The sequence below is a fragment of the Panthera pardus genome, unplaced genomic scaffold (genome assembly GCF_024362965.1).
Source record: "Panthera pardus isolate Hobbes unplaced genomic scaffold, ASM2436296v1 HiC_scaffold_8, whole genome shotgun sequence".
Taxonomy (NCBI): Eukaryota; Metazoa; Chordata; class Mammalia; order Carnivora; family Felidae; genus Panthera; species Panthera pardus.
The window spans coordinates 13,434,780-13,568,273 of NW_026527013.1; the positions used below are offsets into that span (position 1 = coordinate 13,434,780).

Sequence of the window (133,494 nt, forward strand, 5' to 3'; positions counted from 1 at the left end):
TGTCTATGGGGATTTAAGGCGACAGTGATGGACCATCACTTCCTATGGATCTAGGAGACTCAAGCACTTCTGGGGCTGGGGCTGGAAGTGTTTGCCTATGATGCAATGCCTGATGGCATGCATCAGATCCAGACTGATGTTGACTCAGTCGACAGGGACCTCCGTCTTGTCTGCCCACCCCCATCTCTCTCCCCTTTATCACTCCCACTATTCCTCCCCTGAATGGGCCCGGGAGGAAACTGCCCCTCATCCCTTATTCCCAAAGCTCAGGACCCCTGGTTAGGCAGAGGGAACGGCTGGGCTTTGGGTCCTGTGAGAAAAGGGGAGTAGATGGACAAGATCCATTTACATTATTGACTCGAATAAAGGAGACACAAAGAGAATATTGGGTAAAAACAACAACAACAACACAAAACTATGTACCAGAATAATACTGGGCGGGGGGGGGGGGGGGGGGGGGGGCAGCATTAATGAGCTTTTAACACACCCAGCATATAAGCCTAGAGCTAGAATAGGTGAAGACCCTAAGCTCTGGGTTCAAATCCCACCCCCACCATATCCAAGCTTTGTGACCCTGCCAGGGCTCCCATTGCTAGGACTCTACTTTCTTAGCTATGAAATGGGCTGACTCCCCGCCTGCCTTGGTGTGCTGAGCTGAGCCCCAAAGTATCAACATTTTTGATTCTCACTAACTGGCACAATCCTTGGCAACAAGCCGAGGGAGCAGTTAACAAAAGTCGGCTAAACCAGACAGGAAGGTCCTGTGGCAGGGCGGTTTAGCGGTTCCTGTGGGGGAAGGAGGGCATGAGGGGAAAGAGATCTTTCCCGTAGGGACACCCCAGTGTCACTAGCTTCCAGACCTGGAATCAGGACTTTCCCAGGCCCAGGAGCCCTGGAGCCCCGGTCACTCTCCCCAGAGGGGATCACTTCCTATTGCTTTTTTTTTTTTTCCTTGGAACGTTTGTTTATTTATTTATTTATTTATTTGAGCGAGACAAGGTGCGAGTGGGGGAGGGGCAGAGAGCAAGGGAGACAGAATCCGAAGCAGGCCCCAGGCCCTGAGCTGTCAGCGCAGCGCCCGAGGCGGGACCCGAACCCACGAACCGGTGAGATCATGACCTGAGCCTAAGTCGGAAGCTCAACCGACTGAGCCACCCAGGCAGCCCCCACCCCCTTTCTTTTTTGATCACTTCCTAAAAGCGACTTAATTGTGGTCTTCGTGGTCTTTCATGTAAACAGAATCAGGCAGTGTATCTTTTGTTTAAAATAAATCTTAAAGATACAGCCACATTTTAAATATTGAAGGTAAAAAAAGAAAAAGCCAGAGGGGGTGCTTGAGACCCGGAAAAATGCCCTTGTTTTAACTCCAAAAGTCCCATAGTCCCCACAGTGGGTTGGTTACCCAACGCTCTGGCCTGGGGCCTGGGAGGGTGGAGGCTGGGAACTGTCCCTCCAGCGACAATGAACTCTAGGCTCAAGGCACAGTGATACATTCAGGTCCAGAGAGCTTGGAATTTGGGGTCTCATGTTATGCCGAACAAAGCTGAGGCCCAGAGAGGAGAGCGTTTGTCACAAGCCACAGAGCCAGCCCTCCCAGCTGTCTGTCTGGCAGCTTTCCTCAGAGGCCTTTCCTTTGTCCCCAGCCACAGCCATTCACACACTCCCCCCAGCCCCCACCCCAGAGCCATGTGGCTCCGCCAGCTCTTACCTGGCAGCGGGGGGACCCTGGGCCAAGGACCGGAGGGCAGAGCCGAGAGGCAGCAGGAGGAAAGTCCCACCGGGCTCCTTCCTGTGTGGGCCCCTCGGCTTCCTGAGCTGCTGTCACTTACTGAAAGTCATGACCATGTGGGGGATGGGGACAGGGAGGCAAGAGGGCTTGGCCAGGGAGGGGCAGACAGTTCCAGAAGCCTCCACAGCCCGGTGGCCCTCCTCAGACAGGCTGCAGGAGACCCTAGACCCAAAGGAAGGAGCGACAGGACAGAGAAGGGCCCCGGTCACAGAGAGGCTCTCAGCTGGCTCCAGACTCACTCACCGTGGGGCCCTGGAAATGCCCCAGCTCCTTGGGCCTCAGTTTACCCATCCGTAGTACAACGGGGTCGGGTATGCAACAGGACTAATTCTGCACCCAGGAAGGAAACAGGGAAGTTGCCCCAGATAAATGTCAAGTTCTTCTTCAGGGTACTTTCCCCCATGAGACCCTAGGAGGAATAATGGGCCCCTTCCGTGCACCACACTTTCTGCACAACACTGTTTGCTCTGTGCACAACCCTAGAAACAGCTCTAACCAGGCAGACCAGGCCTGCCTTCAGGCTCACCTCACCCTCTGGTCGGTCAAGAAGACAATTACTAATTACAGATAACAAAGAAAACCAGGGTGGGGTGCCTGAGTGGCTCCGTGGTTCCGGTTAAGTTCCTAAGTTCCTCCATTGGAAACCAAGGTCTCAGTTGGAAACCAAGGTCTCAGCTCAAGTCGTGAACTCTCGGTTTGTGAGTTCAGGCCCCCATGTTGGGCTCTGTGTTGACCGTGTGAAGCCTGCTTAGAATTCTCTCTCCCTCTCTCTCTGCCCCTCCCTGGCTCTGCTCTCTCTGTCTCTCTCTCTCTCAAAGTAAATAAATAAACTTAAAAAAGAATAAAAGAAAGAAAAAAGAAAACCAGGGTGATGAGACAGGCACAGGGTGGAGCTGGGGGCAGGGAGGTGCCTTTTGCGCAGAGGCCACAATTAATTGAGCTGTGGTGTGAAGCAGGACAGAGAAAGGGCACTCCTGGTGGGGGCACTGTAAGTGCAAAGGCCCTGAGGTGGAATGAGGTGAGCAGTCCGAGGACCAGAGAGGAGGCAGGAATGGCAGGAAGAGGTAAGAACAGAGGGGGAGCCACAATGGTGACCAGGGGTCAGATCTGACTTATCTTTTTTTTTTTTTTTTAATTTTTTTAACACCCTGGAAGCTCTCATGAGTGGAGGAGGCAGGAGGCTAGGGCAGCATCCTTGGGGAGACCCCAGAAAATAGAGTTTTGGGGATAGACTTTAGAGGACTCTTTCTATAATTCCATCACATATCCTGGCACAAAAAACGGCTTTGGTATGTATGTATTTTGTTGACTTTAGTTCAATCACCCACGGACACTTACCAGGCGCCTCCTGTGTGTAGGGCACTGGGGACACATCGGGGGACAGAACGGACCCAGTCTCTGCCTGGTGGAGCCGACCATTGGCGGGGTGGGGTGGGGGGGACATGATATTAAACTGTTTCAGTTGCCTTTGGGGCTGGGCTGGTAGGAGACACCCTGAGTCTGCAGGGCTTCCTGGAAGAAATGACTTTGATACTGAAATCCAAGGGCAAGTGGGATTGGCCAAAGAGTGATCTGGAAATGTGGGGAGTTCCTGCAGAGGGAACAGCCCAGGCAGAGGCCGGGTCACAGCGTTTCTGAGAAGAGCAGGATGTCAAGGGCAGAGGGCTCTGAGACTTGCTAGGAAGCATCAGTGGGGCCTTGCAGGTGGAGGGAGGGGTAGGAGGGTGACCTCAGTGGCAGGAGCCCCAGCAGGCTAGAGGCAGGAAGTGCTGCCTGGGGTGGGGGGACTTGGCTGTGGTATTTTTCATTTACTTCCTGGGTGGCTTTGGCAGAAACGAATGTAAGCATACTCCCATCCCTGGCCCTGAGACAGAGGCTCCAGTCCTCCAGGAAGGACAGTGAGTTTCCAGGGCCCTGAAAACTTCAGTGTGACGGTCACTGTGGTATTTTGAGAGTGAGCAGGAAGGGAACAGGGGTGGGGCAAAGGGACATCCTCAGCCCCAGAGAGGGCTGTGTGAAGGGGGAGGAAGTTTCAAGGAGGCAGAGCCCAGACCTTGTTCAAGAATAAATTGGAGGGCGACTGGGTGGCTCAGTCGGTTAAGCGGCCGACTTCGGCTCGGGTCATGATCTCGCAGTCCGTGAGTTCGAGCCCCGCGTCGGGCTCTGTGCTGATGGCTCGGAGCCTGGAGCCTGTTTCGGATTCTGTGTCTCCCTCTCTCTGACCCTCCCCTGTTCATGCTCTGTCTCTCTCTGTCTCAAAAATAAATAAACATTAAAAAAAATAATAAAAAAAAGAATAAATTGGAAACTTTAGTGAGGCAAATATCTCAATTTTTCTGCTGCCAAAAAGCTCATAAATACAATCAAAGAATAAATAAGACTGGAAACAAACGTGAATTCATATTGTGGATGAAATCTCTTCATTATACAAGCACTTCCTGCGAAACAATAAGAAAACACCAAAGCTTAGCAGGATATGAACCCAGAAGTCACAGAAAATGAGGCACAAATGGCTCTTTTTTTTTTTTTTTTTTTTTTATAAATGGCTCTTAAACCCGGGAAAAGATGCTCAGCTTCACTCATAATAGGAAATGCGCAAATTTAAATTTTTTTTTAAGGTTTATTCATTTTTGATTTTTTTTTTTTTTTTAACGTTTATTCATCTTTGGGACAGAGAGAGACAGAGCATGAACGGGGGAGGGGCAGAGAGAGAGGGAGACACAGAATTGGAAGCAGGCTCCAGGCTCTGAGCCATCAGCCCAGAGCCCGACGCGGGGCTCGAACCCACGGACCGCGAGATCGTGACCTGAGCTGAAGTCGGACGCTTAACTGACTGAGCCACCCAGGTGCCCCAGGTTTATTCATTTTTGAAAGATGGAGAGAGACAGGCTGCAAACAGGGGTGGGGTGAAGAGAGAGGGGGACACAGAATCCAAAGCAGGGCTCCAGGCTCCGAGCTGTCAGCGCAGAGCCTGACGCGGGGCTCGAACTCACGAACCGCGAGATCACGACCGGAGCCCAAGGCGGACACTAAACCAACTGAGCCACCCAGGACCTCCAGGAAGTGCAAGTTTAAAGCACACTGAAACCAGATGATCATTTCAATGGATGCGGGAGAGATTGGCCAACACTCAACACCTCTTCATAAAAACGTCTACCAAAGTAGGTGTAGATGAGAATGTCCTCCACCTGATAAGGAGCGTCTACAAAAAAAAATCTATGGGTAATATTTTACTTAACGTGAAAGACCGAATTGTTTCCTCCTGAGACTGGAACAAAGACAAGGACTCCATTTTCATCACTTCTATTTGATGTTCCTCTGGAGGTCAAAGTCATTACAATGAGGGTAGAAAAACAAACACAAGGCATAAAGATTGGAAAGGAGGAAGTAAAACTCTTCCTATTTGCAGATGGTATGGTTATTTACAATGTAAAAAATCCAAGGGAATCTCTGACAACTACTGGAATTAGCAAGTTCACGGGTTAAAAAGGTAACGTACAAAAGTCAACCGAATTCTTATATACCATGCATTCTTAGACCACACAATTGGAAAATGAAATTTTTAAAAAATCCCATTTGCAGCAGCACCAAAAAAAAAAAAAATTAAGTATCTAGAGATAAACCAAACAAAGGAAGTCTAAGACCTCAGCACTAAAAACTATAGGTTATTACCGAGCAAAATTCATGAAGACTTAAAGAAATGGAAAAATATACCATGTCCATAGATTGGCAGACTCGGTGTTGTTAAGATGTCAGTTCTCCCCAGACTGATTCATGAGTCAACGTAATTCCGATGTATGGGGCACCCGGGTGGCTCAGTCGGTTGAGCGGCCGACTTCCGCTCAGGTCATGATCTCACGGTCCGTGAGTTCGAGCCCCGCGTCGGGCTCTGTGCTGACGGCTCAGAGCTTGGAGCCTGTTTCAGATTCTGTGTCTCCCTCTCTCTCTGCCCCTCCCCCGCTCATGCTCTGTCTCTCTCTCTCTTTGTCAGAAATAAACATTAGAAAAAAATTAAAATTGGGGCCCCTGGGTGGCTCAGTCGGTTAAACATCTGATTTCAGCTCAGGTCACATTCTCATGGTTTGTCAGTTCAAGCCCCGCATCGAGCTCTCTGCCATCAGTGCAGAGCCCGCTTCAGATCCTCCGTACCCCCCCTTTCTGCCCCTCCCCTGCTGGTTCTCTCTCTCTCTCTCTCTCAAAATAAATTAATCAATTAAAAAAATAATATGGAGGGCGCCTGGGTGGCTCAGTCGGTTAAGCGCCCGACTTCGGCCCAGGTCATGATCTCACGGTTCGTGGGTTCGAGCCCCGCGTCGAGCTCTGTGCTGACAGCTCGGAGCCTGGAGCCTGCTTCGGATCCTGTGTCTCCCTCTCTCTCTGCCCCTCCCCTGATCATGCTGTCTCTCCCTGTCTCTCAAAAATAAATAAATATTTAAAAAAATAATAGTAATAATATGGACAACAGATACGAATAGATGTTTCACCAAAGCCGACAAGCACATGAAAATATGCACAAAATCATTAGCCATAAGGTAAATGCAAACCTAAACCAAGGTGAGATAGCACCATACAAGGATGGGCAAAATTAGAATGACAGACGAGAACAAGTGTTGACGATGTGGGACTGGCGGGGGAATGCAAAAAAAAAGGTGCAGACCCTGTGGTGAACAGTTTAGCGGTTTCTGAAACCATATGAGCCAGCCATTTTCCTCCTACGTGTTGAGAGAAACGAGAGCATAAGTCTATATAAGGGCTTATAAACGCATGCGCTCGACAGCTTCATCCGTAATGGTTCTAAATTGAAAACAGCCCAGATGATCACTCACGTGAATAGATACACAACCAGTGGTCCAGCCATGCAGAGGAATACAACTTGGTTAAAAAAGAAAATAAAGTAATAAACTAGTGAAAGACGCAACAATATGGGACAATCTCAGAATCATCAGTGATGATCAGGGAGTGAAAGGAGCCAGGCACAAGGCTTACACGCAAAATTCTGGAACGTGCAAACTATTCTTAACGGCAGAAAGCCGATCAGGTTGCTGCCAATGAAGGTGCCGAGAGGAAGGCATCGTGAAGGGGTGCAGGACCCCGCTGGGGGTGATTTTTAAACATTCATTTTTGAGAGAGAGAAGGAGGGGCACCTGGGTGGCTCAGTCGGTTAAGCGTCCGACTTCGGCTCAGGTCATGATCTCGCGGTCCGTGAGTTCAAGCCCCGCGTCGGGCTCTGTGCTCACAGCTCAGAGCCTGGAGCCTGCTTCCGATTCTGTGTCTCCCTGTCTCTCTGACCCTCCCCCATTCATGCTCTGTCTCTCTCTGTCTCAAAAATAAACGTTAAAAAAAATTTTTTTTTTAATTAAAAAAAAAAAAAGAGAGAGAAGGAGACAGAGTATGAGCTGGGGAGGAGCGGAGAGAGAGGGAGACACAGGATCCGAAGCAGGCTCCATCCAGGCTCTGAGCTGTCAGCACCGAGCCCGACGTGGGGCTCGAACCCGCAAACCGTGGGATCGTGACCTGAGCCGAAGTCAGACGCTCAGCCGACTGAGCCACCGGGCGCCCCAATAGGTTCATCATCTTGATTGTAGTCACGGTTTCATAGATTTACACACTTGTCAGAACTGTGCAAAGTGTGCATTTAAAATATGCAATTTAGTGGACTCCAATGAACACTTAATAAAGTTGAAACGTTGTGGGGGAGGCGAAGGCATAACAAGGGGCTGTTTTCCACCTGTTAGACTGGCATAAATGAAAAGTGTAAGACTTCAGGGGCGCCTGGGTGGCTCAGTCAGTTGAGCGTCCGTCCCACTCCCGATTTCTGCTCAGGTCATGATCCCCAGCCAGGGTCATGGGATCCAGCCCTGCAATGGGCCCCGAACTGAGCATGGAGCCTGCTTGGAATTTTCTCTCCGCCCCCCCCCCCCCACTCCACCTGTTCACTTTCTCTCTAAAATAAAATTTAAAGGGGCGCCTGGGTGGCTCAGTCGGTGAAGCGTCTGACTTCGGCTCAGGTCATGATCTCACAGTCTGTGGGTTCAAGCCCTGTGTCGGGCTCCGTGCTGACAGCTCGGAGCCTGGAGCCTGCTTCGGATTCTGTGTCTCCCTCTCTCTCTGCTCCTCCCCCACTCATGCTCTGTGTCTCTCTCAAAAATAAATAAACATTAAAAATTTTTTTAAATAAAATTTAAAAAAAGAAAGAAAGAAAAGTATAAGACTTCAGCGTATGCTCAAGGATCTGCACAAATTCTCATTGTTGCCGTCACGAGTGGAAATGGCCCAGCCCTGTGGAGGGAATCAGGCAGAAGCTGAAGAAAATGCCCTAGAACCCAGCAAGGATCCTTCTAGTAAATCGGCCTTCCATGAGTGATACCTATACAGAGCTAAGGATTCATCATGGCACAATTTGTAACAGCAACGAGCTGGAAACGACCTAAATGCCCAGGCACAGGGGGGTTTGCTGTATAAACTATGGCTGGTCTCAGCAATGAATATTACACACCTGTGCACAAAGAACGCACAAGGACAAGGCAAGCACAAATGCTGACAATATGGGAAGACCTCCGAGATATTTCACAAAGGCAAGAGCAAGGTGCAAACCTGCCTGGGGAGGAAGCTTTGGTTTGTGTAGAAAGACGAGAGATGATGAGGATGGGTAGACCCTTTGCAGGGAAACATAAACAATAAATAACTTGTTCCCGTGGTGGCCACTGGGGAGCCGCATGGTAGACAAAGGAGGGAGATAGTTTCTGTCATTTACCTTTCCATGCCTGTTGAATTTTGTATTTGTTAATAGTGTTTAAAGGTACGTGTTTGATCAAAAAAGGAAACGTATAGGGGTGCCTGGGTGGCTCAGTTGGTTAAGTGTCGACTTCAGCTCCGGTCATGATCTCACAGTTTGTGAGTTTGAATCCCTGTGTCGGGCTCTGTGCTGACAGGTCAGAGCCTGGAGCCTGCTTTGGATTCAGTGTCTCCCTCTCTCTCTGCCCCTCCCCTGCTTGCCCTCTCTCTCTCTCTCTCTCTCTCAAAAATAAAAACATTAAAAAAAAATTTTTAATTAAAAAAATGCATATCCCTTGCGGAGAAAGAGGATCTCTTTTGCATTGTTGGTGGGAATGTAAGCTGGTGCAGCCACTCTGGAAAACAGTATGGAGGTTCCTCAAAAAACTAAAAATAGAACTACCCTACGACCCAGCAATGGCACGACTAGGCATTTATCCACGGGATGCAGGTGTGCTGTTTCAAGGGACACATGCATCCCCATGTTTATAGCAGCACTATCGACAATAGCCAAAATATGGAAAGAACCCAAATGTCTATCAATGGATGAATGGATAAAGAAGATGTGGTATATATATACAATGGAGTATTACTTGGCAATCAACAAGAATGAAATCTCGCCATTTGCAATGACGTGGATGGAACTGGAGGGTATTATGCTGAGTGAAATTAGCCAGTCAGAGAAAGACAAAAATCCTATGACTTCACTCATATGAGGACTTTAAGAGACAAAACAGATGAACATAAGGGAAGGGAAACATAGAAATAATATAAAAACAGGGAGGGGGACAAAACAGAAGAGACTCTTACATATGGGGAACAAACTGAGGGTTACTGGAGGGGTTGTGGGAGGGGGGATGGGCTAAATGGGTCAGGGGCACTAAGGAATCTACTGCTGAAATCATTGTTGCACTAGATGCTAACTAATTTGGATGTAAATTTTGAACAATAAAAAATAAAGTTTAAAAAAATGCATATCCTTAAAAAAAAAGAAAGGAAACATTTAAGCACTTGGGATGGGAGAGGAAATAGTAACCAGAGCTGCTGTTCAGAGGTTGACCGTGAACCAACGCAATCATATTGATCATGAGAAGAGCAAACACATCCAGCGCTCAGCAGTGCAATCTGGCTTTGTTTGCTTACCACCCCCCCCCCCCCCCCCTGCTCACAAGGCCCTAGGATCATCCTCCAATGAGGCTGAGAAAAGGGAAATGGGATCTAGCCTCTGGCTGGGGATGGGGGGGGGGGACGGCGATACTTGCACGGAGCCTACAGAGACCCCCTTCCTGTTTATTTTTCTCCCCAGCACACATCGCACTGTGTTGTGGTGCCTATTTTTCTTATTTATCTTGTGCTTGTCCATTTCTCCCATTGGTATATCAGCTCTCAAAGGGCTGGAGTTGGTTGTCTTGATCACTGCTGGGTCCCCAGTGCCTGGCCCACAATAGGTACTGGAATTCATTCATCCATCCATTCATTCATCCATTCCTTCCTTCCTTCCCTCATCCATTCATTCATTCCTTCATTCATCCACCCATTCATCCATTCCTTCCTTCCTTCCCTCATCCATTCATTCATTCCTTCATTCATCCATCCATTCCTTCCTTCCTTCATTCATCCATTCATTCATTCATCCATTCATTCATCCATTCCTTCCTTCCTTCATCCATCCATCCATCCATCCATCCATTCATGAATTCGAAGAAAGAGCCTTAGGAGGGTTGGGAGCAGGAACAATGAGGGGCAGGAGACAAGGCGCAGGAGGCCGGGGCCTGAACCTTGTGGCATCTGGGTTCCATGGGAGTGAGTGGCTTGGGTCATTTGCAGGATAAAGTGACAGGAGCAGAATCTTGGGCCACTGCATGCAGCACTGGAAAGACGGAGGTGCTGGTGGCCCAGATGGAGAAGGGGGTGAGCTGGATGGGAGCAGCTGAGGTGGTGACTGCCAGGACAGCTGAGGAAGGGTGATGATCCAAACTGGGGTGTGGCCAGAGTGTGGCCCAGGAGCCAGGATTAAAGCCTTCAAGGTCTCAAGGAGGAAGAAGGACAGTCAGGGAGGGGGCAGCCCAGGGGTGGCCCCGCCAACCAGGAAGTCAGCCAGGCCTAATTGAATGGTGATAACAGAGAGGAAGGGATGCCTAGCCAGGACCAGTTGACCCAGCTGGGCTTCCCTGGGCGGGGGCTGCTAGGAACAGGAGCCACGAGATGGAGGGGGGGTGGAAGGGCAGGAGGGAGGAGCAGGGGCTCAGAGGAGGGACCAGGGCAGCATTCCACAATAGAGCCAAAAGGGGGGCAGGGAAGCTTAACAAACGTTAGGACACACCCCCTGCCCCCCCCCCCTCCCGCCCCGTTCCTCCTTCTGCTCCAGCTGAAGCGGTCACCCTGACCTACCTGGCTCCAAAGCCCTGCTGAGCCTGGGGCCTTTCCTTCCCATTCATACTCCCCCCTCCCTTCTCACCTGTCCTCCCTGCTCCCCCTCCTCTGGCCCCTCTCTTGCTCTCCCAGCACTCATTTTCCAGGACTCCTTTCTACCTTCCCATTTCCTGCCCCCAGTCTGGGAAAACTGAGGCCCAGCGCACGGAGTTCACCGGTGCCCAAGGCGCACAGCTCCAGGGCTGGGGCTTCTGCCTCCCCAGTCCAAACATTCTACGCCATTTAAAGCTCATAACCCCAGGAGCTGGGGACTATTATTAGCCTCATCTTACGGATGGGGGAACTGAGGCCCAGAGAGATGATGTTCCAAGGAACTATTAGTGGGATTTGAACCTGTTCCTGCCCCACCCACACCAACGTCCAGGCTCTTGGCCTCAGCCCGGTGGAGACAAAGCAAAAGGTCTGCTGCCACCTGGTGGACAGTCTAGGCAGCGCCGTTTGGATGGGGTCGTCTCTTCCAGAGAAAAGGGCCAGAGCCAGGAGGAGGCAGGCCTGGTCCCTTGACCACACTCCACCCCTCATGCTCCTTTCCCGCCAATTTTCCGAATTTTCAACACCTGCGGATCCATGAAAAAGGCACTGCCTAACCCATTTCCTGCTCACGACTTCTTTAAGTGCAGAAAGACCCTGGATGTCAATTGTAACACACGTGAAAAATGAAAGACCACAAAGACAATGCTGTAATTATAAAAAACAGCACAAATGCACTTTTTTGATCTCTTAACTGATTTGGAAAGCAATTGTAGGGGCGCCTGGGTGGCTCAGTCGGTTAAAATACCAAATTTGGCTTAAGTCATGATCTCCCGGTTGAGGAGTTCGTGCCCTGAATCGGGCTCCGTGACGGCAATATGGAGCCTGCTTCAGATTCTCTCTTTCCCTCTCTCTCTCTCCGCCCCTCTCCCACTTAGATTCTCTCTCAAAATACATAAGTGAAACTTAAAAAAAAGCAATTGTATAAAAATTATATTAATTCCATCATTAGGTTTATAGCACGTAGACATGTAATATATTTGACGATAATACAAACAGAGGTGAGTAAAGTCGTATAGGAATGAGGAAATGACACCAGGTAGTAATGCTAATCCACAAACACAAGTGGAGGGAACCAGAAATGCAAATGGAGAAGATTAATATAACAAACTTTATAAATACATACTTGTCCTCCTTTAATTTCTCATGATGCTTTAACAGACATACGGTTGTAAGTAACAATTATAGCCATGCGTTGTTAGGTTTGTAACACATAAGAGATGTAATATGTACAGCAGTAATAGCACAATAATAACAATAATTTGGGACAAAAGGGGGAAGAGGAAATGAGTTCTATAGGAGCTACTATAGGAGTAATGGCATCTCATTAAAATGAAGGCAGCATAAATCGTAAATAGATTGTAAATTAAGATGTATGTGTTAGGGGCGCCTGGGTGGCTCAGTTGGTTAAGCATCCTACTCTTGGTTTCAATTCGGGTCAAGATCTTGAGGTTCATGAGTTTGAGCCCCATGTCAGGCTCTGTGCTGACAGTGTGGGGCCTGCTTGGGATTCTCTTGCTCTCTCCCTCTCTCTCCACCCCTCCCCTACTCTCACTCAAAATAAATAAATCAACTAAAAAACAAAAAAACAAGCACATAAAACACCGATGGATGTGTGAAGCCCTAGAGCATCCACTAAGGAACTAACTTAAAAAATACAGTAGGCTTGAGGGTGCCTGGGTAGCTCAGTCCGTTAAGCGTCCAGCTTCGGCTCAGGTCATGATCTCACAGTTTGTGGGTTTGAGCCCCGCGTCGGGCTCTGTGCTGACAGCTCAGAGCTTGGAACCTGCTTTCAGATTTGGATTCTGCTTCCCCCTCTTTCTCTGCCCCCCTCCCCTACTCATGCTCTATCTCTCTGTCTCAAAAATAAATATATATAAATATATAAATAAATGTATACACACACACACACACACACACACACATACAGTAGGCTTGGGGCGCCTGGGTGTCTCAGTTGGTTAAGTGTCTGACTCCTGGTTTCAGCTCAGGTCACGCGTGGTTAGTGAGTTTGAGCCCCACCTCAGACTCTGCACTGCTGGTGTGGAGCCTGCTTGGGATTCTCTCTCTCCCTCTCTCTCTCTCTGCCCACCCTCCCCCCCCCCCCCACTAGCTCGTGTTCTCTCTCTAAATAAACACGTAAACTTAAAAAAAAAGTTAAAAGGAAAATAAAAACAAAACAAAAATATATAGAGTACGTTCACGGTGCCTGCTTGCGAGTTAGAGCCCCACCTTGAGTATAGAGATCACTTAAAAAATAAAATCTTAAAAAATAATAAAAAATATTATATAGTAAAAAAACAATTAAAAGAATTAAAATGTTACACTAGAAAAGTCATTTCATGCAATATAAAGCAGTAAAGACATAAATTCTAAAAACAAACGAAGAAAGAAAGAAAGAAAGAAAGAAAGAAAGAAAGAAAGAAAGAAACAAACAAACAAACAAACAAACAAACAAACAAACAAACAAATACATTCCACACAAGAGCATCACAGTAAGTGGAACGCTCGGACTGCCACCCAGACACCCCTAGGCTGCCTACAACTCCCAGCGTGCCTGGCGCTCCCAGGCTCCCTTACTGGTCAAGGTGGAAGGGGAGGGGCTACGAGACCTACCTCCTGCGAGTTGCAGTCTAGCTGCGAACGAAGGCGGGGCTGTGTGAGGTTGGTGGATCCGGAGGCAATGAAAAAGCAGATCTGGTTGAGCGCCGGGCCGACAAACCAATGGGCGTGCGGCTTGCGGGAGGCGGGACTTCCGTCAACGAAGTCCTGGTGAGCGGCTGCGCGAGGGCGGCCACTTCCTTTCTTGGGTGGCGGCGAGAGCGGAGGGTGCGCCATGAAGGCCTCGGGCACAGTAAGGCGAGCGCGGTGGGGCAGGGGGCCGGGGAGTGCGGTGCGGAACGAATCCGGGGCCCCGGCAGGTGGCGTGGGCCGGGTAGAGGGAGCGTGCGCCCGGCTTCGTCCCTCGCCACGCGCGCCACTGCCTTCAGGTGCAGCCAACATGGCGGCCATCGCGGGCGCCGCGTGGGGAGGCTGATGCCATGCTCCCGGCCCGCTTGGGAATCACGGGGCCCGAAGAGGCCGGGCCTCCTTTCCGGGGGAAGGGACAAGTGGCGCGACTTGGACGCTCGACCGACGGGACCTTGTTGAGCCTCCGAGCCTCAGTTTTCCCATTGGCGAAGAGGACCCAGTGGGAGGGTGCAATAATACTACTCCTCTCGGCGTGGCTGTGAGAAGTAGAAGAAAAGTATAAACCCGAGCTGACACCGGGAGTGCGAGCCTTATCTGTGACAAGTGCTAGGTGAAATCAGAGGGCGCTGTGGCGCAGAGATGGAAGAGCAAGTCCCCGGGACCAAGGGGGTCATGTACAGCTCTCCAGCCTCAGGCCAGCCGCATCGGTCCCTTCCTGAACGGGTGGTCCGCGGGGCTGATGAGTCAGATTGAGAGGTGGGAGTATGAGCCGAGTTGGCGATACTTGGGGCTATCATATAAGCAAAACAGCAAGTCCGTGAGAGATACGTTCCTTTGTACTATATCGCAGAGTTTGGCCTTGGCCGACATACTTGTCTGTGCATCCGTGTAAACAGGGAGTTTCCACTGGGAAGTCCAAACCCCTTGGACTGCTGCTGGGAAAACTGAGGTAGCTGCAGGTCCCGTGGCAGCAGTGCTGAGAGTCCAGGGCTGGGGAGGGCGCTGGATTTTTTTTTTTTTTTTTTTTTCCTGGTTCTGCCTGGAGCGTGCTGTGGGATCCCAGGCTGGTGACTGTCTTTGGGCCCCCGAGTGGAAGAGAACTTTGGGAAGACGTAGTCAGCCGCAAAGATGCAACGGAGTTAGGAGGCTGCAGGCCTAGGCTTCAGCTTTTCCCAGGAACGTAAACGGAAGGAGGAAGGACAGTGAGATTGATAGCCCTGCCCAGCTTTCTGGAGCCGAGGCAAAGGGTACACAGGCACCTTAGTGAATCCTCCCTGCCCTCAACCCCTGTTGTGGAAAGGCTGGGACAGTGGCGTGGCTCCTTCATCAGGATTCCACACGGATGCCCTGGGAGGGGACAGTCTTCTCGCTCTCCTGCTCCATATTGGGAAAGGGAGCAGGGTCAATCTTCACAGTTGCCTCAGAGCTCTGGGTCAGGCGTCATCTCGCCCCCGTTTCTCTTTCAGCTGCGAGAGTACAAGGTGGTGGGGCGCTGTCTGCCCACCCCCAAGTGCCGCACTCCTCCGCTGTATCGCATGCGAATCTTTGCACCTAATCATGTTGTCGCCAAGTCCCGCTTCTGGTATTTTGTGTCTCAGCTGAAGAAGATGAAGAAGTCTTCAGGGGAAATTGTCTACTGTGGGCAGGTACGGGGCGTCTGAGACAGGGTGAGGTCTGGAGCGGGTTTACACGTTCCTGTGGGGGCCTTCCTCACTGCACAGAGTTCCCAGACTTCATAACCCCTGGCCTGTTCCGTATGTGCTGTTTAGGCCCTAGGTCAGGATGGGACGGATCCCTCGGTGCCCTTTTCCTAACGAAAGAGCCCAAGGCCCAGAAGGGTGTGGCTGGCATGCCGGGACACCTTGGCTGAGGCCCGCACCTTTGCTGGACCCCATCTACGAAGGTGCCGTCACTTAGGCACGTTTGCTGTGTTGGGCACTGGACTCTGCGTCATACGGCCGCACAGGGTGGCAGCTGGTTTTTGGTCTAGATAGACCTGGGTGGGTGGCGTTTGGGAGGAGCCTGGAGCTGGTGGTCCACATGGGGGGAACATCCAGGCCTGGACTGCTGTGTACCCCCGGCTGTTAAACGGTGGGAATTTGTCCTAGGACAGCAGGTTTTCCTCGTGTACTTTAAAATTCAAAGACTGGGAAATAGGCGCAGGAGAGGCCTGGGGCTGGGCTGCCCTTGGAGCAGCAGGGGCAGATGATCAGCCAGGGTGGTAGAAGTTGGGCTCGAGCCCGCTCACTACGCTTGCCTCAGCCGGTTTCTTTGGCAGGTGTTCGAGAAATCCCCCTTGCGGGTGAAGAACTTCGGCATCTGGCTGCGCTACGACTCCCGCAGCGGCACCCACAACATGTACCGGGAGTACCGGGACCTGACGACCGCGGGCGCCGTCACCCAGTGCTGTAAGCTTCCGGTGGCCACAACCCGGTTTCTCCTTTAGACTCGCCTGCGACCTCGCAGGCGTCTGCAGCTCATCCGCCTGTGTCCGCCCCCTCCTTCAGACTGAGGCAGGACGGGGACTGGGTGGTCCCAGGCATGGCGGTTGGGATGCAGAGGCAGTGTTTGTGTTTGCTAAGGGGACAGGAGTGGAAAGGATGTTCCGGGTGCATCTTTTTCTGGAGCCTGGCAGCAGGGGGACCTTTGGAGTTGATCACTCGTGTGGCGATAATTCCCACCCAGAATCCAGCCGGGGCCCTGTCAGGATGTGGTGCCAGTGGCCCCAAGTGCTCCCAGGGCAGGTTGCCTGCCGGGGCCAAAACCGAAGCGCCTCAACCCAAGAACTGCTGTTTCTTGTAATAGCGGTTTAAACAGAGGTGCTAACAGCAACTGGATCTCGTCGCCTTTGGGGGGCTGTGGCCGTGCTCCTCAAAGTGAATTGAGAGGTTCTACAGCCCTGGTGGCCCACGCCCGTTGGGGTCCTTCCGGGTCAGTACTTGACGGAGGGGGGGTTTAAGGAGTGCGCGCACCCCCGGCACACGTTCACCTTCACCCTCCTGCAGACCGAGACATGGGTGCCCGGCACCGTGCCCGGGCCCACTCGATCCAGATCATGAAGGTGGAGGAGATTGCAGCCAGCAAGTGCCGCCGCCCGGCAGTCAAGCAGTTCCACGTGAGTGCCCTGGGGGCCCTGCTGGGTGGGCTGGGCTGAGGGGGGGGGTCTCCCCTGGAACATGGAGCTGGCCTAGCTGCTCCCCTGTCCCCCGGCCTTGGGAGCTGCAGGGAGGCACCGGGTTTGACGCAGGAGCCCGGTGGGGGGTGGCCACACCTCAGTGGCCCCTGGAAGAAAGGTTAAGAGGCTTCGTCCCCCTCACCCATCTCTCCTTACCACAGGACTCCAAGATCAAGTTCCCGCTGCCCCACCGGGTCCTGCGTCGCCAGCACAAGCCACGCTTCACCACCAAGAGGCCCAACACCTTCTTTTAGATGCAGAGCCTCCCTGGCCCCAGGTCCGCCCAAATAAACTCCTTGGGAAAACCCGGGTGCTCAGACACGCTTGTATTCTTTGTACACCCTGCAGAGCTCAAAAGGGCGCAGCCAAGCTGTGAGTTCTCTGCTCTGGGAGGGGTCTTTCTCTCTTGAAGTGGGACCCAGACACTTGATTTCTCCAGAAGGGGAGCTCTAGAAATGAGAAGGCCACACCCCCTGGGACTTCATCCAGCAAGGGGCTGTCATGGGCCGGGTCCTAGAGCCAGAGGGCCCATTTTTCAGCCCCATCGACTGGCCCTCTGCTGTGAGCTTTGTAGCGTGTTGCAGGCCAAAAGGTTTGGCCCCTAAACCCATTCCACCTGCCTTGTGAGGCACAGGCCTCAACCCTCCCCACGGCTGTGGTAAGCTGTGGCACTTGGATGCCTGGAAGGAATCGGGATGTTAGGGTTGGTTCATTCTACCTACGAGTTTTCCCTTCCAGGCTTAGAACCCTAGTCTCTGGTTCCGGGATCCTCAGAGCAGACGTGAGGGGGCACCTGAGAGGGCTGTGAGCTGTGGTAGTTTGTCCTTCACTGGCTTGGGGGCCCCTCAAAGGAGACCCTAATCCTGCCCCAGGAGGTAAAGGACTCACTGGGTATCTGTCTCCAGGCAACCGCTTACAGCCTGGGGAATTCTAGGCACGAGGCTAATCCCACCCTGGCTGAGCCCGTCAGGAGGCCGACACAGCTAGGAAGGAGCAAGGATCTTGGGAGGCATCTGTCCTTGGTGTGTGACCTTGAGCGGCCCCGGCCCTTTGAGCCTCGATGTTCTCAGAAGATGAGGGCACGGAGCAGATTTAATTTACTCCGTTGACAGTACTGGGGAAAGTCGCAACTACGGGCACTGGGGGCAAAGGTCAGTCAGGATCGCCTTCTGTTGCGGGGAGCCGGGGAATGAGAAGAAGGCAGGGCAAGTCCGTGGGGTGTGGGGAGCAGTCTGCGCTGGGGTGTCCCAGGCAAGGGTACGGCCTCCCCTCTCCCACTTGGGGGGAGGGGGCTAGTTGGCAGGATCAGTCTGAGTGGTTTCTGGAAAAGCAGGTCATTTCAAACTCCGCCTATGCTTGGAGCGGCACCCAAGCCAGGGTTTGTGCACAGCCAGCCGTTGTCACAGGAAAGACCCCTGAGGATGGGGTGCCAGGCTTCCGAGACCTTCGCGGCTGCCCTGCCTGCTGTTCTCGAGTGGTTCTTTCCCATCTCCAGGCCTTTGCGCTTTGATGGCTAAAGAAAAATCACTTCTTAGGATTTGAATTTGCTTTTTTCTTAGGAGGTGGGCACTTTGCTTTAAGTAAAAATACTTGTGTGGTCTCGGCTCATTACGGGGCTGCGGGTCATTTTTTAAGTTACTGTTTTGTAAAGGTCTTTATGTATGTAGGCGAAAGATGTGACAGATACATGTTTTTCCCCGTAGATGGTACAAATACTTTTCTAGGGCACTTCATGTTGCTTAGGGTATATTTTGGGAGCCAGGCTAGAGTTTTTGAACTTTTTGCCTTGTTGATTTCATTAATCTTTTGGGACTTGGGGCAGAAACCCCTCCTCCTTCCTCAGTAATTGGATCTCTGTATCTAGATGCCCCTCACAAAGAAAAAATCCATTTCCCAGCCTTCTCATCTAGGAGTAATCATGTGATACTAGCAGTGGTGATGTCTGCCATTTCCAGGATGTCCCCATCTGGCTGGAATAGAGGCAGGATGGCCGGGGCGCCAGCAGCCCTCTTTGGCCATCGAGAAGCCACACTTGAGCAACAAAGTGGAAGGGCCTTGGACACCTGACCCTGTGTCTGCAAGATTAGAACATGGAGAAGGAGCCCCAGTCCCGCTTGGACTGGAATCTGGAGCCCTTCAGTCAATCGTGACTTGGTCTTGAGGTGGCCCTACTGGTTGTGCCTGGGGCTAGTCACTACCCACTCAGCTTTTGTTCTGTGTGAAGTGGGGGTGGGGATAGTTCAGGTGAGCTAGAGACTGGATGCATCACTGGGAGAGTGGAAGGCCAGGGCCTCGACAAACTATCCATGTTACAGCTTGGGGGTGGCTGGGAGGGCTCTGCCCGAACCAGCCAGACGGTGGGGTCAGTCCCACTATGGAGGGACCTTTGAACAGATGACGAGTGCACCCCAATTCCCTAACTTCCGTGTCTTCGTTCACCACCCCCTGCCCCGGCCATCTACCCATTCTTGCCTGCAGACTCCTCTACTGTGTCCCCACCCCACAGACCCTGCACAGAGCAGCTGGCAGGACGCTGGCAGGAGGTGGAGACCGCTGAACTGGGCCCTCAGTCTCCAGAGGTAGGTGAGGTGCTGGAACCACGCAGAGCGAAAGCCCAGAGTAGGTGGCGATGGGCCCTTCGTTGTGAGGCTCGTGAGATAGGGCTGGCCTCTTGGACTTTTAACCCTCTGGCCGGCTGGGGTCCAGGGAGGGGAAGGTTCTTTTGGGATCACCCAGCCAACTCGGGTGGACAAGAATGTGGAACCCGCAAGGCCCTGGTGGGCCTCTCCTGCTTCCGGTGCTGAGACTCCCAGGTCCTGTCCCTGGGTTTGTCCAGGTGCCAAGTGTCATTCCTGGGCTGGGAGCCCTGGGGGAGAGACCTCACGAGCTGCCCCTCCTGAGTCAGGGGCCATCAGGGACAAGGGTGGGCACCAAGGCAAAAGTGGGACAAGTGGGGGTCCCGGAAGACCTGACCCAGATCCTGAAACCAAGAGAGACCGAGAATTGTGGAATCCTAGAACCCAGTTGGGGTCCTCAGGATGTAGGAATCGTGGAATCTCACAGAGCACGCAGCACCGTTAGTAAAAAAAAAAAAGTTTGCTTTTACTGAGTGCAAGGTAGAAGTTCAAGGACAGCCAGCCAGAAGGTCATGCTGGAGCCACAGTAGCTCATAACTAGGGAGCTGTGGGAGCACTGGGGGTGCCTGGGCAGCAGGCAGGGTTGGGGACAACAGATACCCGTGCGACAGCCCCTTGTGCGCTCAGACTGCAGCTGCCCAGCCTTCAGAGTCTCCCTGCCCCTCCTCCTCCACGGGGCTGCGTCCTGCTTGCCCCCTCCCTGTTCTGTGATGGGAACTGGGCAGTCAGGGAAGGTGAATCTCACCACCCTGCTCCCTGTACCCCCCCAACCCCCGAGAAGATGGTCCTACACACCTCTCAGGGTTCCCAGAACACGTTCCCATCCACCCGTCTCTCCCTGCCACACAGCCACTGCCTTGGTTGGACATGGCGGTGGGCTTTTCAGAATCTACAAATCTCATTAGGTCCCTCTGGCTCCAAACTCTCCAGTGCCCGTGGTCCCTCCCCTCCTCCCCGCCAGCGCCCTCAGAGTAAATTCCACACGCTTCACCAAGGCTCAAGGTCCCTCGTGGCTTTCCCTGGCCTCACTCTGCTCATTCCACTTGTTCCACCTCAGGGCCTTTGCACTGGCTGTTCCCCCTGCTCCAAGTGCCCTCCCCCCCCCCCCCCCCGCCCCCAAGCTTGGCTCGTTCCCCGCCTTCAGGTCTGCAATCACCTCCTCAGAGAGCTCCCCTCCCCGAAGCCCCACATAAAGTCGCCCCCCAGGCCAGCTCCGTCTCCGACTTGACTTCACTCTTGTCACCCGTCAGCTTCTGAAATGTGCGGTCGGTCGTCTGCTGGCTGGGTCAGTGCCCTGTGCCGGTGAGCGGTAGGGGTCCGCCTGGATCCTGCTGCGCCCCCAGCAGCCAGGGCATGGTTCTGCACACAGTAGGCACTCAATGAATGCGCCTCAGCCTGAGCGTCAGTCTGTAGCCTCCCACCTCACGGTAGAGAAAGGCCGGCAGGGGCCGGTAACCGCTCCCGGGACCCCCCTGGCGATGAGGACTAGTTGGCCTGCTCTGCAAAGGTTTGCATGTATTTGCATCCGTTTGCACGGCTTTTGGGGACGGGGATCCCCACCCGGATTTCCTCTTTCCCACCACATTTTCCAGGAGGGTGCAGCGAGGCTGGGCCTGGAAAACATGAACGCGGAGGAAGGAAAGGAACTCGGTGTCCTCCCCACCCTCCTGGCCCGCGTTGAGGAGTGCAGGACAGCGGGCAACAGATGCCCGTGTGGCAGCCGCAGAATGGGAGTCCCGTGGGGTGGGGTGCAGGCCCGCTCCGCACTGCTCGCCGAGAGGGAGCGAGAAGGCAGTCCCCCCCCCCCCCCCCCCCCCCGCCGGACGCGAAGGGATGAAGGGGGGAGATGCTGGACCAAGCGAGAGTGGCGTGTGTCGACCAGAGGAGACCATGAGGGGGCGGCAGAGGCTTGGGGAGGACTCCCGTACCCTCGCCTACAACCCCGCGGTTTTAATCCCTCCCGCTTTTGCAAGGAGGGAACCCAGTTTGGGGAGACCAAGTCAGGACTCAAGCACAGAGGTCCGAGCCTCCAGTGGCCAAAGTCCCTCTGGTCCACCAGCGAAGGGCCCCAAGACGACAGCGTCTGCGTCCTTTGATGGCACGACCCCAGGCCACGGGCTTCGCCTCCCCAAACTGGGTCTGCTCACCTGTGCCACAGGGACGTGTCAGATACTACCTCCCAAGTAGTCGTGGTCCTCCATTTATTCTGGCTCATGGCCACGGACAGCCCCTCCCCCATGACCTCCATTCTACATACACTTAATGCCTGGCACAGGACCGTCGCTCCTTGCCGGTGCCGTGCTGGAAACAACAAATGAATAAAGAGTGAATGAGGTGCTTACTCTGTGCCGGGCTTGTATTATGCAAGTTCAGTTTGTTTCCCCGAGGCAGGGGCTGTTATCTGCCCATTTACAGATGGCGAAACTGAGGCCCAATGACAAAGGTTCCCCCAAGCGTGTGCATTTAAGACCTGAACCCCAATGTTTCCCACTCAGCTTAGCCCGAGGTTGGGGCTTGGTGATGCCCTCCCACTGGGCTCCGGAGAAAGGGAGTGGGTCCAGATGCCAGTTGGGGGAGGGGTTCAAGCGGCAGGACAACCCAGAAAGTGAACCCCTGTCCCGTGGGAGAGTGAGCTCCCCTCAGCCTAAGGCACAGAAAGCACAGCGGCGATCTGAATGCGGAGGCCACTGCTCCCAGCTGTGTGGCCGGCCTCAGGTGAGTGACATATGCCATCTCGGAGCCTCAGTTTCTCCACCATGTCGACGCGAGACATTAACAGCTCGTGGTGAGAGGAAACCGTCACACAAAATAAGAGGGGCGTTTGGGAGCCTCCCCCAGCAGCCACCCACGTGGCCGGTCATGGGCCTTTCTGACCCAGTCCTGCGCGGAAAGGGTGCGGGTCCTGCCCGCCCCCGAGTCCAGGGGCGGAGTTTCGCGCACCCGGGGAGGCCAATAAATTCGCAGCCGGTCGCCGCGAGCTGCCCCTTTAAGCCCCACGGAGGCCACCGGTGGTCAGCGCTGAGCCCAGCCCCCAGGGAGAGGGACCGACGGCCGGGCGGGGGACACGCCGCTGCACTGGGCAGCCCCGGGCCGAGAGGGGGAGGCGAGGTGGACGGACAGACAGACGGCAGACGCGTACACGCCGAGGAGGGACGGGGAGGCAGGCGACCGCCGCGAGGATCCACAGATTCCTTGCCCGGGGAGCCCCTGCCCGAGTCCCCGTCGCTGCCTCCCTCCAGGGAGCGACGGAGACAGGCGTGCGGCCTCGCTGCGGGGCCCGAGCATCATCCCGCCTCCACGCGGCCCTGCCTCCTCGGCCGCTGCCGGTTTCCCTTCCCCGGGGCACGCGGGGTGGCTAGAAGGGCCGAGGACGCGCTCGGCCCCCCGCACCTGCGCGTCATGGCCGCCGTCCAGGGCGAGGCGCGGGCCGCGTTTGGACCCTGGGACTACGGGGTCTTCGCCCTCATGCTGCTAGTGTCCACAGGCATCGGGCTGTGGGTCGGGCTGGCGCGGGGCGGGCAGCGCAGCGCCGAGGACTTCTTCACCGGCGGCCGGCGCCTGGCGGCCCTGCCCGTCGGCCTCTCGCTGGCCGCCAGCTTCATGTCGGCGGTGCAGGTGCTGGGCGTGCCGGCCGAGGCCTACCGCTACGGCCTCAAGTTCATCTGGATGTGCCTGGGCCAGTTGCTCAACTCCCTGCTCACCGCGGTGCTCTTCCTGCCGGTCTTCTACCGCCTGGGCCTCACCAGCACCTACCAGGTACCGGGCGGAGGCCCGGAGGCAGGACCCGCCCGGCTGAGAACGCAGGGATGCGGCGGGGAGGCCCTGGGACTTTGAAGCGCTGCCCAGGGGGCCGCAGGCGGGCTCTCGGGTGCTTTAATGGGGAGAGGAAGGGGGCAGGCAGCCCTACGAGAGGGTTCTGGGAAGTCGCCCCAGGCAGTGGGGGGAGGGTCAGGAAGGAGGAAGAGGAGCCGCCGTCCCGGTTCTCCTCGGTGGAAGCCCGCGAAAGGCGGAGCCAGATGTGCACGGAGTGTGGGAAGGCTCATACCTGCCCCCCACATGCCTGGGCGTGCGCACGCCCGAGCCGTCGCCGGACAGCGGGCCCAGGGTTCGAAACCTGACTTGCCTCCTCGCTCGGCCCGGGTTTCCCAAGTGTCAGACTGGGCTGACTAGGGGACCTCCCTTCAGGGCAGCAGGTAAAGGGATTAACATCGTGACCGGTCCACAGTGGGCGACCGACGGGAGGTGGCCACAGGCGCTGTGGAGTTCGCGTGTTTGTTCAGAGCGGCGCCGCCCCGGGGGCCAGTGAGCCGCCGGTGGGGGGCGGAGGGACGTGAGCACTGAGGATGGATCGGGCTTCCCGGGCACACGCCTTGCGCACAGGTGCCTGCAGACCGGTCGGAATGTGTGCGCTTGGCGGGGGCCCGAGCGGAGAGCAGAAAGGCCTCCGGAGGGAGGGCAGAAGCCGGGAGGGCGGGCGAAGCACCCCGGAGGCCTCGATCTCCTGGGTAGGACCTGCCCAGGTGACCACGAGCCTCGGCTCCTCCTTGCAGTACCTGGAGCTGCGCTTCAGCCGCGCTGTGCGGCTCTGCGGGACCCTGCAGTACCTGGTGGCCACAGTGAGTGGCCTCGGTCCTGCCCTCGCCCGCAGGGTCCCGCTCGGGTCCCGCTGGGGGTCCCGGTCTTCGTCGGCCCCGCCCACAGCACGCCCCCCCGCCCCCCCCCCCCCCCCCCCATCCATCACTACCGGGTCGCGCGGGTCCCACCCTGATCCTGGAAGGCCCCGCCCAGGCCCGGCCGCTAACTCCCGCAAAGGGCCCCGCCCCTCCACGCCCGGCCCCGCCCCCACCCGGCCCGGCCCCGCCCATCCGCCCGCACTCCTCCCCCTCCCCACCTGCTGATCCCCTGCTGTCCCGACGCCGCCGGCTCCAGCACCGCTCTCCTCCTCTCCTGCTCCTTCCCCCTCCTCTCCGCGGGCCTCACCCGGCCCCGCTCTCTACTTGCAGGTGATGTACACTGGCATCGTGATCTACGCCCCCGCGCTCATCCTGAATCAAGGTTTGATTCTCGGAGGTGAGGGGAGGGTGACGGGGAGGGCGCAAGGGCTTCAAGACTAGACCAAAGGAAAGGGGAGGAGCAGCCCAGGAGAGACTCGGAAGGAAAGAATCCTGGAGAGAGGAGGGGCCTAGGCCCTGGGGCCAAGTCCGCCCCCTGCCCGGAGGCCTAATGTGGGGGGGGGGTTCCTTGCACAGTGACTGGGTTGGACATCTGGGCATCGCTCCTGTCCACTGGAGCCATCTGTACCTTCTACACGACTGTGGTGAGTGCCCCCCTCCCCGCCGCCATCCCCACCCCGCGTAGGGGCTCCACGCCCGCTGGGTGGGGGACACCCTGAGGCCATCGTCCCCTCCCTCCTTTTCCTTCCTGCCAAGGAAGCCTGCATCCCAGCTGGGCCTCGGTTTCCTCATCTTAATAGTGAAAAGTAATTTGAAAGGCTTATTGCGGAGAGTTCAGGGCTAGGCCAGCTTCGGGACGGGCTGGATCCAGGGGCTACAACAGGATCCCCTGGGTCCCTCTCCCATCTCTTGGGGTCGCATCAGCTAGGAGTTGTCATAATAATGATGGCAGCCATCACTCGTTCACGCACGTAACACTTGTGTGCGCCAGGTGTTATTCCAAATATTTTCCTCAGGTTAACTAACTAATTCCTCCTGAGGAAACAGGCCGAGAGGGGGCACCGGTCCCAGCCCCTGCTGGTGGCCAAACTGGGTTTGGCTTCAGGCAGATGCCTGTCTGACCCCCTGTCTCCCTCTCGCTCACATCTTGCAGGGCGGCATGAAGGCTGTGGTCTGGACCGACGTGTTTCAGGTCGTGGTGATGCTCGCTGGCTTCTGGGTTGTCCTGGCCCGCGGCACCGTGCTGGTGGGTGGGCCCAGGCACGTGCTTGACATCGCCCAGAACCACTCCCGGATCAACCTGATGGAGTGAGTAAAACGTCAGCAGTGGAGCTGACGTCCCTCTGCCCTGGGGGACGCCAACCAATGCCTCCTGCTCCCCTCCCCAGACTCCCCACAGGCAAAACCTTTGTTTCCCCTCTCTACACTCCCCCAGCCCCCATCCCTCCATCTGTCCCACCACGTCCCCCAGCCCAGACTGGAGACTCAAGGCTCTCGGAGGTCCCAGCTGGGCACAGGAAGAATGGTTTTTGAATGCGTACGTGGTCGACTTAATAAACCAACGAATACATTTTCAATCTGGCAAACTCCTACTCACGCTTCAAAACCCATCCCGCAAATCCCCTTAAGGCCCATAAGGTCCGGAGTGTCGATCTGGGGCCCTTGAGAGGGTGAAGTCAGTACGGCATTCCCTTGTGGCTGTCCTGCCCCGCCCTTCTCCAGCTTTAACCCGGACCCACGGAGCCGCTACACATTCTGGACTTTTGTGGTGGGTGGCACATTGGTGTGGCTCTCGATGTATGGCGTCAACCAAGCACAGGTGCAGCGCTATGTGGCCTGTCGCACAGAGAAGCAGGCCAAGCTGTGAGTGTTTCGGAGGGGCCGAGTGGGGGCGTCAGGGCCGTGCTGCCCACCTCCTCTGCCTGAGGCTGCCCCTCCCCACAGGGCCCTGCTCATCAACCAGCTGGGCCTGATCCTGATCGTGTTCAGCGCTGCTGGCTGTGGCGTGATCATGTTCACGATCTATATAGACTGCGACCCTCTCCTTGCAGGGCGGATCTCTGCCCCAGACCAGGTAAGTCCGGGGCCCGGGCTCCTAGGCCACTCCTACCCTCCCCACCCCCACTCTGAATTTCTACACTCTGGGGGGTGAGGGTAGAAGAGAGAAGAGCCTGCACAGAAGCCCAGGGGCAGGAAAGAGGATCTGGAAGGAGTGGGGAAGATGAGGCAGTGTGGCGTTTGGGGGGGGAGGGGGCGGGGGGGGAGGGTGTGAGTAGGGGAGGGGCACATTCAGATTTAGAGTCAGACTCCCTGAGGGATGTCAAGGGGATAGGACCGTGGTCCAGCACGAAATGACGGTGTTGAGATTAATAATGATCGCCAGCTCTCGTGTCCCAGGCACCTACTCTGTGCCTCATGCTGTTCCCTTCACAAGCAGTTGGTCTCCCATAAAATCCTTCAACATGCGATGAGGCCAAGGCTGTCACGGCCCCCACTTTATAGATGGGGAAACTGAGGCTGGAGCAGGCGGGCAGCAACTGCCCGAGGTCCACAGGCACGTCAGGGGCAGCACCAGGGCCAGGACCCATGCCTGGTTCAGAGTCCGTTCAGAATTAGCAGAAGGTGGAAGGCTAGCCCACCTGCTGTCCTCCCCTGGGGTCAGATCCTGGACTGTGCCTGACTGTGCAACCGCAGGCAAGGACTGCACCTGTCAGCTTTACTGTCCTTGTCAATAAAACGGAGATGACACGGGACTCTGCCTCACTGGGATCCCAGGGTGCTGTGCGCGGTGGGGCTCAGTGACTATCCTCGGGTGTATGCAGTCAATCAACAAACACACACCAAGTGCCCGCTGTGCGCCTGGGCTGCACTGGGCCCCGGGGACATGCAGTGTGGAGACAGACAGAATCCCCTGTCCTTGGGGGGCTGCTGTCCTGGAGGTCGACCCCTGCCTCCCCCCAGTACATGCCCCTGCTGGTGCTGGACATCTTCAAGGACCTGCCAGGAGTCCCCGGGCTCTTCCTGGCCTGTGCCTACAGTGGTACCCTCAGGTGAGCAGTCCTGAGCAACCCCGGCCACATTTGAGCCCCTGTGGGATAGAATGTTCTGGGCGTGTCCTTCATTTACAGCTCCTGCTTGGTCCCCAGTGGGCAGCTCAGGGCCCCACCTGACTCCCCTCTCCCTTCCTTCTTTCCTTCCTTCTTCCCCCAAACACATGTTGATTGAGCGCACCTGCCATGTGCTACTGCTGTTCTAAATCCCAGGGCACGGCTGTGACCAAGTGGTCCCCTGCTCCTGCCCTCTGGTGTTTTCAAATATTGCATGACTTCTGTCACACCCCTGCTCCACGCACCCGTTCTCTGTGCCCCAATATTGATGGCTCTGTAACGATAACTCGTGTCCTTCGTGTCTTTGGTCGAGGGTATCCTTGCGCCCGTGGGGGTGTCTCAGGTCTGGGGGCGGGGATGGTGGGGCCGTAGACACCTCCCCCGCTCTTGGGGTATTCTGTCACCCAGGCCTCTGTCCTTGGGCTGGGTGGGGTCCTGGGAAGTCAGATGGTCTGAGCAGCCGGGGCCTCCCCCAGGGGGTGTGTGGCCAGTCCCTCGATGGGACCTGATGACCACCCTCCCCGCCCCCAGCACCGCATCCACCAGCATCAATGCCATGGCCGCAGTCACCGTGGAGGACCTCATCAAGCCTCGGCTGCCGAGCATCACGCCCCGGAGACTCGTAATGATCTCCAAGGGGCTCTGTGAGTTCCGGGGTGGGGGGTGTGCAGGGGGGAGACTCAGGGGCGGGGCAGGAGGGCATCTCCCTGCTGAGGGTGACATCCCCATCTGCTACAGCACTCATCTACGGCTCGGCCTGTCTCACCGTGGCGGCTCTGTCCTCACTGCTGGGGGGAGGCGTCCTCCAGGTGAGCCCCCCCTCCCGGGCCCAGCCCCATCCCCACAAGGAGGGGGGCATCACCCGCATTGAACTGAAGTCCGCAGAGGGCCCTAGCTTTTTTTTGTGGCGGAACTGGGTTCTGTCTGATGCCACCGGCCTGATGCATTCTGCCGCCAGCCACCTGGCTGGTGGCACCTTGAGGTGGGAGGTGGGCGGCCCGGTGGCTTGGAGGCGGGACCGGAATTTGTCAGGACAGAGAAGCAGCGGTCTTTGCCTCCCACGCAGGGGACAGAGGCAGGAACGGGGAGTCCCCTCCCCTTTGGGGAAACTGAAGCCGGGAGGGGTCTCCCGAGGCCCCGTAGTGGGATTCCTCAGGTCTGGCTTTCCCAGCGGGGTGACTGACGCCAGGAGAGGTGGGGTGGCGCTGCCCTCAGCTCCCCCGCCCCCACCCACTGTCCCAGGGCTCCTTCACCGTAATGGGAGTCATCAGCGGCCCCCTCCTTGGAGCCTTCATCCTGGGAATGTTTCTCCCTGCCTGCAACACTCCGGTGAGTGTGGGCGGGCGGGGCACAGGGTTGGGAGGGGGAGAGGCTTCTCTCCCCTGACGTAGGCTCTGTCCCCAAGGGTGTCCTCTCCGGGCTGGCCGCCGGCTTGGCGCTCTCGCTGTGGGTGGCGGTGGGCGCCACTCTGTACCCGCCCGGCGCTCAGTCCTTGGGAGTCCTGCCGTCATCGGCCGCCGGCTGTGCGGTGCCCTCCGCCAACACCTCCGGCCTCCAGGGCCTGCTCCGGGCCACCAACACCTCCAGCAAGAGCCCCAGGTGAGCGGGCTGGTCTGAAGGGGGCGTGGCCTGAGAGCCTGGGGGCGGGGCTCTTAATGAGTTACCGAAGGAGAAGGAGGAATGTGTTGGGGCGCCTGGGTGGCTCGGGGCGGTTGAGCGTCTGACTCCGGCTCAGGTGATGATCTCACAGTTGGTGGGTTCCAGCCCCTCTTCGGGCTCTGTGCTGACAGCTCAGAGCCTGGAGCCTGCTTTCGGATTCTGTGTCTCCCTCTCTCTCTGCTCCTCCCCTGTTCACACACTCTCTCTCTCTCAAAAATAAATAAACATAAAAAAAAAAAAAAAAAGAAGGAATCTTCTTGGGAAGAGGTGAGGGAAGGACATTCCCAGTGGAGAGAGGGAAAGTGCAAAGGCCCTGAGGCCACCTCAGTTTAGTGCCTTCCAACTATGGTGAGGTTGGTGAGGTTGGGGGGTATGTAGTGGGAGGAGAAAGGTTAGGAGATGAGGTCCAGCCAGAAGAATTTGGTCTGATTCTTTATTATCATAAATATTATTGAGGTGTAATTAAAATCAACCACTTAAAAGTGGTTTTTAGTATATTCACAAGGTTATGCGACCGTCACTATTAAGTCAAGAACATCTTCATCACCTCAAACGGAAGCCCCGTACCCATTAGCAGTCACTCCCCATTTCCCCCTCCCTCCAGCCCCTGGCCACCCCTAATCTGCTCCTTTTTGCTACGGACCTGCCTTTTTTGGATATTTCTCGTACATGGAATTATCCAACATAGGGCCTGTTTCGTCCGGCTGCTTTGACTCAGCACGGTGTTTTCAAGGTGTTGTTTTTTTGTTTTTGTTTGTTTTTATGTTTTCAAGGTTTGTCCACATTGTAGCACATATCAGGGCTTGATTCCTTTTTATGGCTGAATAATATTCCCTGTACGGATGGACCACATTTTGTTTAACCACCCATCCCTTGGACATCTGGGTTGTTCACACTTTTTGGCTACTGCGAACAGTGCTGCTGTGAACGTTTGTGTGCAAGTCTTGGTGTGGACGTGTGTTTTCATTTCTCTTGGTTTATACCTAGTAGTGAAACTTCTGGATCATATAGTAATTCTTTTGTTTTTGTTTTACTTTTTAAGTGTTTATTTAAGTAATCTCTATGCCCAAGGTGGGGCTCGAACTCACGACCCTGAGATCAAGAGTTGCATGCTCTTCTGGCCGAGCCGGCCAGGTGCCCTCGCCCAACCCCACATAGTAATTCTACGTTTGACTTTTCAAGGAACCACCAGACTGTTTCCCACAGCGGCTGCATGAGGGTTCCAATTCCTCCGCATCCCGGAGAAGACGTGTTATTTTCCATTCTTTAAAATCCTGGGGTGATCGGGTGGCTCAGTCAGTTGGGCACCCGCCTTCAGCTCGGGGCGTGATCTCACGGTTGGTGAGTTCGAGCCCCGCATCGGGCTCTCCGCTGTCAGTGTAGAGCCGGCCTCGGATCCTCTGTCCCCGCCCCCGCGCCTCCCCCACTCACGCTCTCTTTCACTCAAAAATAAGTAAACATTAAAAAAAATAATAAATAGGGGCGCCTGGGTGGCTCAGTCGGCTAAGCGTCAGACTTCAACTCAGGTCACGATCTCGTAGTTCGTGGGTTCGAGCCCCGCGTCGGGCTCTGTGCTGACAGCTCAGAGCCTGGAGCCTGTTTCAGATTCTGTGTCTCCCTCTCTCTCTGACTCTCCCCCGTTCATGCTCTATCTCTCTCTGTTTCAAAAATAAATAAAAACGTTAAAAAATTTTTTTTAAATAAAAAATAAAATAAAATAAAAAATAATAAATTAATTAAATTCTAGCCATCCTGGTGAGTGTGAAATGACATCTCATTGTAGGGTTTTTTTGGTCAGTCTTTTAACCTTTATTTCATCTTTCATAAAGAACAGAGAAGAGCAGATATGCAGTATCATTTAACGATGACTTTTATTTTTTTAACAGGTTTTTTTTTTTAAGATTTTATTTGTAAACCATCTCTACACCCAACGTGGGGCTCGCACTCACAACCTTGAGATCAAGAGTCACATGTTCTACTGGCTGAGCCAGCCAGGCACCCCCCCTAATGAATATTTTTAAACTGCCGAAGTGTAGGGGCATGTCTGGCTGGCTCCGTTGGTGATGTGAGCAACTCTTGACCTTGGGGTCATGAGTTCAAGCCCCATGTTGGGCATAGAGACTACTTAAAATAAAATCTGGGGGTGCCTGGGTGGCTCAGTTGGTTAAGCGTCCGACTCTTTTTTTTTTAAATTTTTTTTTAACGTTTATTTATTTTTGAGACAGAGAGAGACAGAGCATGAACCGGGGAGGGTCAGAGAGAGAGGTTTTTTTTTTTTTTTAATTTTTTTTTTAACGTTTATTTATTTTTGAGACAGAGAGAGACAGAGCATGAACCGGGGAGGGTCAGACAGAGAGGGAGACACAGAATCGGAAGCAGGCTCCCGGCTCTGAGCAGTCAGCACAGAGCCCGACGCGGGGCTCGAACTCACGGACCACGAGATCGTGACCTGAGCCGAAGTCGGACGCTTAACCGACTGAGCCACCCAGGCGCCCCGAAGCGTCCGACTCTTGATCTCAGCTCAGGTCACGATCTCATGGTTCATGAGACTGAGCCCCACTTTGGGCTCTGTGCTGACTGCACGGAGCCTGCTTGGGATTTTCTCTCTTCTCTCTCTGCCCCTCCACACCTGGTGCTGTCTCTCTCTCTCTCTCTCTCTCTCTCTCTCTCTCTCTCTCTCAAACAATAAGTAAATACGCTTTAAAAACGTTGTTTTAAATAATAAAATAAAATCTCTAAAAAGTAAATTAAAAACATAAACTATAGAAGTTTAGATTATAAGTCAAAACTTTCTTTTACCTAAAACATAATAGTTATTTTCCTAATATTACTCACTAATATAGGGTTGTATAAACATCGACATATAATTCAAATGCCATAAAATTCACCCTTTTAAAGTGTACAACTTGGGGCACCTGGGTGCCGCAGGTCCCGGGGTCATGGGATCGAACCCCGTGATGTGGAGCCTGCTTGAGATTTTCTCTCTCTCTCTCTGTCTCTTTCTCCCTGTGCCCCTCTCCCCTGCTCATGTGCTTTCTCTCTCTCTCTCTCTCTCTCCTCCTAAAGCAAAAACGAAAGCCAAACCAAACCAAAACAAAAAGCGTACATCTCAGTGGTTTTTAATATACTGGAAGCCTGTACCTCCCTCTCCCCTCCACCTGTTTCGCTCATCTCTCCGCCCCCTAATCATTGTAATTTTGATTTGCATTTCCCTAATCACTAATGATAGACCATATTTTCATGCGCTTATTAGCCATTTTTACACCTTGTTTTGAGAAATGCCTATTCGAACCCTTTGCCTGTTTTTTAAGTGGGTCATTTCTTTTTTATGGTCGAGTGGTAATTTGTATGTTCTTTAAATCTTTATGTAGTCGGGACACTAGATCCTTATCAGATGTATGATTTGCAAATATTTTCTTCCACTCTGTGGGCTGTCTTTTCATCCTCTTGATGGACAAAAGTTTGCGGGTTCGATGAAGCCCAGTTTATCTACGTTTTCCTGGGTTGCTTGTGCTTTGGGTGTCAGAGCTAAGAAACGATGACCTGATCCAGGGTCACAAAGAGGCACACACCTGTGTTTTCTTCTAAGAGTTTAATTTGGGTAGATTCTGAGGGTCCTAGGGAGCCACAGAGGGTGGGGAGCAGTGGCGGGAGGTGATCTGAGTTACCTTTTAGTAACGCTCCCTCTGGCTGTGTGTAGAGAACACCTGTGGGTGGCAGTGCGTTAGCAGGAGGGAAAGAGAAGTGACCACTGCACACATCTGAGTGGGCAGTAATGGAAGACTGGGCTAGAGCAGATTGGGAGTGGCTTTTGGACTCATGCCTGCCTCTCACACCCCCAGCCCTGAAATGGACCCCGGTCGACCCGCCTTAGCTGACAGCTTCTACGCCATTTCCTATCTTTATTATGGTGCCCTGGGAACGCTGAGCACTGTGCTGTTTGGAGCCCTCGTCAGCTGCTTGACAGGTAAGCAAGGTGTATGCCCTTCTCCGAGATCACCTTGCGCATCCCTTTGCCTCCAGGACCCACCGGGCAGGGAGAAGAGGAAGGACATTCCTGTCAGCCAAATGGTCTCCGCGTGCTGGATGCATCTGCAGCCTTTATGCTGTGTCGTCTTCGGGACAACCCCGCACTTCGCAGGGCTTGTCCCATGTTGCAAAGGCAGAAACTGAGGCACCCCCTCCCCCCTTCTGCCTGACTCTAGTCCCTCCTCTGCCTCCAAAACGAAGTCTTTGCTAGAGGTCGTGGGGTGGAGCTTGAGACGCTGTCCATTGTGCTGAAATCTCTTCTCGTCAGGGCCTTGGCGACTCCGTGTCCCTCCTGGAATTCTGAATGCCACCGAGAAGTGGAGAGAGATCAAGAGAAATCAATAGTGATCACAGTACCTGTTCTTGCTTCCTGTGTCTCAGACTTGACACTCATCTGGGCTTTACTGAGCCCGTTTCTGTGCCAGGCGTCATTCTAGATGCTGGGGAAATATTGAACCACACACTGGACCTGCCCAGCCACCCACTGATGTATTACATCCCCTCACTGTGCAGATGAGAAAACTGAAGCCCAGAGAAGGGCAGAGGCTTGCCAGGGCACCCAGTGGGTCATTACTGAGCCCGAGATTGGGACCCATCAGTGTCTCCCTTTCCCCTCCCTGTGCTTGGTCTCCAGTTCTCATTGCCCTGTCACTAAATACCCCCATTTCCCTCAGGCCCCACCAAGCGCAGTGCCTTGGGTCCTGGGCTGCTGTGGTGGGACCTTGCACGACAGACAGCATCGGTGGCCCCCAAGGAAGAAGCGGCTACCTTGGATGACAGCTTGGGGAAGGTCAGTCACAGGGCTGGCTCCCAGAGCAGGGGGAAGGGCAGTGAAATGACTTTGGGTGCTCTGGGCATGGCCATAATTCAGGGGAGGGACATGGTGAGTCACTATCTTTCTCAACCTCTTGTTACCTCCAGTGGAAAGCCTCCACTGAGAGGTGATGTGTCTTCAACACTTTTTATTATTCCCTTAGCAAAGACTGAGCAGAATTTCATACTGTTCATTTCCTTGTATCATTTTTACAATTAGTTTCAATCTATGGCAGGTGAAACTGGTTTGCCTTTAGGGTGTTGATGCAAAGTCCCTCCTGTAAATAAAATTACTTAATTCAGAAGTGAGTCAACTTAGAGAAAATCTTACATAAGAAACACAACAGGGAGTAGACCAACTTCAGCCAAAGCCATGTGGTTACTATGTGAATGCCCTGAATTTGGAACATGCTGTCCCTGATCCAGACCCGCCCCTGCTTTGGAATCCCTGTTTCATTTTCTCATTTCTTACACACTTGCTGTGTCCCCAGGCCTATTCTGGGCTGGGGTTCGAGTCCACTGTCTAGGAGGAGCAGGGGAAAGCTGAACTGAGAAATGAGTAGGATCTCAGCAGGTCACGAGGACAATAAAACAGGGTCCTGTGATGAGGGCGGCCTCTTGGAAGAGGTAAGAGCTAGAGCCCACAGGGAGGAGGAACCAGCCTGCAGAAGATCTGGGGGGGAGGGCATTGTTGATGGAGAGCACAGCAGGTGCAAAGGCTGAGGCCAGAAGCTTGAAAGGGGGAGGTATGGAGAGGGAAGGGATTTGGCTGAGTGTTTTGAAAGCTCCTTCCAGCTGCTGAAGGGAAATATTTATTTTCTTGAAAGGAGAGCAGGCAGAAAGTCAGAGAGAGAGAGGGAGGTATGCATCCGTGCAAGCTTTAACGGCCTGGACTATAGGTCGCCTGGGCATTGGGGGAGAGAAGTGGATGGGGACTTTGGAGGCAGAAGGGACAGGACTGGCTGATGCACTGACCAAGGGGACAATTGTGCGACCCTCCCCAGGTCTCCTTCTAGGCCCTCAGTGATCCCATCTGCGGGATGAGCTGACCCAGCAGAATGGGGTCTCTGAATGGGATTTCTTCTCTCTCCCCTCCAGGGTGCTGAGGAGCTGCCCCCTGGAGCCAAGAGGCCTCCTGACTTCTTGCCCAGTGATGAGGACCATCCGCTCTTCCTGGGGCAGAAGGAGGTGGAGGGAGCCGGCTCCCAGACCCCCAGCAGTGGACATGACCATGGCCAGGACCTTCGGGAGACCCACCTCTGAGCCAGCGGGCGACTGACCACTGAACCCCGCAGGTTCCTGGGATGGAACCTCAGGGTGGGCCACTCCCAGGCCACAGGAGCATAGCCTCGGGCTCCGATTGGCTGGACTGTGTCCTATGCAAATGAGTTTGGGACTGAATGTCCCGCCCTACGGAAAGAGGTGAAGCCCTGCCTTTAGGAGGTCATTTTATCCAGCCCCCTTCTTCCAGCCAGTCCCTAGTCTTAGGTGCTGCACCCTTGCCTGCTCCCCCAAAACGAAGCCAGATTTTTCTCCACGTTCAATGGAAAGATGTTGGAGTCCCCTCTGGACAACATGGGAAAACTCCAGGCCCAAGATGAGGGTCTGAGAAAGTCTCCGGGGCTCCTCTGGAACATGTCTGAACCTTAGCAAGGATTTTGAAGGTCCTCAGGCACAACCCCCTGCACCCCATTTCACAGATGGGGAAACTGAGGTCTGGAAAGGGACGACAACTTGACCAAGGTCACAGAGCAAACTAGAGATTCATTGAGAGTTGGGCACCAGCTCTTCCTCCTTCACCTCTCTGTTTTCCTCCCTTTGAAGGGTCAGACATCATAAGGTCCTTGACCTTGGGAGCAAGAAGGGAGGATAAAAGAGAAATAGCGTTTTCAATCTTCTTCTTTGCGCTTGGACACTATCCATCGCATCTACTAAGAACCATGAGCCCCCTTCCCAGAGGAATACACTAAGGCTTAGTGGGGTTTCCTGAGGTCACACAGCGAGCTGGGTCTGGGCAGGGACAGGCCTGGGAGCCGCGTGAAGCTGACGCTCCATTGCCAACTTGTCACCGGTGAACAGGGTCACTTAGGTTGGGCAAACCCACGTGCTGGGGATGCTCTTGACTTTGGTTAGAGACTTACTCCATGCACATCAAATAAACGGACTTTGACGCTTGATGTTCTGTGCTCTCTGAAAAATCATTCTGGCTGCTGCCTCCGCTGTCCTCCGTCAGATCTGAGTGTGAGTCTCAGGGTCTCTTGACCCAAGCCCGTGAATGAATAAACCCGAGTATTTAAAGCAACAGAGCAAGGTAATAATTGCCACATCGGGGTGCGTTGTGCTGCCCTTCCTGACCCCTAGCTTCTCTCCCCTTCTGACTTGCTCTTAAAGCACCCCTTCCTCACCGCTCTTTGTGCCTGGACCCTGCCAGTCTCCACACTGTCCTTGCACCTGCGCCTTGGGGTTGCTGTGGCCTCTTGAAAGCTGGCTGCACTCACCTCTGCCCACACAACTGCTGCGGCTCCTTTGGTCCCCAAGGGAGCATCCCCAGCTCATTTCCATAGGGTGTCCCCAAAATTCAAGACCCAGAACCTCAGAACGTGAGCTTATTTGAAAATAGAGTCTTGGCAAGTGTACCTAGTTAGATTGAGATAAGGTCGTACTGGATTAGGGTGGGCCTTCAGTCCAATGTCTGCGTCCTTATAAGAAGAGAAGAGGCACATAGGGAGAAAGCCACATGGACACCGAGGCAGAGATGGACACAGAAATGGACACATCTACCAGGCAAGGGACACCAAGGATTGCTGGAACCACCGGAAGCCAGGGAAAAGGTAAGAGAGGGATTCTCTCCTAGAGTCTTCAGAAGGAGCACAGGCTGCCAACATCTTGATTTTGGACTTCTGGCCCCCAGAACCGTGAGAGAATAAATGTCTATTATTTTAAGCTATGACAGCCACAGGAAATTAACACATGCTTCCAGACCTGGTCTCTCTCCACCCCTCAGAGACCTGGCCCTCTGTACAGGCTGTTTTCCGGAGACCTTTGGATTTGGACTTAAAAGGGACCATTACAAATTTCAAACCAATGACTGAGCAGCACGGGAAGCGGACTTTCCACCGGTTGGGGGTGTTTGCTCAGAGCACAGCCCAACGTGGGGGTGAAAGAGGCAGGAGGGGCTAAGGCAGAACAAGCTGGTCTGAGGTTTTCGAGATCCAGCCAGGCCGGATGTATCAGGAGTTCGTTCCTTCTCATTTTGCTGAAGCTCAAGCCCCAGCTCGTTCATCCATTCACCGTGTCAGCCTTGAAAACGAAGCAGTCCGTTATTTTACCAGCAAAATGGGCTTATTTGGGAACGGCAGAGGAATTGCAATTCGGGACTCACAAGCTGTGGCAAGACCGTGGCCGAGTCTAGAAGACAAAGGAGCGGAACATTACTTTGTAGAGAAAAAGAAGGAAGTGGGGAGGGGTTGGGGAAAAGTGAGGGTTCAGGGTGGTGATGGTCTCTCACTGGCGGTTCCTCCTGCAGGGGTAGTAGAGTAAGCTCCTTCCTGCTGGAAAATGCAAGGTGGCTTCTTCCCCTTGAAGGGCCGCCATTGACAATGAGTTGGTAAGGCGTCAGAGCGCCCTCTTCTGGCCTCCCAACTATTTTAAACGCAGTTTCCCTTTTAAAGATGACCTTTGGCAGAACAGAATTTGTAGTTTTGATTTATCAAAGTTATACATTAACATTTTTTTAACGTTTATTTATTTTTGACAGAGAGAGAGAGACAGAGCATGAGTGGGGGACGGGCGGGGAGTGAGGGAGACACAGAATCGGAAGCAGGCTCCAGGCTCCGAGCTGTCAGCACAGAGCCCAGCGTGGGGCTCGAACTCACGGACTGCGAGATGTGACCCGAGCCAAAGTCAGACGCTCAACCGACTGAGCCACCCAGGCACCCCAATCAAAATTATACATTAAAAAAATTTTTTTAATGCTTATATATATATTTTTTTTTTTGAGAGAGAAAGAGAGAGAGAGAAACAGAATACGAGCAGGGGAGGGGCAGAGAGAGAGAGGGAGACACAGGATCCCAAGCAGGCTCCAGGCTCTGAGCTGTTAGCACAGAGCCTGACGCGGGGCTTGAACCCACAGACTGTGAGATCATGACCTGAGCTGAAGTCGGACGCTTACCTGACTGAGCCACCCAGGCATCCCTCTTTTCTTTTTTTTTTTTTTTTTTGTGGTAAAATATAGACAACGTAAAAAATTAACGTTTTAGGGACGCCTCTGTGGCTCAGTAGGTTAAGCGTCCAACTGTGGCTCAGCTCACAATCTCGCGGTTCGTGAGTTCAAGTCTTGCGCCGTCGGGCTCTGCTGACAGCTCAGAGCCCGGAGCCTGCTTCGAATTCTGTGTCTCCCTCTCTCTCCACCCCTCCCCCGCTCACACTCTATCTCTTTCTCTCGAAAATAAAGAAACATCAAAAAAAATTTTTTTAGGCGTGCCTGGATGGCTCAGTCAGTTAAGCACCTGACTTTCACTCAGGTCACGATCTCGTGGTTCGTGAGTTCAAGCCCCAGGCCAGGCTCCATGCTGACAGCTCGGAACCTGGAGCCTGCTTTGGAATCTGTGTCTCCCTCTCTCTCTCTGCCCCTCCCCTGCTCACACTCTCTCTCTCTCTCAAAAATAAACATTAAAAAAATAAATATAGGGGCACCTGGGTGGCTCAGTCGGTTAAGCGGCCGACTTCGGCTCAGGTCATGATCTCGCGGTCCGTGAGTTCGAGCCCCGCATCGGGCTCTGTGCTGACAGCTCAGAGCCTGGAGCCTGTTTCGGGTTCTGTGTCTCCCTCTCTCTGACCCTCTCCCGTTCATGCTCTGTCTCTCTCTGTCTCAAAAATAAATAAACGTTAAAAAAAATTTAAAAAAAATCAACTACGATCATATAAAAATATATATATATATATATTTTGGTCATCTGAATGACTATATATATATATATATATACACACACACACATATATATGTATATGTATATGTGTGTGTGTGTGTATATATATATATATATATATATATATATATATATAATGAATCTCAATATCACAATGTCTATTATATTGTTTGGGGGTCCCTTGAGATTCCATATGAAATTAATGATAGTTTTTTTTTTTTTTAATTTAGATTTTTCTACTTCTTAAAAAAAAACACTACTGGAACTTGATAGGGATTGCATTGGCTCTGTAGATCACTTTGGGTAGTATTGATATTTTAACAAGTTTAAGTCTCCCAGTGCATGAACGTGGGACATCTTTCTATTTATTTATGTTTTTAAATTTCTTTCAGGAACATTTTGTAGTTTTTAGTGTACAAGTCTTTCACTTCCTTGGCTAAGTTTTTTCCTAATATTTTATTCTTTTTTTTTTTTTTTTTTTTTTTTAGAGAGAGAAAAGAGAACGTGTGCACATTTGTGCATGCAAGTGGGGGAGGGGCAGAGGGAGAGGGAGCGAGAGAATCCCAAGCAGGCTCCATGCCGAGCACAGAACCCAAGGTGGGGCTCGATCTCATGACTGAGAGATCATGACCTGAGCCGAAATCAAGAGCTGGATGCTTAACCTACTGAGCCACCCGGGCGCCCCTCTTCTTTTTAATGTTATTGTAAATGAAATTGCTTTCTCAATTTTTTTTCCATAATGTTATTAGTACATAGAAATGCAGCTGAATTTGGGGCCCCTGGGTGGCTCAGTCAATTAAACATCCGACTCTTGACTTTGGCTTGGCATGATCCCAGCGTCGTGAGATCAAGCCCTGTGTCAGGTTCCACGCTGAGCAGAGTCTGCTTGAGATTCTCTCTCCCTCTGCCCCTCTCCCCTGCTCTCTCTCTCTAAAATAAAAATTAAAAAATCAAGTGTCACTGAGATTTAAAGAAAAAAAAAGTCACTGTCAGAATTTCTCAGCCATGGCACTGTTGACGTTTCGTGCTGAATAGTCCTCTATTGTGGGTGCCGTCCTGTGGGTTGTAGGGTGTTGAGAAGAATTTCCTGGCTTCCACCCACTGTCCCTCCCCCTAAGCTGGGATAACCAGAGATGTCTTCAGACATTGCCAGTGTCCCCAGGGGAGCAGAATTATTTCCGGTAGAACACGACTATTCTATGTTCAAAAAGAGTCAAGATGGGGGCGCCTGGGAGGCTCGGTTGGTTGAGCATCTGACTCTTGATTTCAGCTTGGGACATGATCTCAAGGTTCGTGGGATCGAGCCGTGTGCCCAGCTCTGTGCTGACAAAAAGGGGCCTGCTTGGGATTCTTGCCCTCTCTCTCTGCCCCTCCCCACCACTCTATCAAAATAAACTAAAAACAAAAAGCAAAAACAAAAAAGAATATCTCTAAAAAAAAAAAGTCAAGATGGTATACGTAGGATGTCCTTTTCCATAGCATATTTTTAATTTTTAAAGTCACTCATTTTTATAACCAAAATAGAAGAATATTTTGAGGGGCACCTGGGTGACTCAGTCAGTGGAGTGATTGACTCTTGATTTTAGCTTAGGTCGTGATGCTGGGGTCATGAGATCAAGCCTGTGTTGGCTGTGCTGAGTGTGGAGCCCACTTGAGATTCTCTCTCCCTCTCTCTCTGCCCCTTTCCCTCCACTCTCACCCACTCTCTCTCTCTAAAAAAAATAAATAAATAAAGGCTATGTTGAAATGGTTGACATTTACTGAGCATGTACTATGTGCCAAGTGGTTTACTCATGTTAGGAGTGTTGGTGATGGGTCACCTGGGTGGCTCAGTGGGTTAAGCGTCTGACTCACTCTTTTTTTTTTTTTTTTAAGAGAGAGAGAGAGATGAGGGAGGGGCAGAGAGAGGGAGAAAGAACCCCAAGTTTGAGTAGGGCCCAAACCCGTAAACTACAAGAAGATGACCAGAGCCAAAACCAAGAGTCAGTTGCTTACCTGAAGTATCTGACTCTTGATTTGGGCTAGGATCATAATCCCGGAGTCATGAAATTGAGCCCCATGTCAGGCTCAGCACCAAGCGTGGAGCCTGCTTGGGATTCTCTCTCTCTCCCTCTCCCTCTCTGTCCCTCCCCTACTCGTGTTCGTGTTCTCTCTCAAAATAAGTAAGTAAAACACTTTTATTTATTTACTTATTTTAAAGAATTTTTAATGTTTATTTATTTTTTGAGATAGAGACGGAGTGTGAGCAGGGAAGGGGCAGAGAGAGAGGGAGACACAGAATCGGAAGCGGGTTCCGGGCTCCGAACTGTCAACACAGAGATTGATGCGGGGCTCAAACTCATGAACCAGGAGATCATGACCTGAGTCAAAGTCAGATGCCTAACCGGCTGAGCCACCCAGGTGCCCTGTAAATGAATGTAAAAAAATTACTTTAAGGGGCACCTGGGTGGCTCAGTTGGTTAAGCGTCCGACTTCAGCTCAGGTCACAATCTCACAGTTTATGGATTCGAGTCCTGCGTCGGGCTCTGTGCTGACAGCTCGGAGCCTGGAGCCTGCTTCCGATTCTGTGTCTCCCTCTCTCTCTGCCTCTCCCCCACCCACGCTCTGTCTCGCTTTCTCAAAAATAAATATTTAAAAAAAAACACTACATTTTTCTTGCTTTTGTTTCCCTCATCAAGTACTGGTACATTATTATTAACTGAAGCCCACAGTTTACTCTTTGTGTTGTATATTCCATATGTTTTGACAAATGCACAGTGTCCTGTCTCCACCACTACAGTATCATACAGAATAATTTTACTGTCCTACAAAACCCCTTTGTTTGTTGATTTTTTTCCGATTTTCTGTGGATGATAGTATCATCGGGTTTCAATTGTTTTTCTTACGTTATTACTTTGGCCAGTGCTTCTGCATCAGCATTTAAGAGTAGCCATGACTGTGGGCGTTCCAGCCTCGTCCCGGGCTAGGTTACCTCTTCTGTTTCACCGTCCGACACAAGGCAGATGATTGCTTTCCAATCATGATCTTTGATCAGACTAATTTTTTTCCTAGTCATCATCAACTAAGAACTTGGAAAAAAAAAATCAGAGGTGGTTGCTGAATGTTATCCAATGTTTCTGCAGCCCAGTGAGATGATGATCATTTGATATTTTTCTCCTTTCATCTCTCCATTGAGTAAGTGAGGCTTTCTGAGGCTGAACTTTCCTTGCCTTTTTAGGGGGAAAAAAAAAATCTGCATCCCCCTGGTATGGTGTCCTTTAGAGTACAGCTGCACTCAATTTGCTGATATTTTATTTAGCATTTTTGCAAACAGCCAGGCTCCTGACCCCTTCCTGGCATCTGCTTACCCTGCAGCTGTGCTGATCCATACGGAGTGTGGGGGAGGGTCTGCTCAGAACATCTGCATCAGCTTAACCAGGTGACTTCAACTCAGCACCTCCCCAGCCCCCTTCCCCGAGCTGCTCCTTCTCCAGGTTACCCAGCTCCTGGACTTCTGCGAGGGGGGGAGGGGCCAGCCACAAAGCTCCCCACCTCCCCGACACCCCAGGGCCTCCGGCTTGGCTCAGTCTCCCCCGCCCCGCTGATCTTGGCATCCGCAGCTGAGGCCAACAGAGGCCCCAGATTCTTGTTGAGATTCTTGTGAGACTTGTCAAGAAGCCAGACGGAGCAAAAGACGGGACCTGGTGGGAGGCAGGTAAGTTTCCACTGGTACAACCCCACCAGCCTCCTCCTCCGGGCGACAACTTGGGTCGGCTTCAGGCTCAGTTGGCTCCAGGCGCACCTGGGGCAGAGCAAGGCAAGGATAAAGGACCCCCCCGCGAGCCCCTCTATCCTGTCCTCCTTGGGGCCAGGTCTCAGACTGGGGCTGGAATCTGGGATTCCCCCTAAATCAGCAGCCCCTGAGGACCGAGGAGGCAGCTGACCTCACACCATCCCAACCCACAGTATAGACTCTCAACGAAAGAGCTGTGCAACCTGCCGTCAGTTGCTGCCCCTGTCTGGGTCATCCACATCACTTTCTCCAAATCCTGACCTGGCAACAGGTCACTCAAAAAGCAGGTCAACCTCTTTGTTGTCCCAGCAACACAGGGCTCCTACATCATGGAAAAAAAAAAAAAAAAAAAAAAGATCACGAGAGGGAAAGATTTTCTTTTCTTTCTTTCTTTCTTTCTTTTTTTTTAAAATGCCTACTGGGTCATATTCACATTGCTCTGAAATTTATTGTTTTCAAGAGTAAATCACAGAAATGTTTCCTGGGCAGTAATTATAAATCTGATTCATCTCTTGACTTCTTAAAAAACTTGAATTTTCCTGTTATCTTTTTATCACACAATATGAAGTTTAGAGAGCCAGATTGTTCTGGAACGCTTATTATGAAACTCTGTAGCCCCCTACGGCTCCCATGTTTGATGAAATCAAGAAAAACAGCAACACCATCGGGAGGGAAGTATGAACAGTGTTGGAGGGATCTGGACTCACGGGTATTAGGGAACGAGGGTGTTTGGACTGGAGCCAGACACGTGGACAAGCCTCCCTCTTGCCCACCTTCAGCACCTGTGGATCCCAGATCCTCTTTCCCCAGATTCTGAAACAGCCCCTTGGTCTCCGCTCCCTGCATTCCGGCCTCTGCCCTGCTTCTCTACTCCCGAGGGATCTGACACCCAGCCTCCCTCCCCGGCTCACACAGCCTTCATAGCTCCCTTCTGCCCTCAGAACAAAATCCATCTGGTAGCATGAAGCCTCTCGAATCCCCTTCCCCTCCTCACACCCACTCCCAGTGAGACAGCGAGGGCTCTGGACTTAGAGCCAGGCAGAGCAGAGTTCAAATCCTGATTTTGCTGTTTGCCGACTCAGCCCGGGGTGGGGGGGGGGGGTGCTCTCCGTCTCTTGGAGATTCATAATCCAGGTCCATAACAATGGGTGTGTGTTCTAAGGGGGTGGATCGTTCTGGGGGCCGTAAAGGCATTGCCCTTGCCCTTGACCAAAGGCATTGCCTGGATGACTGGCCGCAGGCTCTGAGGAGCGCCAACCCGGGGTTCCTGGTGGAGGCCCATGTTTGATGTAGGGAAAGAGGCACCAGACTGGGCTACTATCGGGGCGAGAGGTGAGAATGACGTGATTTGAAGTGAGGTTCAGGAGCGAGCGGTCAAGAAAGAGTTCTTGAGGGGCGCCTGGGTGGCTCAGTTTGGTAAGCGTCTGTCTCTTGATTTCAGCTCAGGTCATGATCTCACGAGAGATCGAGCCCCCCCTCCACCCCATGGGGCTCTGCGCTGGCAGCCCAGAGCCTGCTTAGGATTCTCTCTCCTTCCCTCTCTCTGCCTCTCCCCTGCTCATGCTCTCTCTCTCTCTCTCTCTCTCTCAAAATAAACAAATAAACATTAAAAAAGAAAAGAAAAGAAAAGAACGCTTGAGATGTTTTGGTACAAAAAGGTGGGCTTTTTTTTTAATGTTTAAATTTAAATTTAAAATTTTTAAATGAAATTTAAATTGAAATTTGTGAAATGAAATTTAAATGAAATTTAACATTTGTGAAATGAAATTTAACATTTGTGAAATGAAATTTAACATTTGTGAAATGAAATTGAAATGAAATTAACGTTTGTGAAATGAAATTGAACATTTGTGAAAGGAAATTGAACATTTGTGAAATGAAATTTAACGTTTGTGAAATGAAATTGAACATTTGTGAAATGAAATTTAACATTTGTGAAATGAAATTGAAATGAAATTTGTTTGTGAAATGAAATTTAACATTTGTGAGATGAAATTTAACATTTGTGAAATGAAATTGAAATGAAATTTAACAATTTGTTAATTTAAATCGAAATTTTTTACATTTAAATTTAGAACTTTTTAATTAAAATACTGAGTGTGTTTGTACTAAAGCATGAGGAGAGGACCTCGGGCAGAAAGAACTGGAAGAACCGCGCTGGGGTGGGGAGGGGCCACTGATGATACACTCTGGAGTTGGGGGAGGGAGAGCGGAAGTCTCCAAAAGAATTTCCAAATGTCAAAGACTTCTGGGATCCTGCAGGCCTAGCTACTGTCAGGCTAGGTTGTTTTTATCTCTAGTGCGGCATTAACGCGAAGATTGGAAGGTCTTGGAGGAGGGTTATACCCCCCTAACCCCCCCACCCCCGTCTGCCTCAAGTCTTTGTCAATGGGCTATAGGTTATAAGGAAATGTAATTTTATCTACATTTCCTTTTGCCTTTGTTCCCCACACCCGAGGTGTGCAAGGGCTTCAGGGAACCCACAGATTACTCTTATTGGGAAGAAGGGTCAACCCCAGAAAGCAAATAGCAGCTCTGTGTTCCCAATAGCCCTGGTCACCCATCGAAGTCTGGTCCCCACCCCAGCCCACCTGGGGTCACCACCATCCACAGAAAGGTGCAGCGTGTTTGCTAAATGCAGTCCTTGCTCAAACATTTGTTTTCAAGACAAGACGCCTGCAGAGGCCCCATATGCCCTTTAGGCAGGGACAGAGCCCACAGCTGGCGTGGAGGAGGAGGAGAGGCGTGTGTCCCCCCGAGGCTGCACACAGCGGGACTCGGGGCTTCTCTCCAGGCCCGAGACTCTGGGCCAGGAGTCCCGTGGTGGGAGAACACGCCCCACTCAGAGCTCGGGCCACGGACTCAGAATCTCCAGCCTTCATCATAAAGAAAGAACGGAGTACCGACACAGGGCACAACACGGACGAACCTTGAAAACATCACGCCAAGTGAAGAAAGCCAGGAAGCAAAGGCCACGTAAGTGTTGGTTTGTAGGTTCGAGCCCCCTTGTCGGACTCTGCGTTGACAGCTCAGAGCCTGGAACCTGCTTCGGATCCTGTCTCCCTCTCTCTCTGCCGCTTGTTGTTGTGTTGTGTCTCTCCCTCAAAAATAAATGAATAAACATCAAAAAAAAAAAAAAAAAAAGAAAGAAAGAAAGAAAGAAAAGAAAAGAAAAGAAGAAAAGAAAAGAAATGTCCAGAATGGCAAACCCATAGAGACAGACAGCAGATTAGTACTTGTAGGGACTGAAGAAGGGAGATGGGGAGTGGCTGTTAATGGGCATGAGGTTTCCTTTTGGGGAGATGGGAGCGTTCTGGAACCAGATGGACAAGATCGTTGCACAACACCATGAATGTATTAAATGTCACTGAATTGTACACTTTAATCGGTTAATTGGATGTCATACGAATTTCACCCCAACAAACAATCATAAATAAGTAAAATACTGTAATAAAAAAAAAGAATCATAGCCACTATGGAAAACTATATGAGAGTTCCTAAAACAATCAGATGCAGAATTACCACATGACCCAGCAATCCATTTCGGGATAGACCCCCGAAAGAATTGAAAGCAAATATCGAACAGATTCTTGCACACATAGCAACATTATTCAGAATAGCCAAAAGGTGGAAGTGACCCAGATGTCTAGTGACAGATGCACGGAGAAATATATATATATATAGTGTATATATATATATATACACATATATAAAAATTATATATATATATATATATATATATATACACACACATATACACCTTGGAATATCATTCAGTCTTTTTTTTTAATTTTTTTAACGTTTATTTATTTTTGAGACAGAGAGAGACAGAGTATGAACAGGGGAGGGGCAGAGAGAGAGGGAGACACAGAATCTGAAATGGGCCCCAGGCTCTGAGCTGTCAGCACAGAGCCCGACGCGGGGCTCGAACTCACGGACCGTGAGATCATGACCTGAGCTGAAGTCGGACGCTTAACTGACTGAGTCACCCAGGTGCCCCATGGAATATCATTCAGTCTTAAAAAGGAAGGACATTCTGATGCAGTCTACAGCATGGATGAACCTTAGGGACATAATGCTGAGTGAAATCTCCATTTATGTCAGGCCCCTAGAGTAGTCATATTTGTAGAGAGGGAAAGTAGACTGGGGGTTGCAGGGAAGGAACGGGGAATTAGTGTTGTTGTTTTTTTAAAGTTTATTTTCAGAGAGAGAAAGCCTGAGTGGGGGAGGGGCAGAGAGAGAGGGAGAGAGAGGATCCCAAGCAGGCTCTGCACTGACGGTGTAGAGCCTGACGTGGGGCTCAAACCCACGAACCGTGAGATCATGACCTGAGCCAAAATCAAGAGTCAGACGCTTAACTGACTGAGCCACCCAGGTGCCCCATCCTCAGCCCATTTTTTAAAAAATTGTTGAGGGGCACCTTGGTGGCTCAGTCGGTTGAGCGTCCGACTTTGGCTCAGGTCATGATCTCAGAGTTTGTGGGTTTGAGCCCCACATCAGGCTCTGTGCTGACAGCTCAGAGCCTGGAGACTGCCTCGGATTCTGTGTTTCCCTCTCTCTCTCTGCCCCTCCCCTGCTCTCTCCCTCTCTCTCTCTCTCTCTCTCAAAAATAAATAAACATTAAAAATTAAAAAAAATTATTGAGTTATATGAATTCTTTATATATTTTGGATATTAACCATTTATTGGACATATGATTTGCAAATAACTTCTCCTGTCCAGTGGGTCGCCTTTTCATTATGATGATGGTTTCCTTCGCGGTGCAGTTCGATGTCATCCCATTTGTTTAGTTTTGCTTTTGTTTCTCTTGCCTTTGGAGTCAGACACATCTCTACCTCTAAGACCGCTGCTGAAAAGCCTACCACTTGTGTTTTCTTCTAGGAATTTTATGGTTTCAGGTCTTACATTCACATCTTTAATCCATCTGGAGTTACTTTTTGCGCACAGTGTAAGATATCAGTTTAGTTTCATTCTTTTACATGCGGCTGCCCAGTTTCCCCAGCACTGTTGATTGAAGAGGCTGTCCTTCCTCTATTAAATGTTCTTGACTCCTTTAAAAATTTTTTTTTAAGTTTATTTATTTTTGAGACAGAGAGAGACAGAGCATGAACGGGGGAGGGGCAGAGAGAGAGAGGGAGTCACAGAATCTGAAACAGGCTCCAGGCTCCGAGCTGTCAGCACAGAGCCCGACGCGGGGCTTGAACTCACGGACCACGAGATCATGACCTGAGCCGAAGTCGGCCGCTCAACCGACTGAGCCACCCAGGCGCCCCTCTCGACTCCTTTTTATAAACAAACTGTTCATCTATGTGTAGGTTTATTTCTGGGCTCTCAATTCTGTTCCATTGATCTGTGTGTCTGTTTTTATGCCAACACCATACTGTTTTGGTTATTACAGTTTTGTAGTATAATTTGAAATCAAGGAGCATAGAGTTTTTCTTCTTTCTCAAGATTGTTTTGAGCATTACATAATGATAAAAGGGCCAATTCAGCAAGAAGATACATATTTATAAATATTATGCACTATATATCTATATCTATATCTATATCTATATCTATATCTATATCTATATCTATATCTATATCACAGAAGTAACAATGACCTTAAGTGATACATTAAACCAGATGGACTTAAGCTATATTTATGGAACATTCCAGATCATATGTTAGGCCACAGAGCAAGTCTCAATAAATTCAAGACTGAAATCATATCAAGCATCTCTTCCTGCCACAATGGTATGAAACTAGAAATCAGTCATATGAAGAAAACTGCAAACAAAAATGTGGAGACTGGGGCGCCTGGGTGGCTCAGTCGGTTAAGCATCCGTCTCTTGATCTCAGGGGTGTGAGCTCAAGCCCTGCATTGCATTCTGCAATGGGCATGAAGCCTACCTTAAAAAAATGTGGAGATTAAACAGCATGCTGCTGAACAACAAATAGGTCATCAAAGAAATCAAGGGAGAAATAAAAAATTACGTAGAGACAATTGAAAATAGAAATACAACATACAGTAACACCTTGGTTTGTGAGCCTGAAACATGCTTGTAATCTAAAGCACTTGTATAGCAGAGTGAATTTCAAGAACCATTGACTCAGTTGTAATCGTGGGACATTTCAGCGTCACATATTACTCGTATGGCAAGATATCGCTCGTTTAGCAAGTTAAAATTAGAAATTTTTGCTTGTCTTACAGAACATTTGCAGAACAAGTTACCTGCAGTCCAAGATTTTACTGTAGCAAAATCTATGGGATGCAGCAAAAGTGGTTCTAAGAGGGAAATTCATAGCAGTCCATGGTCTCCTTAAAAAAAAAAACCAAAAAAATCACCAGTAATCAGTCTAACTTAACACCTAAAGGAACTAGAAAAAGAAAAACAGGTAAAGCCTGAAATTAGCAGGAGGAAGGAAATCATAAAGATCAGAGCGGAAATAGATGAAACAGGGACTAAAAAGACGATAGGAAAGATCAATGAAACTTAATGCTGTTTCCTCAACAAGATAAACAAAATTTACAAACCTTTAGCTTGACCAACCCAGGAAAAGGGGAAGTTAGTATTTAATGGGGACAGAGTCTCAGTTTGCGACAATGAAAAAGTTCTATGGATGGCTGGAGGTGATGGTTTCACAGCACAGTGAATGGACTTAATACCACTGGCCATTTGAAAATGGTTTTAAATACCATTTAAAAATGGTTAAAATGGATGTGATGTATATTTCACTCCAAATTAAGAGAAAAAAGAATCTAGAGTCTTTAAGTGGCAGATTCCTAGAATTTGGGGATTTTAGGGACAGTAACCTTAAATTGGGTTCTTCTGAAAATACTTTGGGCTCTGACGAAGGCCAGCAGCCTTGTCCATGGCACCCTCTCTCAGTGACCTGGCCTGATCCAGCCAGGAAAGCCATGGAAGCTCTGGTTGGACCATGCTGGGTATGTTGGCTTCTTTTCTTTTTCTTTTCTTTTCTTTTCTTTTCTTTCTTTTCTTTTCTTTTCTGTTCTTTTTTCTTTTCTGTTCTTTTCTCTTTTCTCTTTCCTTTCCTTTCCTGTTTTTTCTTTTTTGAAGTTTATTTTGAGAGACACAGAGATAGTGTGAGTCAGAGAGGAGCAGAGAGAGAGGGAGAAAGAGAGAATCCCAAGTAGGCTCCATGCTGTCAGCACAGAGCACGACGAGGGGCTTGAACCCGTGAACCCTGAGATCATGACCTGAGCCGAAACCAAGGGCCGGACGCTAAACCACCTGAGCCACTGAGACGCCCCATGCTGGGTATGTTGGTTTTTGGCAAGGGAGACAGACACCATGGGGACCAGAGCGCAAGGAGGGGCTTATTTTTATCGGGTTCAAGGAAGGAGAGTTGTGCTCTGGATCGGCCACAAAGAGGAAGAGGGGGATGACTCTGTTTTGGCATCTTGATTTTTACCCAGGGGCCAGGAGGAATCGGGGGAGCCTGTGGCTAGCCAGGAAGGGAGACTTCTGGCCGTTTTTGTGATTTGCAAGGTGTTCTTGTGTTTGCCTGTGCTCAGACATGATTATGAACGGGTCTTTCTGTTTTGTATTTTTTTTTCCATTTTTTATTTTGATTATGATTATAGACCCACAAGGAGTTGCAAAAATAGTACAGAGAGGTTCCCTCTGCTGATCACCCGGCTACCCCCAAAAGTGACTTGCGTATATTTGCAAAAGCAGGAAATGGTGGCAAAAAAAAATATATATATATATACACACACACATACAAGTACATTATACATGTGTGTATGTATATATATGATGCGTGCATATTGTGTGAAATAGAAACATGGCAAAAAATAAAGGCAGATGACAATTACGTGTAATGACCAGCGTTTTGTATCTCTTCCTTACTTAGAAACCAAATTCCTTTTCCATTGCTGCCGCATCAGATGACCACACACTTAGCAGCTGAAAACAACACTCATTTCTTTTTTTTTTTTTTTACAACACTCATTTCTTATCTCATTATTTTCTGTAGGTCCAGGCCCAGGTTCATCAGAGCTCAACTGGGCTTTGGGTTCGGGGTCCCACAATCCCAAGTCAACGTGAAATTCAGTGGCATTTTTTTTTAAGTTTATTTATTTTGAGAGAGAGAGAGAGAGTGAGAGAGAGCAGCGAAGGGGCAGAGAGAGGGAGAGAGAGAGAATCCCAAGCAGGCTCCGCGCTGTCCGTGCAGAGCCTGACATGGGGCCCGAACCCACGAACTGTGAGATCATGACCCGCGCCGAAGGCAGACGCTTCACCGACTGAGCCACCCGGGCGCCCCCAGGGTTTTGTGTCTTTTCGACAATTTTGTCCCATTAGCCGGAGGAGATGCTCTGAGAACATGAGGGGAAAGACAGTGCCATTTCCATTAAATCGTCTTTAAAGTTTCCCAAGTGAGGAGGAAAGGGAGAAAGACAGAAAAAAGAAATGAGGGGAGTCCTTTTCAGATACGACATTTCCACTCGGTCAAAGGACCGAGAAGTTTCAGTGGAGGAAAACCCATTGGCACAGGCACGCAAGCACAAACAGAGTCATTACACCCAGTTCAAACATTCATCTGGGTCCTTGATAATCTCATCAAACCGTGGATTGTGGAGCCCAGCCCTGTTACAGACGCCCCAAAGTCTAAAACAAACAAAGAGGTGTTTGGCCAAATGGTCTGTTTAAACAGGATGATCTCCCTGTGACAGCCTTTTTCTTTCTTGTTTCTAGATCCCTGTCCAATGGAAGGCCCCACAGTGGCCACTGCAATCCGAAACTTTGTTCCAACTCGTCCCCGATGGGGACAGTCCCAGCAGAGAGCGCCGTGTTCGAGTTAACGTGACGGAAACACGAAAGACGCAGGTGCTTGGCCCGGACCAAGCGCAGATTTTGATGGAGAAAACTCCACAAAACAGCAACGAGTGTTGGGAGGGCCCCCGTGCAACCTCGGCTTTCCAGAACTTTGCTAAAGGCTGGTCGACACCCATCGGAGGCCGAGATGAGGTCAGCCTGGATTTAGAGTGGACCCTCAACCCAATGACACGTGTCTTTAGAAGAGACACAAGGGAAGGCCGCATGAAGAAGGAGGCGGAGACTGGAGCGATGTGGCCCCCGAGCTGAGGAATGCCTGGGGCTGCCGGAAGCTGGAAAAGGCAAAGAAGGATGTCCCCCAAAGAGCCCTTGGAGGGTCCTGGGTGGGGGCAGCGAGGGTCTTGGCGGGGTCTCGACAGGATGCCCATCCCGACTGATGCCCTACCAGACATACCTGTAGTCAGACCGAGTTGGGTGTAATGGCTCACTGCAGGGGGGCTCTGTGTAGCATCCCAGAAAGAGGGGGTTAGGAAGGGCTTATTATAAAACTGGGGCGGGGGCGCCTGGGTGGCTCAGTCGGTTAAGCGTCCAACTTCAGCTCAGGTCACGATCTTGCAGTCCGTAAGTTCGAGCCCCGCGTCGGGCTCTGGGCTGATGGCTCAGAGCCTGGAGCCTGCTTCGGATCCTGTGTCTCCCTCTCTTTCTGCCCCTTCCCCGTTCATGCTCTGTCTCTCTCGGTCTCAAAAGGAAACAAACATTTAAAAAATAAAGGATCATAATTTTTGTGTGTGTGACTTCCTGACTGTGTGAGCCCCAGAAGACCAGGGACCATGTCTAATTTTTTTGTAAATGCTTATTTATTTTGAGAGAGAGAGAGAGAGAGAGAGAGAGAGAGAGAGAATATCCCAAACAGGCTCCACGCTGTCAGTGCAGACCCCCACATGGGACTCGATCTCACGAACGATCGCGAACCGAGCCGAGATCAAGAGTCGGACGCTTAACCATTGGAGCCACCCAGGTGCCCCCAACTTGTCTCTGTATTCCAGCACAGGCTCGAAGTAGGCACTCAACACTTGTTGGAGAATGAGGGCATCGAAGAGCTGTAGGGTCACCACGATAGAAGCTAAGAATCCTTAGGATGGGGAGTAGCACTGTGAGGCAGAGTGGCCGGTGGCAAAAGTCATCTTGCAGAAGATTTTGCTTGTTCTGGAACGATTCACTTGACCTACACCTCTGGGTTATGTCAATATGAAGCAAGAGGCATCCTGCCCCCGGGAAGGTGTGACGAGCCAATCTCTCTTTTAAATTATTATTGGCATTTTTTTTTTTTTTCTAAACCTGGCTTTTTACCAGCAGAAGGTTGACTAGGTGTTGGCTTTGCCGCCTCCACACATCCTGTACCTGATACCGAACAACACAGTTGACCCTTAAACTGCATGGGGTTTTAACCGCACGGGTCCACTTATCCAAGGGTTTTGTTTTGTTTTGTTTTGCTTTGTTTTGTTTTCTCCATAAATGCAGTACAGGGCTACCAATGTATTTTCTCTCCCTGATGCTTTTCTTAGTAACATTTTTTTTCTCTAGCTTACTTTCTTGTAAGAATGCATTACATAATCTATATAACATGCCAAATATGCGTTAAGCAACCGACTGTTATTGGTCAGGCTTCCGGTCATTCGTCATTAAGTTTCTGGGGAGTCAAAAGTTATAGGCAGATTTTTTTTTGCAAGGTTTATTATTATTATTTTTTTAATGTTGAGAGAGATAGAGCGCGAGCAGGGGAGGGGAAGAGAGAGAGGGAGACACAGAATCGGAAGCAGGCTCCAGGCCCTGAGCCGTCAGCACAGATCCCGACGCGGGGCTCGAACTCAGGGACCGCGAGATCAGGACCTCAGCCGAAGTCCGACACAACCGACTGAACCACCCAGGCGCCCCTATACGCAGACTTTCGACCCCGTGGGAGTCGGTGCCCCTAAATCCTGTGTGGTTCAAGGCTCAGTTGTACATGTTTTCTGCTGAGGCTGCTGCAGCTGCCTGGGTTCCGTCCCATGTCACAGCCACGGGAGAAGCAGAAAACAAACAGGTCAACACATGGACAACGCAAGCTGATTCTCTGACCGAAATAAAGGAGTCTTGAAAGGCAGTGGGAGGGGCGCCTGGGTGGCGCAGTCGGTTAAGCGTCCGACTTCAGCCAGGTCACGATCTCACGGTCCATGAGTTCGAGCCCCGCGTCAGGCTCTGGGCTGATGGCTCGGAGCCTGGAGCCTGTTTCCGATTCTGTGTCTCCCTCTCTCTCTGCCCCTCCCCCGTTCATGCTATGTCTCTCTCTGTCCCAAAAATAAATAAAAAACGTTGAAAAAAAAAAAAAAAAAAAAAAAAAGAAAGGCAGTGGGAACCCACCAGGCTCTAGAGCAAGGTCCTGGCAGTGTGACTGCGGTTGCCTTTCAGAGAAGGACTCTGTGGTCCACTGGTCCTGCCCGGACGGTCCCCTAGATCCAAACCCTGCCTCTTTCCCCACAGCCAGGTCCAGGGTAACCACCCTCAGACCCCTAGTACTCCCCATGTTTACAGATGAGGACACGGAGCCCCAGGAAATGCAGAAACTCTCAAGTGTAGGTGCCTGGGACAAATTGACCCCCCAAACGAATTGCTGAATAAAATAAAAAAGCAAGGTGCGTGTGCAGGGGGTGGGTGAGAGTGGAGCATTTCAGGAGGGGCCGGCGAGGAATTTGAGCTGCTGGGGGGGGGGGGGGGGGGAGCTTACATTTTGAGTAAATTCACTTCCTGGTGTCTCTGAGCCTCGGTTTCCCCAGCTGAACGGGGTGGGGTGTGTTCGTTTCTCTGCCACTTTCTCCGGCCTCCCCTCTCCCCAGCTTCGCAGGTGGGACGCAGAGAGTGTGGATTAGAAGAAGCGCCTTCCCAGCGCAAAGCGACAGCACAATTTGGGAGGATTCTTCTGGGCTTGGCCGGCTGCGGACAGAGATTGGGCCGCAGGCTCTGGCGCCCCCTGGTGGCAGGGCAACTCCCGCCCGACGCCGTCGGACCACGTGTGAAGTGGAGGCCGCCATATTTCATCCGGGCAACGGCCATCTTGGTAAAGGCGACATTCTAGATTGTCGTTTATTAGCCGCCTCTCCTAGTTTGCCAATATCTGAAGCGAGAGGAGGGGGTGGGGGCCTCATAAAATAGCCTCTTCGCGGAGAGGAAAAGAAGTGGCTGGTAACCTTGGCTCGGGTGGGAGGCCAGGGAGCGTTTCCCTTACCAAGATGGCGACAACGCCGACACGTCATCAGCCCGCGCCTCCGGGAGCTCGGCGCGCAAGCCCTGCGGTGACGTCATGGCTTCGCGACCGGGCCGGCGCTGGGGGAAGGAGGTAGGAGCGGCCGCGGCGCGGGCGGAGCCGGGGGGCGGGGTGCGGGTGGGCCCGGCGGGGTGGCTAGGCCTGAGACCGTCTCCCTGGGGGGGGCTGGAGGTGGGGTGGTCGGAGACCCGGGCACTTTCAGCGTCCAGGCAAGACGGCTCTCGCGGGGGCTGTGCCCATTTCCCGGAGCGGGCGACCGAGACCCGGGGAGAACTGCATCCTTTTCGAGGCCAGCCAGCTCCAGCCCTGCCAGGCTTGGGGGTGACAGAGCTGGGTACGGACGCCCCCCGGTGTCTTGCAGTGGGGTCAGGACTGGGGAGAGGCACGACGGGCAAGGGGGAGCCCGGAAGGGGTAGCGGGAGGGCTTCTTGGAAGAGGCGGTGTTGAGCTTTATCTTCTATTCTCTCTTTACTTTTGCATCCAATCAACCACGTGGGCCCGGATTCCGTCCTAAACGTACCCCCTTGTCCACCCGGAGCCACTCCCCGGATCCCTGCCTGAGTTCCTTGCTTATCGCACCCCTACAGTTCGCCTCTTATCCACAGATCAGCGCCTCCCGGTTCTAACACCCTCCGCATGTTTCCATCACCCTGAAATACAGATCCCCGCTTCGCAGCCTGCCTCCCCCACCCTCCTGGGGGCTCAGGAGCCCCTGACTCCTTCAGGCCTTTTCTTAGACGTCTCCTTCAGGAAGCCCTTTAACCCCAGCCTGGGTCAGAAACCCCCCTCGAGGCTTCCCCAGCGCCCTGCGTGTCCCCATCACAGTTCTTATGGCAAGTTGTCACTCTTACTGTCTAAGCCCTAGCCAGCCTGGCGGTCAGATGGGTGCTGCTTCGCTACTCAGTGTCCCACGGGTACTAGGTGCTCGGTGCGTGTTTACTGAGTGACAGCATGAGTAAGTGTTTACCACAACAGAAGAGAAGCTGTCTGTGTAAAGCTCGGGCTGCCATTAAAAAATACCACAGACTGGGCGGCCTAAGCAACAGGAATTTCTGTGCCCACGGTTCTGGAAGGGAGGAAATGCAAGATCCAAGTGCCCCCCGGTTTGGTTCCTGACGCAGGCACCCTTCCTGACTTGCAAATGGCCACCTTCTCAACCGAGTCCTCACGTGGTGCAGAGAGCAAGGCCTGGTGTCTTTTGCAATGATAGGGCCACCAGCCCCATTAGATTAGGGCCCCACCCTTATGACTTCGCTTAATCGCTATGGCTCCCTCACTGGCCCTGTCTCCAAAGACAGTCGCCTTGAGGGTTAGGGCTTGTTGAGCCCCTACTGTACCGGGCAGTGGGGACCCAGTAGGGACCAAGGCAGTCCCTGCCTTCGCAGAACTCCCAGGCTGGTGGGAAACATGGACATTTGTCAAATAATCATATACATGAACATAAAATAGCAACCCGGACGAGGGCCTCAAAGAGAAGCTTGTGGTCTGAGAGAGGGTGTCTCAGGGAAGGCTTCATGGAGGCAGACACACCTGAGGTAGGCCCTGAAATTTTTTTTTTTTTTTAATGTTTTTATTTATTTTTGAGACAGAGAGAGACAGAGCATGAGCAGGGAAGGGGCAGAGAGAGAGGGAGACACAGAATCAGAAGCAGGCTCCAGGCTCTGAGACATCAGCACAGAGCCCGATGCGGGGCTCGAACTCACAGACCGTGAGATCATGACCTGAGCTGAAGTCGGACGCTTAACCGACTGAGCCACCCAGGCGCCCCAATAGGCCCTGAAATTTAAATAGGAGTTAACTGGGGCGCCTGGGTGGCTCGGTCAGCGAAGCGTCCGACTTCGGCTCAGGTCGTGATCTCACGGGTCCTGAGTTCAAGCCCCATGTCCGGCCCTGTGCTGACAGCTCAGAACCTGGAGCCTGCTTTGGATTGTGTGTCTCCCTCTCTCTCTCTCTGCCTCTCTCTCCCTCTCTCTCTCAAAAATAAATAAACATTAAAAAAATGAAAATAAATAAATAGTCAATTGGGTAAAAAGAGGCGTGAAGAGCAGCCAGGTGGAGGATGCAGCAAGTGCAAAGGCCCTGAGGTGGGAACCTGCAGTATGTTTGGAAAATGGCAGGGAGGCTGGCGTGGCTGCCACCAGTGAGTGAGGGGAAGATGGAGGGAGAGTAGGGTGGCAGGTTTTCTCTCTTTAAAGTTTATTCATAGAGAGAGCGCGCGCACAAGTGGGAGAGGGGCAGAGAGAGGGAGAGAATCCCAAGCAGGCTTCACACTGTGTGGATCCCCACGTGGGGCTCGACCCAGGAGATCATGACCTGGGCCAAAACCAAGAATCAGAAGCTCGACCCAACTGAGCGCCCCGGGCGCCCCCGGGTGGGGAGTTTTCTAATCTGTAACTTGGACAGTGACTCCCAATTCTTGGCACTCCCCTGGAGAATCCAGGGTGGGGGTGGTTCTATTGAGTATATTGTGGGCACTCAGTAATGAATGCTGACTTAGGTGGTCAAGGAGCAGCTGGGAGGCCCGCGGGATCAGGCCAGCATATCCCCCTGTGGCAGCTCTTAAATCCAGGGGGTCGGGAGAGAGACTGGGATCCATGCTGTGTCTCAGCTCAAGGGGAGCACTTCAGCTGTGATCGCAGCTCTGAGTCTCCTGGGTCCACTGATCGCCCCTACTTTGCCCTGCTCTGCCCCATGGGGCGCTCTCCTCAGTCTCAGCCTGGACCACCTGGCCAGGAGGCCACCCCTTGATGTTACGTGTGGGGGGGGGGGGGGGAGAGCAGTGGCCTCAGAATCCTGATCCGCGGGGAACATCAATGGGGTCTGTCAGGACCCCGGGGTGGGCCAGCGGTTAGGAGCACAGAGTTGGGATTGGGGGTCTGGGTGCCTTCATCTGTAAACTGGGGCTGAAAGTAGCCTCTGCTGCTGCTGCTGGGGGGATGAAGTGGTTTAGCGTGTCCCTGGTGCCAAGCATCGGTCCGAGTTGACATCGTTATTACTGCCCGGCTCCATCCGACCCCACACCTCCCGTTCTGCCCATCGCATCATTGTCGTCCCCTGGCCTATCCACGCAGCAGCCACAGTGGGCTTGGGAGCAGCCTGAATCAAAATGTGTCCGTGCCCTGCTCCGGGCTGCTTAACGGCTCCCTGGTGCCCAGAGAATAAAATCCTTGCTCTTCCTTGGCCCATAATACCCCACTCTGACAGCCCTGTGCCCTCCCACCCTCTTTTCCTCCCCCTCCCCAGCGCTCAGTGGCCTCATCAGTGCTGCAGGGTCTTTGCATATCCTGTGCCCTCTGCCCAGAAGCCTCACCCCTTCACCCTCACAGGACTGCCTCTGACCCGTCCCGCGGGGCTCAGCTCTGCCGTCACATACCAGGGTTGTGAGAATCCACTCAGACGCTGCGTATAAAACACGAAGCCCAGTGCACAGAGCTGCTGCAGATGGGAGCTGATGTTAGAGTTTCCAGAGGGCTCCAAGGTGGAAGCTCCTTGCCCCACAAGTCACACAGCTAGGAGGCTGGAATGGGGTGGCCTGGTGGTCCTGGGTCAAAGTGGCCCCCACGTTCTCTCCCCTTCATCTGTGGATGCTGGGCCTATTTCCCTAAGGGGACTGAGCTGGAGGTATTCAGGGGAGACAAACAACCCGGGAGTCAGGAACATCAGCCCATTTCCCAGATGACGAAAACTGAGGCCCGGAGGACTGAAGGCACATGCCCTGGGCCGCACAGCCTTCCCTTTCTCACCTGGAAGGCAGGCTTTGGAGGTGAGACTCTGGGCTCAGAGCTATGTGACCTGGCCAGGTACCTTGACTTCCCCATCTCAGAATTGGTAACAGGGGCAGTGCCCACATTTAAAGCTTTGGAGGCATTCATGAAATTTTTTTTTTTTTTTTTTTTTTGAGTAAGCTCTGTGCTGTGGGACTTGAACTCATGACCCTGAGATCAAGAGTCCCATGCTCTACCGACCGAGCCACGTAGGCACCCCGCTTTGGAGGCATTCGGTTGAGTTGGTCCATATGAAGGGGTTAGTGGAGGGAGGGTGGTGCCTGCTGTTCGTGTATATCATTTCCCCAGCACCCGGCGTGGGGCTTGCACCGACCATGTGCCTGCTGGACAACAGCTTTCCACTTCTACATCTCCTGGCTGTGCAAGCCTGGGCTGGGTCACTGGGAGCAGTTCACGGCAGCCGAGTACCCAGCGAGGAGGATTCGGCCTCAGGGTTCTGGGGACCGAGGTGTCATGAGTGGCAGAATAGGAGGGGCCACACACAGACTGGCCCGCAGGGGTCCACCGAAGCATGACTCCAAAAGCCAAATTGTGGAGGGGCGCCTGGGGGGCCCAGTCAGTGAAACATCCAACTTAGGCTCAGGTCGTGATCTCACAGTTTGTGTGTTCGAGCCTCACGTCGGGCTCCGCGCTGACAGGGTGGAGCCTGCTTGGGATTCCGTCTCTCTCTCTCTCTCTCTCTCTCTCTCTCTCTCTCTCTCTCTCTCTGTCTCTCTCTCTCTCTCCCCCCCTCCCCCGCCCGTCTCCCACTCGTGTTTTCTCTCAAAATAAATAAATAAATAAACTTAAAAAATGATGAAAAAAAAATGAAAGCCAAAAAGCGGAAACAACCCGGGTGAACGTCAGTGGTGAACAGATAAACAAAATGTGGTCAATCTGTACAATGGAATATTACTCGGCCATTAAAAAAAAGAACGAAGCACTGACATGCTAAAAAGCATAGAGGAACCTTGAAAACATCACACCGAGTGAAAGAAGCCAGGCCACAAAAGGCCACAGAATGCACCGTTCTGTTTATATGAAACGTCCAGAAGAGGCAAATCCATAGAGACAGAAGGCAGATCGGTGGTTGTCAGGGGCTAGGGGGAGGGGGGAGGGTGCGTGACTGTTTGTTAGTGGGTGCGGGGTTTCCTTTTGGGGTGCCGGGAATGTTCCAGAACTATAGAGGCGATGGTTGTACAACATTGCGAATGTATTAAATGCCACCAAATTGGGCACTTGAAAATGGTTCATTTTTTGTTGTGTGAGTTTCACCTCAATCCATTTTTTTTTTTTTTAGAGGGAGATCACTAAGTCTGAGGCCCTCATTTTACAGACAAGGCCCTTGAGGCTCCAAGGGGCTCTTGACTGCAAGTGTGGGCGCGGGGGCGCCGAAGGCCGCCTGTCCCCTGCTCACTGGTCCCTGCCCTCCTCCCGCAGCCTGCTGAGGGATATGCCCAAGAAGTTCCAGGGTGAGAACACCAAGTCGGCAGCGGCCCGGGCGCGGAGGGCTGAGGCCAAGGCGGCAGCTGATGCCAGGAAGCAGAAGGAGCTGGAGGATGCCTACTGGAAGGATGAGGACAAACACGTCATGAGGAAGGAACAGCGCAAGGTGGGTGGTTCCCAGGCTCCCGCAGTCAACATGGAAACGAGGAAGAAGGTGGCAGGAGGCCCCTGGGGCTTTGGCTAGAAAGTGAGAAGGCCCTGGACATAGACCAAGGACGAGGAGGGCGGTGGAGGCAAAGGCCTGGGGGGGGGTCATTAGGCAAGGCAGCCACCACCCTCTGCGGGCTCCTCTCTCTCCTCCGTGTCATGTCTGGGAAGGGTGTTGATCGCTGCTCAACACCCTTCAGGGTCCGGGACCGTCCCGCCCTGAAAAGAACGAGACAGCCCCAGACGTCCGCAGCGACGAGGCTGGGAGCTGCTGTACTAGGTCCCCCGCATCCACCCTGCTGACCCCAGGGCTCGCAGGCTCTTCTAGGTGTGTGCAAAAACACAGAAGAGTGCAGGGATGGCCATCTGTCCCCTAGTGGGTCCCAGTGTCAGGCACCCAGTGGGTAACTGAATTGGTGTCCGGGAAGTGGATCACGGGTGACGCTGACTGGCTCTGTCCAGTAGGTGGCGCCAGAGACCCACCGTCGCTGTCTCTGCTTGTCCCCCCGGGGGGCTGATCAGAGGTTCCTGACCAGACTGCAGAAAATATCACTGGTGACATACCTTCCCTGCTTGCCCGGTTCCGGGCATGCCTGGGTGCTTTTGGGAGTTTTTCCCATCACCTTGCTGTGCAGGACTGGATCCTGCCTTATTTTTAGTTGGACATGGCACGTCATTGGTTCCCTCCCCACACCCTGTGCTGCATTGGGTCCGTGGAGGTCTTTCAAGTTTCTTTTTGACTGTCCATATTTTGATAATATAGGATAGTTGAAAACCCAAAAGAAAAAAAAACATCGTCTGCCAAAGAGCCCTTATGCATTATGCAGAGAGAAAAAGCCAGAGACCTTTTTTTTTTTTTTTTTTTTTTTAAAGTAGGCTCCATGCCCAGCACGGGGCTTCAACTTGCGACCCTGAGATCAAGACTTGACCTGAGCTCAGGAGTCAATGTTTAACTGCCTGAGCTCACCAGGTGCCCCACAGAGACCTGAAGCAGAGGTAGCAGCCCAGGCCCCAGGCCCCAAGAGCCCTCCCTGGGCTAGTGTCTTGGGCTCTGGGGTCCCTGGTTGAGAAAAGTGCGGCACAGATAAGGCAGGAAGCCCAGGTCGCAGGGCTGTGGGGAAGGGCTGGGACTAGCCGAGGCCATGGGTCTACCTTTTGGTCTGTTACAAGGGTTGGCTTAAAGGACAGGCCCTGTCCTGGGTGTGTGGCTTAGGGAGCTGTCTGTCTGCCCGCCTGTGTAGCACGCGCCTACAAGAACATGCAGAGCAGAGGTCGGATAGGCTGGAGGGGCCAGATGAGCTCTCACAGCTTTTTGACCCTGTCCTTCTGGCACAGAGCCACCATATGCAAATGGACTAAAACCTTTACCAAAACAGGTGGAGGACTGTAGTTTGCCAACCCCTGCCGTCTGGAATATTCCCAGCCTCCAGGCCCTTCCCAGGCAGTCCACCCTCCTGACTGTTTTGCATGGAGTTGCCAACATTGGGTGGTTTTCTGCGGTTTGTCTAGCCCTCTTCCTGCTGATGGGCATGTGGTGCCCACAGTTTACGTGACCCATCTAGTCCTTCTTTTCTTCCCTATACAACAGCTGCTTTAAAAACATTGTTTCTGTGGGGGCCCCTGGGTGGCTCAGTCGGTTAAGCGTCCCACTCTTGGTTTCGGCTCAGGTCATGATCTCACGGTCCGTGAGTTTGAGCCCCGCGTCGGGCTCTGTGCTGACAGCTCAGAGCCTGGAGCCTGCTTCCGATTCTGTGTCTCCCTCTCTCTCTGCCCCTTCCCTGTTCATGCTCTGTCTCTCCCTGTCTCAAAAATAAATTAAAAAAAGTTAAAAAAAAATTAAAAAATAAAGAAAAAAGCAAATTCATGCTCACTCCAAAACACTAAAAAACCCACGTCCTCTCTCACGTGACACCAGACTTTTCTCACCCAGTGTCCTACCCTAAAGCCCGTGTCTTCAGTTCAATAGGGTCCCACAGCCATATTTCTCCTGGCCACCAGGCAGCGGTCGCGGATGGGGCCGTAATTCATCGCCGCCCCCCTCCCCCGCCGCCCGGAAGTCAGCAGTTTATCTCCACTTGTTCCGTATTAAGCAGCTCTGCCCGAGCACCTGACTCTCCGGGTTCCATGTCAATTATTTATGAGACTCACTTTTTATGGCTCAGGAATATTCTGCAGAGTGGACTTATCGTCACCCATCACCAGATACTGCCAATTGCTGATGGCTCTGTTTTTACAAACTGCAAGTGACTTTGTCAAAAAATTTTGCTGAATGTCAAAGCATAAATGCTCATGCTTCCTCCTCAGTCCCATGTCACTAGAGACTAACGGCCGCAAGCGAGTGTCTTTCCTGAGTTATTGGAGCTTTTTGGAATTCATGCATCCATGCAGCATACTTTTACTAACACCTACTGTGTTACTGGGCCTGGGGCCAGCAGGCAGCTGTTCAAAACCCAGGCCAGGGCCTGCCTCCTGCCTCCTGCCTCCGGGACACACCAGATAGTCAGAAGACCAGAAGCAGGGATTTGCGGAACACGGGAAAGAGCCATGGGGCGGAGGGGCCGATAAGGAGCCAGGAGCTCGGGAGGAGCCAGAGTTAGCCGGGGAAGGAGGCCTCGGCGCCCCAGGAGGAGAGGACAGCCAGTGCAAAGGCTGAGGCAGGGCCGTGTTGGGGACAGAACGAACATGGGCTGTATGAGTACCGCGCAGGGACTAGGGGGCCTCGGGAGGACATTACCTCTAATTGACGGGTAAACCCAGGCTCGGACAGTGGCCCTGCCTGAGGTGCCTGAACACAGATGTGGGGGCCCTCAACCTTTAACCTCGCCTCCACTTTCCTGCTGGGCAGGCAGGTTAGAGTTCAGAGGCCCAGTGGGACACTTCGTTCCACTATAGGAGTGTCACAGAGGGCACTGAAGGAGTGGGGATCACCCCCAGGGCATGGAAGTCAGATGGCAGAGGGTAGGCAGGTGGAGGTGCCTGAGGTGCAGGGCCCTGTGGGGGTGCAGGTGGGAGGTGGCCGAATATTCCAAGCCTGTGGTTGCCCTGCACTACGAATGAACCAGGCCATGACTCTGCCCCCTGGTGGAGGTGGTGAGGGGCAGCGGCCAAGGGCAAGTCCTGTACGTCAGATGGCATCAAGGCCTCGCTGGGGGGCAAGGTGGGACCGGTCACGGCCCCTGCGGCACTTGGCTAGGGACAGTGCCCATAAGGGCAGACCCCTGCCCCAGCCAGAAAATGGGCTCAGACCTTCCCTGGGTCCTGTCACCTTCGGAATCCAATACAAACCCCTCCCTTGAGGCCCCTTGGGGTCCCACCCTATGTCCTCCCCACCTCTTCTCCCGCCGAGCTTCCCCTCCCTGCTCCAGCCACACCAGCCTTTGTGAGTCTCTCCTCTGTCCTGCTAGGAGGTTCCTGCCTCAGGGCCTTTGCACCTGCATTCCCACCTCTAAGGACTTTCCTGTCTCTCTTCCTGTCTGGCTCCTCCTCCAGCCCAGGTGTCGCTTTTCCTTCAAGAGCCACCATCCATCTGCCCTGGCCAAGGTTCCCTTTGCTCCCATAGTACTGTAGGCCGGGAGCCCTCAGGTAGGCCTGTTGTGCTCCAGCTGTGTCCGCTGTGCCCAGCACAGGGTCTGGCACACAGCAGGGCCTCAGTCTGCCTTGGGTGAGATAGATAAAAACCCAGACCTCATGCCAGCGGTGGGGCCCACTCCTGATCGCCTCCCTCCCCCCAGGAGGAGAAGGAGAAGCGGCGCCTGGAGCAGCTAGAGCGCAAGAAGGAGACGCAGCGCCTGCTGGAGGAGGAAGACTCCAAGCTCAAGGGTGGCAAGGCCCCCCGGGCCACCGCGCCCAGCAAGGTCACCCGCGCCCAGATTGAGGAGACGCTCCGTCGAGACCACCAACACAAGGAAGCCCCAGACCCAGGTGGGGCTTTGGCTCGCTCTGGAGCTGCCTCTTTCCCCACTAAAGGCCAGGCCGCAGGACTAACCCTGGCTGAATCTAGAGCCCCTTCCTCACCCCCAGAGAAGCCGCCTGGGCTGTGTGGTGAAGCAGGGGTGGGCAGCGTCCTGGCAGGCCTGGCTTTGAGCACCGAGAGCATGGGCACAAACACGTGTGTATTTACTTGCTGTGCATCTGACCTCCGCTTGTGGTCCATGGGGTCCCCGGGGACTGAATGGGGTGCCCGGAGGGTAAGGAGACACCAGCCAGGAGTGGGGGGTGCCTCCCGTGTGCTCAGTTGCAGGGAAGTCAGGATGGCAGCGTGGCCTGGGCAGGGGCCTGGGCGCTGGGAGGACAGGAGAGCACCCCCCATCGTTCTTTGCCTGCTTGCCTCCTTCTCTCTCCTCTCTTCCCCCACTGCGTCTCTCTCATCTCTCCGGAGCTCTGCATCCCAGCTTATCTCTGTCCCTGTGTGTGTCCCTGTCACTTGGCTGTCTTCCGCCCCCAGCCGAGAAAGCCAAGAGCCACTTGGAGGTGCCGCTGGAGGAGAATGTGAACCGCCGCGTGCTGGAGGAGGGCAGTGTGGAGGCGCGCACCATCGAGGATGCCATCGCGGTGCTCAGGTGATGGGGTGGGGCTTGAGCGCCGGGGGTGGGGCTATGTGTCTGGGGGCGGAGCACGGCCCTCCCCGCGGGCGGGGGCCGCACCCTAGACCCCTCCCCCCCCCTCACTCCGCTCTCCTCCTCACTGTCCTCCCCTAGCGTGACGGAGGAGGCTGCAGACCGGCACCCAGAGCGTCGCATGCGGGCGGGCCTTCACCGCCTTCGAGGAGGCGCAGCTGCCGCGGCTCAAGCAAGAAAAACCCCAACATGCGGCTGTCGCAGCTGAAGCAGCTGCTCAAGAAGGAGTGGCTGCGGTCGCCAGACAACCCCATGAACCAGCGGGCCGTGCCCTTCAATACCCCCAAGTGAGCCCAGAACTGGGGGAGCCGCCCTACAGGCGGTCAGGGTCATGACCTCACACGCCGTCCGCTGGGTCAGCTGCGTGGGTTACAGAGAGGTCCGGGGCTGAGGCAAGCATCCTGGGGGCTAGGTGGCATCATCGGTCGTGCCTCCCACCGGAGGGTCCCTGCTTCAAGTGACACCCACCACCCCCTTCCTGCGCCCGTGGAGCCCTGGGGCTGATGCCCAATAAAGGCAATCGGTGAGGCAAACCGTGCACTCGACGTCTCTATGGGTGGTGGGTGGGTGGGTGGGTGGTGGGGAGAGGAGGGCTGGAATGCAGGGGTCACGGCCAGAGAAGATCAGGGCCCCCAACTGTGTGTTGTCGCAGCAAGCTGAGACCTGTGCCTGGCTCTTACGGCCTCCCCACCTGGCTGGCCACTTGTCCATTAAGGGACCTGGACCACCACCCCTCCACCCCTGGAAGCTTTGCTGGGCTGCTACAAGGGGGACTGCTCAGAGAGGTGGAGGCACTGGCTCCAGGTCACAAAGTACTTCAGGGGCAGAACCAGAGGCGAGCTGAAGGCGATGTGTTAGCATCCTGAGGTTCTGGTTCAGAGTCAGCAGTCAGGTCACATACTGTGCTCGGGGGTCAGGAAATGCTGGCTGCTCTGGTGTTACTCCAACAGGGGAGGCATCTGGGTCAAGTCATGGGCAGGCTTCCCAGTGGAGGATTTCTTCAGAGCGGTCCTGAGCGGGAGATGAGTCAGATCCCATTGTATAGGCAGGGCCGTAGGCAGGCGAGGGCCTGGAGGCTGGAACGGGCAGGTGGATCTGGGTAGGAATAAGTGTCCCATCAGAGGCTGCATGTCTGGGAAGGGTTGGGTGAGATCTTTTCCTGGTTCTGGCTTCCTAGAGCTTAGTCGGCCTTGGAAAGTTGGCAGAAAGGGAGGGCAGCAGCCAGATGGGCCCCCATGGGTAGGGGTAGGGTCCAAGCATTTACCAGGTCACTGCTATGGCTCTCACCCACGTGACAGCCTCCACAAGGCTGCCCTTGCGGCTTCTGGTCTCCATACCCCCCAACTGTGTGGCATCCAGGGCTGGGCCAAAGGGGGCCATGAGGGTTTCATGGAGGGAAGGCCTCGAAGGATGCATAGGAATTCTGTGCACAGACAGGGACAGAAAAGGCTGAAGGAACCACATGTGCAAAGGCCTGGAGGTCACAACTTTCTTGTTCAAGGGAGGGGTGCCATTAATAATTGGGTACAGCTAAAATGCAAAATGGAAGGTTCCTGAAGCAATTGCTGGTTGGCATAAAACTAACCAACATATATTGAACAATGGCTTAGTTTGGGGATCCTGGAGCCAACTCTAAAACCACCACTAGAAGACATGTGAGGAATCCAGGAAGTATTCCAGAAGACCCCGTGGGCTCTAGGGAGTGAGACAGAAAGCAGGCGCCCCTGCAGGGGTTGCCATGACAAGGAGGAAAATCGCACCAGGAAGCAGGGTGGGGAAGCCACCACCAAACTAGACCAGCTGTGAGGAAAACATCCCCTAGATGCTGGGCCCTGGCCTAGCACATGGTAATATGTCACCAAAGCCTGGGGGACAGCCCCATGAGATATTTATCCCCCTTTACAGATGGGAAAACGAAGCCACCTGCCTGTCACATAGCCAGAAGGCACCCAGGGCTGTGAGGGAGCCAGCAGGGACAGCAGTGGGGTCCAGAATCAGGTTGAAGGCCAAATAATGGGTGGAGGGGCCCAGATGTCTCCTCACAAATAGAGGGTTCTGCCTTTTACCTCTGCGGTCTTAGGCCAGGGCCTTAATGGGGCTAAGCTTCAATTTCCTCCTATATAAAACGGGACTAAAACAGTATCTAACCCCAGGCTATCTCGAGAATCAACGAGATGGTGCCTGGGAAGGGCATATCCTGAAGAAAGGCTTGGCAAAGGAGCCTCCTGCGTGGGCACGCTGAGGTCTTTGTGGTCTGGAATTGGGGGGGGGGGGGGAGGGGAGCGGTGGTGGTTAGCGACCAATGGTGAATAACCAGAAGGTAGATACCAGCTGGGCGTTCGGGGCCTCAGACGCCGGGCTGAAGAATAGGGCTTCACCGCAGGAAGGCAGGGAGCCACGGCGGGTCTTGTGAGCAAGGTAGGAAAGGTATCGGAGCTGCGTGTGGCAAGCTCTCCTGGGGACCTGCAGAGGGATGGCCGGTGGACCAGAGAGGAAATAACACTCAGGAGCTGAGAGGACCGCTTCGATCCTCTGACAAAGGGAATATGGTAATAGCCTTTGTTCCCTAGCACGGAAAAAAGCCCCTCTTCTTTCTCCGGCCCCGCCCCCGCGGAATCCCAGGCCCGCGCTTGCGCGCGGGGCAGCAGGAATCCCCGACTCGGCTGCAGTGCGCGGGAGGGGGCGTGAGACGGGAGTTCCGTGCTCTCCCAGCCCTCCCCGCGCGCGTTGCCGGGACAACCGGGCGGGGCTGTGGGGACGCCGGCGCTCACTGCGCCTGCGCGGGGGTGCTCGCTTCACGCGCTAGGGCTTTCCCGTCGAGCGCTGGTCTGGGAGGGAAAGCCTCGCCCTGCGCGCATGCGTCGATGCCCGACCGACCCCCGCCCTGTGGGCAAGGGAATCCTCACACGCCGCAGTGCGCACTGGGGGAGGGGTGGGGAAACCGGATCAAACCAAACCGGATCAAACCAGAGCGGGGTTTGCTGAGGAGGTGGCGGGGGAGGGAGAGAGAGTGGGGTCTTCCGGAGGTTCCCGCTCCGGCCCTAGCCGTCGCCTTGGCAACCGGGCGCGCGGGCCGCAGGGAGGGGTGCGGCGGCCTCAGGGAAGCCGGGCGGCTCTGCGCCTGCGTGGAGCGCGGCGCCGGTGGCCGGGGTTCCCCCTTGCGCGCCCCGGGGATTGACGGAGGAGGGTTCGCAGAGGAGAGGAGAGGGTGGGTGCCGGGGGAGAAGGGTAGCGCAGAGAGAGGGGCCGTGGAGGAGGAGGGGGGGGGGGGATGGTGGAGGGACAAGGAGGAAGGGTGGGTGCCAGAGAAGGTGGGGGGAAACGCGAAGGGCTGGGGAAGATGGGGAGAGGGGTGCAAGAGGAGTAGGAGGAGTCGGAGGATGCGGTAATGAGGGAGGGCGTGGAAGGAGGGGGGACAACAAAGGAAGAGAGAGGAGGGGAGGGGGAAACTTGAGGAGCAGTTAAGGGACGTGGACAGCGTGTGGGGGACAAAGAAAAGCCTAGGAAGGGAACATGTGCGGCGCCGGCGACAGCGTGATGGACTGGGAGAGGACGGACACTTCCAGGGCCCCTTCTCCTCCTCCTCCGCACGAACCCCAGGTTTGCTTGGCCAGAAGATCTGGGCTTAGAGTTTCCAGGTTTAGAAAAAGAAAACTACGTCGCCCAGTAAAACTTGACTTGCAGATAAACAACGAATACTTTTTATTTTTACAAGTATGTCCCATTCCGTGTCCTGTATTTTATGTGGCAGCCCTAATCGTGCGTGGTCGGGCACCCCCCCCCCTTACTGTCTTCCCCCACATTCCGGCCTGTCCTTTGAGACTTTCTGAAACCTCTCGGATGATGCCTTTGTCTCTTGCCTCGCTGGTTCCCCTGGTCCTGCATGCCAGGTCCCCCCACTTCCCATGCCAGTTCCCACCCTTCTGGCCTTGAACACCAGCCTGAGGTGTAGTCTGGGCCGGGCAGTGAAATGTGCAAAGACAGGCACTCACCCATCCCGACGCTTTCTCCCTCAGCACCCACAAGCCCCCCCCCCCCCCCCCCAGTCCATGGCTGTGGGTCTGGCCCTGCTGACACCACATGTCCCTGCTCATCCCCAGCCCATCACCTTTTCCCAGAACCCACAAGGCTCTGTATTCTCAGGGACCCCAGGAATCCCCCCACCTCCTCCGAATTCAACCCTCAATCTCTGGGCATATAAATATATAGATAGTAGTTGCTGAAAGCTTTCAAGGTAAATTTATGGAGGCAAGTATGGGAGGGGGGGTGTTTGATTTCTCAACACTGGCAGCTGCGTTTTCTGTCCATGGGGGGCACATACCCTCTCTGAGCTTTTATATCCAACAACAAAGAGATTTTCCCTTTATCCTCCCCTTGGTTTCAAAAAGTGTAAGCTATGAAACATGGAAAAGCTAATAACAAAGGAAAGGTCACTCCCTCCCTCAGTCGCTGCTGAGGTCACTGCTGCGGAAAGGTCACTGCTCCCAGTGCCCCCTCCTCCCCTCAGGCTTCGCTCTTCATACTTATTTGCCATCTGAGCAGACACGCCTCCGAGCTGGCTTCTCAACAGGCCTGGAACTCCGTCCCTGTGGACCATAACCATCATGTTATTCTGGAAACCGCTAAGCCATCCCTGGTGGGGAACATTTGGGGGCCTAGGGTTTTTAGTGTCCCTGTGCAAGGTGACACCCCTACGGAGCAGATGATGGATCTTTTGTGCCACGTCCCAGGGGTGCTTTCCAGAGTGGCTAGCTGGGGCAGTGGTGCTATCTCTGTCTTTGGAGCTGGGTAGCTCCTGGGGAGGTGCTGGGTCAGAGTTGGCCCACCCGTCATCAGCCAAGCCCAAGTTGCCGAGAACCCCCCATTCCCTGGGGGAGGCAGAAGGTGAACAAGTAACACAGCACACCAGGAATTGAAGACCTGAAACTAGAGGGATGTTCCCAGAGCAGGAGGTGACTTTGAACCGGGCTCTGAAAGACAATAGGGCGTGAGGGAAGGGTGATCTTGGCAGAAAGAAGGGCGGATGCAAAGCCCGAGGCTGGACACATTAACACAGAGGTTGAGTCAGGCCAGAGTGTGGGTGGGTGGGTCTAGGGAGACAGCCCTAGTGCTGAGACAAAAGGGAGTGGGAGCCGGAGCTCTCAGGACTTGGAAGAGGGGGAGAGTTCAAGGAGGAAGGTGCTAGTTCTGTAGACAGGGACAGGATCAGTCACATAGCTGAGTATGGAATTCTGTGGTTGCATCACGGAGAAGGGAGGAGGGAGGCCATGGGTGCGAGGCAAGGAGCAGTGGGAGGGGCCTTCTGGGGGCTCCGCAGGGCAGATGTCCAGGTTCAAGGGTGGAGGACTCCCCCCTCCCCCCGTGAAGCCACCCTGTCACTGCTGACTCTTGACCCTCCCTGTGTCCGGCCAAGGTGCAGACCTCAGCCTTCCCCCCCCCCCCCCCCCCGCCCGTGGAGAGTCATCCCCGCAGAGGTACTGGGTGGGACCCCTCATCGGTGGAGTCCCTGCGGTTCCCCCCAGCCCTCCCTCAATCTGCCTCCACAATGAATACCCTAGAGGTCCCCCGCCCCTTTGTTCTCTTTCCCTCCACACACGGTCACGGTCACGCTGGCGGCTCCTTCTGAGAGCATCTCACACACAATGGGGGGGGGGCGCTCCCAATCGCCCCCCACTCCATTCCCCCCCCGCCCCGCGGCCCCGCCCGCGCCGCGGAATCCCGGCCTCCGGGACCCCACCCGGGGAGTGCATTACCTTTCCAAGGGAGGCGCCCGGCGGCGTGGGGGGGCGGGGGGGAGGAGAGTTGGAGAGGGAGGGCTATTTTTAGAATGAATGGAAGAAAAGAGGGGGGAAAAAAACAACCAAAAAGAAAAAGGATGGAGGCTCATGGAAGCTTCCTGGCTCCCAAGAGGAAACCCCCCTCATCCCAGGCCACGGCGGAAGGTGGGTGGGGGTTCGGAGACTGGGTGGGTGGGGCTGCGGGGGGCAGGGGGCCGAGAGGGAGAACACGGTGGTCTGGGAGGGCACCACTCCTCCTGGGGTGGGGGGTGGGGGGCGGAATTGGATAACAGCAAAATACAGCCGGCAGCCCCAGAGACCTCGGAGAGCTGGAGGGACCCCAGAAGTGAATGCTGTCCAGTCGCAAGCAAGAAATGGGCTCAGAGAGGGGCCTGAACAGGGCCAAGGTCACAGGAGGGGCTGAGCCCTGCGCAGCGCCCCCTCTGCCATCCCCTAGTGACCCTAACCCCGGGAGCCGCATTCTTCTAATTTGGCAGAGTGACCTTCACAAACAATCTCGCGGCCCAGGGCCCGGCTGTTCACGTTCAGCGGGGTCCCTGAATCGTGCGGTGAGAAGAGGGACGTCACAGCCCAACAATGACATTAGAGAAGTTTTCTGTGGTTTGTTTCATGGCCACCCGAGGTACCCCTCCCTCACTGGGACCTTCCAGCCCCAGCAACGTCACCAGCTGCCTGAAGCCTCCGGGTCCCCCCTCCCCGGACCTCCCAGGCCCCAGAGCCCGCTCAAGGTGGGGGGCTGAATTGCCTCCCTTTCTCTCCGCGGCTCCATTCCTAACCCGGACGCCAGGAAGCGACCCCCCAGAGACAGGCGGGCAGCCGCATTTCTATGCTGCTGGGGCGCTGGGCCCCGGCCAGGGGCGCCCCAGCTCTGGGTCTCAGTTTCCCCATCTGTAAAATGAACGTGATGGGCCAGCGGCGGCGGAGGGTCCTCCCAGCTCTTTGAGCGTTCTTAGAGATTGGCTGTTCCACTCCTGCGGGGAGGGGGATTCCCCCCCCCCCCACCCTTTCTGGAAAAGCAGAGCGGGAGAGGGGGGTCGCACGGTGGCCGCCGCAGTCTGCCTCTCTCGCTCCACCGGGTAGGCGCCCCTCCCGGGGAGGCGGGGCGGGGCCCAGGTCGGCGGGGAGGGGGTCAGCTCTGCGGCGGCGCGCGCACACCCTCCCGGCTCACACGCCCTTGCCCGGCCGTGCACTTGTCTTCGCGCTCGGGCCAGGCGCTGGGGCTCCGGCGGCGGCGGCCGTCTCTGGCCGGTGAGTAGGCACTAGTGGGGCATTGGGGTGGGAGCGCTTACAGGGCGGAGGGCCCAGCGGCGCTCCCCTTCTCCTTGGTGGGCGTTTCGGTCAGGGTTTGCCCCGACTCCCGGAATTCAAAGGGGGGAGGTGCGGGAGGGAGGGGATCTCCGCCCCCCCCCCCCCAACTCCAAGCCTCGAGTCACTCCAGACGCCCCCCGCCCCAGCATCCCCCTGGGAGGAGGGGGGCTTCCGCTCCCGGAATTTGGAATGCGGAGACGTCCTCCCACAGAGGAGAAGGTGGAGACCAGGGGACCCTCAGGCGCTAGCTGGGGGTGGGGGGTGGGGGGGGGGGAAAGTGGCGGGGTGGGGGGGGGGCGGTGATGGCTCCATTGCTCCCTTCCCCTGCCTTCCCCCTCAGTCCTTCCACCTCTCACGGAGTGTGGTGGGGATTCCCCCGGCCGGCCCACTGCAGAGTGGAAGGGAACCCCCCCCACCCCCACCTGCCAGCCTACTGTGCGTGGGAGCTCCTCCTCTGCTCTCTTCCCTAAGCTCCACCTCCCCCCGCCCCCACCCCACTGACTGGGAAAGGGGCCGAGGCCCAGAGAGGGTTAGCACTTACCCAAGGTCACCCAGCTGGGCAGAGGCAGAGCTGTGTTTGTGGCGGACTCAGATTCAGGAACCCCAGAACTCAGCTGGTGGTGTGGGCTCCGGGGTCCCCTCTGTTTCCTGCGTTTAACTGTCAGGGTGGGGCTTGAGGGCCCTGTCTGGAACTGGGTAGGGGGAGTACCACACTCTTCTCCAAGTCTCTCCACACTGCTGGAGGCCCAGACAGGACTGAGTGGATGAGCCCCCTAACTGGCTCCCTCCTCCGGGTTCCCGGGTCTCATGTCCCTCCTAGTCCTTCTTCCCCCAGCCTCCTCAAGCTGCCTTAGACCTCAAAGGAAGTCTGGCTGGTGAAGGGGAGAAGGGGAGGGAGGGCAAGGGGTCCTTCCAGAGCTGGTAGAGTGATCACTCTGATGCACCGACCCACTGGGTGACCTTGGACAATCTCCCTGTTCTCCCAGACCCAGAGTCAGATCCAAAGCCCCCCCTGACTAGAACAGGCAGCCCCTGACTCGTCCAGGTGGCCACTGGCCCCACTCCAGATCCCCAGCGAGAGGAAGGGCAGCTGGGACGTCCATCTCAGCCCGTGTTTCCCCTTCAGTTCCATCCTGGGCTCGTGCTCCCTCACCCCTCTCCGCCACGGGGCTGCTCTGTGTCCCCTTTCGCCCCCTCCTCCGGAGTGGGGCCTGGGTTCCATGGGTACCAAGGGGCTTTCGCAACAGCCCAGTACAGAGTGAATTCCTTGAGGGAGTTACCCCAGGGCAGCTGCAGACAGGGTGAGGGTCAGGGGGTGGCCAAGAATACAGCTGGCTGAGTCAGGGATCCCTACCTCCTTCACCCTTACAGCAGCCTGTCCCAGCCTCATCCACCTAGATCTCCCTGTGGTGAAGGAATTGGGGGGGGGGACCTAGGAGCAGGACAGGGAACAGCATGGGGAAAGGCAGGTAGAGCCTTTAGTGTGCAGTGTCCAGTGGATGGAAGCGGGGCTTCCAGGGAGAGGACCTGGTATGGGGTACTGATCTTAAACTGATCTTAAACTTCCTTCATGCTCACAGGGTAATTCGGCTAGTTAGAAGACAGGTCTACTCTAAAAACCATTGCAGTGTGGGAGGTACCTACACGCCACCCTCCTGGGGCCCTGCCTCTACCCCTTACCCGTGTCTGGTCCTTACAGGTCAAGGGGAGAAGAAAGGCAGCTCAGCCCCCTGCCAGCCAGGTGGTAATCCAGCAGGACTGAAGGGGACAGGCCCTTTGGTGGCGGCTCATCCGGGAGACCCCTGCACACCAGGGTGAGTGAATCCAGGTCTGGGTCATATTTGGGAGTAAGGGTGGCCCGGGAGCTACGTGGACAATCTGGCGACGTAAGAAAAAAGCGCCAACCTCTGACGTCAGACCAACGGTGCAATAACCACCACCACAACAGCTGTGCTTTCTAGAGCCCCCAGAGAGTCACTGCCCATTTTCTCCAGTCGCTGGTGGTGGGGAACCCGCTCTGTGTCATACAGCCAGAAGGGAGGAGATGAGCCAGGTTGGAAGGTCCCCCACCCCTGGTCCGCCACCCAGATTCTGTGGTCTCGCTCCCGGAGACAGCTTTTAGGGAGTAGCTCCTTTACTCCTCTGTCCCCTGCAAACATTGGCTGACATTTCAGGGTCAGCAGTGAGCTGCCAATGGGGGCGGGGTATGGAGACAATGGAGGCAACGGTTCTAAATACGTATGGTCGGTTTAATCAGTCAGCAAACACCGAACAGGTACTGTGTGCCCTGGGCTGGGTGCTGGGGACACGGCAGGGGCTGAGGCAGGCCCAGATCAGCCCTTGAGACATACTGGGAGGGAAATAGAACACAGTGATCCTTTTTTCTTTTTTTTTTTTTTTAAGTTTATTCATTTATTTTGAGAGAGAGAGAGAGAGAGAATGAATGAGTGGGGGAAGGGCAGAGAGAGAGGGAGAGAATCTCAAGCAGGCTCCTTGCTGTCAGCTCAGAGCCCAGTGCGGGGCTTGATCTCACGAACTGTGTGTGGAATCATGGCCTGAGCCAAAATCGAGCTGGATGCTCAACCGACTGAGCCATCCAGGGGCCCCTCGCAATGATGTATGAGAGAACGACCCGGGGAGAGGGAGGCTCCTGGAGGGGGGACAGAAGGCGGGAGGAGGAGCCAGCCAGGTGGCAGTTGGGAGAACGGCATACTTGGCAGCAGGGACAGCAAGTGCAAGGGTCCTGAGGCAGAAATGAGGTTGGCACGTTTGAGGAACAGTGAGGAGGCTGCTGTGACTGGAACAGAATGAGCGAGGGGGAGAGAGGAGGAAGAGGAAGACCGAGGGATCTGCAGGCAGGGGCTGAGGTCAAGGAATAGACTGCAGAGCCGTGGGGAACCATGGAGGGTGTGTGAGCAGAGAGGGACAGGGTCTGGTTTGTGATTTTCAAAAGCCTCTGTGACTACTGTGGAGAGCAGGGACTGGTGGGGCAAGAGTGGAAGCGGCAGAAGGCCGGAGGGGAGCCCAGGAGGCAACTGGGTAGAGTGAGCTCAGCCAGGACTGGATAGAGGCAGAGACGAAGAGAAGTGGGCAGATTCTGGGACTAAGCTGGGCGTGGAGGATGGACTGTGTGTGGCCAGTTTTCTGCCCAATGCTGAGGAACCACAGGGAGGAGGGAGAGATTTGTTGTGCTCTGGGAAATCTGGGAAGGCATCCTGGAGGAGGTGTTCTTCTTGCTCTTTGAGCTGGGTCTGGTCGGGCAAGTAGGTCTTTGCTGGTGCCCAACTGGAGTTGTGCTGAGGGTCAAATTGTACAGATGCCACGAGGGCCATGGGGAGCCACTGAGCATTCAGAATTAGAAGCAACATAATGAGATTTTAGCAAGGAAATATCCCTCGGGGGCGCCTGGCAGAGCCTGGACGGGAGCCAGAGAAGTCAGGAAGGCACTTGAAATGGTTCAGATCCCGATCAGGCTAGTAGCAACCGGGAGCATCCAGTGAGCGCTTGCTGTGTGCCTAGCACATCTGAGGGGGATTGGATCCCCAGCTCCTCTCACTGCCCTCGGAGGGCCCCACTGCCCCGCTGAAGAAACTGAGGCTCAACGAGGGATGTGCCTTGCCTGTGACCACTGTATGACTTTGACCTGAGAACAACAGAGATGTCGCGTCTCGCAGTTCTGGAGGCCAGAGCCTGAGATCCAGGCATCGGCAGGGCCACATTCCCTCTGGAGGGTCTAGGGGAGGATCCTTCTTTTTGTCTCTTCCCCTTCCTGGGGGGGCTTCATGTGTCCCTTGGCCTATGGCCACATCACTCCAGTCCCTGTATCTGTCTTCACGTGGCCGTCGGAGAAGGACGCTGGTCATTGGGTTAAGGCCCGCCCTCGTCACGTATGACCTCACGTTAATGTCACTGTGTCTGCAAAGACCCTGTTTCCAAATAAGGTCACATTCTGAGGTCCTGGGTGGACTGGAATTTGGGGGGGAATACTCTCCAAACTAGTATGGCCACAAGCAGAATACCCTACTGCAGTCACGCCTTTGCCCCCAGGGCCTCTGGTGAAGCAGTGGCTGCAGGGATGGGGACCGAGTGAATTTAGGGACAAGGATGGGCAGACCTGGGGTCCCATTAGATGTGGGGGTGGCCGGAAAGGAAGAGTTAGGCTGGAGCCTTCCAGCCTGAGTGTGAGAAGGGAGGGGACGCTGGTGCCTGGAATAGGGAGGCTGCCGCCAGCTGAATGGAGGAGACAGCCCCGGGGGTGGGGGGGGTGGTGGGGGGAGGCTGCGGGGATCCCCTGGTGGGTGTGACAGGGGCTCCCAGGCCAGAGGCTGCTTTGTGGGGAGTCTGTGCTTCCGATAATGCTGGTTCCCTGCCTGCCTGTCACCCCCAGACTCCCAGCTCCTCCTCCAGAGCAAGGATTAGGCGGGCTGCCCATGGGGAGGACCCGGGGCTGCCAGGCTTAGCTCCTCTGTACCCCTCCCTGGCCTCATTTCCCCCGGGGACCATCTGCAAGGGTCACTTGTATTTACTCAGTGTCTCAAGATCTGATCTTGCCTGCTGAAAACACGAGTTCAGGGGACTTTTTTGTGTCCTCACCATGGTATCTCCACTTCGGGTCCATGCCTTGTATATGGGAGGCGCTGAAGAAACACTGATAGAATGAATGAAGCTTCTCTAAGTCCCCGAATCCCAGAGAGCCCAGGAATAAGCCCTCCGAGACACACACTCCAGCTCCCTTGGGCCTTCCTGTCCCCCTTCCTGCCCCTACAATTCACAGGGCCCTAAGGGGCTTAACCCCCCATGACTCCCAGTCTGCTGAGGCCTCGCACACTCAACCCTGCAGGTGGAACCCCTGCCAGCCTCTGGCTTGCCCCATCCCTTTGCCCCTTCCCTCCAGCCACACAGGTCTCCCTTCCCTTCCTCAAACATTGCCCACCTCAACGTCTTGATCCTTGCAGTGTCCTCTACCCGATGCACCCTTCTAGCTCTTCGAGGGCCTGCCCCTTGACCCCTTTTGAATGTCCCCCCTTCCAGGAGGCCTCCCATGACCACCTCCAAGTCTCCCCATCCCCATTCGTATTTTTCTCAACTTCATTGGATCTTTTCCTAATACTTTTGTGTATCTAGAATTCTTACTGGTCCCTTTATTTGGAGAGGGTTGTGCCTAGAGTTCTAGAAATGCAGCTCCACGAAGGATAGGTTTGTATCTCTGCTTCTGCATTCCCAGCAACAGACTCAGAAAAGGGGCTTGGTGGCTATGTGAATGAATGAATGAATGAGTGAATGAATGAATGAATGAATGAATGGATGAATATGTGAGTGAATGAATGAATGCGCGAATGAGTGAATACATTCCCCACTCTGCCATCTCCACACTTATGGGGGACTCAGGGTCTAGCCTCCTTCTGGGCATCTATCTGTTAGACCCAGGATGGGTCTGAGATTTCTGTGGATGCACACCTGCGGGCTTGAGTCCTTCCCTACTCAGGCAGCCTGTGGGTCCCTCAGCCCCTGGGAGACCTCTCCCAGGTCTCTTGCATCCGGACCTAGACTTGTGGCCCAGCCCTCAGGCTCCTGGAAGAGGGGCTTCCTGTTCAGCCACCACCCCAACCCCTGCCTGTTTGATCGGCCATTTCCTGGGAGTGTGAGTCCTGGGGCATCCCAACTGACAGGTTCGTTTGGAGGCTCCTCAGGTCTCTTCCAGCCAGCCATGGGCTGATAAGAGGCTCCATCTGGAATGGAATCTCAGGTGATGCCCACCCACAGCCCCACCTCCATCCACCCCTGACCCCTAGCCACCTCTGCCAGCCTCGTCTCTGAGGGGTGAGGTTCAAGCAGGCAGCAAGGCAGACACGGGTGGATGGTGATCGTTCACCAGGCCCCCCCATTCTAAGTTCAGCCCCTTCGAGGGGGTCTCTGACCCCTCAGGGCAGATGAGCCCAAAGGGGAAAGAGGGATCTTTCCAGAGAGAGAAGGTGGGTATAGAGCCTGCAGGGCCTGTTCAGGGTGGGAGGCCTGGCAGAGCCTCCAGGGTCTGTGGCTCGTGCTTTTGTGAGTATCTGGAGGTTGACATATTCAAAAAGCATCAGATGTTGCAAGGACCCCACAGAAGTCTGCACAGGCTGGAGTCAGCCGGTGGGCACAGTGTGAATGCTTCTTATGGGGCAGGGACCCGCACAGGGGCAGGCTCTGTTGTCAGGGGCTGGGGCACTGAATGCCATACAGGGATGTGTGCCCGGTCCTGAGGGAGATGTGGGTGGCTCCATCACGACTGTGCTTTAGAAAGAGCCCTCAGCAGGCCATGCAGGCCTGGAGTGGGGGCCTGGTGAGTGGATGGGGGGATGGAGAGGGGATGGCTGCTCTTCGAGCATGGCTGAGAATGCATCCATTTAGGGTCCCCTCTCCTGGCATCCCTGTGGACATGGGGGGGGGCATGAGTGGTCCCCAGGCCTCCTCTGCCACCACAGCCAGGCCTTCTCCAGGGTGTCCCCAAGAGGCTGGGATGAGAAACCGAAGACCTGTCTGCAGACCCCAGGCCATCACCTGGCTCTGCTCAGCCTCATCACTGGCCCATGAGGCCACCCCCTGCCCAGGCAGCCGTCCACTCATTCATTCATTCGGCCCAGCTATTTTCTGGACACCACAGAGGAAACAGATCAGCTGCCCGCAGGCAGTGACGAGCAATCAGATGTCCTGACCCTGTCCCAAGCTCAGAGCTAGGAAGAAAACACTGGGAGAGAGATGGTGTGTGTGTGTGTGTGTGTGTGTGTGTGTGTGTGTGTCAAAGCTGGACTCAGTCACCCCCAGCCAGGCTGGGACAGGGTGAGGCCTAGGTAGTTAGGAGGCCTGGGGGAGGAGGAGGAAAGGGCTCCCCACCTCCCTGTCCCCAAGGCTGAATGAATGAGTCGCCCAAGCACGCCCTCTGTGCCAGAAAGGAGCTTGGTTTTGGACAGCCCCAAAGCAGGCTTCTGCTGGCCTGTCTTCCTGGCATTGGTGATAAGGGTTAGAAATGGGGGTGGGGGCTCAGTCCCGAAGATGGTGGCCTTGAACCTATGGCCCTAGCAGGCACCCCCTCAGCTCCTGGAAGCCCCCACGTCGGGGTCCTAGGCACCCTTCACGTGGCAACATCCTGCAAACAGGACATCTGAGGAGGTAGTTTCAGGACGGAGGTGTCCAGTCGCTTTGCAAAGTTATCCCCTCAGCAAATGCGTGTATTTGAGGGGTTGAAGGAGGGTTGGAGTTGGAAGACCCGATTTTAGAAAGGGGGCGGCTAGGAGTTCTCGAGACCTGTCGGGGACCGGAGTTGTCGCTTCGCTAAGTAAGGTCCCCTCCATTGCGCCCAGCCAGAGAGCGAGTTTGAGGACCAGCTGAGCGCTGGGGGCCGAAGGGGGCGCCCGGGAATGTGGGATCTTTAAATGTAGGCGGAGCTTGCGGGGTCGCCGGGGGCGGTGCCAACCCGGGCTCGACCAATCGGCGGCGCCGTCCGCGTCGCACCGCCCCCTCCTCTCCCGGCCCGGGCGGGCGCTCGCCCCCGGCCGGGCCCGTGGACAGGGCGGCGGGGGATGCACCCGCCGCCGCCCCCGGCCCGGCCGCCTCCGGGCCCCACGCCCGCCGGCCGCTGCCCGCCCCGTCCGCGGCCCCGGCCCCGGCCCCCACGCGAGGGTCTGCGGCCGCGCGGGACCCTCTCCCCTCCAGCTTCTTCTGCCCACGGGAGCCGAGCCCTGCAGGTACCGGGTGGGACGGACCGGAGCGCCCAAAGAGGGAGGCACGTCCTGGAGGGGGGACGCGGTTTGGGACAGGGGCCAGCACGGAGGGTCTCCGAAGGATCCGGAACCCAGGGGACACGGAGAGGAAGGGAATGTGTGTCTGTGCACTGCCTGAGCGAGTGGAGATTCGCGGACCCCCAATCCCGGAGGGGGAAGGTACTGGGTTCACTTTGGCCGGGGTACAGCAGTGAGTCTCTAAACTCCATACATACGGTGGGGGGAGCTCTTGGGGTGAAGGCAGTGACCTGGGACTTACTTGGGAACGGGAGGGAGGAGACCCTCACCACTGGCTCCCAGATACTGCCGTTAGGGTCGCCCTAATGCAGGGGCCAAGGAGCTAGGTCTCTCAGCTGTCCCCGGACAGAGGTTCGGGTACCCTACACAGGGCACTGCCTTGGCTGTCCTGGAGGGCAGGCTGCAGATGTGAGTGCTGGAGGCTGGGAGCCAAACGGGAGACGCTGATGGAGAGGGGTCAGCGTGGAGGGCGCTGGTGGAGGCAGCCCCGAGGAGGGCAGAGCAGGCTAATTGCACCCTGCTGAGCGCTGGCAGGATCCTGACTGGTGGTGATGGGGGTGGGGATTGGGGGGGGGGGGCGCCCAAGGGAATTGGGCAGTCGGCGCCTGCCTTACTGTACCCACTCCTGGGCTGCCCAGGGGTGGGAGGGCAAGTGGATGCCATCCACCCTGCAGAGCTAGGGTGCAAACAGTGCTGGTGGGTGGGTTGTCTTAGGATCCTTACGCACCCTCCACTGGGACACACACCCCACACAGCTCACCCACACGTCCTGGAAGGTTCTGCCATGTGCTGCCCTGGCCACGGTTCCTGGGAGCGGTGGGATGTGCATTTCACCGCAAGGGGGGGCTCTGCTTTGGAGATAGGCCCCTTCTGGTCCAGCTCCGAAGGATGGGCAGCAGCACCTCCTCAGATGTACCCACGGCCACATGCTAAGCATTTGCCATGTGAGATCTCACTTCCATTTTGGCCACCAACCTGCTGGGGGGGGTGGGGTGGGGGGGGCACCGAGACATCCTTTCACTGAAGAGGCAGGCAGCTGAGGAGGGGGCAGTGACTTCATCCTGGCTGGGACACCCAAGGGTCCCTCCCAGGCAGCCACTGCACCAACTTGTCATTTGTAAAAGGGCTCACTCAAGGACCTTGGGGGGGTCTGGCCAGTTTCTTTGTCTTTCTGTTGAGTAGAAAAGCTTGGAGAAGCCAGCCGCCCTGCTTCCTGCCACCTGCCTGTGTTCTCCCACTCCTCCTGGGCGCCCCCTGCTGTGGGTGGCCCGCCCGGTTCCCACAGTGTCTCTTGGGGTGGTGTGAAAGGGGGGGGGGGTTCGGCTCATCCTCCCATGCCAGCCTTCAGTGAACAGAGGGCTCATGCCCCAGACACATTAGGTAATTTTGGCAATTCTAGGGACCTTCCGAACCAGATGCAGCCCACGAGGTGTTTCTAACTTTTTAGAACTCACTGGCGAACCCAGGGCCTTCACCCAGAAAAATACACCCTTTCACAGACATCCAAACCTTGGCCAGAGTTTTAGAGAGGCTCCTGGTTCTTTGGGAATCTCTGAGGGTTCCAGGGACCCCAGCTTTGAGCCTAATTGCAGTGGGGGAGGGGAAGGTATACCTGGGAAGGGGTTGGGTCTCTTGTCTCCCAGGGCCCCCCCGGTCCCACCCGAACCGCAGAAACCAGCTGCCCCCTTCTATGGAATCTCAGGCAGGCCACTCTGTCCTGTTTCTTCTGAGGTCACAGGAAGGGTCAGACACCCACCGTGCCTGTGTCCTGAGCTCTGTGGCCCCTCAAGGGCAGGGCTTGGCTGACTCCCTTCCCAGAAGGCTCGTCAAGAGGGAACTTGGCACATCCCACCACCCTCTGCCCCCCCAGATGGCACTGACTTCGTCTCTGCTCCCTTCCTGACTTTGTGACCTTGGGCAAGGTGCTAAACCTCCCTGAGCCTTGTCTCCCATCTGTAAAATGGGAACGGGAATGCTGCCTGCCTCACTTAGTGGCAACAGAGGTTAAGCATGATAATTCTGACAAAGAGCCCAATAAGCCCACAGTAAGCGCTATGGGCACGTTAAGGTGATGGGCCACAGGAAGGCCCTCCACCTCTCTCCCTCCCAGAAGCCACCTGTACCCATCCCCCCAACCCCTCCCTGCCCAGGGCACCTTAGGACGAGGCTGCCAGGCAAGGAGGAGCATGGCCGACACACGGCTGAATTTGGCCTATGCGTCGGGCGGCTGAGTCACATCCCCAAATTGTATCTTCGTAAGTGCGTTTCGGAAGGTCGTTTGCAACACCCCCACCCCCTCCAGGCTCCGTCTGCCAGGCCACTCGCCTCTCCTGCCTGTGCCCCCGAGCCCTGGGTGAGGACCCCCTGTGCTTTCAGGAGGCATGGTAGGAGCGATGCCTGGGGTTTCCTCACCCCCTGGGAGAGAGCAGGGTCTGCGATCGCTGTGTGTCTCCTGGTGACAGGCTCCCGGCCCCACCTGCCAGCTGATGGCCCTTCAGGTGGTGAGCAGGGGCCCTCGCCCGGGAGTAGCAAGACCCCTGAGTGTTCGTGAAGGTGGAGAGAGAAATCCGGGGCCAAGGTCAGCCTTATAAACCGTGAAGTACGGGGCGTGCAGGAGACCAGCTCATAGAAACCGTGAAGTGCTAAGCCCATGTGAGGCCAGGACTTATAAACCAACATGTCAGGCCACAGGTGCCCCCGGTCTGGTTGAGGTAATGGATGGAGGGGCGAGGGAAGGGACATGTTCTAAGACTCATGAGGTCGCTCTGCCACGAAAGGAAGGTTTCTTGTGCCCCTACTGTGCGCGGGCACCAGCATCTGGGGACATGCGGTGAGTGGGACAGACATTGTCTGGGGGGTGCCCGACAAGGTGTCATCTTGGCATGTCTTTATGTGACAGTTTCCGTGTCTGTCACCCCCCCTCCCCCCACCACCACCAGAGTGTGGTTGCAGGGCCGCAGAGGCACCCTGTCTGTGCGCACAGCCCTCTCTCCCGGGCCTGGTCCACAGGGGCCCGCCGTGCATGCCAGGCTGGCCTTTTCAAAGGGGGTCAGCACTTGGCCACTGCCTGTCGCTGCCCCACTGATTCCTGCTGAGAGAATCTTACAAAACAGCCCGGTCCAGAATCTGCCCTAGAAGGACATGGCCCCTTCACGGCACAGCGCCTCAGTTTCCCCACCGGTGAAACTGGCCAAACCGCAGCACCCCTTCTTGGGGGTATTGGCAAGGATCAAGGAGCAAATTCGCGTGAAGGACGTAGCCTGGCGTGTTGTAGACGTTTGCTAAACATCAGCTCGTAGTGGCAACGGGGGGCACACAGGAGGGAGGGAGAGATGGTGGGTTGGGGTGGGACAGGGGAGGGTCTAGCACGTTGGGACCCAGAAGGTGAGACTCCAGGCAGCCTCACTGTCCTCAGGGTCTTTGCTCTCGAACATGATGCCAGAGGACACTGCCCTACGCAAGGGCAGAATCCCAGGATGTCGGGGCGGCCAGACAGTCTGCTCTCTGGTAGCCTGGTGGGGAAACTGAGGCTGACCCGGGGTCACAGGGCCAGGCTGAGCACATCTCACAAGGCCCTACAGAATCAACTCTGGGATCTTAGAGGTAAATACTGGGTTGCCACGTTGGTCCCGGAGTCTCTTTGGAGATCACAAACCTCCTTCCACGCAGGCAGGAGGGGGCTGGGGGTCTCTGTAGCCACAGCCACGGTCCTTGTGTCCCCACACTGATACCCCATGCTTGCGTGTGTTCAGGCCTTCGGACAGCTCTAGGGGAGGAATTGGGGGCCCAGTAGGGTGAGCTTAACTTGCCCGAGAACCTGAAGGTCAGAAGGAGACGAGCCCAGGTTGGAACCACCTCCTGACCACACACACGGCCTCTGGTCCACCCAGGCAAACCTGCCAGCACATTCTGTCTCCAGACATTCCAAAGTGTTTGCTGGGTGTCAGCTGAGTGCTGGGCATTGTTCTAGGTACTTGGAGACAGAAAACCAGTGGGCAAATGTTCAATAAGAGGGTGTTCCAGGCAGAGGGCCCAGCAGGTGCAAAGGCCCCAGGCTGGACCAGGCTTGTCAGGATCTGGTAATGGGGATGCTTATGTGGCTGGAAGAGGATGACTCTGGAAGAGTGAGAGGGTTGAGGTGGGTAGGAGCCAGACCACAGAGGGCCTCCTGGCCACAGTGAGGTCTTTGGTTTTTGTGCAGCAGCACTGGGGAGCCATGGGAGGGTTTTGAGCAGGAGAGGAATATAGGCTGACTTGGGTGTTTCTCGGATGGCCAACCCACGTGTCAGTCACGTGTCTGGGTTCAGGGCTTCCTGAGCCTCAGAAATGTCTTGGGGTGGTGACAGGGGTCCCTGCCCTCTGGTCGGTTGGCAAGGCCCTTCCCTGACTGTGTCCCTCGTGCCCCTCAGGTCGGCACAGGAGCACGGTCACCGAGCCATGCCGGGCCCCGGGTGGCCTACGGCGAGCCCAACCCCGGCACCCACATAGTCATGAACAGCCACAGCCACAATGGCTGTGGGGGGCGGCCGCTGGGCAGCGGGCTGGGTGCCCTGGGCAGAGACCCTTCGGAGCCCGAGGCCGGCCACCCCCCCCAGCCCCCACATGGCCCAGGCCTCCAGGTGGTGGTGGCCAAGAGCGAGCCAGCCCGGCCCTCACCCGGCAGTCCCCGGGGGCAGCCCCAGGACCAAGAAGAGGAGGAAGACGATGAAGAGGATGAGGCAGGCAGGAGGAGGGACTTGGGGAAGACCCCAAACGTGGGCCACCGCCTGGGCCACCGGCGGGCGCTCTTCGAGAAGCGGAAGCGCCTCAGTGACTACGCCCTCATCTTCGCCATGTTTGGCATTGTCGTCATGGTGACCGAGACGGAGCTGTCCTGGGGGGTCTACACCAAGGTAGGCGTGGCCTTTCCCCTTGGCCCAGGGAGGGCCCTGTGGGCCCACGTGTCTCCTCGCTGCCCCTGGGGCGTGGGCTCAGGGACCATATTGGCCCAGGAGGAGCAGGTGGAAGATGCTGGAGAAGTAGGGGGGCGGGGGTCCTGGAGGCAGGGCAGGGGGTGGGTACTGGGCCTCCCACTGTGTCTACCTTGTGGGGGTTGCAGGCAGGCTGTACGTGGGGGAGTTAGGCTCCAGCCCATTCCTTCTGCCCTGCACCAAGAGGCCACACCCTGGCTTAAGGGTGGCGGGGGGGGGGGGGGGGGGGTGGCGGCTGCCCCCCAGTCCAGGCCTAGGACAGGAGAGCCCCAGCGAAGGCCTGGGCCTCAGAGCCCGGAAAGAGCTTCTCCTCCTGAGAGTGCTCGGGCTGGGCTGCAGCTATGGCTGCACGCCCCCTCGTGCCACCCAAGGGTGTGTGAGGACAGAGAGAGAGAGATCGGGGCACGTCCGCCGGTAGACTGTGAAATGCCGCCGGGGGATGCGGCGAGGCCTTCTAAACGGTGAAGTGCCTACGTGAGGCCAGGCCTTATCAGCTGTGACATGCTGGGCCTTTAGGAGGCCAGGCCTTATCAACTCTGAAGTATAGGTCGGCGTTGCCATCGACCCAGGCCTGAGGAGAAAGGGACAGGAGCATTCCTTCCTGAGGGGGGGGAGCCCAGGTGAGGGGGGTCAGGAGGGCCACCCACCCCCCAGCGCCCTTGTCCTCCTGCCCTCTCTCTCTCCGCCCAGGAGTCCCTGTACTCGTTTGCACTGAAATGCCTCATCAGCCTCTCCACGGTCATCCTGCTGGGCCTGGTGGTCCTCTACCACGCCAGGGAGATCCAGGTCAGTGGCGGGCTGGCCAGGGCAGTTCCCCTCTCCGTGCCCCCAGAGACCCCTCCCCGTACCAGCCACCTGGGACCCCAGCCCCCTAAAACATGAAAGAACCAGTAGCCTCTTTATAGAAAAAAAAAAAAAAAAAAAAAAGACCTCTCTGAAGACATGCCCTTTAGATCACTCTAAATTTCTTTAGAATACTTGTCTATGTTTTATTTTTCATTGGTTATTGGGAGGGGGGGTGGTGGGGGGGCGGAGAGGACAACGAGGGAGCCAGAGGTGAGCTGGGGTCTGGCACACATAAGTCATCTTCGCAGCCCTGGGGGTCTTCCGAGGTTTTGCAGCCTTGGAAGCCAGTGTTTGTGACCCCAGCCTTCTGTTCCTATTCGGTTAGACCCTGCGTTTGAAAGATTTGTTACATGCCAGGGAGGCTGTTCTCCTGTTTCGGGAGTTCACTGAAACCTCGATGGACCCCGGAGAGCCCAGCTCAGGGCGTGCTGTCACAGCCTGTCACAGCAGGCAGATGTCACCCGGGGTTGGCACCGGGGCCTGGGGATGCCAGAGGGTGTCAGATCTGGCTCCCGACTCTGGCCCCGGACCCCTGGCCTGAAGGAGCCGTGGTCTGACGGGAGGTGGGTGGAGGAAAATCCCTGCCTGGGTTGATCCACCTGCAGAGATCCCCGGGGGCATCCAAGAGAAATGAAAACCTACACCGCCTACATCCACACGCAACTCGTATACGTATGCACCTAGCAGCCCTATTCGCGGGTACCACCAAGTGGAAACAACCCAGATCCCCGGTGTATGGCCCAACAAAATGTCGTGTGCCCACACAGTGCGATGTGGTTCACCCACTAAAAAACCGAAGCACTGTGTGAGGGTGCTCCCGGCTGCTTTAACAGAGCACCACAGCCGAGGGGATGAGACGGCAGGAAATGTGTTCTCAGGGTGCTGGGGCTGGAAGTCCAAGATCAGGTGCTGGCAGGGTGGGTTTCTGCTGAGGCCCCTTTCCTCCACTTGCAGACGGCTGCCTTCTCCCCCGTGTCCTCTCGGCTTCCTCTGTGTGCGCACATCCCTAGAGTCGCCTCTTCTTACGAGGACACCGGTCCTGTGGGAGCAGGGTTCCACCCTTATGACCTCATTTAACCTTAATTACTTCCTTCATTTTTTTAATGTTCATTTATTTATTTTGAGAGAGAGAGAGAGAGAGGGTGAACAAGAGAGGGGCAGAGAGGGAGAGAGAGAATCCCAAGCAGGCCCTATGCTGTCGGAGCAGAGCCTGATGGGGGCTCAAACCCGCGAACGGTGAGACCGTGACCTGGGCTGAAATCGAGAGTCGGACGCTTAACTGACTGAGCCACCCAGGCGCCCCTAACCTTAATTACTCCGTTAAAGACCCTCTCTCCAGGGACACCTGGGTGGCTCAGTTGGTTCAATGTCTGACTCTTGATTTCAGCTCAGGTCGCGATCTCAGGGTCGTGAGTTCGAGCCCCACACTGGGCATGGAGCCTGCTTTAAAAAAAAAAAAAAAAGCGGGGGGGTGGTCTCTCTCCAAATACAGTCACAATGGGAGTTAGGGCTTCAATTTATGAGTTTTGAGGGGACACAAGTCAGTCCAGAACATTTCAGCCTCGGGCCCATCCCCCAAATTCACGTCCTCCTCCCATGCAAAATGCATTCACAACTTCCCGCCTGCCCCAAAGTCTTAAGGCATTCCGGCACCGACTCCCAGATCCATGTATCAGATACGGGTGAGACTGAGGTGCCCCTCATTCTCCAGCCGAGAGCCGGACAAATCACCGTCTCCCAAGATGCAGGGGTGGGACAGGCGTAGGATAGGCCTTCCTGTTCCAGAAGGGAAATCTGAAAGAAGGAAAGTTGGCAGATGCTGAGCAAGTCAAAGAGCTCCCAAGGCAAATTCTCTGCGTTCTGAGTGCTCAGTGCCGCGGTTTCCGAGCCCACTGGGGTGGCAGCGTTGTCCCCTCAGCTCTGGGTGGTGGCCTTTGGTGCCTGTGTTCTTCGACTCGGCATGTTTTCGAGGTTCTGCCACATGGCAGCGTGTGTCAGAGCCCCTTCCTCTTGACGGCCGAATAATACCCCATTGTTTGGAAGGATCCCATTCATTCATTGAAGGACGCTTGGGTGGTTTCCGCTTTGGGTTAATTGTTTGCGTGCAAGGATTTGTCCCAATGCTGGTTTTTTCTTTTGTTTTGTTTTGTATGTTTTGTTTTGTTTTTTTTTTCCAGTGCTCGTTTTCATTTCTCTTGCCTGTGTCCCCGGGGAAGAGATTGCTAGGCCCTTGGTAACCCCGTGTTTTCTTCTTTGGGAAACACCCGTCCCACATTTAATTTGAATCGTGGCTGACCCCGAGAGCTAGGGAGTTTCGCGTCTGAGGCTGTGTTTCTCATAAAAGCCAAGCCAGGGGTTCGAGGGCTGGGGGGGGGAAGGGGGGGTCCTCCCTGAGGGGGCACGGGCGCGAGTCTGACACCCACCGCCGCCTGTCCCCCCCCCCCCCGTCCCGCCCCCCGCAGCTGTTCATGGTGGACAACGGGGCGGATGACTGGCGCATCGCCATGACATGCGAGCGCGTCTTCCTCATCTCTCTGGAGCTGGCCGTGTGCGCCATCCACCCGGTGCCGGGTCACTACCGCTTCACGTGGACGGCGCGGCTGGCCTTCACGTACGCGCCGTCGGCAGCCGAGGCTGACGTGGACGTGCTGCTGTCTGTCCCCATGTTCCTGCGCCTCTACCTGTTGGGCCGCGTCATGCTGCTGCACAGCAAGATATTCACAGATGCCTCCAGCCGCAGCATCGGCGCCCTCAACAAGGTCACCTTCAACACACGCTTTGTCATGAAGACACTCATGACCATCTGCCCGGGCACCGTGCTGCTCGTCTTCAGCATCTCCTCCTGGATCGTCGCCGCCTGGACGGTGCGGGTCTGTGAGAGGTACGCCCCCGGCCCCGGGGCCCACCGTGCCCTCCCGCGGCTCCGGGGACCCAGGGCTCCCCTGGCCATCACAGCCCCTGACCCACATGATACCCCCCCCCCTCCCAGTTCCTGGCCTCAGTGACCGTCCTTCAAGCGCGGCCCCCTCATCCCTGGGACTCCAGCCTGTGTATCCTGTCCCCTACCCCAAACGACACCCCCCTGGGACCCCAGGCCTCTCCCCCAGGGTGGGGTGGGGGCGGGTCTCATGCTCGTCTTTCTCCCAGCTCTTCCGCTGCGAGCAGCTAACCTCTGACCTCTGGCCCAGGGCAGTGGAGGCAGCAGGAACAGGATGCCCCCCGCCCCCCATCTGCCTGTTTCCCCCACAATTTAACCAGCTCTCCTTCTCCCCTCCGCCCGCCCCACCGGACTGTAGGGAAAACATGTGAGTCCTACCCTTGACCAAGCTGTGTGCACAGAGCCGCTGCCGTCCTGTCCGCCAGGAATTTAAGATTAGCTGCCGCAAGGTGGGGTGGGGCGGGGGGGGTGCGTTGGTGCATAGGGAGGTGAGGCGGGGCCGGGGCAGGCAAGTTCGGAGTCAGGCCCAGGACTGCTCTCCGGCCGTGTCCACTGGGCATCCTGGAGGTCCTTGTCTCCGAGGTTGGGGAGGGTTTTGTCTGGACAGCTGGCCCTGGGGGACTTGGACAGCCCCTCCGGAGAGTTAGGTGGGTCTGGAGTAAATAAAACCTGGCCCCGCCTTTAGTACCTCTCTCTGCACGGGGTTTGTTCTCAACAGCCCTGGAAGGTGCAGGCCATTCACCCAACTTACAGACGGGGAAAGGGAGGCTCTGGGGCAAAGGGACATTCCTGAGGGCCTGATTCCTGGTCGGCCCTGAGACCCACAGGGTGCTTTGGGAAAGGGAGGGTCTGCACTGGGCCTCTCGGGACGTGGGGGTGCCTTGGCTGGGAAAGAGCCTCTCCTACCTCATGCTTTGCTGGGGAAGGCCCTGGAAGGGTGTATGGCAGGTGGGGCTGAGACTGGGCTTCCTGGGGGTCCCTGGGCTGGACTTGTCCCCCCAGGACCCCCGTCTTCACCCCTTAATCTCCTCCATGGCGCCTGCCTCAGCCTGATGTGGGGCTCATGGGGGCGAGGGCCCAGCCCTTCTCGTCCTCGAGGCTTACCGTCTTGGGACCAGACGGGGTCTCCTTGGACCCCTGCTTGGATCCCTATGCCAGTTCCCACAGCCCATCCCCTACCCTGTCACGGCGGGGTCAGGATTGTGGTCTGGGGAGTGAGAGAGGGGCTCCCCTCCTCGGGCATCCTTGAGGTGCAGTCTAGGTCATCGCAGGGGTCCCCAGGTTGGGGCAGGGAACGGGGCAGGACCAGGGGGGCAGCCAATCCTAAATTCTGAGCCCTATGATGCTGCTTGAAGCCCCCTCGCCTGCCTCGCTCCACCCCTGCGGCTCTGTCCCACCCCCACCCTGCCTCCCGCATGTCCCCCACTCTCTGGTCCTAGGTAGTCCCGGGGGGTCCTGCAGCACCCACCACAGCTCCAGCCAGGCCCCGGGCTCCCCCACCCGCTGCTGGAGGGCCTCCCTCTCGTCTTACTTGCTGGTATGGGGTGCTGGTTTACTGGGAGACAGAAGCCAGAGTAACTTGGGGCTCAGATGCCTCGGTGGGATTTGGTCCCAGGTCCCCCGCACCCAGCAAGCAGACTGGCAGCCCAGGAGGAGGGGCCTGGAATGGCATCCCGACAGGGACCCCCAAACACCACACCTGCCGAGAAGGTCTCCAGCCTTCCCATCCTCCTTTGGGGGCTTCTATGGCCTCCTCTTGAGCCCCTGACTCCAGCCCTGTCTGTCTGGAGCAGCCCTCCCCCCAGCTTCCCCTGTCCTGCCCCTGCCAGCGTCCCCCCTCCTCTGCGCCACCTCAGTTGACCTCTAACCTTGAGCCCCCTCAGGGCCCGAGGCCTGGGAAAGAGTGGGTCATCAGGAAAGGGCTCCCTGAGCTGGAGGGGCTCCACAGGCTGGGGAACCTCGAGCTAAACCCCTCTGACCCCCAGCCTGGGCTGACCGTAGGTCGGACGTGTTTGTAGCCCACGTGACCGGGTTCGCAGGGCTGGCCATGGCCAGGGACGAATTCATGTCCCTTGGGGCCCACCCCCCCATACCAAAAAGTTAACCGCCAGCCTCCCCCCAATGCCAAGCTGCCGCCTCCTTCCCCAACTCCCAAACAAACCCTAAGCCTGGGATTTGGGGACCATCGGTGCTGCCCCACACATACTGACTTCCCTTTTGCTCCCAAGTCCTGGAATACTGCAGCCACCCGTGTCCCCCAGGGGCCCTCTCCCCCTGCCCCCTCAACCTCACGGAGCCCTGCTGGCTGGGGAAGTTCTTCCCGATGTCTCACCTGAATCCTCACCTCCACTCCCTGCCGCTTCTGGCACCCGTGGCCACCTGTGTCTGCGTCTGTCTGTGCGTCTGTCTTTGGGAGGGGGATCGCGTGGACACAGTGGACGTACCCTCACCCGGACCCCTCTGCCCCCGGACCAGGGCCAGGGAGGGCACACATCCTGGGCGGCAGCTTGGGGTGGGGGTGAAGGGAGAATGGTGGAAGGGATCCTGGGAGGAGAGTGCGGGTGCCCTCTGCCCGACGGTACCCTTGGGAGGATGCTGAGCATCCCCTCTCCCTGCAGCGGTACCGTTTCGAGCCCTCAAAGTGGTCCGCTGCTTGTAGTCAGGGTCCCCACCCAGCCGGGTGGACCCAGGGCACCAGAGGATATGATGAAGGCAGAGAGACCAGTGTGGACTGACTGGGCCTTCCCCGGCTCCCCTCAGGTACCATGACAAGCAGGAAGTGACCAGCAACTTTTTGGGGGCCATGTGGCTCATCTCCATCACCTTCCTCTCCATCGGCTATGGCGACATGGTGCCCCACACCTACTGCGGGAAGGGCGTGTGCCTGCTCACTGGCATCATGGTAAGGGCGGGGGCCCTTGCACACCCCCTACTGATGGGGAGCTCACTCCATTGTGAACCGTAATGCATCAGCCTGCCCCTTCCTCTTTGTGTCATCCTGCTCCTTCACCCCCGCTCCTCCTTACCCCTGCCGTGACTCAGAAATCTGCAGCCTTGGGCTTCCTGGGGGGCATCTCTTCTTGGTTTCTTGCAGCCCTAGGTATGTAACTCCTGTGGTCCCCGCAGGGCTGGATGCTGTGGTCCGCTGTTAGCCCGGCGTTTGTCTGCCCCTTTATTCTCTGCAGCCTGCTTACTTCACAGCCCTGGGGTCCAGGGCTAGGGACTTGATGCTTCCACGCCTCAGTTTCCCCAGCTATAACCGGTGCCCATCTCCTCTGTTCATCGTGAAGCTCAAGTCTGTCCCTTTTTATTTATTTATGTCTTTTTAAATTTTTTAAATGTTTCTCTTTATTTTTGAGAGAGACCGAGACAGAGCACGAGCAGGGGAGGGGCGGAGAGAGAGGGAGACACAGAATCCGAAGCAGGCTCCGGGCTCGGAGCTGCCGGCACAGAGCCCGACGTGGGGCTCAAACTCACAAACCGCAAGATCACGACCTGAGCCGTGGTCAGACGCTCAACCGATTGAGCCGCCCAGGCGCCCCTCAAGTCTGTTCCTTTATGTGAAACGTCTAGAACGGTGAATGCTGTGGACACCCAGTCAGCACCCTCTGGGTTGTGCCGTCACGGCTCCCTTCCCCAGCCTTGCCTGATTCTTGGGACATCCCAAGCACCCCACTGAGCCCCCATGCTGTGAAGCTCGTCCCCTGTGACTCGTCGGGCCCTGACAGCACCCCTTCTCCCCCGAAGACTTCTCAAGTCTGTCGGTGGGTGTGGGCAGCCTTTGACACCCAGCACCTTCTTTCCCTGGTCCCATCTTCGGTTTTGCTGCTCATCCCCTCCTTCTGGAACCTTCTTTCTCCAAGCTTCCACCTCCTTCACAAATGCTCTTCCGTGTTTTGGGTTGCAGATTTTCGGATGCGTGATAGGGAACTCCTCTCCCCAGTCCCCAGTTAATAACCTGTTCATTTGTGAAGAACAGTGAGCATCGGTGGGACCAAAGTAGCACCAAAGAAGCTGACTTAATCCCACCCCCAGGTTCCACGCCAGGCCACTCCTCCTCCGTTCTGGCAAACATAGGGCACGATCCCCACAAGAGTTTCCTTTTCTCCCGCAGACGGAAGGAGCATCTTAACGGTGCCTCTGCCCACCCTGTTTCGCTGCTCGCAGACCGTGGTCAGTTGTCACTCTGTCCCGAGGCCCGCGGCTCTGTCCCCATTTCTCCTCACCCTCTCTAAGCTGTTTGAGCAGAAGCTGGGGGCTCCACGTCCTCCTCGGGCCCCCACCGCGGGGCCTCCCTTCTCCTGGCTGCGCTGACGCGGCCCCCCTCTTGTGAAATGGCACCACGCCTATTTGCTTGTGTTACTTTGCAAGAGGCGAAGGGGAAAAACTAAAGGCGGGCCACAGTCCAACCCCCACTACAGGCAAACGAACTTTACAAAAGAACCAAAAAAGGACTCAGGTAAGGCGAGCTCAAACCCGGAAAGCCCAAGACAAAATGGAAACGCCGAGTCCCGTTCTTTGGGACATGGCTCCTTCTGGAAAATGAGTTCCCTGTGTGGCCACGTCTCCGCCCTCGCTGCTGGCACACACATGGGTGGTCACGGTTGGGCTGGTTTCTAGCTCTCCTCTTGGCTCTCTCTGCCGTCCTTGCCCAAGCCTGTCCACTCCCGGTCACTGCCCTGTGCAGGATCTCACCAGCCATGCGTTTGTCTGTTCTTGAACTTCAGGGCATCCCAGTGTGGCCCCCTCTGAGCCTGGCGTCTTTTGCTGGACGTGGTTTCCATGCTATATTTTGCGGAGCCACCAGATGTCTTTTTTTTTTCCTTTCTGCGTAGTATTCCATCTGGAGGGTTTCGTTTCGTTTTGTTTCGTTTGTTTGTGTGTTTTTTTGCGCCCCCCCCCCCCCCCCCCAGGATGTTTCTTTGCCCCAGTTGACAGGGCTTCTTCTGAGAACAGACTCCAGGGACCCATGTCAGGGTTTGCTCAGAAGGCGACCTTGTCCATGTCGCCTGCCCATGTCGCCCTGGCGGGGCATGTGGGGACCCAGGCCTGCCCAGGACCGTCCGATGGTGGCCCTGGCCCACCCCTCCCCATAGATGTTTCCTTCCATCCCTAAGAAGAACTGAGCATCCCTGGCCAAGTGTCCCAGGCCGAACTCTCCCTTCTTCCTTCTTGGAGGTCATGGCCTCAGGAGCAAGCAGCTTGCAGGAAAGCATCAGGAACAGCCTTCAGTGCAGGCGGGGAACTGCCTCCCCCCTTCACCCCTGCTCCCGCCACCTGCCTTGAACACCTGCTGGCCGCCCTCACCTGCTGCTGTCACCGGCCTCGGGCACTTCTGGGGCTGATGACACTCCTGGGGGTTCTAGGCTGGCCCCTGGCCCCTGCTCCCTGGTGGCAGACCCTCTCCCTCCCTCCCACGTCACTTTTTGCTGCCCCCCCTCCGCCTGTCTGCCCTCTCCTCTCTTGGGTCCTCGCTCCTGCTCTTTTCTCTCTCTTTCTCTCTCTCTCCTAGGCTGCTCCCAGTAGACATACAAGTCCTCTCTGACCTCCTTCACCAGCCAGGGCATCTGCCATTTAGGGCATCCTGGGGAGTGTGATTGCATCAGGCGGGGAGGCCACCATTCTCCCCTCCACTCCCCACCCCTCCTGGGACCTCTGCTCTGCTCCTTCCTACCTGCAAATGCCCCACCGCAGGCAGCCAGCCTGACCCTTCACTCACGCTGCCTTCTCACGCTGCCACCTGACCCCTGCCATGACTGTAGGAAGACGTGTTGTCTGGGTCTCTGCCCTCAACACCCAGACCCCAGCGCCTCGAGGGAAATGCTTTCCAAATCCTCCCTCCTCCATGTTCTGAACGTACCTGCAGACCCTGCCCTTTTCTTCTCCCTTTCTTATCTCCAAGCCTCAGTTTCCCTCTCCGTCTAGTGGGGATAGGAGTGGTATTACCTCCCAGGGCTGTTGGGGATCAGATGAGCTCATCAGTGGGACACAGTCCCCCGACATTCAACCGATATTAAGCAGGTGGGACTGGGAGTCAGTGAGCTCAGCAGGTGGGCCCTGCCAACACTGTGGGCTTAGAAGGTAAAGGTGAGGGTGGAGTCAGGGCAGGCTTCCTGGAGGAGGGAGGGCGTCCTGCCTGTGACCCGGGACCTACATGGGGCAGGACACTGATGTGTTCCCCACCCTCCGCATGCAGGGGGCCGGCTGCACAGCACTTGTGGTGGCCGTGGTGGCCCGGAAACTGGAGCTCACCAAGGCAGAGAAACACGTGCACAACTTCATGATGGACACTCAGCTCACCAAGCGGGTAAAGACCTCCATCACAGCCACGTCCTGTTCTCGGTCATCAAGGGCAGACCCTCCCCACCTCACTTCTGTACGTGCCAGGCATGTGCACATGCCCACCGGTCACTGCCCTGCCTTGCGCTCTGCTGCCCACGTGAATGTGCATGAACCATGCACAGAGACGTGGCAGTGGCCCCAGGTGCCCACCTGTGTGCCTAGTCATAGCCCCACCCTGAGCCACACAGCAAGAGGCAGGCATTTGGGGGCCAGGCAGCCGGGTACAACTTAAAAGCTGTCTGACCTTGGCAGGTCGACCGCCCTGTGCCTCAGTTTCCCCATGTGTAAAGTGAGAGAGATGCCAGTGGGTGTAGATTCACTGATATAACATTTGCAAGGTGTATAGAAAGGGTCTGACCCATGCTGAATGATACAAATGAAGTGCACACACACACACACACACACACACAGACCCACACAGTGCAGGTGTGGCCACGTAAACATGTCCTTGCCTTACGGTCCCAGGATCCCAGAGGGGCATTTCCAGGAGTTTCTAAAAGTTTCTGGAGGTTTCCGGAAGTTTCCAGAGCCTTCCACAGTTTCGTGCCTGCCTTGAGGAACTGTTCTTTTTCTGGCCCCAGGTAAAAAATGCCGCTGCTAACGTTCTCAGGGAGACGTGGCTCATCTACAAACACACTAGGCTGGTGAAGAAGCCAGACCACGCCCGGGTTCGGAAACACCAGCGTAAGTTCCTCCAAGCCATCCATCAGTAAGTCCAGCACCTTTCCCGCTCACGTTTCTGTGTCCACCTGGTGCGGAGGCAACTGTGGTCCTCGGGAGGAGGCTACAGGCCAGGCCAGACAGCTCAGCATGGCCTCATCACGGCCCCTCCCATGCCGGGTGGTCAGTTGGTTGGGGCTTGCAGCGTCTGTGCTGGGTGGGATGGTCAGAAGGAGGCAGGTGATGGGCCCAGCACTTGTCCAGGGCGATCACCGTTGATAAGTCATGCAACCCACCCCAAATAAATGGCAAGAAGCATATTGTATTCTCCAGAATGGCCAAAATTGTTTTACCTTTTAGAGATGAAGCAATTTCCCTTTTTTGCTTTGGCTGCCAGGAAGCTCCGAATTAAATTTGTGTCCTGATCCATGTGATCATGTGGGGTAACTAGAAATTCCTTGATTCCCTCTGTTGTCCCTTTGTCCTGAGAATTATTTAGTCAAGTAGTTCTCAACCTTGGCTGCTCACTGGAACCACCCACGGGGCTTTAAAAGGCCCACAGGCTGCACCCAACACAGCAGAGTCTGGGATGCACCGTGAGCTTAAGTGTAAGTTCCTCGGGTGAGTCGTGCAGCCAGAGTTGGCAAACTTTTCCTATAAAGGGCCGGAGGGTAAATATTTCAGGTTCTGTGGACCAGACGGTCTGTCACAACTACTCTACTCTGCCACTGTCGCAGGAACGCAGTGAAGAGGAGTGGGTGGGCTATCCTCTAATAAAACCTTATTTTCCCAAAACAGGTAGCTGGCCAGAGTTGGGCTGGGCCAGGCTATCATATGCCAAGCACTGTCCACTGGAAATATCACGTAAACCACTATATACTTTTAAATTTCCTAGTAGCTACATTAAAAAAAAGTAAAAAAGGGGGACCTGAGTGGCTCAGTCAGTGTCTGACTCTTGATCAAGGTCTTGATCTTGGGGCTGTGAGTTTGGGCCCTGTGTTGGGCTCCATTCTGGGTATGAAGCCTACTTTAATAATAATAATGATGATGATGATGATAATAATAAAATTTTAAAATAGTAATGAAAACAAGTGAAATAAATTTTAATATATTCATGCAATAGATGCAAAATATTATCTTAACATGATTAGTATAAAAAAATCAGGTATTTTAGAATTTTTTTTGTGCTAAATCTTCAAATTCTATTGTGTATTTTACATTTATTTACAGTCCGTTTTTATTCAGACCATCCACCTTTCAAATGTTCGGTAGCCACACTGAGGGTGTATGAGACCAACACCCAGTCTAGAATTTTAAACAGCTCCAAATCCTGGGAGTGAGGCACTCAAATATAAATTACAACTGAGTCCTGTGGTACCTGATTTAAAATAGTAAAAACAGGGGCGCCTGGGTGGCTCAGTCGGTTGGGCGGCCGACTTCGGCTCAGGTCATGATCTCACACTCCATGAGTTCGAGCCCCGCGTCGGGCTCTGTGCTGACAGCTCAGAGCCTGGAGCCTGTTTCAGATTCTGTGTCTCCCTCTCTCTGACCCTCCCCTGTTCATACTCTGTCTCTCTCTGTCTCAAAAATAAATAAACGTTAAAAAAAATTTTTTTAAATAGTAAAAACATATTTAGGCACTTTTCAGAATGAGCCCATGGATTCCCATCTCTCGTGTTGTGGGAAAACCTATTCACGATTGGGTTCCCCTAAGAAAATCAGATGGCTCCCTGCCCTGGGAGCTCCTAGGCCAGACTCAGGGGCCAATGAGTCACAAAGTAAAGTGAATAGTGTTAGAGGCTGGACTAGTACAGCAGCAAGGCAGCTGATTCAGCTGTGGAGAAAAGAGACAAGAGGCAGCATGGAGAACCCTGGTGTCAATGGTAGAGTAGGAAGGTTGGGTTGGAGCAGAGCTGAGGGTGTGGCTGAAACAGCCCAGCTTCTGGGATGTCAGAAGGTAAACGAGTGTGGCCATGAGGAGACCAGGCCATAGGAGAGGAAGCTCAGCCAGCTGGATTTCAACTTTTTAATCCTGTTTAATAATCTTTGCCTCTTTAAAAAAAAAAAAAAGGGGGCGCCTGGGTGGCTCAGTCGGTTGGGCGTCCGACTTCAGCTCGGGTCATGATCTCGCGGTCCGTGAGTTCAAGCCCCGCGTCAGGCTCTGTGCTGACAGCTCAGAGCCTGAAGCCTATTTCAGATTCTGTGTCTCCCTCTCTCTGACCCTCCCCCATTCATGCTCTGTCTCTCTCTGTCTCAAAAATAAATAAACATTTAAAAAAAAATTAAAAAAGAAAAAGCTTTATTAAGCTATAATTGACTATAGTCAACTGCACCTATTTAAACTGCATAGTTTAATCAGTGTTACCATATGTATACATCCACATAACAATTAGCACAGTCAAGATTAAAAAAAAAAAACCAACCAGATCCATTGCCCCCAGAGTTTCTTCGGGCTCCTTACCGTCTTTGTCTTTTAGCTAGAGAGTTTAGTACATTTACATTTATTGTGTTTACTGTTAAAGTTGGATGGGTTTCAAATGATAACAGTCCCTACTTCACAAGACTGCAGGGAGATCTAAATGGGAGGATATGCAGAAATGCCTGGCATGGTCCTTGGCACAGAACAAATACTGGTAACACATGATGCCCTCTGCTTCTGCTTCCACCATCATCTAAAAAGCAGGGAGAGGAGCTGGTACCACACTTACTCAACCTCACTGTGTCCAGTGCCATCTCACAAGACCCCAAGCCCCTTGAGGACAGGGACCCCCCCTCGTTGGCCCTCCCGCAGTTAGTAACTGACTACTGTTGTCCCAGTCTGGTTTCTGCCACCTAACTGTGGGACCTTGGCAAGCGACTGTGCTATTCCAAGCTTCGTTTTTGTATCTTTATAAGTGGAGACAATGGTCGTTAATGTGCCTTTCCTCCAGGGATGAGGTGTGGATAGAACACAACTGGGGATTCACCTCCGCCTACCTGCCGTACAGTGTTTTCTAAACAGGAGAACCAGCAACGTTGTCATTACCACCCTCGATATGTTCATTTGGTTACTGTATACGCAGTTCCTATGCCAGCTGGTGTGCCAGGCATGGGGGGCACAGACATTGGCCCTGTCCTGGACTTTGCCCCAAGGGAGGTTCCGGAAGGTTGTTGGAGGGAAGCAGGAGGGTAGGAATTTAGGAGAAGGCGCTTGCTCTGTGAGTTACCTGCTTCCCTTTGTTCTGGGGCAGGACTGTCTCCTTCTTCTTTCTTTGTTTGTTTGTTTGTTTCTTTGTTTATTTATAAATGAGCTACCTGAGCCACCTGGGCGCCCCCATTTTTAATTTTTTTAGCGATTTCATTTTTAAGTAATCTCCATCACCCACATGGGGCTTGAACTCACAACCCTGAGATCAAGAGTCGTCCACTCCACTGACCAAGCCAGCCGGGCGCCCCTCACTCAATCTTTGGGTCCCCCTAAACCTGCTCCCTTCCCAATCAGAAAAGAAAAAGAAAAAAATGGCCCCGTAAAGCTGATAAAACCGAACAAGTTGGAACTAGGGCCTGAAGGGTGGGTGAGATTTGGTTAGGAAGCCGAAAGGGAGGGGGGCGGGCATAGCAAGGATTGTCCACAGCCCGGGCAGTGGTGGGGAGGTAGGAATGAGCGTGATGCCAGGGAGACTGGAGGCCTGATATGCAGGCATGAGGGAGCCTTGGCAGGGTCTTGCGCTGGGGAGTCTCCGTGACGGGAACACCGTATGATCAGCCAGTGAAAAGGCGGACATGATCTCTGGACAGATCGAGGGACGTGGTGGGCACTTGCTAGGAATGCGATAACAGAGTACCACCCAGTGGGTGGTTTAAAACAGTAGAATTTATTATCTCACTGTTCCAGAGGCCGGAAGTCCAAGATCAGAGTTGGCAGGGCCATTTGCCCTCTGAAGGTGCTAGGGGAAGATCTGTTCCAGGCCGCTTTTAGCTTCTGGCAGCCTCGGGCGGTCCTTGGCTTCTAGATCTATCTCCCCAGCCCTCCATCTTCAAATGGCCATCCCCGCTGAAGTGCCGGTGGGCACTGGCTCTGCCTCTCGGAGCCCCGTTATTCTTGGGAAACAGCATGGGCATAGTTCCCTGGACTGAATGCCACCTCTGGGACCAGGTGCCTGGCACAGACTGGGATACCGTGGCACCGCAAGGCTGCAGGCAGCTGCATTTGCTGGGTGGGCGCGGCTGGAGGGAGGGGGGGCCGACGGATGCGTCCCCCAGGGGCTGGCGCTGCCCGCTCAGGCTGGGCCTCTTCGCAGAGTCAGGGCGACAGCCCCTCAGCCATCCAGGGCCCCCAGTCTGGTCTTGGAGTCGTGCACGTGGGAGGCGGGCAGGGTTGGGCGCGCGGCACCCGGCCGCACGGAGATTAAAATTGCCTTGTGATTTCTCTCTGCTCTGCCGGGGCCTGCCAGAGCTCAGAAGTAAGTCTCTCCCGGGGGCTGAGGGGTGCATGGTGCTCGCGGGGCAGGGGACACGCCCAGGGCCGCTGGCGGATCACTGCCCGCTGGCCCCAGGAGGTGGCCAGGGCACGTGTCCAAGGTGTGCAGCCTTCACCTAGGCCTGGGAGTCCAAGTTCCCGGGACATCCTGAATCGGGCCGCGTGGACGTGGCCAGAAGGTGGACGCTGTCGGGGGTGGCTTAGCCACCCGCCAGGCCCTGCTACCCCATGTGTGCTAGGAGGGAATGCGCAGCACGGGGCCCGACCCTACCTCCCCCCTCATCTCCTCCCACAAGGCGACCCCGGGTGGGGTGGGTGCCTGAAGGGCCCCACTCCCCTGCAGCCTCCACCAACCCTGTCTACCCACCCCCCTGTCTGTCTCCCAGGCTCCGGAGTGTGAAGATTGAGCAGGGGAAGCTGAATGACCAGACCAACACTCTCGCCGACCTGGCCAAGGTGAGCCGGGCGGGGCTGGGCAGGGTGGCTCCCCAGGCCGGCAGGGGGTGGTCAGGCCCCTCCGAAGGAGGATGGGAGACATTCAGTAAAGAACAGAGCCCGCCTCCTGCCCGGGGAGAAACAGTGCGGGCACCGGTAGGGCAGACGGGGGACTCAGGCCGGGTCTGCAAGCCTCCACAGGGTCCGCTTGTCAGAGAGAAGCTAGGAATCCACATCTGTAAGTAAACTACTTTTTTTAGCGTTGGCAGCTTTTTTTTTTTTTTTAAATCGTATCTAGTAAAATAGCTTTAAAGGGATATCTTTTATGTTAATGTTGATTTAGTTCTGAGAGACAGAGCAGGAGAAGGGGAGGGGCAGAGAGAGAGGAAGACACAGAATCCCAAGCAGGCTGCAGGCTCTGAGCCATCAGCACAGAGCCCAACGCGGGGCTCGAACCCATGAACCATGATCGTGCCCTGTGGCAAAGTCGGACGCTTCACCGACTGAGCCACCCAGGCGCCCCTTTAATAAGAATATCTAGGGGCGCCTGGGTGGCTCAGTCGGTGAAGCGGCCGACTTCGGCTCAGGTCACGATCTCGCGGTCCGTGAGTTCGAGCCCCGCGTCGGGCTTTGTGCTGACAGCTCAGAGCCTGGAGCCTGCTTCAGATTCTGTGTCTCCCTCTCTCTCTGCCCCCCCCCCCCCCCCCCGTTCATGCTCTGTCTCTCTCTGTCTCAAAAATAAATAAACGTTAAAAAAAAAAAATTAAAAAAAAAAAAAGAATATCTAATTAGTGGGCCACATTGGTGAAGTGGTCCTTTGTGTTTTAGGCATATCGACATCCAAGCTCCAAAATTCAAGAGAAAATCAAAATTCTTTTGCTACGGATGGAAATTCAAATCCTAGCATCAGCAGAGAGCTTCTTTGCACGGCAGTTAAACATCTTTCAGGAAGTTAAAGCTGGTTGCAAGAGCTCTGTGAGATCAGTTTATGGCATACACCGATCTATTTGTTGGTCTTATTAGCAAGTCCTGCTCTTTGAATATTCGGCACACTGCTCTGAACCCCCTTCTGAGCAGTGGCATACCCTCCACGAATAGTTCATGTGTGAACTCTGCTCATTGGCTCCCTCCCCGAATCAGTTTAATTAGTCTGAGGTTAATTTAATATTATCTTCAGAAGATGCTTATAAGTCCCATTCTGCTTCTTATAAACCCAGAGCGTTTCGGACTCATTCTCTTCATCATGGTCAAGAGAATGCGATATAATGTTAACCTACATAAATTTAATTTGGAAAGAAACATTATGGAGGAAAAAACATATTCTAGAACCCTGAAGAAATCATTCCGTTGGTAGTAGAGAGAACATAGTCCCAAAAGCATATGGAAAATCCTTGCCAAACTAATTTGATGTCGGGTGAGATAACGGCTATAAATACATATGAAATGCCTTTGAGACACTAGATATTATAATTTGGATTATCTCTATCACACTTCCTTCTGTTAGTACAGATGACTGAAATTTGAATTTTTCAAAGTTATTTAAACCTTGCAATCACGGTAGTATACTCTCTGAGTACATTTAACAAAGCCTTCTTTGAAGGAAGGCTTTAATTGGATTGGATCATATGGGTTCCTGATTTTTTTTTAATTTAACAAGGTTAAGATGTTTTCCAGTATTAAACTTTAATGCGCTCCTGCCCAAGGTTGCTGATTTAATTTGTGTATCTCTGATAAAAGTCACATGCGTATTCCAAGTTTAAAAAAAATTTAAACCTCAGAGGCCAGGAAAAAAAAAAAAATCATCGGAGGGCTGGATGCCTCCAGATGTTATCCTCTGGCCCTGGGGACCGCGGCCCTCTGAGGCATGGAGGTTGGAAGGGAGAGGCTAGGGGTGGAACGCAGCAAAATGTCGTGGTAGATGCCTCATCCTGTCCCCCTTCCATGGAGCGGGGGGGTTGGGGGCTCTTTCCCCGCCTCGGCGTCAATTCTCCCATCCCAGGCGGTGGCTGGGGAGTGGCTGTCCCTCTTGCGGGGGGTGCCCAGCGCTTAGCTGTGGTTACAGATGAGGAACGATGTTCTATCGCCACCTGGTGGCAGCATTAGCCCGCCACGTGGAGTGGCCAGCCTCCCCTCCCACGGCCCACGTGGACAGTCGCAGAACCGCCTCCTGCTTGCTGGATTGTGGGGAGCAGTCGAGTCGGCGGGGACATCCCATGGCCTTGTTGTGGCTGCTGTACTCCCTGGTCTGTGACCAGGTCGGATCCTTGGAGCGGTCCCGTCCCCAGCGTAGTGCGGGGCGCGGGGAGGCGGTTCACAACTGACCTCCTCCCTCTCAGCCATAGCCCCAGCCTGGAGCAGCGTCAGCCCCAAACCCCCTCCGGGCCTCTGGGCCGTGGTTCCCCTGGGTGAAGGCACCACCCAAGACCCCCCCCTTTGGCTGCCTGTCCAGGTGGCCAGTTAAACCCCTCAGGGCAGCTCTGACCACTTGTGCCCCGGGACCTCCCTCCACCTTCCCCTGGCCTGCTGGCCCCCAGCCTGGCGTCCAAGACCTGTCTCTCCTCTTGTCTCTCCTTCTACCAGTTCTGGGGGCCCAGCAAGAGATCTGTGGCCCTGCCATGTCCTCACAGTTGTCCTTCACTTGGGTCCGCCTTCCTGGCCCCCCCCCCCCCCCCAACTGGGGCTGGTCAACCATCTCTGCGCCTGGCCCTCCGTCTCTCTCACTTGGCCTCTCCTCTCTCTCCCGCTCTGTCTCTGGCAGACTCAGAATGTCATGTACGACCTCATGTCCGAGCTGCACGCCCAGCACGAGGAGCTTGAGGCCCGCCTGGCTGCCCTCGAAAGCCGCCTGGATGCGCTGGGCGCCTCCCTGCAGGCCCTGCCCGGCCTCATCGCCCAAGCCATACGCCCGCCACCCCCACCCCTGCCTCCCCGGCCTGGCCCCGGACCCCTGGACCAGGCAGCCCGGAGCCCCCCGTGCCGGTGGCCACCCATGGCCCCTTCAGACTGCGGGTGACAACCCTGCCCACCACCAGACCCCTCAATCTTGGCCATCGTGTGGCCGCCACGTCCACGCCATCCAGGAAGCCCTGTACAGTGGTGCCTCTTGGAGTTCAAGGAGCCGAAGCTGAGTTGGGCTGAGTGGACCAGGGCCCTCCCCACCCAGACCGTCTGGGCAGAAGGCAGGGCCGGACCGCAGGCGAGGGCAGGGGTGGGCCACCACCCGTTTCCTCCCTGAATGGAGCCGGGGGGAGCCAGGAGCTTCCTCTGGTCCCCTGGCCCCCTGGCTTTCCCCAGGCCCCCGGTGGGCACTGAGCAACCAGGAGAGGGGTCCTTGCCAGTTCTGAATAAAGCAGGACCCACCCAGTTGCTGCCTGTTTTGCATGGCTGGGGGACACTCATGACATGGGAGGTGGCCACCTGACTCCAGGTCCCAGAACGGATGTGGGGGTCTAGGCGAGCCCCTGCCATGACTGTTCTAGCCTGGTGGCCCTCCAAGCCGGAGCTCAGCTGGGTACACCTCCTGAGGACAGCAGCGGCAGTCCCCCCTGGACCCAGCCCCGGCCTGCAGGAGGCAGCAGATAATCGAGACATCCTTCCCATTCTACCAGCCGACTTTGCTGGAGCACCCACAGTGGACCAGGGTCCGGTGGGGAAGGTGACATGAGTAAGAGCACCCTGTTCATTGGACCTGCCGTGGACAGGGACCATCACGTAAATCACCACACTTCGTCACCAGAACCCGGCCCGGGTGGGGTGGGGAAACCGCGGGTCAGAGAAGTGAAGCCACCTGCCTGGGGCTGCAGAACGAGGAGGGCTGAGTCGGGATTCAAACTCGGGGGCCCGTGGGTCAAAGCGAAAAAACCTCGGTGGAGGGCACTGGAGGGGGGGAGTACAAGTGGGGGAGGGTGTGGTATGATCCTCGGGTTAGAGTGGCCTCCGGGGTGGGCTTGGGGCGGGCTGGAGTTCCCCTCCAGAACCTTCCCGGTTCTGGACACAAGGAAAATCAGAAAGGTCCCTCCAGGCCTTGGGCTCAGTGTGCTGTGGTGAGGCAGGGATGGCAGGCACTTGGCAGCTGCTGGGCTCTGGGTATAGCAGGGAGATGGTGGCCTGGCCCCTGGGAGGCTAGTCCTGGCCCAGCTGAGAGCCTCAGGTTCTGGCAGCCTCTGATAAAGAGCTCAGCAACCTGGCTCAGGAGATAACGTGGGTACAAGATCGAGAAGAGCGGGGACGTGCCCATGGGCTCCAGACCGGAGTTGGGAGTCCTGACTACCGGGGCTGGGTGCTACCGGGCAGAGGCTGCCCTCCTGTGGGGGCCTCAGTTTCCCTCTCTGTAAGATGGGCTAAGGAGAATAGGGCACAGTGCCCAGCTTTGGAGATCACCTGGTCGGAGGGAGGAGGCACGGTAAACAGCACTCAGACAGAGACCAGAGCCATAAAGAAATCAACAAGGCAGAGTATGACTAGGGGACTCTGAGGAAGTGACATTTGGGCATGGGCGGGGCAGAGGTTGCGGTGGGGGGGTGGGGGGGAGTTGGGAGAGCCGATCTGGGGAAGGGCGTTCCTAGTAGGGGACTAGTCAGTGCAAAGGCCAAGAGGCAAGACCTGAGCTCGGGGGGTTTGGAGAAAAGTCAGGAGGTGGCACGGAGACCAGAGTGGGAGGCTGGGTCGGTGCCCGGGGCCAAAGGTGCCGGGTAGGGGCCAGATGAAACCACAAGATAGCCCGGTGGCTGCCTCCGCTCCGGGCCAGCCACATCCGCCCCCGCCCGCCTCTGACTCAACGGCGCCGACCCTGCAAAAACAGGGCCCGCCCCGCGCCGGGGGGTGGCAAAGTCAACAGCGCGGGCACGCGGGCGGCACGTCCCCGGCGGCCCCGGGCGCGTCACGGGGGCGGCCGCGGAGGACCAGGAAGTCGGCGGCCGACGCGCCCGCCGGGGGTGGGGGGACCCGGGGCGCCCGCACGAGTTCGCGGAAGCCGGAGGAAGCTCGCGCGCACCCCGGTCGCTGGGCGCGGGGGCCGTCCTCCCAGCGGGGTGCCGCGTCCCCGCCGTGCGCCCGGGTCTGCGCCATGCGCCCTGGGGGCGTGCGAAGCTTCGCGCTGGAGCTGGCCCGGGGCCCCGGCGGCGCGTACCGCGGCGGGGAGCGGCTGTGCGGCCGGGTGCTGCTGGAGGCGGCGGCGCCTCTGCGGGTGAGAGCGCTGGAGGTGGCGGCACGCGGCGGGGCGGCGACGCACTGGCTCGAGGGCCGAAGCGTGGGTGTCAACGCGGTTTCCAGCGACTACGCTGCTGCCGAGACGTACCTGCGGCGGCGGCAGCTGCTGCTCCGAGGTGAGCCTCTCAGCGCCCCCCGCCCCGTCCCCACTCCCAGCTGGGATCCCCTGGGACCCTCGCCCCAGATCTGGGTGCTCTACTCCAGTGCGGGGAGAGTTTCAGTTTAGAGGCTGTGTGCTCGAGTGACCTTTCTTAAGTAGTGGGGACCTCCTCCCCAGGGTCTTGACCTTCCCACAGGACACCTACCCACCTACCCCCCTCCCAAATCCTCTTTCCCAGGAAAGAGACACCCCCCCTTTACAGGGGGTGTCTGGGCACCCCCCCCTTGACAGAGCTGGGAAAACCCTCCACCTAAAGGCTTTGCGGCGGGACCCAACTCCCCCCCCCCCCCCCCGCCCCCGGCCCCTATCCACAGTTTGGAGAACCCCTGGGTGGAGTCGGGACATCCTTCTCTCTGGACCCCGGGATCTCCTTTTAACTCCAGATTTGGGTCCCTGATTTCCCAAAGAAGACCCCCATCTCCCGCGCCCTCAGTTTACCCCCAGTGTTTGCGGGAACCAGTTCTAACCCGGGTTGGGAGTTCTGGTGATAGCTGCAGGTAGGTTTGCATCCCAAAGAGAGAGGAGACCTGGGGTGGGGACAGATGGGGCTGGGAAGACTTCCAGCTCTGAACCTCAGCCCCCCACATTTAGGCCAACACAGAGAGTCAGGAGCAGGCCAGGGGCGAGCCTCAGCAGTGAGCTATGTTTGCTGTGGAGGATGTTGGCTTCCTGGGTCCGCCAAACCCCTTCGGCTAAGCCAGACTTCACTATACTCTTCTGTATAATGGGCAGAGGAAAGAGGCCGCTCAGACCTGGCTTCCCACCCATGGCCCCCTTTTTTCCAAGCAGATGCTTTGCCCACAGCCTTTCAGTCTTGTCTCAACACCCCAGATGCAGGCTCTCCCCTTACTAGCTGTGGAAACCCAGACCTGAAGGACCCTCCCCGCCCCCCCCCCCCCCCCCCCGAGGCACTTCCCTTCCCCTGAGGTTCAAGGGAAGTTGGGGCTGGTCTCACCCCTGGTTCCACTCACCAGCTGCTTCATTAAGACACTGCAGGGGTGAAGCTTGCAGAACTGCTGGGTAGCCTTAGGTGAGGCCCTGCCCTTCTCTGGGCCTCTGGGGACCCATCTGTGAAATGGACTCACCTCATCCCCCATCCCCTCCTGGGCTTATAGCCTGCAGGGCTCCACTTGGCCCTGGTGGGGCGGGGGGTGGGGTGGGGGGTACTAGCCCTTCATTTTGGTCTCAGAGTCCCCTCTTCCGTGCAGACCCCCACGTGCAGACCCCCAAGCTGATCACTGCGTCTACAGCCTCTGCCCCTCCCTTACGTACTGTTCTGACCCCAATGCCCCTGTGCCACTCTGACTGCAGGTTACCGTGTCCAGTTATGATTTCCTCCCACTGGGGCTTCCGAGGCCTCAGGGGTGGTCCCAGGGTCGTCTGAGGGCCCCTCAAAAGGTGGCCTCCAGGGTAGTGGGTAGGTTCGAGCAGCTGCGCATCTCGCTGCCAGCAGAGGGCGCCGGTGCCCTGCAGACCGCCAAGAGGAAACTGCCTTAGAAACTCTCCTGGAGGTTCTTCTCTGAGGAAATTGAGGCCCAGAGAGGAGTCCTACCGTCTCGAGGGCACACCGCAGCCCTGACCCTAGGGGTTCCTGGGACGTCCTTTCCACTCGGCTGTCTGGGAGGGGACTGGGGCCCGGGTGAGGGGCGGGGGGGGGGGCTGCCAGGTGTGGGCACAAGGACGCCTAGGGGGTTTGTAGGAGTTTGCTGGGGGCTGCAAATTGGGACAGGAACATCGAGAGTTGGGAACAGCCTGGGCAAAAGCGCTGAGGCGCGACAGAGTGGCGGCTTGTGGGGAGTGGGTTGATGACGTAGGAGCAAGGCTCTGGGAGAGGTCGAGTATGGGCTACACAGTAATTCAAAGCCCGACATTCTGAGGTCAGGACTGATTTTCTTCCAGCTCTACAAACATGGAAACTTAGGTTTTAAGAGATTGCCACTAGCCCGGGGTCACCCAGCTAAGCGGGATTCTAATCAGAAGAGGGGGGCCCCACGCACTTCCTCCTCCTTCCGCCATCACTTAGAGGGGAAACTGAGGCCCAGGGTAGTCCTGGGCACTCAAGGCCCCGATTGGGTCCAGCCCATCCCACACCCCTCTAGCTCGGGGCTGAACGTGTCTCGAGTCATATCTGAAAGTGGTGGCCAGTTGATGATTAAACCTAGTGCCAGAATGCTCTTGCTGGGTAACTTCAAGCCCGGGACCCGCTTCCGGCCCTGTTTCCCCTCTTTACCCCCGGGGTCTTCGAGAGACCGGCTCTGGCCCCCATGCTTCAGTTTCACCGAGGGTAGAGGGCAGGCAGCTGGGGCGTTTGAGGTTTTGCTCCACGCCTGGGAGGAGCCACGCCCCTCGCCGCGCCATTGGTGTGGTCCTTTGTGGGGGTGGGGCCTGTGTCTCGCCCCGCCCCGCCCCGCCCGCCGTATAAAGGCAGCGCCGGCGCCGGGCGCACAGGAATTTCTGGCCTGGTCCGCAAGTGCGCCTGCGCACGTTGGGCCGGTTCGTGTTCTGAAGCTGTAGCCTCGGCGCCTCGCGCCGCCGTGCCGCCGCGTCGCGGGTTCGAGGCCAGGGTGTGTGCGTCGCGGGTTCGCATCCCGGCCGCGATGCTGTTCGACAAGGTGAAGGCGTTCGTGGTGCAGCTGGATGGCGCGAGCGCGGGCGCCGAGCCGGTGTTCAGCGGCGGCCAGGCCGTTGCCGGCCGAGTGCTGCTGGAGCTGGCGGGCCCGGCGCGCGTGGGCTCCCTGAAGCTGCGCGCGCGGGGCCGCGCCCACGTGCACTGGACCGAGTCGCGCAGCGCCGGCTCGAGCACCGCGTACACGCAGAGCTACAGCGAGCGTGTGGAGGTCGTGAGCCACCGTGCCACGCTACTCGCGCCAGGTACCGGCCGGCGACCCCCAACGCGGCGCACGTGCCGCGCGCTCCTGGAACCTGGCGCGGCCGCTGAGCCTCCCCTTCTGGCTTCTGTTTGCAGACACCGGAGAGACCACGACGCTGCCTCCCGGGCGCCACGAGTTCCCGTTCAGCTTCCAGCTGCCTCCGTAAGTCTTACGGTGTCTGGGGCGCAGGGGCGCAGGATTGCAGGGGAATCCCTAAGCCTGCTGCTGCTTTCAGGTTTAGGGCTCCATTGCTCTGTATCTGGGGACCCTCGAAACCCCAGCACCCCAGCACTGCTCCCCTGGGGGAGGATCCTCCGCGTCTCTGCCTCTCATCCTAAGTCTCTGGGGCCACCCCCCCTCTTGTATCTCGCCCCCTGAAGTCCCTTCCCTCCCCCTCCCCCCTCCCCCAGGACCCTGGTGACGTCATTCGAGGGTAAACATGGCAGTGTCCGATACTGCATCAAGGCCACCCTGCACCGGCCCTGGGTCCCTGCCCGCCGGGCAAGGAAGGTATTTACTGTCATAGAGCCCGTGGACATCAACACGCCTGCCCTGCTGGTGAGCGGCTGTTCCAGGGGAGGTGGGATGGGAGCGTTGCAGGTGGGGGCCTGGCTGCTGGGTGACCCAGACGGGCTCCTCACCCCCTTCACTTCCTTCACAAAGTGGGAAATCACTGCTGGGCCCTGGCAGGAAGGGAGGCAGGCATGGGAATGCCTTTGGAGTCCAGTGGAGCTGGTGCAGATCCCTCCTGCACCAATAATCTGTGTGGCTCTAGACAAGTATCTCACCCTCTCTGAGCCTCAGAGGGTTCCATCTGTGAAATGGGGGCCCGCCAGGACTTGCGATGATCATGGTTTTCTGAGCACTGATTGTATACTAAGCGATTAGCTCGTTCGTCGCACCTTCAGCCTTCTGAGATGGGTTTTATCTGCGGCTGTCTGTTACAGGTGGTTATGAAGAACCCAGGAACGCTGCCCCCAATCCCCCCTCTGCTGGGGGTGGTCGGGAAGCTCTTGGGGCGGGGTCTGGGGTTTGCACAAAGTGACCTGTTCCTGTCCCTCTCCTCTGCCCCACCAGGCCCCTCAGGCGGGAGCTCTGGAGAAAGTCGCCCGATCGTGGTACAGCAGTCGTGGCCTTGTCTCCCTCTCGGCCAAGATTGACCGAAAGGGCTATACGCCAGGTACCAGGCGAGCGGAGCTGGTTGGGGAAGAGGGCCGACGTCAGAGCTGCAGACGGGGAAACTGAGGCCCCCCCCCTTCTCCCCCCCTCCCCCCCGCTCCCCACTGCAGGTGAGGTAATCCCCGTCTTCGCCGAGATCGACAACGGCTCCACACGACCAGTGCTGCCTCGGGCAGCAGTGGTCCAGACGCAGACCTTCATGGCCCGAGGTGCCCGCAAGCAGAAGCGAGCAGTGGTGGCCAGTCTCTCGGGCGAGCCCGTGGGCCCCGGGCGGCGGGCGCTGTGGCAGGGCCGGGCGCTGCGGATCCCCCCCGTGGGTCCTTCCATCCTGCACTGCCGGGTGCTACATGTGGACTATTCCCTCAAGGTAGAGTGTCCCGTCAGTCCTAGGAGGCAGAGGCGGCTATATCTGCTCTGTTCTCCGGACTGGGGTTCCCCCGAGGCTGCCCGGGGGCCCTCCCTCACGGTCTGTCCCTCCAGGTCTGCGTGGACATCCCTGGCACCTCCAAGTTGCTCCTGGAGCTGCCGCTGGTCATCGGCACCATCCCCCTGCACCCTTTCGGCAGCCGCTCGTCCAGCGTGGGCAGCCGTGCCAGCTTCCTGCTGGACTGGGGGCTGGGGGCCCTGCCAGAGCGACCTGAGGGTGAGCTCCCCATCCCGCTGTCCGGGGGCTAGGGGGGCGGAGAGGCGGGCGCCAGGCTGACCCTCCCCGCCTCCCCCGGCCTCAGTGGCCACGCCTGTAAAAGTACACAGTAACGATCGCGTCGGTGGCCCCACATCCCCCCGCAGAATCTCATCCTGAGGGCACACCGCCCGGCAGCCCCAGAATTGGCGCACGCCGGCTCCTGGCCGTTGTCCCCGATCCTGGGGCTCCCCTTTCCTACCGGCCTCACCCACCCCGTCTCTCACTTGCAGCTCCTCCCGAGTACTCAGAGGTGGTGGCAGGTGGGGAGGTGGCGGCCGCGGGGCAGAGTCCCTTTCCACCGCTGCAGGACGCTGACGTGAACCTTGAAGGCCCCTTCTTCGCCTATATCCAGGAATTCCGCTACCGCCCCCCCACCCCTGTACTCCGAGGTGAGCTTGGGGGTCCGAGAAGCCTCTCCAGGCCCTGGGAGCCCGGGTGGGGGTGGGACTCGGATGAGTTTTAAATGTGAATGGCACGCATTCGTTCAGGGCCCGAGCCCCCCTCGCGCCCCAGCCCGCACCGCGGGTCGCTTCCTGGCCGAATGCGGGAGTCGGAGACGAGCAGGGCGGGAGAGGGGGGTTTCCGAGCCTCTGGAGCCCCGCCGTGGTAGTTAACCGGGTTCTTTCTGTCAGGAGGATCCGAACCCACCCTCAGAGGCCATGAGGCCACGCTCCATGACCTGCTGAGGGGCAAGTGAATACCTCGAGGGATGCGGGTACACACAGGCTTCCGGCCTCCGTGGACATGGGGAACGGCTGGATCGAGAGCGGCCCGACCGGACCGCGCCGAAGTTGGGGAATCCGCGCCTCGGAACAGGGCAGGGCTTTCCGACAGAACCCGGGACGGGGGAAGAGTCTGGAACCTGACTGACGTGGACTGGCCCTCGCGAGGCCTCAGATGCCGCCTGTCGGATCCCGTCTTGTCCACGCCGGCCTGTGGACAGGGCTCGGGTCCCCCGGGAGCCTCTGGTCTGGGAGAGACGTCGCCAGACATAAACGCTTCCGGTCCCGTGGGACCAGAGGAAGAGCTCCAGAACCGGGAGGGTCCAGACGGGAGCAGAGAGGGCTTCCCGGAGCAGAGGGCGTTCCAGCTGAGGCGGTGGCGTGTGAATAGCGGCCCAGCAGGCAGACGAGCGAGAGGAGGAAGAAGTCGGAGAAGGTCAGAGCTGAGCGATGTTCGGAGATCACCCCCTTCATCTCAGAACTGGGGCTCAGAAAGCGAGTGCCTCCGTTGAGGCCACACGGCACGGGCCGGCAGGCGAGAGGGCCCAGGAGTGAGGCATTCAGGGAAGCGGGTCATTGGAGCTCCGTGGGGCTTATGGGTGGCAGGAGTCCACTGCTCCAGCCTTTGTTTTGTTTGTCTTTTAAAAGTATTTATTTATTTTGAGAGAGCGCACAGCAGGGGAGGGGCAGAGAGAGAGAGGGAGAGGACAGAGAATCCCTAGCGGGCTCCATGCCGACAGCGCAGAGCCCAGCTCGGGGCTTGAACCCACGGATCGTGAGGTCATGACCCGAGCAGAGATCAAGGGCTGAACGAACGCTTAACCGACTGAGCCACCCCGGCCCCCCTCCAGCCTTTGAAAGCCAGAGAGAGATTCCTGGCCTAGGCTGGGCCTGCCTGGGGGCTCCTCCAGTACTCCAGGACATGCGACTTGCCTGGGTATTGTATGACCAGGGAAACCCGGTTCAGAATATTAAGCCAGACCTTGGGGTCAGAGGTCAGCCTGGGGTAACACAGGAGGACCAGCGAGCCTCTGGAGCCCTCCTGTATCCTGGAGGGACAAAGTGTGAGGGGGCAGCTGGACAAGCCCCCAGTTGGAGAGTCTCAGCCGTAGCTGGGGGCGGGGCCCCCGCCTGGGACTCATCATTTTTGATAAGCCTTAAATTGTTCTCTTTTTTACAGATTTTTTTTTTTTTTAAATAAAAGCGTGGGGAACGAGACTGGGCTTACTGGTTTATTTCCCCCAGCTGCCAAGTGGCCATGACCTCCATCTCGGGTCAGGATCTCAAGGGTCGAATTCCAGGCCGAGGAGGGCGGAGGGGCCCCTTGTCCAGAAGGAGAAACTGAGGCCCAGGGACACAAAGGGAGGCTGAGCTCAGGTTGGAGCTGGACCCCATGCCCCTTCCCTAGCACAGTCACAGAGGCTAGGAACTTGAATGAGGGAAGGCAGACAGAGGCCTCAGAGAGGAAAAAAGCTGGCCGGGCAGGGGCGCCCCGGGACAGTTGGATCTTGCTTGAGTTTGAACCGCTTTTGTTTTTATTCAGATGAAACTTCTATGCCATGAAATGAACCCCTTTAAAGCATACAGTTTGGTAGCGTTTTGTGCATTCACACGAGCGGTGTGCACCCATCACCTCCCCAAAGGAGACCCCGCCCCTGTTAGCAGTCACCCCCACCCACCCCCCTCCCTCACTCCTGGCACCCACTCATCTGCTTCCTGCCTCTGTGGATTTTCCTGTTCTGGGCATTTCACGTAGATGGGATCATGCTCCTGTGGCCTCTCCGGCCTGGCTTGCACTCAGCATAAACGTCCACGTTTTCACCCACGTGGCAGCGTGTGTCAACGTTTCGTAACCTTTTGTGGCCAAATAATATTCTGTAGCGTGGATGGGCTACATTTGGATTCTCCCTTCACCCCTCGATAGACATTTGGGCCGTTTCCACCTTTTAGCAACGGCGAACAGGGCTGCTATGGGCATGCGTGTGCAAGGATTTGTTGGCATGGAGGTTGTCATTCTTCTGGAGCTGCGGGTAGGGAAAGGGAGTCCAACGGAGTGAGGTGACTCGTGCAGGGTCCGGAGTCCCCACTCGGAACCCCCAGGCTCACAGGTCGGCTCCTGGAGGGGCTCCCAGCCGAGCCGGTGCTCAGGCCCCGCCCCTGGCCCGAGGCCCCGCCCCCACAGGGCTGGGCCCAATTAGAACCCCGTTTTAATAGTCCCGGCTGTGTTCACCCATTTGCCCCAGGCAGTGAGAATTAACTGGCAGTCTGGGGTGACCATTGGCAGGGCTGAGGAACAGGGAGGAGGACGAGGGCACCCAGGGGCTGGACCCTGGCAGGTATGGGTTCAGGCTTAGCTTTCAGAGTGACCTACGGGCAAGGGCAAGTCACGTGGCTCTGAGCCAGTTTCCTCACCCGAGACTCTTGGGACACCTCCCTGCCACAGCCTCAGTTGTCTCCCACCCGTGGTGTGAATTTGGGTCCTGATCCCCACCGACTTCCGGCCCCGGGTTTTGCCCAGCCCTCCCTGTCCAGCGGCGTCTGCCCTCGGCAGCTGACCTGGCATCCAGCTTTGAACCCGTCAGATTTGGGGTTCCTTTGGGCCCAGCAGAGGGGAGATGTACCCACAGCACAGATCAGGTCACCCAGACCTCCAAAATAGCCTCAGGAGGGGGTGAGCTCCCTGTCGCCCTGGTGTGCAAGACACAAGATCCCAGTCTCCAGAACTCTGTCCCCAAACAGAAGAGTAAGGTGTTTGTTACAATAGGAGACACTGGTACAGTTTTACAAAAGTTTCCCCTGGCAGCCTGGGGAGGGCAAGCCATCGCGCGTCCCGGGGACTTCTGCGTCTGCAACTGGCTGGAACCTGATCCCTTAAGAGGTGGATTATCCGGTTCAGATAAATGAAAATCAGAATGGAGCTGGCTTGGGTCGTCCAGAATTCAGGGAACCCCCTGAACACAGAGTGAGGCCCATAAGGCATAGAGGAGGGTGGCCGAAATAAAATCCCACCCTTCCCTAGGCCCCTCTCACCTACCCCTCCTTCCAGCCCCCCCTGGATCCCTGACTGCTATTCACATAATCCAAGCTGGTTTCCACCTCAGGACCTTTGCACATGTGGTTCCCTCTGCTGAAAGGCTCTTCTTCTCTGTGACTGGCTCTTCTTCACCTCCTAACCTCATTTTTCCAAGAACGCCCCAACCTGTTGGTTAAAGGTGACACTCCCTGTTACTCCCTGTCCCATCTCCCTGTCCTATTGCCTTCATAGCCCTCATCCCTCTCTGAAATTTTGATTTAGATACTCATTTATTTGAAGCTTTGAGGGCCTCTGCCTCTCTCTGCCTCTCCCATGTTTTTTCACTTGTCTCTTTTGCTCACTTTCTGTAAGTCTCTCGTCTTTGTCCCCCACCCCCACCCCCTCTCTGTCTCTGGTTCACCGTCTCTGCATCTCTGTTTCTCTCACTCCTATCACTTGCTGTCTCTTGTCCCTGGCTCGCCATCTCTTATGGTCACCATCTCTCTGTCTCAGTCTCTGAGTCTCTCACTGTCTCTCTGTTTCAGTCTGTCATTGTCTCTGTTTCCCCGTCTGGCTCACCATCTCTGCATCTCTCTCTCTCTCTCTCTCTCTCTCTCTCTCTGTCTTTCACTCACTGTCTCTCTTGTTTACCATCTCTCTGTCTCAGTCTCTGATTCTTTCACCATCTCTGTCTCCTTTCCTGGCTTGGCCAGGCCCCTGGGGCCCTGGGGGTGACAGGCAGGGCGCCCTCTGCTTGTTTTCCACCCTCGCTGGCAGGGGGCCCAGCTGGGCCGCTGTTCAGGAACCCTCCAGCTGCCTAGCTGCAGCCACCAGGCACAGCCGCCTCTGGCCTCTCCTCCCAGCACATTCTGTCCCGAGCAGGGAGCACTGGGGGTGGGTGGGGTGGGGGTGGAGGGTTCCTGTAGGGCTCCAGTTACAGGACAGCCCGTCCTGGTGGCCTTGCTCCCCACCAGTGCTGCCCCCTGAGGCCTCCCCTCCTTGCTTGGGACTTAGATCTTCATGAATGGGGCCCCTCTGCCAGCTCATCCCTACCTCAGGGGCTTCGCACCTGCTGTGCCTACCCCCTGGAGTTCCCTCTCCCCGGATATGCCCAGGACCTTTTCCCCAGCAGGCTTCAGATCACAAGTCACTGCCTCAGGATGCCCTCCCTGTCTCTGGGTCAGAACACCCCTCAATTCCCTGACTCCTGTCCTGATGCCTTTCGCTTCCTGATCTTCCCCCTTCCTCAAAGTTATATATTTACTCGTTCGTTGGTGTGGTGTCTGTTACCCCAGAGCCCTCCCGGGCACACACTAGGTGCTCAATGAATGCTTCGGAATTGTTGCCATTTCATCCCAAAGTTCAGCTCTAGCTTAGCCACCCAGGCGCCCACACACAGCTCCCGTCCCTTCAACCTGGCTGACCTACCCCAGACCCTGCCTCCTCCTGACCTTGGGGCCCCCTGCGCCCCCCGCACACCAGCAATATCTCTGCCCTCCCAGCTGCTCCTGGCGACTTCCCTCCCCCAGATGCACCTTTTCCAGTGAGGGGCTGAGTCTGTCTGTTTTTTAGACCCACTGGGCTCCATGCGGGGGCAGCTATCTCACACACACACACACACACACACACACACACACACGCAGAGACGCATGCACACACACACACAGGGACCCAGAAATGGGCCAGTGAACTCGGGCACACACAGCCTAGACCTCCACGGACACGGACCCACGTGAGCCTGCGTGCACACACACGTAAGGTCCAACAGTATTGACCACGCCGGGCGCCCCCGGCTCTGGTTGAGGGCTTGCAGGCTGTTCCCGCACAGAGTCCCCCAGTTCTCAAGGGAGGCGCGTAGGGCGTCCTCCGACTCACAGGTGGGTGCAAGACATGGGATTTGAACCCACGCCAGGGTGTGCACAGACTTGTCCACACACATGCCTCTGCCCTCGCTTCCCCCACCTTATTTCGGGTGTTCGAGGAAGGCCAGGAAAGTCCCCAGAAAGCATCAGGCTGGGCGAGAGGCCCAGGAGGAAGCAGTGAATCAGCTGGCAGCCATCAGTGCCCAAAGGGACCCCCTTCGGGGGGTTGGGGGGGGACTTACAGAAAACAACAATAAAGGATTGGGGGGTGGATGGGGTAAATGGGGCCTGCTGAGCGGGGGTGGCGGAGGGGAGGGGGCATGCCTCAATGGGTTCCCGGGGCTCCAATACCCCCACTCTGCTGAGCCTGATTCCCAGGTGGGGAAACTGAGGCACAGGGATCAAATGACTTGCCCAAGCCCCTCCAGCCATGATGGGGCAGGCAGAGGACCCCGAAGTCCTTGGTAAAAGGTTTTGGGGGGGCGTCCCTCTTCCTGCTCTCCTTTCGGAGGACAAAAGGAGCCTGGTCCACTTCATGGCTCCAGATGTGGACATACAACCAGGTCCGGCCAATTGGAGCCTTTTGTGACCACAGACTCAGGGATTGGTTCAGGAATAGGCATGTGACTCTGACTGGGCCAATCGTGCTGGGACTTTGGGGGGGTTCCCAGAGTTGCTGATAGGCCTGGAGGTGATAATAAAGAGGGGCAGAACAGAGAGTTCCAAGGCCATTGTGGTGGAATCCACAGACACCCCTTCCCTGGAGGGTCCCGGGAGGGCTCCCAGGAGGAGAGGCCACTGGAGTTGGGGTTTTGATGGGTGAAGAGGAGTTCACCAGGGAGGTGGAGAAGGGCATTCCAAGAGAGGGCAGCCGCGGCTGGGCTGTGTTTATCTGCTCCTAGGCACCCCCACGAGCCCCCTAAGGGTGAGACCACCTCTTTGCCGGCAGCCTTGTTGGCAGCTGACGTTCCATTAACGTTTGTGGTGTAGGTGGCCCTTGTCTGGGGACCCAGATGAGTGAGATGCGTGGGCAGTGAATGGGAGAATGGGATTCAGGGGGCCAGAGAGCCCAGGGCCGGGTCAGGGTGGCCCCGGGGGGCCTGGGAACAGCACCGCGGTCTCAGGCAGGAGGGGGCACTTCCCGTTTCCCCGTCTGTGAGCCCCCAGTCCTGGGCATGGCCCTCCAAGGGGAGGCAGGTGGGGGCCTCTGCCTTCCTGTGCGACCCTGGGATGGTGACGGCATGTCTCCGGGCCTCAGTTTCGTCATCTGGAACCTGACTTCGCGGTAGGACAGGGTCAGTACCGGGCACAGAAGCAACACCAGGTCTGCGGGACCTGATGGGGTGTGCTGAGCCAGTGGAGGAGGGGCTGGGCCGTCCAGCACATTCCCTCAGCAGTTCCTGGCCTCTTTGAAAACAGGAAGCTGGCTCTCAAGGGAGCCCCCCAGCAGTGCTTCCTGAGCCTCCTCATGACTCGTGCTGGGGGGGAGGGAGGGGGGACGCGGGGGGGGGGGGCGTGCATGCACATGCGTGTTTGCAGGCGGCCTGGAGATGAGTGAAGCCCACCAACGCGTGCACACGTGTCTGCGTGTCAGCTTTGTCCGTGGAGTTACCCGGAAGCACGTGCCCATGGTGCGTGTGCTTGAATGTGGGTTTGCACACGTCGGCCAATACGGGAAGCAAACGCGGGCCGGTGGGTGCATTTGTGAGTCTGGGTCTAGGTGGCGGGCATCGGTGTCTATCCGCAGTGGGGACCGGGGAGTGCTGGCGGGAGCTAGCCAGTGGGGGAAACACCTAAGGGTCAGTGACGGTCTGGAGTCAGCCACGGGGGCCAGAGGGGGCCAAACTGGGGCCTCCTCACGCCATGTTCCTGAGAGGCTTTTCGCTTGCCGGCAAACTTCTACTCATCCTTCAAAACCCCATCTCGCCTGGGTGGCTCAGCGGGTTGGGCATCCAACTTCGGCTCGGGTCACGATCTCACGGTTCGTGAGTCCGAGCCCCGCGTCGGGCCCTGCGCTGACGGCTCGGAGCCCGGAGCCTGCTTCGGATTCTGTGCCTCCCTCTCTCTCTCTCTGCACCCCCTCCTCTCAAAAAGAAATAAACGTTAAAAAAATTATAATAAGAAAACCCCATCTCAAATACCCCTTTTCTCTAAGCCAGTCCTGACGCCATGGGCTGAGGGCATTTCGTGTCTGGCCATGTCTATCCCCTCTGGATGCTGAGGGGCATCGCCAGGAACACAGGGCCATGTTCCCCACATGCTGACTTTCTGGAGTTGGCCCAGATTCCTTTGCCATACCTGATCCCCAGGCCTGTGGGCTTTCTGGCCTTGGCCCACAGCAGTTCAATGCCAGTCTGCTCTGTCTGTAGGATGGACCAGAGGTTTTCCAAGGCCCAGGCCGTGTGATGGGGGTTTCTCGCTGGTGTCTCAGTGTGCCAGCCCCAGGGCCGCCATGGGGGCTTCGAAACAAGGCTCAGATCCCATCCCTCACGCCCCCTCCCCCAAAGCCCACCAGGCCCTCTGTGGCCTCGCCCCGCAGCCTCTATCACCACAGATTTAGGCCTACCTCAGGGCCTTTGCACTGTTCCTTCTGCTCAGAGAGCCCTTCCCTCACTCCCTACCTTCTCCTCCTTGATCTAAGTTCAAGGCCCCTCAGCCTCCCTGACCAAAGCTGCCGTTCTCTCAACCCCTCCCTTCCGCCTCTGGCAATTCATAATTACGACATATGGGTGGCTTCATGGCCATCCTCCACCTCTCCTCTGTAATGGGACCTCCAAAAGGAGGGGGCGGGGCATAACACCCCTCCCCCAAATGGGAGAGTTTCCCAGCATCGTGTCTCACCCTTTCCTTCCAGACTGGGCCTAGAAGTTTCCTCATTCCGGCTGTATCAGCCAACAGCATAGATGGGAAATCCCAGGGAAGGAGAGGCGGCGTCCCCGTGTCCAGGCAGAGCATACTCCTCCCCCCACGTGGCCAGAGCTCCACCTCACCTGCGGGAGAACGTCCGGCTCTTAGGCTCGGAGTTCAAGGTCCAGCCCGCGTATGGCAAAACCCTTCCTCTTCCTTTCCTTGATTCTCAGCTGCTGTCAGAGACCAACTATTTGCTGCACTGAGCATGTCAGCACATCGGGCTGAGTACAAAGGAAGGGACTCGTTTGCACGGTATATGAACATTGCGGACCGATGAACTCATAGTCCGCACGGTACGTAAACGCCGTTGCTTGCTGGCTACTGACAGCCGCCTAGAGAACAGAGGCTGCCCAAGCGCTTAGATCAGGGGTGGACAAACTTTTGCTATAAAAAGTCACATAGTATGGGGCACCCGGGTGGCTCAGTCGTTGGAGCGTCCGACTCTCGATCTCAGCTCAGGTCTTGATCTCAGGGTCAGTTTGTTTTGCTTTGTCTTTTTTTTTTATTTTTAATTTTTTTTTTTAACATTTATTTATTTATTTTTGAGACAGAGAGAGACACAGCATGAGCGGGGGAGGGGCAGAGAGAGAGAGGGAGACACAGAATCGGAAACAGGCTCCAGGCTCCGAGCCATCAGCCCAGAGCCCGAGGCGGGGCTCGAACTCACGGACCGCGAGATCGTGACCTGAGCCGAAGTTGGACGGTTAACCGACTGCGCCACCCAGGCGCCCCTGTTTTGCTTTGTCTTTAAAGTGTGTTTATTTATTTTGAGAGAGGGCGTTCGCATTAGCGGAGGAGGGGCAGAGAGAGGGAGAGAGATTGGGAATCCCCAGCAGGCTCCCTGTTCCACGCTGAGCCCGACGCGGGGCCGGACCTCATGAACCCCGAGAGCCCGTGGCCCAAGCCAAAATCAAGAGTCCGCCGCTTAACCCGCTGAGCCACCCAGGCGCCCCTCAGGGTCATGACTTCAAGCCCCACGTTGGGCTCCATGTTGGGTCTGAAACCTACTTAAAAAAAATAACATAGGGGCGCCTGGGTGGCTCCGTCGGCTGGGCGACCGACTTGGGCTCAGGTCACGATCTCACGGTTCGTGAGTTCGAGCCCCGCGTCGGGCTCCGCGCTGACAGCTCGGAGCCTGGCCACAGCCGTTCCCTTGAAAGCAGCCATAAACAATACACAAATGAGGGGGGCGTGGGCAGTGTCCCAATAAAACTTTATTTACATGGTTTGGAATTTCGTATAGTTGTCGTGTGTCCGGAAACCTTCCTTCGGTACGTTTGTAATCATTGCAAAAGCGTAAAAGGCACGTCTAGGGAGTGGCCAAAGCTACATCGTTTGCCAGCCCCTGGATGAGACCTTCAGTGGGCAACAAAGTATCGGGAGTGGTCGTCTTACAAACACTGGAGCTCAGCTTAAAGGATTGCACGTCGCCAGCGACGAAATTTTAGAGCAGGGTAGACGCTTAACAGCGTCTGACCCCTGACAGGCGACAGGTATCACGCTTGATGTTTACGAAGCATTAGATCGGAGCAAGTGAGGGTGGCTCCCTGGGTGTCAGGACCCAGTTTAAGTTGGACCCAGCCCCCCCCACCCCCCCCATCCCCCACCTCCCCCCACCCCCGGCTCCAGCACCACGCGGACCAAACGGGGCGCCGCCTGCCCATCCTCAGAACACTGTTTACCAAGTATCAAGTGACAGGGGCCGGCGGCCGGGTATCGAGTCACAGGGCAGTCACACTGAGGCTTGGGCGCCTTGACGATGTCTCCAGACACCAGCTGTTTACAGTGACATGAGACTGGCTGTTTACAGGGGACCAGCTGACCTGCTTCCGGATGCCAGAGCCCAGATGGCGGGTGGGAGGGGCTCCTCTGCAGGTGTTTGCAGAGGGCCCAGGTCCTGGGGACCCCCCCCCCCCTCCTGCGGCTGCCTCCAGTAGCAGGAGTGGGGATGAGGAGAGAACTGGTGGCCGAGGCGAGGCGAGGCTTTTGCTCGCTGAGGACACCCATGCTCATCCCTGCTCTTTGGGGGCAGGAATTCAGCCCTGCGGGGCATCAGGTTCCGCGGTCTGGCCGCCACTCTCTCTCTGCTCATTCCTGGCTGCGCCACCTTGCGCACATCGCTTCGCTTATCTGAGCCTTCACTTCTCTATCTGTAAAATGGGCAGGGCGATGGATCAAGGTTGCCAACTAAAATACAGGATACCCAGTTAATATGGAATTTCAGGGGCGCCCGGGTGGCTCCGTCGGTCAAGCGGCCGACTCCGGCTCAGGTCATGATCTCAGGGTTTGTGAGTTCGAGCCCCGCGTCGGGCTCTGGGCTGACAGCTCGGAGCCTGGAGCCTGCTTTGGATTCTGTGTCTCCCCATCTCTCGGCCCCTCCTCTGCTCGTGCTCTGTCTCTCTCTGTCTCTCAATAATGTATAAATGTTAAAAAAAAAAAAAAAAATTAAAAAAAAAAAAAGAATTTCAGACAACCAGCCAATACATTTTAGTAGGAGTATATCCCAAATGCTGCATGGAATATACTTATGCTAAAAAAAAAAAAAAAAAAAAAAAAACACACACACAAAACAAACAAGAAAACAAGGTGTTTATCAAATATGCCTCTCCTATGATGAAGTCTCCCTGATAGGAGGTTGTGAAGGTCTTGAGGGGATCACAGGCCGGGCACAGAGAAAGGGCCTGATGCATCATCGGACTGACGTTCACTGTCCCTACCTCCCCCAGGAGCTCACAGGGATGAGCCCAAGTGAGGTCTGCTGATTAGCTCATAAATGCATCATGTGCCTCTGGGGAGCAGGGCCTGGGTGACAAGAATGATGCCATTATTCAAGAGTTTCACTAGGATGTCAGCAAGAGGCTCTGCACCACGGGAAGGAGAGGATTTCTTCATTCATAGCGTGTCCCCAGCACCTAGATGCTCCGAAGGGCTCAGCAGAGTTGTTGGGTGAAAACAAGAAGACATTCAATAAATAATTGTTGAACTCCATGTTTGATTCCATCACTCTTTATTGAGTACTTACTGTATGCCAGGCGCTCGAACCCATGCGTGCCCAGGGCTCCCCATCAGCAAGGGAGATGGGTATTAATACAGTCATCAAGGGCACCTGGGTGGCTCAGTCGGTTGAGCCTCCGACTTCGGCTCAGGTCATGATCTCGCGGTTCGCGGGTTCGAGCCCCGCGTCGGGCTCCGTGCTGACAGCTCGGAGCCTGGAGCCCGCTTCAGTTTCTGTGTCTCCCCCTCTCTCTGCCCCTCCCATGCTCACACTCTGTCTCTCTCTGTCTCAAAAATAAATAAACATTAAAAAAATTAAAAAAAAAAAATACAGTCACCAGCATAAACGCAAAAATTATAACTTGGACAAGACCTGCCAAAGGGAGATACGCAGTGCTAGTAGGATCCAGAGGGTCCTGAGTAGGGCCCAGAGGGGCTTTCTGGGGGAGTGACACTTTATGGGGACCTGGAGGAAGAGATTCGCAGGTACAAACATGGCACAGAGAATCCTAGGTAGTGGGCACAGCCTGTGCAAAGGTCCTGGGGTGAGAGCAAACGTAATTTCGGGGGCTGGCTTCGTGCCACCCCCCAGCTCCCTTTGACAATTTGCAGGCTCCAGCAGATAGTCAAGGCTAAGTTTAAGATGGTCGGGGTCTCCCGGCGAGTGGAGCAGGATGTGATGCCCTCAACCACCCACAGCGGGGGAAGGACAAAAGTCTGGGCGCATCCTCAGCCAGAGGGGTGGGGAGGAGCAGGTGAGGTGAACGGCGCCCAGCACCGCCTCTGCCCTGGAATTTCCTGAGCTACTTGCCGGCCCAGTCCACCCTCCTCGCCCACATTGCCATAGCCACTTCCCAGGGCACAGAGCAGCAGGATGGAGACGAGGCCACAAGCCACTGCTGGGTGGAGTCAGGAGGCAGAGAGAAGAGTTCTGGGACGCCCAGCTGGGAACTCTCAGGACTGAGAACCAGAGCCGGGATGGCAACAGTAGCAATCACAATGATAAGAGCTGCTAAGGCCTAAAAGTGCCCCGCTGAGTCCTGGCAGGGAGATTTAACAGCCACAAGAGCCCCAGCAGGCTGGTTCCGGAAGTATCCCCGTTTTACAGACAGAGAGACTGAGACTCAGAAGGATGCAGCTACTGGTTGAGGGCTCCCGGTGACCCCGGGATGTGGCAAAGCTTCATTCAGGCTCCTACGACAATAACTACCACGGAATGGGGGGCTTAAACAGCAGACAGGTACTTCTCACAAGTCCGGAGGCTGGGAAGTCCAAGATCGGGATGCCGGCAGATCCGGTGTTTGGTGAGGGATGAGTCTTGGTTTGTGGACACCTGCCTTCTGTCTGTGTCCTCACATGGCAGAAAGCAGGGAGAGGGAGCAAGCTCTCTTGTGTCCCTTCTCATAAGGACACTAATCCCATCGTGGGGGCTCCACTATCGTGACCTAATCGCCGCCCAAAGGCAACCCCCCCCCCTTCTAACGCCATCACACTGGGGATCGGGGTTTCAATTTATGAACTTGGGAAGGGACGCAATCCTCGCTGTTGAGGGGCTGACATCAGGGCCCATTGGACCCTCCGGGCCATTTGTCTCTAGCCTCATTAGTACTGGCCATAAAATGGGACTTTGGCCAATTGCCAATATCCATAGGAAGACCTTGACCCCGGGCTCCTGAGCCCACTCTGGGCTCAGCCCAGGGGGACTATGGCAGGAGATGTTTCCATCTCCCGGTTGAATCTGTAACTCGCCGTGTCCAGTTGCTAAAGGCAAATGTGTACATCCAGTATCTGTTACTTACTGTATACCTGGGGGAGGGGATGGGCTGCCACGGGGCCGATGGAACTTTCTGGGTGATGGAAATATGATATCCAGATTGACAGTTTCAGGATTTATGCATTTGCCAAAACACATCCAACTGTACTTTACTGGGTTTTGGGTTTTTTTTTAATTTTTTTTTAACATTTATTTATTTTTGAGACAGAGAGAGACAGAGCATGAACGGGGGAGGGTCAGAGAGAGGGAGACACAGAATCCGAAACAGGCTCCAGGCTCTGAGCTGTCAGCACAGAGCCCGACGCGGGGCTCGAACTCACGGACCGTGAGATCATGACCTGAGCCGAAGTCGGCCGCTTAACCGACTGAGCCACCCAGGCGCCCCTGGGTTTTATTTTTTAACGTTTATTTATTTATTGAGAGAGAGAGAGAGAGAGAGAGAGAGAGCTCAGGAAGGGGAGGGGCAGAGAGACGGAGAGAGAGAATCCCAAGCAGGCTCTTCGCCATCAGCACAGAGCCCAACTCTGGGCTCGATCCCACGAACCACGAGATCATGACCTGAGCTGAAATCAAGAGTCGGACGCTTCACCAGCTGAGCCACCCAGGCTCAGTACGTGAGTCACGTACTGAATTCTATTGTATGGGAGTTAAGCCCTAACAAAGCTGACCTTTAACACAGCTATATGATATTTTCTTTTAAGACCAGTTGGGGAAAGGCAACATCATAACAAAATTCACGTGCTTTTATACAAAGTCTTCTGTTTGGGGAACTTGAGTTATTTGCTGTACCTACGGAAGGATGTCAAATGCTATCTCACTATAGACTCTAGCTGTCCAGACGTGCCTGGTAATGTTCCCTTCCTCCCTTCGGAATAAAACGCATCTGTATTTTAAATCATGTCGACCCTAAGGTGCTATCTGCAAAGCCTTGGTGAAATACACACGAACATACTGTTACATAGACACCGAAAAGAAGATAAAAGCAGTCAGTCTAGGCTGGGAGATGTCACAGCTGTCAAAGCCCCACACCCAGACGCTGCCTCCGTTTCCCCATCTGTGCAATGGCGTAATAACCTCCTTGGGATTCTCTCTCTCTCTCTCTCTCTCTCTCTCTCTCGCTGTCTCTGCCCCTCCCCCGCTCACACGCGCTCCATCTCTCTCTCAGGATAGACAAAAATAAAATAAAATAAAAATAAATCCTAGATTGGATTTGGTATCCTTTGCCCTGTCCGCTGTACGTGTTTGCTTTATGCTGATGTAAGTCAACACAACGGGTGGACCGCGATTCCCACCGTTGTCCAAGTGCCTGAGTTGTTCGTCTACACGGCAGGCTTCCTTGCAGGGTGCGGGCCAACCCAGTGAGGCGGCGTTCAGCAGCACCGCCTCAGCCATGCCCAGTGCGCAGCCGCCCCTTGACAAGGTCCACTCGTGGTCCTGCTTCTCTTCTAGAACAATCTTGGGGGTGCTGAGGAGCCCAGGCCGGTGCCTTGAGACCCCGGAGCCCCTGGGGTCACCAGGAGGTTGGATTCAGGGTGACCAGTGGGGGAGCTCATGGCCCTGGGGGGGGTGGGAGGCTTTGGGGACCCAGCAATGTGGCTCCCAGGATGAGGGGAGGGGGTTAACGGGTGGGGCAAGGCAGCCAGGCCCAGGTTGGGCTCAGCGTGTATAACTTTGGCCCCTTTCAAAGTCCAGCCCGTCAACCATTCCCTGGAGGTTCGACAGCGTGGCTCATCCCACTCAGACTGGAGGCCCAGAGGTAGATGCAGGAGACGGGGGAGGTGAGACAGGGGACCCAGTCCACCTGTGAGAGAGACAGACAGATGGGGGAGAGACGGGGAGAGAGGGTCTCAAGGGTGATTTTGATTTTGGAGCTGGGCTCATCCTGTAAGACCCATCTCAAGCCTCGGATGAGAAGCATGACCCTGGGATTAGCAGGAACCTCATAAGGTCGAGGGGGAAGGAGTGTCATGGAACTGAGGTCAGTGCCTCCTGGGTCACTGTGCGTCCGGGGACGGGCCCATGGGTCACTGTGCATTCTTGACTTCAGGGCATGTTTGAAATTTTCCATAACACAAGGCATTTTTAAATGATCTCTGGAAAAAATAAATAAATACATAACATGATCTCTGGGCTCCTGGGTCTGATCCCAGCCCTGATGTCCAGGATCGAGGGAAATCTCAGCTCTTCCTGGAGCAAAGCCCAGTGGCGCCAGAGTGGGGGATGTCTAGAAAACTCCGAGAATGCCCCAGGCCCGAGACAGAGGCGCCAGGCCGCCTCAAGAAGGCGGCTGGGAATTCTGCTGCTGGCATCCCCCTGCCATTGCGGAAATATGTGATGTGCACCCCCACACCTGCCAGCTCCGAGGCTGGAGTGACCAGAGCAGTGACTCCTTCATCCCTGGGGAGGCACTTGCAATATAAGGAATGACCGCCCTTCCATGGGCTGCCTTCCTGGGAGACGCTGGGGGGAAGTCCGGACAGGGGAGAGGTGGGGAGTGAGAGGTGACAGCCTGAGTTTTAGGGGACCTGGGGATCTCATCTCATTCCCTGAGACTGGGGGAGTGGGGCTGGCCTTATGACTGATGTCGCTGAGGAAGTGGGCTGGAATCCAAACGACCAGATCTGGAGAAACCCATCATTTCACCAGGAAAAATCTCTGAACCATGACCTCCACCAAGAGTGGGAACAGAGGACAGATAGCTTAAAATGAACTTGTCGTGCACCCCAAAACCCATGAGGGCAGATGCCGGCCATGTGAAAATCGGTCCATCCAAAAACAAACAAACAAAGAAACAAAACAGCTCGGCGGTATCGGGAATATAATAGAGGAAGGAATGATCTGGTGAAACAGATCAAGTGGAGGCCTCCCTACATTGGAAAGAGAAATAAATGAAATACATGGGGCTCTCGACCCTTCAGGGAAACAGAAATGGCTCCTAAGAGATCCTAAAGAAGCAACAGGGATGGTGGGTGTACCATATTCATGGACGGGGAGGCTGAGGCTTAAAAGATTCTCCCCATCTGAAGGTCTGTTTTGTCTCCCCCCCCCCCCCCCCACTTCTGAAGTTTTAACACAACCCCATCCAAAGTCACAACACGGGCTTTCCCTCAGGAGCATGATAAGGTGACACAAAAATTGACCGGGAAGAGCAGAGGGTTGCAAATAGTCAGAATACTTATACAGAAGAACAGGGTGGTGTTACCTGTCCTACCAGCTATGGGGACCCATGACAAAGCTTGTAATTAAGTCAGAGGGATACTGGCACAGGCAGGGACACGTTGACCAATGGATTGGAATTAAATGCCCACGGTCACCCTATGGAGGTCAGGAATTGGCTCCAAGATAGAGAGGATCTATCTCAGCAGCGGGGAGGGGAGATTATTGTCTAAAAGAATCTGTAAAGTGAGAGTCTATGTTGAAAACAATTCAGGTAGTTCTGTCTGCCCACGGGTCCTGTCCCCGTGCTCTAATAAAACCACTTTTTCTGGGGGCGCCTGGGTGGCTCAGTCGGTTAAGCGTCCGACTTCGGCTCAGGTCACGATCTCACAGTCTGTGAGTTCGAGCCCCGCGTCGGGCTCTGGGCTGATGGCTCAGAGCCTGGAGCCTGCTTCCGATTCTGTGTCTCCTTCTCTCTCTGCCCCTCCCCCATTCATGCTCTGTCTCTCTCTGTCTCGAAAATAAATAAAAACGTTAAAAAAAAAATTAAAAAAAAAAAAAAAAAAGCCCAAACAATTCAGTTGGGTCCCTATGTCACATCACACACAAAACTCAGTCTCTGGCTCCAGTCTCCGTTTCCATCTCACGTGGCCTTCTCTTCTGTCTCAGCTCTTCCCCTCCTTTCTCTTATCTTCCAAGGACACTTGGCATTGGATTTAGGGCCCACCCTAAACCAGCATGATCCTATCTCAAGATCTTTACCTTAATGACATCCGCAGAGACCCTATTCCAAATAAGGCCACAGTCACAAGTTCCAGGTGGACCCGTCTTTTGGAGGACACCAGGCAGATCGCTTCGGGGGACCCTTGGTCTTAAGCTCACATCAGAACACAGTGAACATCCATTAGCCTGAGGTCCACAAGGTCATGTACCTGTTGCCTCCAATCCTTGCTCGCCTCGATGTCCCCAGCTTCCGGCAAGGGCTTGGCCCACAGCAGATTGGAGAGGATTCCAGAGCGGTGAAGCGAATAGATTCAGGCTCCCGACAGCCAGGGTTGAAGTCCTAGCCCCTCAGAGCAGCAACCTGATCTCTCTGTGCCTCAGTTGCCCATAAAGTAGAGCTGATCTTCTTGGACAATGCTGGGTTGTGCCCCCCCCTCACAAAAAAGAGATGTCTACCCACAACCTGAGAATGTGACCTTAAAGGGTGTGAAAGCAAAGCCACAGGCCCAAGATAGTGTCCCTTAGGCCAAAAAGGGGCTTAATACCTAACCTAATTGCAAATTCAACCTCCCTGAGAATGTAAGTCTTAACCAGTCAGCCGGGAATTTTCTTTCTTTCTTGTTTTTTAATTTTTTAAAATCGTTTATTTATTTTTGGGAGAGAGAGCGCGTGAGAGGGAGGGTCAGAGAGAGAGGGAGACACAGAATCCGAAGCAGGCCCCAGGCTCTGAGCTGTCAGCACAGAGCAAACCCATGAAAGGTGAGATCATGACCCGAGCCGAAGTTGGACGCCCAACTTACTGAGCCACCCAGGCGCCCCAGCCAGGAATTTTCAATCTGCACCAATGAGGGATCAGTTGTGGGCCCTGTCCATGCCCCCCAAAGGAAGATGAGGGAACCCACCTAATAAGACTCCTTGGTCCTTCTCACTTAAGGTGACTTGGCCTGGAATAACCCTTTCTTTTCTTTTGCTAATAACTTTCTAGCCCCACCCTCCTTCTGGTAAAAACCTTCCATTTTTTTCCTGCCACTAGGTGCGATGCTGTCCCATTTGAGCCCGGCCTGATTAAAAAAAAAAATTTTTTTTTAACATTTATCTATTTTTTGAGAGACAGAGAGAGACAGTGTGAGCGGGGGAGGAGCAGAGAGAGAAAGACACAGAATCCGAAGCAGGCTCCAGGCTCTGAGCGGTCAGCACAGAGCCCGCTGCGGGGCTCGAACCCATGAGCCATGAGATCGTAACCTGAGCCGAAGTCGGACGCTTAATCGACTGAACCACCCAGGCGCCCCGTGTCTGGCTTGATAAAGGCAGTTAGATCTTCTACTCGGTCCAATTTTTGTTCTTTAACAAGGGTCACTGGAAACATAATGAGCTTTGGATCTGGAGACAAGAGCTTCGGGGACTCGGGTTAAGGGACAAAGAAGAAGACAGAGACAAAGGCCACGTGCACGTGGACATAGAGGCAGACATCGGGGGTGATGCAGCCACAAGCCAAGGAACCCCACGGGAAGCCAGGAGACAGACCTGGGTTGGGCGCTCCCTCTGAGCCCCCAGGAGGAACCCACCTCGCCACCACTTGGGTTCCAGGCCTCCGGCCCCCTGGGCTGTGTGAGAACAAGTTGTTTGAAATGTGGCAGGTTCACGGTCATCTGTTCCAGCCCCAGGAAGCTCAGACTTTGCCTTATAGCGTTGTCGGGGGTGATGGGATGAACTAATACCTGGTACACAGCCTTTTAAACAGCAAGCACTTAATATATGCTCCGCAGGAGAGTAAAATGTGCTAATTCAGCAAAGCGTGAAGTCATTGTTGACTGTTGATTGAAGGAGTGATCAAAGCTCGGTGGGGATGAGGGCTCCGTGCACTCCCAGGCCCCTGGCTCCCCTGCCCACACGGTCCCCAGACCCCTGACCTCCCCTCTGCCCAGGGTTGCCCTGCCTCCCCTGAGCAGACAGGTTGATCAGCCCCCGAGCGCAGCCGGTGGGGCAGCAAACCTCCCCAGGCCTCAGGCGGTTGGAGCCAGACGCTATTTGCAAATCTGCAAATGGAGCAAATCGAAACCGGGACTGAGGCTTTGGGCACCCACTTGTGAAACCAGCCGCTGCTGTTTCCTCCCTGTCAGAAAGTCCCCCAGTGAGGGGACATGGGGAGGGGCAAGGGGAGTGGAGGAGGGCTGACTGTGTTCCCAGGGGACCTTGGGAAGTAACGGCACCTTTTTGCTGCGGTTTACCCATCTGCGACTGGGTGGGGGCAGGGGAGGGATCTGCGGGGCTCCTGGTTGGAGACGTGGGAGTCGGGGACGCTGGGTAAGTGACTTCACCCCTCTGAGCCTCAGTTTCCCCGTGTGTGAACTGGTGAGACACACACAGCTGCTCTTTCCTTTGGGAGACATGACTCAAATCCGATCACCTGCCTTGAGATCTCCCAGGGTGCCCCACTGCTCTGAAGGTGACGACCAACCCCCTCCCTGTGGCCCCAAAGGCCCCATGAGTCCCACCTCGCTGCCCTCCCCACATGACCTCCCCACGCCACCTCCTCAGAAAGAAACAAATGCATTCCTAGCTCAGGGCTTTGGTCTCCATGCCATCCCTTCCAGGAGGTGCTCATCTGAAAAACTCTGCCACATCTGGCCAAGTGTCCTACTCCATTCATTCGACCCATCTCCCTCCCTGCCCCCAGGCCATAAATCCCACCAAGGGATATGTCCCCATCGTCCTCAGCCCTGTCCCCAGCCCCTAGCCCAGGCCCTGGCACACAGTAAGCGCCTGGTAAATGGCTCTCATTAAGAACGTGATTAAGCACATTGGCTTGACATTGCTGTGAACAAAACACAGACTCCTGATGGCGAGAGAAAAAGAAGGGCATGTGGGCGGACCTCCGAGCTGAGACCTGAAGGAGGTGACGGAGACATATGGGTGTCTTGGGGGAGACTGTCGCGGGCAGAGGCACGGCCTGTGCAAAGGCCCTGGGGCAGGAGAGTGCCTGCCGTGGAGGAGTTTCCCGGAGGCCCATGTGGCCTGAGTGGAGTGAGAGTTGTGTTAGAGTAAGCAGTTCGTTAGGCTTTAACAGGATGTCTGAAGGCCAGCAAAGTGTGAGTCACGGTCAGTTATGGGGAAAGTCAGAGGTCTGTCCTGGCAGCCCGCCAAAACAAAGCCACAAAAAGCCGGATCAAACCAGACAGGCCCAAGACAACAACAACAACAACAAAAGTGCAAAGCCCTGCTCCCCCCAAAATCCCCTCCCCGAGAAATAAATATTCCACCCCCTCGTTAACAACTGTCAATAAAGGCTAGAGACCCAAACCCCAGGCCTAGCAGCTCTTCCTTGAGCCTGCCTGCTCTCACCTCTCAAGAGTGTACTCTCGCTTGAATTACACGTTCCTTCTTGAACCACTCAGCCGTTATGCCTGGTCTGTCCTCGAATTCTTTCGCGCAAAGGAGACCAAGAGCCTTTGGCAGCATCCCGGGGTGCAGCTGGATGGAGGCCGCAGGACCCGGGGTTCTCCCTAGCCTCCCTGCCAACAGTTGGAACGAAGTGAGAACCGCAAGGCCAGCAGGGTCCTGGGGCTATGAGAAGGCCTTTGGCTCTTACCCCCACGGAAGGTGGGAGCCATAGAGGGTTCTGGAGAAAGGCAGGACGAGTCTGACCCTGGCCACATGGAGGGAAGGTTCTATGGGGGCTGAGAGCAGAAGCACGGAGACCAGGGAGGCAGTGCCTTGCCGGTTATAGGGACAGATTCTGCTGGGGTTGGACCAGAATCTGGGGAGAAAGCGTCGGGCTTAGGAGCAGTTTTGCGGGAGAATGGAGAAGAGAATGGGCCTGTTTGAGCCCATCTCACAGGGAGGTAAACTGGGGATCTGGGAGCAGAGGGATGTAGGTAAAAGGAGAGGCTGAAAGGGAAAGAGGGAAGTTAAGAGGTGGCCAGGGTCTGGGACGGAGATTCGGGGCCTCCCCAGACTCCCCAGGGCTGGTACAGACACCATGCTTCCATCTCTGATTTTCTCTAGAATTTCAATCTTGTCAGAGGGAAGAGGCTCACCTCTTACGGTTGACGATAGGCCCGACCCAGCTTCCCACAGGCTCATTTACTCCCCTCAGCGGCTCTGAGACCAGGGTACCATCTTTTACAGAAGGGGAAACAGAGGCGCAGACAGATGAACCCGTCACGCAGGTGGATGAGTGGCAGAGGAGGGGTTTCGAACCCAGGACGTCAGGCTCCAGACCCTGTTGTTGGGATGGCGCTCTGCCTGGCGAGGGGGCGGCGTCATCCAATGTCCCACCCTGGAATGTGTTATTTAGTACCCGGCTTCAGATGGGGTTTTTGTGGTTGTGGGATTGTTCATTCATTCCTAGCCACCTTCAGGTTCCTGCCTTGTGCAGGTGAAGTCCAAGGCCCCAGCTTGGGAAGGTCTAGGCCCGACACAGATACTCCTAGTTCCATAGAGTCTAGGCAGGGAGGAGTTACCCAGAGCTGGGGGTCCCCAAGGGCCTGGGGGCTTCCTGAAGAAGGGACCCTCAGCCTGAGACTCCCTTCCTGCGCCCCCCCCCCCCCACCATTACGATGAAAGGCAGGGAGCTCGGGGCCAATGGGGGCACTTCCTGGGCGGAGGTTCCACCTCAGACCCTGCTTCTAGCCGCCCCCCCCCCCCCCCCCCAGCTCCTGGCTGGCACCAGGCCACCTCCAGTGCCACCGTGACATGACTTGGGCCACCCACCAGGCCACAGCCACTGGGAAACCAGCTGCGGGAGGTGAGGGTGTCGCTGTCCAGCCTGCCCCCGGGGGGGGGGGGGGGGGAACCATTTACAGCGACTATTTATGGGGCAGGCCCAGGGGACCGCAGGCTGGAGGACAGCCTGAGAGCCACAGAGCCTGGTGGCTGGACCAGAATGACCAGTCATGCCACTGGGGGTTGGAGGCCCTGGATGAGACTCCTCATGATACAGGCTTCAGTTTCCCCCATCTAAAAAAGTCAGGGGAGGGGAGTGGTGGCTGTGTATAAGGCTGTGGATGCTGGGCTGCTGGGTTTCCTAGGTTTGAGAGGGATTCTGACGCGGTTCGGGTCTCCTGGGCAGCAAGAGAGAGCCCCAGGCTTCCTGGAACGGGGGCCCCGAGGCCACAGTGAGGACAGATGGGGGGGAGATTAGGATCTGGGCTCTGGAGAGCCTCTTGGACTGAGGGCTGGCGCTGGGTTAGTGCGGGAGATCCCCAGGCAGGCTTGAGGGAGAGGCAGAAGCAGGGAGAGACAGGAACGGATCGGGAGAATGTGAGACAGGGAAATGAAACATGAAAGGGAGAGAAATGGGAAAGATTGGGGGGGGGGGGTACGCTCAGGGAGGCACAGACACCCCCCCCCCCCCCTACAAATCCATGGGAAGCTGGAGGCTCGGGACCAGCCCCATTGTCCACTGGGCCAGAGGAGCCCCTGGGTGGGGCATTAATCTGTGTGCTTTTTTAAATTATTATTCAATATAATTTATTGTCAAATTGGTTTCCATGCAACACCCAGCGCTCCTCCGGACAGGTGCCCTCCTCAATGCCCCTCACCCACCCTCCCCTCCCTCCCACCCCCCATCCACCCTCAGTTTATTCTCAGTGTTTAAGAGTCTTTCATGGTTTGCCTCCTTAATCTCTGTGTGCTGTTGAGCAAACCATGACTTTAATATTATGGTGGACGAGGGGCACCTGGGTGGCTCGGTGGCTTAAGCGTCCAGCTCTTGATTTTGGCTCAGCTCATGATCTCGCGGTTTCGGGAGTTCGAGCCCCGCTCCGGGCCCTGTGCTGACAGCTCAGAGCCTGGAGCCTGTTTCAGATTCTGTGTGCCCACCCCCCCCCGCTCCGCCCCACCCCTGCTTGTGCTCTGTCTCTCTCTGTCTTTCAAAAATGAAGCAACATTTAAAAAAAAAAATGTGTTTTAAAGATTTGCGCTCTCTCTGCCCCTCCCCCCCAAAGTAAATAAATAAACAAACAAACCTCAACAAATACACACACTTTAAAAAAACATACCGTTGTGGATGATGTTAGCGACAGCTTCACTCTGCTCGCTCTCCACTCTCACAACCCCGAGGGAGGACTAACTACC

At 55.6% G+C, this 133,494-nt stretch overlaps 5 protein-coding genes, 3 long non-coding RNA genes and 1 other non-coding gene across 21 annotated transcripts; 7 read left to right on the forward strand and 2 right to left on the reverse strand.

Moving 5' to 3' along the window:
- The first annotated feature begins 13,746 nt into the window (after window positions 1–13,746).
- Window positions 13,747–17,211, forward strand: RPL18A (ribosomal protein L18a). The gene is made up of 5 exons (XM_019416307.2): window positions 13,747–13,880; window positions 15,184–15,363; window positions 15,996–16,125; window positions 16,723–16,832; window positions 17,054–17,211. The coding sequence occupies exons 1-5, from the start codon at window positions 13,863–13,865 to the stop codon at window positions 17,144–17,146; spliced, it is 531 nt and encodes a 176-aa protein (XP_019271852.1). The 5' UTR covers window positions 13,747–13,862; the 3' UTR covers window positions 17,147–17,211.
- On the forward strand, window positions 16,484–16,616 carry LOC128775785 (small nucleolar RNA SNORA68). Its single transcript, XR_008420757.1, has one exon. It is a non-coding gene; the product is annotated as a small nucleolar RNA SNORA68 (small nucleolar RNA).
- A 2,148-nt stretch (window positions 17,212–19,359) lies between the features above and the next one.
- LOC128775690 (uncharacterized) lies at window positions 19,360–21,869 on the forward strand. Its single transcript, XR_008420624.1, has 2 exons — window positions 19,360–19,480; window positions 21,121–21,869. It is a non-coding gene; the product is annotated as an uncharacterized LOC128775690 (long non-coding RNA).
- Window positions 21,870–22,510: 641 nt separating this feature from the next.
- Window positions 22,511–35,986, forward strand: SLC5A5 (solute carrier family 5 member 5). 3 transcript variants are annotated; one of them, XM_019416308.2, is made up of 15 exons: window positions 22,511–23,284; window positions 24,079–24,144; window positions 24,532–24,583; window positions 24,778–24,845; window positions 25,355–25,509; window positions 25,924–26,064; window positions 26,146–26,275; window positions 27,163–27,251; window positions 27,840–27,952; window positions 28,047–28,117; window positions 28,551–28,637; window positions 28,714–28,907; window positions 32,810–32,934; window positions 33,671–33,786; window positions 34,908–35,986. In XM_019416308.2, the coding sequence occupies exons 1-15, from the start codon at window positions 22,928–22,930 to the stop codon at window positions 35,070–35,072; spliced, it is 1,929 nt and encodes a 642-aa protein (XP_019271853.2). In that variant the 5' UTR covers window positions 22,511–22,927; the 3' UTR covers window positions 35,073–35,986. The 3 variants fall into 3 exon arrangements, with proteins under 3 accessions (XP_019271853.2, XP_019271854.2, XP_019271855.2); XM_019416309.2 differs by having other exon boundaries at window positions 25,394–25,509; XM_019416310.2 differs by lacking the exon at window positions 24,079–24,144.
- Window positions 35,987–54,560: 18,574 nt separating this feature from the next.
- Window positions 54,561–65,159, forward strand: CCDC124 (coiled-coil domain containing 124). Its single transcript, XM_053898298.1, is given in 7 exon segments — window positions 54,561–54,665; window positions 59,798–59,969; window positions 63,742–63,931; window positions 64,455–64,569; window positions 64,708–64,756; window positions 64,758–64,805; window positions 64,807–65,159. Coding segments are annotated over 6 exon segments (672 nt in total). The 5' UTR covers window positions 54,561–54,665; window positions 59,798–59,810; the 3' UTR covers window positions 64,918–65,159.
- A 5,292-nt stretch (window positions 65,160–70,451) lies between these two features.
- On the forward strand, window positions 70,452–103,523 carry KCNN1 (potassium calcium-activated channel subfamily N member 1). 9 transcript variants are annotated; one of them, XM_053898294.1, is made up of 11 exons: window positions 70,452–70,568; window positions 73,432–73,546; window positions 83,920–84,402; window positions 85,171–85,266; window positions 87,789–88,207; window positions 88,515–88,631; window positions 91,025–91,166; window positions 94,461–94,571; window positions 95,188–95,315; window positions 100,112–100,181; window positions 102,919–103,523. In XM_053898294.1, exons 3-11 carry the CDS (start codon window positions 84,001–84,003, stop codon window positions 103,171–103,173), a joined length of 1,740 nt encoding a protein of 579 aa, XP_053754269.1. In that variant the 5' UTR covers window positions 70,452–70,568; window positions 73,432–73,546; window positions 83,920–84,000; the 3' UTR covers window positions 103,174–103,523. The 9 variants fall into 9 exon arrangements, 7 of the variants coding, with proteins under 7 accessions (XP_053754269.1, XP_053754268.1, XP_053754265.1 ...); XM_053898293.1 differs by lacking the exon at window positions 70,452–70,568 and adding an exon at window positions 71,545–71,672; XM_053898295.1 differs by lacking the exons at window positions 70,452–70,568; window positions 73,432–73,546 and adding exons at window positions 79,342–79,456; window positions 83,263–83,480.
- Window positions 103,524–104,757: 1,234 nt separating this feature from the next.
- ARRDC2 (arrestin domain containing 2) lies at window positions 104,758–112,202 on the forward strand. Its single transcript, XM_053898297.1, is given in 9 exon segments — window positions 104,758–105,484; window positions 108,494–108,560; window positions 108,809–108,956; window positions 109,476–109,578; window positions 109,688–109,944; window positions 110,058–110,220; window positions 110,493–110,629; window positions 110,631–110,651; window positions 110,895–112,202. Coding segments are annotated over 9 exon segments (1,572 nt in total). The 5' UTR covers window positions 104,758–104,862; the 3' UTR covers window positions 110,949–112,202.
- A 723-nt stretch (window positions 112,203–112,925) lies between these two features.
- LOC109247600 (uncharacterized) lies at window positions 112,926–114,861 on the reverse strand. Its single transcript, XR_002071792.2, has 4 exons — window positions 114,633–114,861; window positions 114,081–114,183; window positions 113,541–113,709; window positions 112,926–113,008 (listed from the first exon to the last, which is right to left on the reverse strand). It is a non-coding gene; the product is annotated as an uncharacterized LOC109247600 (long non-coding RNA).
- Window positions 114,862–128,922: 14,061 nt separating this feature from the next.
- LOC109247601 (uncharacterized) lies at window positions 128,923–133,494 on the reverse strand. Of its 3 annotated transcripts, none has more exons than XR_008420392.1 (3): window positions 133,419–133,494; window positions 130,759–131,535; window positions 128,923–129,146 (listed from the first exon to the last, which is right to left on the reverse strand). It is a non-coding gene; the product is annotated as an uncharacterized LOC109247601 (long non-coding RNA). The 3 variants fall into 3 exon arrangements; XR_008420391.1 differs by having other exon boundaries at window positions 130,759–131,657; XR_008420390.1 differs by having other exon boundaries at window positions 130,759–131,661.

Coding starts and splice junctions, on each gene's coding strand:
- RPL18A (XM_019416307.2), top strand. Junction 16,126..16,722: donor GGGCGCCGTCACCCAGTGCT/GTAAGCTTCCGG, acceptor ACCCTCCTGCAG/ACCGAGACATGGGTGCCCGG. Junction 16,833..17,053: donor CGGCAGTCAAGCAGTTCCAC/GTGAGTGCCCTG, acceptor TCCTTACCACAG/GACTCCAAGATCAAGTTCCC.
- SLC5A5 (XM_019416308.2), top strand. CDS start 22,928: ATGGCCGCCGTCCAGGGCGAGGCGCGGGCCGCGTTTGGACCCTGGGAC. Junction 24,846..25,354: donor GTACCTTCTACACGACTGTG/GTGAGTGCCCCC, acceptor CACATCTTGCAG/GGCGGCATGAAGGCTGTGGT. Junction 26,276..27,162: donor GGATCTCTGCCCCAGACCAG/GTAAGTCCGGGG, acceptor GCCTCCCCCCAG/TACATGCCCCTGCTGGTGCT.
- KCNN1 (XM_053898289.1), top strand. CDS start 79,292: ATGCACCCGCCGCCGCCCCCGGCCCGGCCGCCTCCGGGCCCCACGCCC. Junction 88,208..88,514: donor ACGGTGCGGGTCTGTGAGAG/GTACGCCCCCGG, acceptor CCTCTGGCCCAG/GGCAGTGGAGGCAGCAGGAA. Junction 94,572..95,187: donor ACACTCAGCTCACCAAGCGG/GTAAAGACCTCC, acceptor TTCTGGCCCCAG/GTAAAAAATGCCGCTGCTAA.